The sequence below is a fragment of the Micromys minutus genome, assembly GCF_963924665.1.
Source record: "Micromys minutus genome assembly, chromosome: X".
In the NCBI taxonomy this organism is placed as follows: domain Eukaryota; kingdom Metazoa; phylum Chordata; class Mammalia; order Rodentia; family Muridae; genus Micromys; species Micromys minutus.
Window position 1 is genome coordinate 101072900 of NC_137970.1, and position 123595 is coordinate 101196494.

A 123595-nucleotide genomic window follows, 5' to 3' on the forward strand; every position below is an offset into this window, starting at 1 on the left:
GGAAACCGGAAGCTAGTTAAGAGAACCCTGCCTGCAAGCCAGGTGAAGGCATGGGCTTTGTCTTTAGTGTAGGCGCGACTAGTGTTTGCAGACGATTCATCGCTTCTTTTATTCCTCTCAAGATTCATTTAATTGTGAATTCTATCTGTATGTATGAGTCTGAGCATGTTGGTGTTGGTGCCAGAGGACACCAGAGGCCAGGGTTTGATCCCCTGGAGCTGGAGTTATGGAAGGTCGCAACTGCCTGTGTGGTTGTTGGAGACTGAATTTGGGTCTTCTGCAAAACTAGCATGTACTCCTAACTGCTGCGCCATCGCTCCATGCCCCTTCTTTTCTTAGAATCCCTTTTACCTTTAGTACTATGTGTTTTGTAGATTTTCCTTTTTCTTTTGGTTTTTGTTTGTTTGTTTTGTTTTGTTTGATGTTTGGAGACAGGGTTTCTCTATGTAGCCCAGGCTGCTCTGTAAACTCTGTAGACCAGGCCTGCCTTGAACTCAGAAATCTACCTGCTTCTTTCTGCCTGAGTGCTGAGATCAAAGAAAGGCATGTGTCACCAAGCCCAGCAGATTTTTTTTTTTTTTTTTTTTTGACAAGATCTCAAGTAGCTCAGACTAGGGCAATGCATTCCTGCTTCAGCCTCTGGAATGCTGGGATTACAAACCTGTGCTACAAGGTTTAGCTTGCTTAAGAAGCATGTTAAACCAGTTTGGTGGCACATGCCTTTAACCATTTGGGAGGCAGAGGCAGGTGGGTCTCTGTGAGTCAGAAGCCAGCTTGGTCTACAGAGTGAAATCAAGGTCAACCAAAATTACGCAATGAGATTGTATTTCAACTGTAACAATAAAAATAAACACCCCCCCATTCATTAACCTAGTTTTAGGGAAGATGGGGACTGCTCTAATGTCTGCATTTGGAGGGCTGAGGCAGGCAGGTCTGTGAGTTCAAGGACAGCCTGGTCTACATAGTGGCCAAACAGGACCTGTACAGTGAGATTCTGTCTCAAACAAACAAACAAACAAAAAACACCCTCAACAACTTGTTTTGGGGACAGTGGGGAGTGGTTAGTGGATTACTTGCCCTGCCAAGGCCTCTGAGGTGATCTTAGCCTTCTTCCTCATTTTCCCCATGTTGGTAACAAAATCTAAAAAGTTGTTGGTTGGTTACGTAGTTAACTTTAACCAGACATGCTGACTCTCTGGCTAGGGGTGCTGAGAGGGCAGAGGCCTGGCCTTCCTCAGGTTCTCAGGCAGCTGGTACCTCCCTTGGATCCCTTGGCCTGCTGCTGGAGAACATCAGCAAGTCTTAAGCTTGCTTGCACCTGGGTTTGTTATTTGTTAGTTGCCCGGAGTTTGCAAATGACAAGAGGTCCAGGAGCCCTCCCAATCCCACCTGCCCCTGGGACATAAAGCCGAACAGGATGGAATGCTGGGTGAGAATGTGAAACCTGCACAGAACATAGAATTTGGAGAGAAGGGGGATGAAGGGAACAGAGGATGAAGCATTGGACAGCACAGTGATAATCAACACCCACCAAGGCTTCTTATGTTTCTTTCCCTTACTTGATCTCCCTTCAACCAGGGTGACTTAGAATGAACTGTTCCACTGCCCTGAGATGCTGCTTCCCACATCTGATTTCATCTTCAAGTGGCTGAGGTGCTCAACAGGAAGGGACAACCAGAAGCTCCCGATTTGCTTCATTCTGATAATTCTACTCAATCAGTAGGATTCTCTCTCTCTCTCTCTCTCTCTTTGTCATAGGGTTACGCCATTTTACTAGAGAGACAAGGCTTTTGATTGCAGAACAAAGCAGAGAATTAACATAATTATCCTTGTGGATTTAGTCCAACCTTGTTTTGGAGCCTAAATTACCCAGGGACCCTCAAATGCCCTGCTTTGTCTGCTAAGCATCAGGAGGGCAGGGCCCAGTCCAGTATTGTTCCTAGGTCTCTGTACTAACTAGATAGCCTGTGGTGGGCCATTGCTGATAACTCTTACATGAGTGCAGTGCTTTACTGAGCCCATAGGTTGTCCCTGTGAGGATAATGCAGTATGAACATTGGTTTCTGTATTTTAGAGATGGGGGAAGGGACACATAATGAAGTGCATGGCCTCAGACTGGGACTTCTTTGACCAAATACTAGGGCTTGCTTGAAGCAGCGCTGCTAGGTAGGACAGGGCACTTGTGTTTAGACTTCTCCTAAACAATCTTCTTTATATTGTACCTACATCTCTGAGTGTCCCGACCCTCTCTTAGTGTCCTGCCTGGGCCAGTAGCTGTTAGGCATGGGAGAATTGAGAAAGACAATTTTCCTGAAAAAGGCTGTTGTATTATACCGAAAAGAATTATGGATGTGGCTTCAGGACTATTGGGATTCCTGGCTCAGAAACTCACTCTGGGTGACCTTGAGCAAGCCACCCACCCATAGATGCTCCAGAGACTCAGTTTCCTCAATAACAGGACCAAGAACTGTAGTGAGAAACAAATAGAATCACATAAGGGCATTGTAAACACTCAGACGCTATACAAAGGTAAGGTTTTTTTTATTACGGTTATGTTATGGTACTAGCCTCAAATAAAATAATCATTGTTATCTACACGTTTTAAAGGTTTCCCACAGTTCTTCCCACACTGATCCTTGTTGTCCCACCATCTCCTGTAGGGCAGGAAGTCTGGCCCCAACAGGAAAGGGCTCAAAAAGGGCTACAGCTTCACCCAGGAAGCAACCATCTCCTGCCCCCAACCTTCATTCTGCCAGATAAATGATGCAGCCAAATGGTAAGAGACAGACTAGTGAAAACTGATGTGTTCAAAATCCATTTCAGCCTCAAAATGGGGCATAGAGTAACCCTAAGGTCCCAAGTAAGGCCTTAAGATTAGTGGCAATTTAGTAATTATCAGGATAATTAAAATCAGCGAAGACAGTCAACTTAAAGCAGGGTCTGCAATAGCAAGCCACATGAAGGTGATTTCCCTGTTAAGGAATGCATATTGAGTTCATATGCTGATTAACTTAAACATATTTCTGAATCCTCATTTTTGCTTGGTGCCAAACATTGTGTGTGTGTGTGTGTGTGTGTGTGTGTGTGTGTGTGTACATTGGAGGGCAGGTGTGGCCAAGTAAAATAACCAGTGAAGAGATTCCCAAAGCAAAAAAAATAGGATGGCCCTACTATATCTACATTGCTCGAAATTTAGTGTTGAGGGTGTCGAGGACTGGCAATAGGGTGCTAACACCAGATCTCAGACAAGGCCACTAGAGCCTTAGCTGCTCTCCTTCTCATACTCATCTCTCAGACCAGGTGAGGGTAACAGCAGGCAAGTCTCAAGTGCCATCCCTGAAGTCTCCACAAAGAAGAAAGAAAGAGGAAGAAGAAGAAAAAAAAAACACCCTAGCTCAGAGATGGAACCTCTGGGCCTAGAGGGGTGGGGATGGGAGTGGGGGGTAGGGAGGAGAGAAAGACGTTAATCCTGCAGGTTTCCTTGTAGTTCAAACGACCCTCTCTGGCTTCCTTAGCATAGATAAATAAATAAATACTAAATAATAACAATATGTCTGAACATAGAGATCATTTTTCCAAATTCTTGTTATTTCACATTCTGTTTAAAAATCTTCTAGGAAATGTTGGACACGTCTCCTGATGATACCCTCTGGGTTGAGACAATACCTTGGAAGTCCTCACTACCAGGTCAGGGTTGGAGCTGCTAAGAAACAACCTAAGCAAGTCAGCCAGCAGCTTCACCTCCGCAAAGCCTCTCTCCTTGTAGTTAATGTAAAGTCATCAGAGTTCGAACGTGGACCACAAGCTTCTAAGCCCTTCAAGTCCCAGGGATGGCTGACGAAATAAACACAGGAAGGATTTATTCCCTTGGCCTGGCAGGCGGTCGTTAGGGTAAAGGGGAAGGGTCAGGGCACTCAGATTGGTGTTTCAAGAGCCCGGAGGAAAAGCAGGCAGAAACCAAGCCCTCGGTCCTCTACTAGGCAGGTTTTCCTCTGCAAAGTCTTGCAAGCTTCCCCCTTTATAGACCTTTCGTTCCTTCCCCACTCGGGTCTCTCCGCCAACCCAGATGCCTCCACACCCAAGCAAGGGACATCCACTGAGGGTGACCCAAGGTTTTTGCAGCCTGGGAGGTTGCCACGAAGAGTGGGCCGAGCGGGAGTCGCGAGGCGAGGCGGCGAGGACCCGGCATTTTTTCTTGCCCTAGCACCTGTCCCACTTCGGCGCCCGGGCTGGGGCTGCGACTGAGCGCGGCCTCAGTTCTGGAGCGCCAGAACCACGCGCGGAGGTCGCCAAGGGTGGGGAAGTGGGGGGCCCGGGAGGAAGGGCGGGGTGTCTGGCGGGGGCGTTCCCCTCAGGCGAGACCCCCGCCCTCCTACATAGACCGAGTCAAAAAACGGGGAGAGCGTGTTACACATCAACCAGGAGCGAAAACGATCGCTCTCCGACCCCGAACGGCGTTGCGGCACCCCCCCCCCCCTTCCTGGAGCCTCCCGAGGGCTGGCTGGGGAAGGTGGCTCCGTTCTTCCCCCGTGGCCAGTGCGGGGTCTGCGGCTGCCCGGCGAGGTTCCGGCTTCCCCGGGGCTGGTAGGGGGGAGCCCCGAGAACTGCAGGCCCGCCCCCTTCTTCCTCCTCCTTCCCCTCCTCCCCCACGTGTCCTCCGGGAGCCCAGCGGCCTGATCCCAGCACCCCCCCTCCCCGCCACCTCCCTCCTACTCCCGCTTCGCCCGCTTCCCGGGCGGCGTGGAGAACAGCAAAGTTGCGACAGCAGCCAGGGGGCTCTGCCCAGGTGAAGGGGGCGCTGTGACGGGGGCGGGAACGGCGTGGCCCTGCGGCGGGGGCGGGGGGGGAGGATAAAGAAACTTGCTTTCCGCAGCCCCCACCCTGCGCGGGTTCGGATCTTGCGTGAACCGAGCCCTCGTGGAGACGCTGCAACGCCGCCAGGACCGAGGCCGGCACCCTGAGCCGGACCCAGATCGGGACCGCGCGCTTGGGCGGGCTGCCGAGGGCAGGCAGGCCGGCACCCGGGCAAGGGCGGGGTGGGTGACCGTGCACCGGACCGAACCGCGGACTCCGGCGGCGTGGGCGCGGGACGAACCGGGACCGGGCCGAGTTGGGTGGCGAAGTAGGACGTGGATTCGGGGGGGCGGGGCGCAGCGGGAGGGGGAGAGCAGGCCGGGCTCGGCTGGCCTGGGCGTGGGGGCGGGGGGCGAGTTCGGGGCACTTGCTGGGCTCTGGACCGAGCGCAAGGGCGGGGCGGCGCTTAGGGGCTGGGCCCGACCGGGAGGAGAGGGCGAGGGGAGGGAGGGCAGGGGGTGGAGTAGGGGCGTGGAGTTGCAAGCGGGGTCTGGCCTCGGCCGGGGGCGAAGGTAGATCTGCGGGGCCGAAAGCGGAGGGAGGGAGGCCCGAGGCAGCGCGGCGGTGGTGGTGGTGGCGGCGGCGGCGGCGGCGGCGGCGAAGGCCAGCTTCCGTGGAGTTTGTGCCCGGGCTTCCCAGCTGGGCTCCGGCCGCCTTTCGCGCACAAATGGGGTTAGGGGACTGACTGGTAAGCAACTCCCAGTGTTGGACGGGCTTCCCTAGCGATTCCCGGAAAACCGAGGGAAGACGCCGTCTGCAATCAGCCGCACTCCCCACCCCACCTCTTAGCATCTGGATTCAGCTTTTCGGGGGCGGCGGACCCTTCCACACCACAATCCTTCCACTCTCCCAGCACCCCTTCCGTCTTCCTCTCATCCGTGGCCATCTGAATCTCTTAGTGGTATGCCTTTGAGGGGTGGAAGGCATCGATGGTTGCACTTTCCCTCGCTTGGGGACAGCCTAGTTTGTGTCTTATTCCTGCCAGGTAACGTTGCATGGCATGGTGTGGATCTTGGGGTTTAGATAATTTATCCAAGCTCTTATGATGGCTTTTAAGGAAAGGGACGGATCCCTGGATTTTCATGACCAGAATGGGGTTTGAGGACTGGGATTTACTCTCAGCTCACTTCCACTACCAACCTCTTTACTATGAACCATTTCTGTGGGGACTCGAACGTGGAGGGTGGGAAACGGGAGCATTAATGTGCTTCTCTTTCTACAGGCTCTGCGTGGCGAAGGACAGCTAGTGTCAGAGGAAAAGTAGACACCAGTCCAACTACGGCCGCCCCCACTAATACTTTGGTAAGGGGGACAACATGAAGGGGATGCTGGTGGGTTGGGGCCCAGTATAAGAGTAGGAGTGGGTAGTCGCCCCAGAGGGACTCTTTCCTGGTAAGGAGAGAAAGGCGAGCCCCTGCTTCGAGGAGGGTTCTGGGGAAGGAGATGGAGGGTGGCGACGACTGGAGGGGGTGCGGGAAGAATGGAAGAGTCACACCCTGCTTGCAAGGGGAGCCTCCCTTAGGCTCCTGGGAAAAGGGGACTAATACGTGTGCTCTGTGGTACCAGGGCAGGGGAGATCTGGGGATGGTTCAAAGAGTGATTTGCACACTGGTTCTGGCACTAGTGGCCTGAGAAAGTCAGATCGGGGCATAAGGTGGAGAACATTGGAAGGAAGGCAGACAACTAACCCTCTGGCCTCAGTGCCCAGATCATTTCCCTTTCTCAACCTCCTTCCTAAGGGGTATCGGGGTGGGGGGCGTGGAGCTCTTGGAGCCCCGCGGATTGAGTACCTCCGCCTTTCTTGGGAGTCTATCTTTTTGCCCAGCTTGCTACAGCTACCACTGCCTCCCTCTCTGGAATCTGCTCGGTTCTCTCTGCGATCCCCTCCTCCTCCTCCTCTCCCCTCCCCTCCCAGTGTCACCGGGGCTGCTTGGCTCTGCCCCCTTCGCCGCCGCTTACTCCCAGCTTTAGTCCCTCCTTCTCATGCTTGCTCCCTCCCTTCGCCTCCTCCTCCCCATCCCCCCCCTCGCCTAGTCCGCATTCTGGGAGTTGTAGTCTCTTGCAGCGCTGGCTGGCGCCGCCCGCGAACAAGGCTGAACTCGACTTCCCGTCGAGCCCTGCGACCGGCACCCACTCCACCAGGCTTTGCTCACACACACACACACACACACACACACACACACACACACACACACACACACACATAGACACACACAGACACACACACGCACACACACACAGACACAGACACACACACACCGCTCTCCCCCTCACTCTTTCGCTCGCCGCGGCGCTGCCAGTGTGTGGCTGTGTCTCTCCTCCGCTTTGCTGAGCCCTCCCTTCTTCCTCTCAGTTCCTAGAGTCCGACCGCCGCCGCCGTGAGAGGAGAAGGAGGTCGGTAGCGATAAGGGGCGGAGGGGTGCATCAGATGCCGGCAGTGTTAGGCGGGTGGTGGTTCAAAGAGGGTGAGAGGGAGCTCGGGTGGCGGCCTGAGCCTCCCTGCGGAGCCGACCCGGGAACAGGTGCGTCTTTTTTCTCTCTCACCCCAACCCCTCCACCCCTTTTGACTCCCCGGCTTTTTCGTATTTCCCCACCCGCTTCTTTCTATCCTAAGCCTTTCCCCAACCCAGTCCGTTCCTCTTCCCTTAGCTTCTCTGCTTGCCCCCCGGGGGCGCCGTCCTCTCCGTGTCCCCGGACGTAGAGCTCTCGGGAGCTCTCTCTGTCCTCGCCCCTCCCTTCGGGACAGCTCCCCTCCACTTCCCACCTTCGTACCCCATCCCTGCCTTGCCCTATCCCCTTTTCGACCTCCTTCTCTTTTAGCCAGGTGAGACTTGTTCACCAGGATCCAAGAGAGTCTTTCCCTAGGCTGGGCGGGGGTCTCCATGGAAACGGGGGTCTGTAGATCTTGGGGGGGGGAAACCATAGGAATTACCCCACTCTACAGAAAAGGAGGTGGAGGCTATGGTCTTGGAAGTACCTGGCCCCAAACCCTGATCCAAGGATCCGACGATCCGAAGGGAACCTGGCCAACAGGGCAGGGCGAGAAAGGGCTTGTTATTTTTTTTTTTTTTCGGGGAGGGGTGTCTGTGATGAAGTCTTGAAGAGACCGGGAGAAAATGCCCTCCAACCTTAGAGGTGGAGGTGCGACGGGTGCTCTCTCAGGGCTGCTTTCTCTTTTCTGGGGTGCAGGAACCTTAGGGTAAGGGGTACCCCTAGGTGGCGGCGGGGCCTGGGTTCGGGAGTGGGAGTGCTGTGATGGGGGCAGGGGCAATTATCCGAGTCCCTGGAAAAAAGGCGGGGGATGACTTCGGAGCGCCCAGGCTCCGCTGCCCTCGCTCTAGGGCCGGGGGGCTACCGGGCCAGGCAAGGCGGGGAGGGTGCTTAAATTGAAGAAGGATGAGATGGGGGCAATTCATACTGGCCCCGGCAAGCCCGGTGGGAGACCCAGCTGGCTTGCAAGCCCTCAACCCGCTTCGCGCCAGGCCTGGAGGCTAGGGGTCTGGGAGGAAAGCCGAGGGCTGGAAAGGAGGGAGGCTCCGGTTACGGGGCCGGATTTCGGGATCAGGGGCAATCCCCTGGCCCTTGGAGAGGGAGGGAGAGGAATAGCTGCGAACCCCAGGGTTCCCCCACCCTGCTTCCTAAGGGGCGTGAGGAATGGACAGCAGGCCCAGCGGAGCTGGATTCAAGCGGATCGTGGCCAGGGAGTGGGGGGGCATAGTGGTGGTCTTCGGGGGGAGTAGTCCGGCAGCGGGGCGGGCGGGCGGGGCGTGGGGCTCCGGCGGGCGGCGGGGCGGGGCCGGGGCGGCGCTGCTGCCGCTGCTGCCGCCGCCGCTGCTCCTGCTGGGGCCGCCGCCGCCGTTGCCGCCGCCGCCGCTCCTGGGCGGGGAACCGAGGCCAAAGAGAGTCCCGTGCCGGGGCAGAGGGCGCAGGCGGTGCGCGGTGGGGAGGGGGGCTTTCTGCGGGCGGGGGCAGGCTGGGGGTGGAGTCCCCGACGGGGGGCGGTACGAGCTAGGACGACGACGAGGAGCCCCGGGGGCCCGGTGCGTGGAGGACGAGGTGCTGGGAAAAGGAAGGGGGGGTGGGTCCCGCGACGGGCCTCGTGGGCTTGGCTCCTGGAGGTTCGGCTTTGGGACAGAACCCTGCGGGGGCGTCCAGAGGCCAGGGAAGGGATTGTGGGGTGAACTGGACGGTGGAGGGGGCCCTCCTCGCCGGGGTCCCGTGGAGAGGAAGGCTGGGCCAGAGGGACGTCCGGGCAAGGCTGGGAGGAGCCGGCCGCACCAAGGCTGGGGTTTTTTTGCGTTTCGGAGGTGCAGGAGATTGTTGTATAGATAGATGTGGTCGAGGGGAAAGGCGGGAGGGAAGCACGCACGCTGCAAACCCAGGAGGCCCAACACCACAGGCCATTGGGGGTGCCCTTCTGTTCCCGTCAAGCTCCCCCTCTCCTCCCTATTAGAAGCACTGTGTTTTTGTTGCATTGTTTTGAAATTTTCAAGGTTGCCTGATCAAACTGAGCAATGTGGTGATACTTTCTCCTTCTTGCTGTTTTCCAGAGTAGACAGTAAGGACAGGCTTCACTTGGTGAGCATTCCTTAAGCCCAGCTTTTTGGGGGCTCTTTGCATGCATGTGGGAAGGGGGCTTGTAAAGCAAGGCACAGATGAACACTCTCAAGGCGATTTGGAGGTCGTCCCTATGACGCTGGGTAGAGGGCAGTTGCAGATAGCTGTGGTCAGACTTCGGGGGTACACTTAGTCCCATGCCTCTTTCAACTTAGAAGAAGACTATTTCTCAGGATCACACTGCAGAAACATTTCATGGGGGAAAGAAATGGGGCATGCATTTGGAGTTGGGAGTTGATTGGGTTCATAATAAAATTCTAAGGATGGAAGGGAGTTACCATTTTAATGGCTATCTAGTTCTGTTTAGTATGCCTTGTCCTTGAATGTTGGTAGTGAGGGGCCTTTCTTATTGGAGAGACTGTAGGTGGCATAGTGAAGGCTGAGTTTGGGCAGCGTTTTAGGGTACTGGAATTGAATGTGATGTCTCCTGGTGGTACTGAAGATGACAGTCTGTAGGAAAGAAACTTACAAGATTCCACTGGGGATTAAAGGAGATAATCCCATTCCAAGAATCACCCAGAGGCTCCAAAAGGAAGTGAAAGGTTGAGAAGGAACCTGTAAAATTTGGGCAGAAGCAAAAGTAGAAAGCTAAGTGGAGGGAGCAGCAGGCAGTACCTGGTGAGTCAAGTTAAGAGAATCCAAAGTTCCCTTGTAAATGTGAGGGTTGTCGTGGGCATCTTGAGTGGTTCATTAGGATATTGGAAACAGGTATTTTTTGCACCTGAGGAAATTGTCTTGAGGTGGATCTGGGAGATGGGAGCCACAGGGCTTGACACAAAAGCTCACTGAAATGGACTTTGTTAACAAATTTTCACGTACACTTACGTGCAGATGTTGATGAAAAGAGAGGCACTCAGGGAAAAAGAAAGTATACTCTTGTGGGTATGGACTAATCAAAGGAAAGTCACTCTTAAACTGACTTTTAAAAGTCTGACCCTTGACAGGCACATACCTTTAATCCCAGTACTCAGTGGGCAGAAGCAGGTGAATCTCTTGAGTTAAAGGCTAGCCTGGTCTACAGAGTAAGTTCCAGGATGGCTAGGGCTACATAGAGAAACCCTTTCTTGAAAACCTGAATCTCACTAGATTTGCAGGAACAGCATGTAGGTTTCTTTCTATTCTGACTTGGAGATGAAGTGAATTAGATACCTAGTTGATACAGGAAGGTGAAGGGATGCAGAAGTCTCGGTCTTTAAAACAGCAACAAGGAAGGGATGGCTGATTGTTGGGATAGGGCAGAGGAAAGCTAAGTGAGTCCTAAGTGAGCTTTGCTGTTAGAGTCAGTTTTCAAGGTAGAGGGAAGTTGTAGAAGAAATGGGGCTGTACCAAGGGCACTTTTCTGGATCTGGCTAGTTTTTGATTCTCCAGGACTGGTTAGAGAGGATGTGTGGCATCCAGGAGATCCCTTTCTTTCTTACTGGCTTAGAGGCTCTTGGGAAGCAAAGGAGGTTTCTCTGGGGGAGTGCACTGGAGCCTTATTCAAGATGCAGTTCCCTACCTAGGCAAGTAAATACTTGGTGAAGGTGGCAGAGGTTCTCCATACATCACTCTATGCTGTGCTGTATCTGTGCTGTGAGCTTTAGGGAGGAGCTTTGCTGAAAGAAACAGAGTCATTGGAGCAGAAGAGTTTTACTACTAGAAAGAAAGGAAGGCAAAAGAAGTCAGGCAGAGGGGACCAGAGGGCAGGGAATGAGAGAAGGGAGATGAAGATGAGCATCACTGGTCCCATGTCAGGTCTAACTAAGAAGAAAGCAGTAAGTTGAAACCTCCGGGGTAATGTTTTCTAAAGAAAGTTCAAAGAACCCTTTGGGCTTTTTACAACTGGAGTAAGAAAGAAGATCTTGGATAAAAATAGGGCTAGGAAGGAACTGGCATTTAGAAGTATAAATATATTTACCCATAAAGGACAGGTAGTATCCATCTTAAGAATTTAACATATACAATATGGGCTGGGCATGTAAAATGCTTGCCTAGAATGTGTGATGGCTTGGGTTCAAGCCTTAGTATTGAAACAGAAAAACAAAACAAAACCCTACAACGTGAAAGAAAAGTTTACTAAAGAACCATAGGAGAGAGGCATTCAGATGCTGTTCAAAGCTGGGATTGAGGGGGTGTACAGATTAAGTTTTGATAGCTACTACTATGGGAGGACCCAGGAAACAGAATAGCTGGGATTAAGCTGAAACATTTCTTAGGAAATCCAGATAAATGTAAAGAATTTGAATGGGAAGAGGGACTCTTAGTATCCTATTGAATGGAGAATAGGACCAGGTTGTATGAGGGAGGAATCCTAGATTTAAGGAGGTGGGTGATAGAAATTCCAGAGGAAGACAAACAGGATAAAGGACAGGGACCTGAGAGCCTTGGCCCAGAATTGAATGGTGGAGTTAAGGGCACCAAAAAGAGACTGTAGTCAGGATTTGACTGGACTACATTTACACTGATTTGTGAATTCTAGGTGAAACCATCTGGGATGGGTTGGGTTGGTTGTTAGAGCTTTGTCAGGTCAGCTAGCCTCTGAGAAGCCATGGCAGGAGTTCCATGTTCAGTTTGGATGGGAGAAAGAACAGTAGAGGGGGAATGGAGAAACTAAGGAGAGTGAAACTTGTTACTAATTGGACAGGAATGTTATGTGAAGGAAGATGGGGCACTTAGAGGTAGCTTTTTAGAAAAGAAATTTCTTATTGTTAGCATTGGAAGTCAGTCTGAGTCTGTGTCTGCTTGAATGTTTAGTGCCAGGATAGCTAAAGAGGGAGGGAATAAGTAATCTGCCTTTCTGTCACTAGGGGATTCTAGGGCAGTATTTTATATGATCTCTTATATGAGCCAGGCATTATTCATGCCAGTCTGTAAAATGTAGGAAATCACCCTCTTTCTAAATCATATCATTTCCTGCTGTTCATAACTTTAAAATGCTCTTTTATGCTGAAAATTTTCTTTAGCGAACTGAAGTTGTGTTCTGGTCAAGAGTAAAACATAACTCTGTTTCTGCCTCCACGAGTCCAGTAAGCTCTTGTAGTTTTTTTTTTTTTTTAAAGCAGTAGTAACTCTTTCCTCATAAAACGTGTAAAAATTGATCATTCTAGCAGAGTAAGTGTAGATTGTTAAGGAATAATGAGAAAACTTCAGAGTGTGGATATATGCAGGAGAGGGGTAAGGGAGCAATACCCTGGCTGGTTGGCTATTAATTAATTAATTTTTGTATGTGTGAGATATTGCCTATGTAGACCAGTCTGGCCTTGAACTCACAGAGATCTGCCTACTTCTGCCTTTCCTCTCAAGTGCTTGGATAAGAGTTTGTGCTACTAAGCCCAGCTCCCCCTACCCCCTTTTAAAAGGAAACTTCAGGTCTAGTGTCAAGGTTGTGTTTTCCCCTTTGTTAGTAGATGAATTGTGATGAATTCGAAGATGTAGCTTGTTATTGGTAAAATGCAGTGGTTTTCAGATTTCCCCAGTAGAGTTAAATAAGGCAAGATGTGGCTTGATTTGGATTTGAAGATTTTAACTTGGGCTAAAGATTTGGAAAGGACTGAATTCTAGGTAGCAGCAGCTTTGGGCTTGAGGCATTGTTACTATCTTCGAAGAAACAAGATTTGCTTACGTCATTACTAAGATATGTCTAGAAATCTTAGTGTTGATTCCATTTAAAGGTACAGTAGAATTTCCAGTGCAGGGGTATGAGGACACCAAGGAGATCTTTATTTTTTTCAGGTCCGTGAAAGTATAATACACAAATATGATCCCAGGGAGAAGATTCACTGAATACTTGGGTCTGTGAGATGACTGAATATATTTTCTCATAAAATTTCCTCAGTTGAACTTGGTTCTCCCATGCCCAGGTGGGCTTCCTTCCATCCTAATTAATCTACTTTGGAGACAGAGCTGTGTTCAAGTTCTTGTTCAGCTTCTTAATACTGTTGCAGGAAGCAAGTCACTAACTTTCTTGATGGGGATGCTGCTAATATTATATAGAGGGTCAGAATTATATGAGATGAAATGTCTGTAGGAACTGCTAAGGGACTTAATAAATGGAATATACTTTTAGAACTAATGTTTCTTACGTCTTATGACATTACTGACTACACCATACAGTGGCTGAATGAAATCAAAAATTTATATCCTAGCCCTCTGTCCTTTTGCTCTGTAATTCTCTTTGATTAGTAGAGTCAACATTTATTGCATGGTAGGGAGCACTACCTAAACACATTGCTGCATCTGCCTCAGAGGTGGATGTGCTAGTTGCTTTTACAGTTGTGCCATGACATTGCTTACTGCTTCTGGATAGGAACTGAAGACGGTATATCCCATTGAAACTTTAAGGGATCTTTTGGGCCAGAGGTACCAAATTCCCTGAAGCTGCCTGATGTGGGTGTTGGGAACTTAACTAGGGTTTTCTGCAAGAGCAGTAGATACTCAACCACTGAGTCATGTCTCCAGCCCAGAATACTGCTTTCAGTGAAGGACCATTGTGTTACATTATAGCAGGTTAAGCTTTCTAGCTGTCTCTGGAAATGCTAAGAAGGCTGATAGAACCTGGAATTGATGTGCTTCCATGATAAAGATGCTCATCAATGATTGAATGGGAGAGAATAATACTGAAGAAAGCTCTGGGTTCCCCAAACCAAACTTTCTGGGCAAAGGAGAAACAGTGGCCTTCAAAGTAGATCTCCTCTCTGCAGCTGGAGTGGACTTCCGTGTCAACAATTGGGTCTCTGTTAGTTTTGCCAATATAGGGAGAAACTGAAGACAGGCCAATTGAAAACAGCAGATTGGCTGACAAATTAACAATTTCTGTTTGACTTAGAAAATGCATTGTTATTCTTTACCTGTCCTGTACCCTCGATTTACCTGCCTTTTTAAATATTTAATATGGCTGTTCACTGAGCACACATCTACTGGTCATCCATAAGTTACCTGGGTTTAAAAGTTAGATGTGGATGCAGCCCACTGAGATAGTTGGGAGTCCGATTTTATTATTTTGCTTGGCACAATGCTAGTTTTTTTGTGTTTCTCTTTATTGTAGAAATAAAGCAGGAATAGAGCTGATGTGAGAGCCAGGCAGTGAAAGAAAGACTTGCATGCAGCGCTGTTTTGTTTATTTGATGTGTGTGTGTGCATGTGCATGACAGCTTGCAGGAGTTGGCTCTCTCCTTCCACCATGTGGGTCCCAGGGATTAAATTCAGGTCATGAGGCTTGGTGGCAAGTGCTTTCGTACATTGAGCCATCTCCCTGGCCAGATTTTGTTTTGCTTTTGAGACAAGGTCTCAACGTATTGCTCAGACTAGTCTTGAACTTGTGGGTTCAAGTGATCTTCCTGCCTCAGTCGCATGAGTAGTTGTGCCACAGTTAAATATTTCAACCTGGGTACCTGGTCTCTGTATAATATAGAAAAGGGTTGGTTTTCCCCTGTAGTATACTTTAGCAAGCTATATATTGAGCCCATATTGCATGTCTTATATTATGCTAGACCCTGTTGGGAGGAGTCTAGTAAATCTATGGATGGGTAGCAGAGTGAGTCATATAGGGTTTGCATACGGTAATAAGAAGGATAAAAATAAAATAATCACTTCAAATGAACTGTATACATAATCTATGTAGTCATAGCAAAGAACAGAAACAGTAACTTGATAATGGTATCTCCAAATACATGTACATTTATGATGTAGGAGTAGTTTACAGAAGCAAAACTTAGATGGGGAGGAATGCCCTTTACATGAAAAGTCCTTATCATAAGTACAGTACGCTAAACTGGAGACTTAAGAGGGACAATGTCAGAAGTACAGCAAAAGTGATTCAAATCTTATACTGGTTTGTGTTGGGACTGTGAACGATGCACGAGATATTTTCATGGTCCTGCTGGAGGCCAAGATGAAGGCCATCCAATTCTTATTTTTGGATCAACAGAAATTAAAAGTTTCACAAAATGTCCCTATTTACATAGAAGTGATACAATAACTTTAAAGGGATTTATCCCCTCCCTTTCTCTCTGTCTCTGTCTGTCTCTTGTCTCTTTCTTTGTGTGTGTGTGTGTACACCAGTGTGCAGTGCTTACTGAGGACAGAAAAATCGTTGGACTCTCTTGAGATGCACTTAGCAGGCAGTTGTGAGCCACTTCACACGGGTACTGAGAACCAAACTGTAGTCAGTTGGAAGAGCAGGGACTATTCTTAACTGCTAAGCCATCTTTCTAGCCCAAGCTGTATAAAAGCTTATAGCTGGAGTCTAACTTCAGTATAAAGTTATTAATACAATGATACATTTCCCCCCTAATACATTGGTGTCTTTTTTCTTAAATAGAGCAAATCCGTTTCTTTTACTATGGGAAAAGAAAGTGTTGGTTGAGTAGTAAGGGGGAAAATCAAGGCAGAGTGTAGATAAGCTAAAGCAATATGACGGCATGAAAACTTCTGTTTTTGTTCACTTCGTTCTCAAAATATGTTACCTCTGGTCTCTAAGTGCTTCTGTTACACTCAGCTCTCGACTAATAAGGCGAATGTATTATTTGGCATAGTGGTATAGTCTTGAATTGGCTGAGGAATGGAGAGGGGCAGTGTTCTCTAAGGTTTTCTACCACAGTGTAGACTCTGGGTCCCTGTAATACATCAGCGTTCCAGGTCATGGGACAGGTTAGAAGGCTCTAATACTGTGCTATCTGATTACTCTTGCCCACTTTCTCCTCTTCCTTCCCCTTCTCTTTTTCTTTTTAAGACAGGGTCTCACTTTGCTGTCTCTGAACCAACTGCATAGCCCAGGCTAGCATGAAACTAAGGGTTCCCCTGCCTAACCTTCCTACATTCTAGGGTTATATACCTTCACACCTATGTCATGAATGGATTATGGATGTTCCTAAATGTCAAGTCACCTCTAAAAGCATTGGGTTTAGCACCCATGGTAATGAAAAGATCAAAAGGGTGTATATAATAGTTAGAATTCTACGTTAGTGCCCTCAGGAGCTCTGTGGGAGATTGTAAGCCTCGACCATCTAGTTACTGAGATGACTGTCCAGCCTTCCAACGTGACTACATTAGAGGTAACTAAATTCATCAGAATGAGTAAGCTCTCATGTGTTTAATAGGCAGTTAACATTTCTTTGCATCCAGAAGTCTGTGAAGGTGTCCACACTAGAATCATATACAGGTAATTTCTTACTCTTCTTCTTAAATACAAGCATTATATCTTGGAAGAGAATGCAACATCCCTTAAGTCTAATCTTATATGATAGACACTAGTGGAAATATTCAGAAAGAAAGATAAAACAAACTTAACTGAGCCAGAAAATGTTAGAATAGATTCAGTTAGATAATAAAATGGACAGTTAAAAAAAGGTGCTAAATTATTGAGTAGATTCTTTCTGGTTGATCTGTGTGTGTGTGCTGTTATCATCCACAGTGGTAGGAGGACCTGGTCTGTGTGAAGGGAAGCACAGGAAAGCAATTGGGACATTTCTGCATTGCTCAGGTTTCAGGGATAATAGCTGATTAGTAGCTAGAAAAGATGCTATATGTAGGGGGCGGGGCATGTAGCTGAATGTAAGAATACTGCCATGGGAAATCACTAAAACAGTATTTTCTTTTTCTTTTTTTTTAAAAAAATATTTATTTAATGTGAGTACACCATAGCTGTCTTCAGACACACTAGAAGAGGGCATCAAATACCATTACAGATGGTTGTGAGCCACCCTGTGGTTGCTGGGAATTGAACTCAGGACCTCTGGAAGAGCAGTCAGTGCTTGTAACCACTGAGCCATCTCTCCAGCCCCTAAAACATTTTCAGTGGGGGAAAACATTCTTATTGGGATTAAAGTTTGGGGTATGTAATTAAATGGGGAAGCACATGTGTTAATATCCTGTTCAATACACATAGCTGCTTTTCCCAAAGTGAGATAGTAGGGTAACATTTCCTTTGCATTTTTAAAACAAGTTTTCTTCTTAAAGGAGTATTACCCAAAGTTCTGCATTTCTATCATTAGGACCCAAAGTTGTTTTTCTTCATTAGTCACCATTGACCTTAAATTTAAGGAGGAGTCACCACCTCTTCCTTAAATCCTCTACTGGCCACCCTTAACAATCTCAAGGACAGATAAAGCCAGGTTTCAAGATGGATATTTTCTGGTTGTTTCTTTTTTTTTTTAAAGTCATAATTGCTTCCAGGTCATAGGTCACTAAGCAGTGTGGGCCAAAAGGAGTCTGAAAGAGCACTGCCAGAGCTGTTTTACCTGAGACCCTGTCCTAATGTTGAGCTTAGCCGTGAAGAGACAGGCATGCGTCATGCAATGGTTAGAGAGTCTGTTATGACTTGTATATCTATTGACAGTGTCAAGGTTAGAAACTTTAAAAACACCATCTATGCTGGATTATGTCTGTAACCAATGCACATAGAAAGCTAAGACATGAAGACTGCCGTGAGTTTAAGAGCAACCTGGGCTACATAGTATGGGTAACAAGCAAAACTGGAGTCCATATCAAAATGCTGTTTCAAAAATCAACAAGCAAGCCAGGTGAGGTGGCGCATACCTGCAATCCTAATACGCAGGAGGATCAGTAATTCAAAGCCACAGTCTGTATAGTAACTTTGGGGCCAGCCTGAGTATTGTGAATCTCCATCTTAAAAGAAAAAAATGACCCATTTTCTACTTTCATGTAAAATACTTGTCAGATTCTTGCTCTGTTACCTTCCATCTTCTTTTCAAAACAAATCTGCCCTTCTGTAAAAAAAATCTTTGTATTTGAGGGCTGTTCCTATTAGTGATGCTCCCAACCCTGACTTGGGACATAACTTGTTATATCTCGTTATATGCAGCCTCTTCTTCCCTTTTTTGATAACATATTCTCTTTAAGCTTTTCTAAAATGCTTCAGTGCTTCCCCACAGTATTTCAGTTTAGCCCATGATGGTGAAATCTGTCAGGTTCCCCTATTTCATTTTTCCCGTTTGGTTGCTGTGTGTCATGTCGTGGGCTTCTCTTTCATCCCTTCTTTCCATGCTCTTAGCTCCTACCATGTTTGCTTTGCTTTTGCAGTTTTTTCCCCCTCAGCTCTCTACATCATGGCTTTCCTTCTGCTACTTATTCATTTTCAGCTTAGCTGCTGTTTTTTTTTTTTTTTTTTACCATTTTAGCATTACTGCTCTTCCATTACTTCATTCTTGTCTTGCTTTCCCCTATTCTAGTGTGGTCATTATGGCAGACTAAACACTACTTAGTCAGTCTCTGCTGCCATCGCCATAGGCACCCTAAATGGCCAAGTTCTGTTTCCTTTTTCAGGCACACTTGCTGCTTTGAGCTTGTGGAACATGTGTTCTTCTTTGTCCTTATCATTAGTTAGATAAGACTTTTTGAGTGACTTGGGCCAAAGTGAGGATAGTTTACAGTGGTCCCACTCCTTGCTTTCTAGGCAGTGACAGTGTTTAAGTCTTGGGTCATGCAGCTTATTCCTAACAATTACATGGCTAGGACACCTGGGAAAACCCTATGAGGTATTTCATATCCCTATGCCTGTGCTTCCTGGGTCACTTGGGATTACCAGGTTTCTTCCAAGTTCCTTTTCAGAACTTAGCCTTCACTTTTGGGCAAAGAAAGAGAGAAGTATGAGAATATCAATGTGGGTACACTAAATGGAAGTGTGTGCATCATGTGCATTCGTTCTTTTTCCCCCCACTAACCTCCCCTGTGTATCTTATAGTGAACTTTACAGTGAATGATTGCTGACTTGATTGGACAGGATGTAACAAAACCAAATCCTAGGCTTACTGAATCAGAATGTGTGGGAGCTGAGACCTAAGATACTAGTTGGAAGCAGTTCCTCGGGGATCTTGGCTTGGGAAACACTGGTTTGCATTGACTGTTCTGATCCCATCTACTCCTTTGCCAGCAGAAGCCTGTTTTCTAGTGCAGCATTTGATGCTCCCATTGGCTTTCTCTCTTGCTACATGAATCTTGCCTTATGTAGGCCACTTAGTTCAGTGTCCTGCCTGTGTGTCTGCTGTTTTCTACCCCTTGAACACAAAGACTACTGTTGATTAGCAGCAGTGGACTTCAGATGGTCAGGAGTACTGCTCTGATAAAGTCAGGAGAAAAGTTAACAAGGCCAAGATTTAAGAGGATGCCCAATTTTCAAGATGTCACGAGGGCTGAAGGGAAGGTTAAGTGGTCAAGAAGAATGTTACTGCTCTTACAGAATTTGATTCCCACCACCCAAATCAGGTGGCCTATAGTGACTTCTCTAGCTGCATCTTCAGGGATCCAAGACCTTCTGGTCTCTGCACTCATATATACATTCTGTCTCCCTCTCTCTCTCTCCCACTTAGAAATAGTGAAAATCAAGTTTTAAAAATATTTTCCGAAAGCAGAGGCATCCAGTGTCAGTTTTGCTCTCTAGGTTGTTACACACTACAGCATGAATGTGTTTGACTTTAGCTTTTGTTTTATTTGTTTTGCCTCTACCTTTCCTTTCATGTTTTGTTGGGCCTAAAAGCTCTTTATCTAGGGGATATTTGGTCTGTTGCTGTTTCCAAACACTGAGAATCCCCCTTTGACTTCTGTCCTGGACCTGCAAACAACTTATCTCCTTGAACAGAAATAATTCTGAGTGAAAAATTACACATCGTTGGACTGGGTGGTGGTGGTGGCAGCAGCCCACACCTTTAATCCCAGCACTAGACGAGTAAAGGCAGTCATATCTCTAGAGTTCGAGGCCAGCCTGATCTACAGAGCAAGTTCCGGGACAGCCAGGGCTACACAGAGAAACCTTGCCTCAAATTCCTACGCCCCAACCCCCAAAACCACATGGTCACCGAAGTATTTGCTGTTAACAGATAATTAGGTAGCTACTAAAACTTGTTCCTGGTGTTGAAATTCATCTGCCAGCAAGAATAGGTCCTTTTATTACTTGATTCTTCAAGTAGCTTCTAGAGAGGAAGGTGAAAAAGTAAACTGTATCAGCCAGCAACCAGAACCACCATTTCTGTTTTTTTTTTTCTTTCTATCTTTCTTTTCTTCTTCCTCTTATTTTTTTGAGATAGAATTTTCTGTGTAATCCTGGCTGTCCTGGAACTTGATTTGTAGACCAGGTTGGCCTTGAATTCAGGGCGATTTGCCTGCCTCTGCCTCCTGAGTGTTTGGATTAAAGGCATGTACCACATATGTCTCCTGATATAGCCCAAGCTGGCCTTGAACTCTCAATCCATTTTGGATTGCATGCACTACTAAGCCTAGCGAATAAGGTCCTTGTTTAAAAATGTTTCTAAAATAACCCCAATGTTAGTAATGTTAAAAGATAGTCTCCAGGAAAAGGTAAAGAAAGCATTATGACTCTCCAAATATTGGAAAATGAACACCTAGTAAGGATCTTATTTTTCTTCCTAATTAATGAGAAAGCTAGACATGGTATAGCAACTGTAAAGAAAAAGTCAAAAATCACAAATGTATGTGGGGTAAAGGAATTGGATGGCAAATGGAAGTAAAACTAGTGTTTCCACAGTGAGGCAGAGGTGGGAGCAGGAGGTTAATCTCAACTTGATGGGACCGTGACCGTTTGTATATTCATCAGCTACTTGCAACTTACAGAGGTATAAAACAGGGCAAGTACGGTGAACTGAGGCAGAATCTAGCAACTTTGAGCAAAGTGCACTATATCGATAATGCGTGGATTTTTTTATGGTAAGCAAGCATGGTAGATAGTTTTTATTTTGGTTCATTTTGCTCCTAGTGATTTCTCAGGATCATCTCATCAAGAATTCAATTCCATATGAGATGTATTTACTGAGTCCTTACCATGTGTAAAGTATTACAGAAGAACCAAAGACCAGGAACAAAAAGAATGTTATTCCTTAACTATAGTAGCTGATCCTGTGCTGGAGAGAGACACATGCCAGAGCAGAGGAGAACCAGTGGTAGGCCAGAGGAAAGAAGGAAGAGAAGAGAGGGGAGGAAAAATGGAAGAACTAGGAGAACCAGAAAGGGAGAAGTTAACGGTTCTTGGGCTGAGGCTAGGGGATGACACAGTGACATTTGAACTAGGCATTGAGGGGTGGTAGTAGGGGAAGAAGGGGTACAGGGGGAGGCCATCTCAGAGTGAAGAAGCAGCAGAGTCCTGAAATCAGGTGGCCAGGAGTTGGGGTGACAAGGATGGCAGGCAAAGGGCCAGCCAGATGTAGCAGACGAGGAGCAGAAGAGGTTTGAGGTAAGGACCTGAGGGCCCTGAAGGTTTGAGTGCTGTCTTGATTCTGATGGCTTTTGACGAGAGTAGGGAGGTCTGATCGAAGCATCATTTCAGAAGATGAATTGATTGTGGAATCAAGCAATGGGGGACTAAGAGAGCAGTTAAGAGGCCAGTGTAATATTCCTGGGGCGAGATGATGAAGGCATGTACCAGGGCAGTGGCAAGGGGGGCAGAAAGGGAGGGAATTTGCTTTATCAAGACTTGACTCCTGATTTGATTTGGGTGATGGGGAGAGGAGTTGAAGGAATTTCAAGTGAGAGGACAGGAGTGCTAGTAACTGAGGAAGCCTGCTGTGGCTGGGCACGGTGGATGGGCTGCAGAGGCCACTCATGGGGACAGATAATGAGTCCAGTCAGATCTCTTGGATTTGAGAGGCTTGGTGGACATCCAGTTAACTCAAAGTTGCTGGCAGCTGGAATTCCGCTCTCGGCCTATGGAGAGAGGTCAGGGTTACATGTGAGAGTGACCAGTCCATCTAGGGGTGGACTCAGTCGGTGAGAGCTGAGAGAGCTGGAGGGTAAGGCTTGTATCCACAGCAGGGAGAGACATGGGAAGAGGGCAAAAGAGGCAGAAAGATGACAGGGAGATGAGAGAACCAGAGGCTTTATGAACTGAGGGTGGGAAAGACTGGAAGGCAAAGCAGGAAAGGGAGGCAGCTAATGAGAGTGAGGGACTGAAGAGGGACCAGGGAAGTGAGGAGATACAGGAAGGGCATCTGGGAAGAGGTAGGAAGGGAAATTGGAAGAGGCTGTGCTCAGAGAGTCTCAGAAAAGGGGAGAGAGCACAAGACATCTTGAGAGAAGGATTGGAGAGGAGAAACGTGAAGGGGGACTGGGAGGACAGGGCTGTGATCCGGATATAAAGTGAATAAATTAATTAATGGAGATTGGAGAGTGAGGAAGAGAACAAGGTGAGCTCGAGAGAGAAGAAGAAGAGAGGAAGGAGGAAAAGCTAGTAAGAGAAGGAAGGCTCATTTTCAGTGAACATCCAGGTCTCTGGGCTAGATAACAGAAGGACAGCATACAGAGAAACTAGCCAGCACCAAACCAGGAAAGGCTGATGAACAGGGGTTAGCAACAGCAGAGTGACACAGCCAAGCATTAGACCAAGCTCGGGAAATCTTGTGGAAGAGTTAGGGGAAGGATTGAGACTGGGGTAGGGAACCCCAACTCTGTTGCCTGCCTGTGAATCCTGTTCCCCTATCTGGCCTCAGTGGGAGAAGATGGGCATCTAGTCCTTCAGTCACTTGATGTGCCAGGGTGGGGGGGGAGACCCAGGGGGAACCTTCCACTTCTCAGAGACAAAAGGGGAGGGGGACATGAAAGGAGGAGCAATGTGAAGGGGGACTGGGAGGAGGGGGCTGCGATCTGAATAAAAAGTGAATAAATTAAAGGAAAAAGACAAATCATTTTAATTAAAAAGAAAATGGAAGGGGGGTAAGGACAACGGCCTGCCTGTTGGCTGCCACAGAGATGGGGCTAAAAATGAAGTCAAGGAAGATGGGTTGATAATCCTGCTGGTCTTCCCTCACCACCATCCTTGAATCCAGCTCTCCCTCCATCTGAGCAGGCAGCTCCCCCTCCTGCTTGGATAACTTTTTTTTTCTCTGCCCAGAATGTTCTTCCCTCTGGATATGTAGATTGCCCATTCCTTCCCACCCTTTAGGTTGTTGAACTGATTCTCTCTCGTCAAGGCCTATGATCACCCGATTGTGAGCCATAGATAGTCCCTTCATCCCCTCCCCCCCACACTATCTCGTGTAGCTTGGAATACACTATAAGACAGACTACTTTAATATGCTTATTGTCCTTGTCACTACCTCTAGAATGCAAGTGCTGTGCAGGTACAAATTTTGTCAGGTTTTGTTAGTTCTTGAATCCGTAGTAGCTAGGACAAATGTTTATTGAGTGAGTAAGTGAATTATGTTGAGTATGAACAATTTGTGAAAATTGAAAGGATAAATGGAGCAAATCTCTGATGTGACTGTACTTTACTATGACTTCTTTGGAACACAGAGGACAGCTGACAAGCCTGGTCACTGTAGGGTTCTGTTCAATTGAAATTGGCTGAATGATGATTTTAGCTAATAGGCTAACATAACAGGCTCACTGGATAAAGCTATTTTTCTTGATATCTCTTTTTCTGTCAAAGACGAAATGACTGTGATTGTCGTTCGCGAGAACTAGGCATTGGCTTGTGAAGGGGTTAGTAAGCCATGGTGGGGACAGACAGTAGAGAGCAGGAGCAGAAGACCCCTATTGTCTTTCACTTCACTTGCTGCTCAGGTATGGACACAGCACTCTAAGTGGACTTACTTAGGCTAAATGTATGTAGAAAGTACACTGTCCCTCAACAGTGTGCAGCACATTAGATTTCCTCAAACATCCGAGCATATGTGTCTCTGACGATAATTTAAAAATCGCTCAGGGTGATTGACAGTGTCCTCATCTCCATCCTGAAATGTGGGTTCCTAGAAAGCTGCTGTGAACTTTTCCTTATTTGGACCTTCATTTCCCATAGCAGGCTCACTTGTGAGAGTGATCGCTTTAGCATTTCAATGCCATGATTGCCTTAATTTAAATGTTTTCATGTAAAAGATGGTTAAGGCAGCTAGCTGTACTTGTTCTCAGCTTTAACTTTGGTATTCTTTTCCCCCAGGGGGAGTGGCCACAGCAGATCCAATCTGGTGCTGAGTGGCTGTCATGATCTCTACAGCACCGCTCTACAGCGGCGTGCACAACTGGACCAGTTCTGACCGGATTCGCATGTGTGGCATCAACGAGGAGAGGTAAGGTTGCAAAGGTGGCATCCTTAGGTAATCTGTACCCAGTCAAAGGTTGGGGACAAGATTATTGTTTGTTTCTGATATTTCTAAAATACAGGGATCATCTGATCTACCAAACTGTCCCCATTCCAGTGAAGATGAAGAAGCTATCAGATAACATTTGCCATCTAGTATTATCTGTCTAGTGATAAAGAACTATCCCATTCTGTAGTAAAGAAAAGCTCAGGCACTTGCAGTTTCTGTTTATTTTTTTAAGATTTATTTATTTACTTTATGTATATGAACACACTGTTGCTGACACACCAGAAAAGGGTTTTGATCCAATTGCTGGGAACTGAACTCATGACCTCTAGAGGAACAGCCAGTGCTCTTAACCCCTGAGCCATCTCTCTAGCCTATAGTTTCTGTTTCTTATGTCAAAGTTTGGTGCTCAAAAGTTCATGTGAGATATTTTTAGTTCTTGTCCAGGGCTTCGAAGAAAGTTGGTCTCATCATGTGGTAGAGGCAGTTCATCAGAACCTGGGGGCCAGTGCTTTCTGCCTCAAGAAGCTCCCACAATATGTTAGGAGACCTTATGATGTATCAGAGGAAGATGAGTTGCTGATCATACCTTTAATAAAAGATGCAGAGTTAGTGGTGCCTGCCTGGTTTGTGTGTGGGTTTCAGTTTCCTGATATTTGGTTGGCCAATACAGGCCTTTTAAAAATTATACATCATACTATCATACCAAGGTCATCCAATTGCCCTTCAGAGTTTATATTTTCCTTTTACACCCCTTGGCCAAATTGCTCTATATGGTGGTTACAAAGCCTCTTCAAACTTCAAGGGATTTTTCTGTCATGTTTGTTGATGTTTTAATCCATTGGCTATTTAAATTCAAACATACCAGAGGAATTCAGATAGGGCTCTCCCCTCCAATTTAAGATCTGCAGTCTTTAAAGGGGAAAAAAGACCCCAGTTTAGGTCTGTTAAGATAGTTCACTGGGTAAAAATGCCTCCAAGCCTGAGAACCTGAATTAGATCCCCAGAACCCACTAAGTATAACAGAGAACTGAGTCCCATAAGTTGTCCTCTGATGTCAACAGTCACACATAACATTGCCACCCTACACCCAAAACAAAGAAACGAAAGCATTGTAGCTTTGAGGGGGAAAAAGAGGCTCTCTTTGTTTTTATATTCTATGATTGTGTGTGTGGGCGGGAGGGGGACACAAGGGATAGAATACTGGGAATCATGAGTACTAAGTATGTTCTATAATGCTAAGCTATACCTTCAGCTTCATTTTTTTAAAATCATTTTTTCCTAACTAGAGAAGTGTGTACTTGTTTGAGATTAAGGTTAGAAGAATAGACGTTTTTATTTTCTTAATCCATTAGTACCCTATGGCTTAATGGTCCCTGAACTGGGGAATGTGTTAGAGGTGTTCATTGGCAGACTGTATTACAGTTACAAGTACTTGAGGCTGATGAAGAGCTGTGGACCTGAGCCTTCGAGAAGCTAGTGCACAAGCAAGGTGTGTTTACTCATATCTATAGTCCCAGTACTCAGGAGTACTCAGGTTAAGGCAAGAGGACCTGGGCTTTGAGACCAACCAGGGCTGCCTATTAAGTTTTAGGCTATCGTTGTCTACCAAAGTAAAACCCTGTCTCTGTAAAACAGGGCTGATCTGTGAAATTAAAAACACTGGGAAAATTACCTTGGTCCCCTGTCTGTGCTATATTCCTTGCAAGAAGGGAGTCAGAGGAAGATGTGAAATCATCTGATTTTCTCTTTTTACAGATATTTCTTGGGATGCTAAATTACCCAATATGCCCGGTGGTTAAGATGACTTTTAAAGCATTGTCATTTCTGATTCCATATACCCTTTGTCACCTTCTTACCACAGTATAGGCTATGTTACAGCTGATTTCCAAAATGCAATCTCGCCCTATATGCCTTTTTTTCCTTTTTTTGAGACAGGAGCTTACTATTGTAGCTCAGGGAGACCTCAAACTTGTAGTGGCTTCTCCTGTTTCAGACTAAGTGCTAGATGTCATGTGTAAGCTCCCATGCCTATCATTGTATATATAACACACACACACACATACACACTTACATATAGATATAATTTCTGTATGTGCATGTTTTACCTCCGTGTATGTCTCTACACCATGCACATGCCTTGGGCCCATAGAGATCAAAAAGAAGGTATCAGATGCCCTAGAACTGGACTTGCAAATGGCTGCGAGTGTCCCTGTGGGTGTGGGGTCCTTTTGAAGAGTAGCAAGTGCTCTTAACTGCTGAACCATCTTTCTATCTCCCAGTCCTACCCCCCGGTTTGAAGACAGGTTCTTGCTGTGTAGCACAGGAAGAAAATCTTCCTGCCTTAGCACCCCCCCCCCCAAGGACTGTGGTTACAACCATATGCTACCAAGCTCAGCTTTGCCCTATGTAAAAACCATCTTCCCCCATCCTTCCCAACTTGTAGACCTTAAAAATTTAAGGTATAGACTGTTTTTAGGGATAAACCTAAAAGTACATTGTAGGAGTCTGCCAGGTTCATCAAATATGGTTGGGGAGAATAGAACAGAAGGCATAGCCTTTTTGACTGCTCTAGGTAGTCTGTCTGCTTTAGCCAAACCTCCAGCTAAATCATTGCTTTAGCATTAATTCATTCCTTCATTCAATAAGCATATATTTAATACAAGAGCAAACTGGTAGTACATCTTCGTACATTGCCAATGAATGCTATGGACTGGCGTGAACAGGCCCTCTGGGGTCTAGCTGGACGAACGATGCATTTTCTTGGGAATATCAGATATCTGAGCCCAGGCTAGAGAGGTGATCAGGAGTTTGAGGTGAGGGCCAATATGCATATGTCCTTGGGAAAGGCCTTGGCTGGAGTGAAGCGGGTCCTGGTGAAAAGTCTTGGGCTGGTAGGTAGGTAAGGTGCCTGGGTTGGATACCGGACATTGTCCCAGGCCCAGTAGGAACTGAAAATGCCCAGTGTGGCAGGTCCAGGTGTTAGCCTTTAATAATCAGGAAAATGGCTGTGAGAGATGGTGGCTTGTTTTAGTTAAGTTCAACAAAGCCTTGAGCATAGCAGCTGTCTTCTAGAAACAGTAGAACTGGTTTCCAGTCCTGATTGGGGCCTCTTTGGTCTATGCTTCCCCCCCCTCACCTGCATCCCTAGAACCTTACTCAGTTGACCCAGCTCCCTCCCCTGCGGGTCTGATCCCAGGCTCTTTCAGTGGAGCATTTTTTTAAATATTTGCTCAGCTTTGCATCCCCCTCAGAGGATTTGAAACACCATCGCACACATTTTCCTCCCTGAGCTTGGGGGCTGGTGCTGAGGCTTAGGCCAGGCTGGAGTCTCCAGAAGCGCTACCTCTACTGCCACCAGCAGTTTCTCTGACTGGCTCTTTGGGTTCCCTGGTAACTGTGGCTTGTGAGACCATAGCTTCTGCTTCCAAAGCAGAATTTCTGCCCAAGGAGGAGCCCACCGAGCAGGGAGGGAGGGGAAAGAAAGAATGTAAACAAATAGTGCCTTCCCATGTGGAGTTGTGGAGGGGAGGGGCTGCTGTTCCCCTCACAACCACAGCCCTTCCCCTAAACCATCCCTGGAGAGTCTAGTTGGAACACGCTTCTTCAGCCCAAGGCTGGCTACATATAGGTCCTGCTTTTCTGGTCTCTCAGGAGTTGATGTGAAATGTGTTTTCCCTTTCCCTGAGGCCCTCCGTCTCTCCTCTTCCTCGTGACCCCTAACTGCCCCCAAAGCCCTTGCCTCACAGCCCCTCTGCTCATTACCCAGACTTCTAGCACTGGGACCCTCCCACACTGCCACCCTAGCTGCTTGTTAAAGAGGACAAGCCTTTCCCCCTTGACTAACCCCCTTCTGGAGCCCCGAAAAGATAGGGAGAGGCCTGCTCTGATGATCCTCATTGTCTTTCTCGCTTCTCTTGTCCCAGGTACAGTTTGGGAGTCTGTGTTTCAGTCTGAGGGGGGAGGGAGTTATTTGTAGGGATGCTCCTCCTTTCTGGAGTTAGCTACAGGCACCCCAAATACCCTTTAGACTAGAGTGTGGTCGGTAAGGCCGGGGCTGACTTTTCCTCACAGGCTGTATTGGGTCTCTGGCAGGGCTCCAAAGATGGCAGGCAAACCCAAACAAAGAGCAGGCAGAACAGCCCTATGCTTTGCCCACCCAGAAAACTTGCTGCAGCTTTGTTCTTTGACCCCCTACCTCCTGTGCAGCCACTCCCACCCAGGAGGCTGCCCTATTGAGATGCTCCCAAGCACAGGGGCAGGGGCTGTGTTCCTCCTGCACTTAAAGCAGCCGGGCCAGGCCAGCGTGGAGCGGCCACTTGTCCTCCGACTTAGTTTAGCGGTGTGATTCCTTTATTTGTTCATTTTTGTCAAATGTAACATTTTAAAAGAGTCTTACCTACCTGAATTCTCTTAGAGAATTCTTTTTGAGCAGTTTGGGGGAGAGAGTTACAGTTGAATTCTTCTCCTTTGAGACCCTTAGCCTTTACTTACCGGCACATACCAATATGAATATGGAGTCTGTGCCTTTGAGGGGCTCCCCTTTGAGAAGAGATTGAGGTGATGCAGTGAGGCTGAAGGGAAGGTGCTCCCTGTGTCCTTTGAGAAGAGAAAATGCTGGCTGGAGCCAGGTTGAGTTCTAGAAATGTTCCTTTGGTGAAAAAGAAGTGTTTTGTTTTGTTTTGCTGTTTTTTAAATTAAGACAGGGTCTTACTGTGTAGCCTTGTTGGCTTGAAATTCCTTGTGTAGACCAGAGTCTAAGCTGGCCTTGAACTCAGAGATCCGCCTGCCTCTGCCTCCTGAGTGCCAGGATTTCAAAAGATATGCATCGCCAGCCCATTGCGTTTTCCGAGTTGTTGCTGAGACAGGATCTCCTGTGGTCCAACTGACTGAATTCCTTACCTTCCTGTGTCTACTTCCCAAGTGCTCAGATTACAGACAGGACACATGCTCAGCTAACTGTAGTATTTTTAAAGAGCCTCTCGGTGTCAGGGACCAGATGGCCTCAAATCAGTGCCATTGTATGTGCTTTAAGTGTGAACGTGTAGGGGTTTCAGGCATGCCCTGCCCAATAGATGAGCAAATGATTCAGATTTGAAAGCACAATAGGAGTGGTGATTTGCTTTGGAAGAGGTTTGCCCTAAATGGCACTTCTTGTATAGACTTGAAACAAGATTGGATTTAAAATAAAACTAATTTGTGTGCCTTTGAGGCTTATGGGTCCATCTCTCTCCTTTTGGGCAATGCCTTGTATATATTGGATTGAATGGTCAACTTGTGGTTAAGCTCCAGGGAAAAGAAGGTGCTAAGGTGGGGTTCATCTATTTTGTGAGAACGCTAGAAGGCAGAATAAGCAGAGCCCCCACATTCTGGTCAGCAAGGCTCCTATTCAGGAACTTGCAAAGCTGCATGAGGCTCCTTCAGCCTCCTAGTACTTTGCCATCTCCTGAAGTCACCACAGGAAGTAAGACAGGAGGGTTTGGGAAGCTAGGCATGCAGGACCTTCTAGCAGAAGTGTCGGTGGTCTAAGTCTGGGCCTTATGTCCCTTTTCTGCTTGTGTCTTCCCGGCCAGAAGAGCACCTCTTTCTGATGAGGAGTCCACGACAGGTGACTGCCAGCACTTTGGATCTCAGGAGTTTTGTGTCAGCAGCAGTTTTTCCAAGGTAAGGAGCTATGTGTTGTCACATCAAAAGGTGAACTTCTTGGACTATGCGCCTAGTTTGGCTTGAGAACGGGAGCAAGAAGACAGAAGTTGTTCTAGGTGAGACAGAAACTGCTCTGCATGTGGCCTGTACTCTGCAGGTGGTTGAGTTAAGAAGGCCAGCAGGTACTTCTCAGGGTACCTGCATCAGTTTCAGGGACTTTGCTAAGATGGGCATGCTATTCTTTCATTGCAGGTGGAGCTCACGGCAGTTGGAAGTGGCAGCAATGCCCGGGGGACAAACCCAGATGGCAGTACCACAGAAAAACTTGGGCACAGGTCAGAAGATCAGCCTGATGATCCTCAGCCAAAAATGGACTATGTTGGGAATACAGCAGAAGCTGAGGGCATCCTGGTACCACTGAGCAGCCCAGGAGACGGGCTTAAGCTGCCCAGTCCTGACGGCACTGAGGCCAGCCACAGCAGGGCCAACTGCTCCTGGACTCCCCTAAGCACCCAAATGAGCAAACAGGTTGACTGCTCGCCAGCCGGGGTAAAGCCTTTGGACTCTCGGCACAGTGTTGGGGAGAAGAACACTTTCATTTTGGCAACTCTGGGAACTGGAGTTCCTGTGGAGGGAAGCCTGCCTCTAGTTACCACTAACTTTAGTCAGCTGCCGGCGCCTGTCTGCCCTCCTGCCCCTGGGTCAGCCTCTGGGACCCCCTCGGTTCCAGATCCATTTCAAGTTCCCCTTTCTGTCCCAGCCCCAGTGCCCCACTCAGGACTAGTTCCAGTCCAGGTTGCCACATCGGCTTCAGCTCCGTCCCCTCCCCTAGCACCGGTGCCCTCTCTAGCCCCAGCAGCACCCTCGGTGCCTACTCTGATCTCTGATTCCAACCCTCTCTCCGTGTCGGCCTCTGTCTTGGTGCCTGTGCCAGTATCTGCTCCCCATTCAGTCCCTGTGCCCTTATCGACTCCGGCTCCTACCCCCACCCCTCTCACAGTCTCAGTGTCCGCATCTCCCTTGGCTTTGATCCAGGCTCCCGTGCCTCCTTCTGCTCCCACTTTGGTCCTTGCTTCTGTCCCAACTCCCGTTCTAGCTCCCATGCCAGCATCCACCCCTCCAGCAGCTCCTGCCCCTCCATCTGTACCAATGCCCACTCCGACCCCATCCTCTGGCCCTCCCTCTACCCCCACCCTTATTCCCGCCTTTGCTCCTACACCGGTGCCTGCGCCCACCCCTGCCCCAATCTTTACTCCAGCCCCCACGCCCATGCCGGCTGCCACACCAGCTGCCATCCCCACCTCGGCACCCATTCCAGCCTCCTTCAGTTTGAGTCGAGTGTGCTTTCCTGCAGCTCAGGCACCAGCTATGCAAAAAGTCCCCCTGTCTTTTCAACCAGGGACAGTGCTGACCCCCAACCAGCCGCTGGTATACATCCCACCTCCGAGTTGCGGCCAGCCACTCAGTGTGGCTACATTACCAACCACTCTGGGAGTCTCTTCCACGCTCACACTCCCGGTCCTGCCATCTTACCTGCAGGACAGGTGTCTCCCAGGTGTGTTGGCCTCTCCAGAGCTCCGCTCTTATCCATATGCATTTTCGGTGGCCCGGCCTTTGGCTTCAGATTCCAAGTTGGTCTCTTTAGAGGTGAACAGGCTCTCCTGTACTTCCCCGTCCAGCAGCACTAACAGCCAGCCTGCTCCCGATGGGGTTCCTGGACCTTTGGCAGATACCTCCCTCACCACTGCTTCTGCCAAGGTGCTTCCAACTTCACAGCCTTTGCTGCCAGCCCCCAGTGGGAGCTCAGTCCCACTACACCCCTCCAAGATGCCAGGTGGCACCGATCAACAAACGGAAGGGACTTCTGTCACCTTCTCTCCTCTCAAGTCACCTCCACAGCTGGAGAGAGAGATGGCCTCTCCTCCCGAGTGCAGTGAGATGCCTCTTGACCTCTCTTCCAAGTCCAACCGCCAGAAGCTTCCATTGCCGAACCAGCGTAAAACCCCTCCCATGCCTGTGTTGACCCCTGTGCACACCAGCAGCAAGGCCCTCCTTTCCACAGTCCTGTCTAGGTCTCAGCGCACAACCCAGGCTGCCGGCAGCAATGTTACTTCCTGCCTAGGCTCCACCTCTTCACCTTTTGTTATCTTTCCTGAGATGGTGAGGAATGGAGACCCCAGCACCTGGGTAAAAAACTCAACTGCTCTAATCAGCACCATTCCTGGCACATATGTGGGAGTGGCCAACCCAGTGCCTGCATCCCTGCTGTTGAACAAGGACCCTAACCTGGGCCTTAACCGAGATCCTCGCCATCTCCCCAAGCAGGAGCCCATATCTATCATTGATCAAGGAGAGCCTAAGAGCACTGGTGCCACTTGTGGCAAGAAAGGCGGCCAGGCTGGTGCTGAGGGACAGCCAAGTACAGTCAAATCCCGTTATACTCCTGCCCGCATTGCCCCAGGGCTACCAGGGTGCCAAAACAAGGAACTGTCTTTATGGAAACCTACAGGGCTGACAAATATGTACCCACGGTGTTCCATCAATGGGAAGCCCACTAGCACCCAGGTTCTGCCTGTTGGCTGGTCACCATACCACCAAGCATCTCTGCTTTCTATTGGCATTTCTAGTGCCGGGCAACTAACCCCCAGTCAGGGAGTGCCTATCAGACCCACCAGCATTGTTTCTGAGTTTTCTGGTGTGTCATCTCTTGGTTCCAGTGAAGCTGTTCATGGACTTCCTGAGGGGCAGCCACGGCCTGGGGGCCCCTTTGCTCCAGAGCAGGATGCTGTCACAAAGAACAAAACTTGTCGAATTGCTGCCAAGCCTTATGAAGAACAAGTCAATCCTGTCCTCTTGACTCTCAGCCCTCAGACGGGGACCCTGGCGCTGTCTGTTCAGCCTGGCAGTGGGGACATTGGAGTAAATCAGGGATCTGAGGAATCTGAGAGCCACCTCTGCTCTGATAGTACTCCTAAGATGGAAGGCCCCCAGGCAGCCTGTGGCCTGAAACTGGCAGGAGACACAAAGCCTAAAAACCAAGTGCTGGCTACCTATATGTCCCACGAGCTGGTCCTGGCCAACCCCCAGAACTTGTGCAAGATGCCTGAGCTGCCTTTGCTACCTCATGACAGCCACTCTAAGGAACTCATTTTAGATGTGGTTCCCAGCAGTGAGAGGGGCCCCAGCACAGACCTTTCGCAGCTTGGAAGTCAGGTGGATCTGGGGCGGGTGAAAATGGAGAAAGCAGATGGCGATGTGGTCTTCAATTTAGCCAACTGCTTCCGGGCTGACGATCTCCCAGCGGTTCCCCAGAGAGGCCAGGCTGAAGCTCGGGCAAAAGCCGGACAAGCTCGAGTGAAACGGGAAAGTGTTGGGGTCTTTACTTGCAAGAACAATTGGCAAGCAGATGAAGAGACAGACTCTCTGCCACCCAAGAAGGTCAAGTGTAACAAAGAAAAGGACATTGAGGAAGAACAACAGCAGCAGCTGCCACCACAGCCACATGATAAACCAATGGTCCGGAGCTCCTTGGGGTCCAAGGTGAGTGCCATTGTATGGCCGAGAATTCCTAATGGTCTCTTTGGGTCTCTAGTAGACTTGGTCCCACCTCCTCCCATATAGTGCTCTTGAGCAGCTCAGCTGTATGAGCAGAGCTGAATGGGAGGCTTTCCATTTTTAACTCAGGCTCTGTCTGATATTTTCACCTGGAAAGGGCCTAGCTCATTCCATAGGATGTAGGAAATGATTTCATCTCGGGGCCAGGGAAGCCATTGTCCTAGATAGAGTTGGAAAGTCTGAGAAGGTATCGGTGAAGGAAATCACTTAATCACAGGCTCTTCCCCAAGGAACAATTCTTCCTGCTTTTTTAAAGATGACAGACCACTGACCTTGGCAGTTTGGGACCCAGGGAGGGAAGGAAACTTCGATAGGGTCATTTTGGCCTCACTTCTTCATAGCTCTGTGAAGTTGATTAATCTCTCTTACCCTCAGTTCCTTCACCTCTGCAATGAGACAAATAATAATACTTAGAGGGTTGTTGGCAAGATTAAATGAGATGTTGATATGAAATATCCAGAACAGGCAAGTCGATAGAAGTAAGAAATAGCCTGGTGGTTGCCTAGGGATGTGGAGGGCTGGAGAGCTTCCAATCAGGGTGATGAAAAAGTTTCTGTACCAGGCAAATGGTGATAGTTAGACAATTCTGTGTTTATACTGAAAACAATTGCATTGTACGTGTAAGTTAGTGAATTGTTACAGCAGAGCTCAGTAAAGCTGTTACAATTAATGAAATGGCATACAAGTGCTTAAAATAGCACATAATTAAGTGCTCGGTTGGTGTTAGTGGCTGCTCTTGTTTTTAGTATCACAAACAGAATGGCCCCTGCCCTCATGGAGCTTATGTCTTGTCGTGTTGACTTAATGACAAGTAGGCATAGCCCTTCAGGTATTCGATAGCTAGTTTCTCGTGTAGTTGGAGTGTGTCATATATTTTTAACTGTCACTGCTGCCCTGGCAGGAGATACAAACAGAAATCTCTTCTTGATGGTCTGTTTTACTTTTATTGTTGTTGTTGTTTGCCTTAGGAAGTAAAAGTTAATGGTCTATACTTGGGGGGGGGGGAGGAGATAGCTAAAAACAATATTTAGAAATATGCCTGACATGTTTAAACTGATGTGCATTTAGCTCGATTTCCCCTGTCTTAAAATAGTTTTTCTTTGGCTGTACCTGAAGTTCAGGTTTTAAGCAGTCATCTCTGTGTTCCTCTTTTCTTGCAAGTTCTTTGTTTTCTAATCCCTTGGTTCATAGGAACTGCCAGTAATTTGCTTTTCATTGAGCTTAGTCCTCTGCTGAGTGAACAGAGGGTAGGGATCTGATGGCGCAGTGAGTGCTCCCTGTGCCTGGAGAAGTGGGGTTTTCCCCTTTAACTATCCCATCAGTAAGATGGTTGCCGTCCTGTTTCGCTGGAACTAGAGATTGATAACCATTCTGGAAGGTGAAATGGATGTGATTATGGGAGGAAAAAAAACCCATGTGTTAGTCTTTCATCCCAGTGACTAAGTAGCTGAGAAAACGAGAGAGGAATGGTTTGCTTTGGCTTATGGATACAGAGGTGTCACTGTGTCATAGTGGGAAGAGTATAGTGGAACAGAACAGCACCTCATGGCAACCAAAAGAAAGGAAGGAGGGAGGGAAACAGAATGAATATGAATGAGAATATGAATGTATGTCTGCAGTCCTGGGCTCTCATTTTTCTATTTTGTGTTTGGCTGTGCTCATGTGCATGGGTGTTCACATCTCCAGGTACCTGTACGGGTCAGAGGTCAGTCTTGGGTGTGATTCCTCATCAGCTGTCCACTTTGTGTTGTGACACAGAGTCTTTCTCTGGAACCAGGAGCTCATTTGTTATACTAGAGGAGTCCACCTAGGTCTGCCACCCCAGTGCTGCTATCAAAAGCCTGTACTACCACACTTGACTGTTTTTCTGGTGATGAATCTTAGATCTTCATGGTCTTGCAGCAAGTATATGACCTACTGAACTACCTCCCCTGCCCATAATTCTCTGATTTCCACCTGCGCCTTCAGCCTACAGTATGATGCCCTGTGCCTTTAGGGCAGGTCTTCTTCCATCCTCAGTTAATTCTGTCTAGAAAACAAAAGGGAACACAGATACAACCATAGGTATGCTGTACTAGGAGGTTGTCAATGAGCTTGTCAATGCAGACAAATCAATAAATTGAAGCCAAATCAATAAATTGAAACTTCAAGTAGTTTGTTGGTATTTTGTGACAGGGCTCCTAGAACTCGCTCGGTAGACCAGGTTGGTCTAGACCTCACAGCGATCTTTCTGCCTCTGCCTCTGCCTCCTGAGTGTTGGGTTTAGATGCCTGCACCACCATGCCTAACTGACTGCGAGTATGTTTAACTCTGTCTTCTTGAAACCTAAATTCACATACCCCAGGTTCACAGTACTAGAAACACCTACATTGCCATTTCTTGTGTAGTGACATGGAGAAACCTTAAAGCTTGTGAAAATCTGTCGCTTTGAGGCACAGTTCCCATAATGTGTATGTAAGACGACAATCCACTCATATGTGGGAACGGGACTGGACAGGAACAGTGGAAAGAGGCAACAAATAGGGAAGGAGGTCACTGAAAGCTGATGAGAAGAAGCCCAGATATGGGGACCAGGAGCACCGGGGCTCAGTTCCAGCTCCATCTTTCTTACAACAAATGTAAATGAACTCCCTTTCAGTGTAGTCTGATAAGGACATCCCTTCAGTTAGTGTGTACGCTAGGCTGTGTGTGGCCCAGGAAAAGTCAGTTGACCTCTTATCTGAAATCTCAGTTTCTTCTTCTGTTCAGTGAGGTAGTTGTTAGGAAAAAGCAAATGATAGAGTTGAGAGTGACACAGAGAGTAAAGCATCCTTAAATATATACCCAGTTTCACTGTGAATGGTGTACCAGACCTGTCCCTGTCTACTGTGTTCATAGGGAGGTGGGAATCACACTTCCTGTTGCTGTAATCGAGTCCATTTCCTGGTATTAACTGACACATGAAAAAAGTTTGTCTTGACTTTCCTGTTCTCAGAATTATTATGAATTGATAGCAATGCCATCCACAATGAAGTTCTTTGAGCCATGTAGTTACCTAACTCTTAGAAAAGGAATTTTTGTTTAATGCCTATTTCTGCTTGTGTTTGGGTATGCAGAGTATAGGGCCCAAATTTGAACCTTTAAAGAAAAAAAAGCACTGGATGTTTGCCAAGGGGCCATGAATACAGATTCTGTAGACCTCTGATACAGATCACTGAAGGAGCCAGCAAGGGCACTTGACTAAGTCCAAGAGAGCCTTTGTAGCCCACCATGTCCTATAATACTGTGACAGATACACTCCCAGTCCTAACTCTGGTAGTTTATGTCCATGTGTAAGTGACAGGCATGTGACCTTTCCTGAGAATGGAGAACATTCTTAAGAAGCAAAACTGGGACTGGAGAGGTGTTTCAGTGGTTAAGAGCACTGACTGCACTTCCAGAGGTCCTGAGTTCAATTCCCAGCAACCACATGGTGGCTCATAACCATTTGTAATGGGATGTGATGCTCTCTTCTGGTGTGTCTGAAGACAGCGACAGTGTATTCATATAGAATAAATAAATATTTTTTTTAAAAAAGAAGCAAACCTGACCTCAGACCTGACTTGTATTACCTTTACATAGTGCCGGAAGCTGCCTGGAGACCCCCAGGAACCCACCAAGAGAAGCCCCAGAGGGGCTTTAGATTCAGGAAAAGAGCACAATGGAGTCAGGGGAAAGCACAAGCACCGGAAGCCAACAAAGCCAGAGTCCCAGCCTCCAGGAAAACGAGCAGATGGTCATGAGGAAGGTAGGTCCCAAAGGCCATGCACGACCTTCCAGCCTGAACTCCAGAGGGATCAGTGGAATTGTGGTGGGGAGAGAGCAGATGAAAGACTGAATGGAAAATGGATCCTTCTCTGCTGTGGAATAGAGATAGAGTTAACAGCCAGGGAGGGTGGATGTGTTCTGGTCTCATGAATTAGAGTACCACACATTCTGTAGTCTTGCCATGGAACAAAGTGATTTGCAAATTTGCAACCCATTTTCATGACATGGGATCTAGGCTCAAAGAAGAAGGAGCTGTAGGAATATTTATTAAAAAACAGCAGAATTGGGATTTATTACACTGCTTTCTCTACCTTTTGGTAAGTTGGAAAACTCACGTTCTAAAACCAGAAACAAATAGCTGACTAGCTAGCTAGGTAGGTAGGAAGGTTAAGTAATGTCTCAACCCCTTTTTATCAGTTACAGATGCCCAGAATGTTTGGGTTGGGTATAGGGTATACTTGATCTGTATACTCCACTGTAGATGGTCCCTCAGTGCCATCATGGGAGATAATCCAGGCATTCCTGGCTACAGTAGTCCATGTTCATGATCTTGCTCATTGGATATGACATACTTCTACTATTTTGCTCTTTTATGGCTGTTTCTATTTGTCCACCACTTCCATCCTTACCTTGTTAAGGTCCATCGAGGTTGCTCGTCTTTAGAACTTAATGAGCTCACAACAACCTTTGCATTATGTAGGCAGAGATTATACTTTGGAGCAGGCTATTAAATTGATTCTGTGCATTGCTTTTATTGGTTTCAGCAAAAATGACCCAGCCCTCAGTTTTAAAAATCACCATTCCCAAAAAGAGCTGGGTAGTGATAAGACCATAAGGAGAGTCAGTTGGGTTAAGCCAGGGTAACTGCAGGCTCGATACAAACCTTTTGGTTTTCTCATTTGAGCATCCCATGTGGGCTTTCTGGTTTATAGATTTCTAATTGTGATATTTCTGTCTTCTGCCCCTAAACCACACATCACTTCAGGTTCCTTGGAAAAGAAAGCAAAGAGCAGTTTCCGTGACTTCATCCCTGTGGTTCTGAGCACTCGGACACGCAGTCAGTCTGGTGAGTAAGACTAAGTAAGGTTATGACCTTGCTTTGGTATCTTTGAAAAGGTAGCCATGTGGTTTGAATGATTTTGCCATTGCTGTAAGTAGATATTTTGTTTCCCTGTGCTAAAATGATGGGCATTGTGCAGGGACAACAGAGTCCTGGGTCGGGGCAGAAGGATTTTAGGACAGTTTGTTTAGCTCTGTTAGATTAGAGATTTAACATCATCTCTTGTTAAGAGCCATCGATGGAAAGAAGACAGGCCCCTGGCACTCAGGAAATTTGTGCTCTAAAGTTTTGCATCTCATGATCATTGAGGCCCATCTGAAGTACTCAGACATTCAATGTTTAGGCTTTAATCTCATCACCCTATGCAACAGGCATTATCAAAATTGGGTCATTGAATAGTATGGGCTGGCACAATTACTTGTGTGCCACAGAACTTGTATTGGCTTGGGTCTAAAGAAGATAGTTGTTACCAGTTTGTGCTCTTCTCTGCTGGCTCTCTGTTGGTACACAAGACAGACATGGTTACATGCATTCACCCAGATTCCCACGCAAATTGGAAGGAGTAGAGACGCATAGTCCAATAAAAAGTCAGTGATCTAACGTCCTGTTAACTGGCACCTCAACACATGGCAAGCTCTATGGTAATTGGGGCTTATAATGATGGCCTGGAGGCCTCACAAAGTCCTGAAGTGTCCTCTGAATCATCAAAGAGTGATTACATTATAGCCAGTCCCATTTTTGTGTTAAACACATTGTGCTGTATTTGATTCTTTGGAAATTGGTGATTTCTGTGTGATCTCTATGGTGACTCTGTATTAACCAGAATATTAGATGAACTAGAACACTCTGTTCCCTGCCTGGTCCATATAATGGAAAGTTTAGTGGGATAGTTGCTGTTTTTAAGCACTTGACTTACTGGAAACTTTGATTTGGGGCGTTTTTCCTCCCTCCAACCATTTTTTTTCCTTCTGACCTTACTAGGGTCTAGGAATTGCTGAGTTTAACATCTGGGCTTTTAGGAGAAATATGGTAGTGTTGCTTCTAAGGAAGGTGTGAGATCTCCTATAGTGTAAAGCCAGGCCAATTTAGGATTGTGCTTTTATTGTTGGCAGAGTTGAGTGTAAGTGGGGAGAGAGAAAATAGCTTCTTGGCAAGGTGACCCAAGAGGATAGAAAAGATGCTGTTTGTCCTGGGGTGATCAGGCTTATACTTGTCCAGCAGCACGGAACAGCTGCTGTGGATGGGCAGACAGACTAGAGAGAGGACCCCACCCTTGAGTTTCCGTAACACTGTAGGAGGTGGGATTAGTTTAATGGAAGAGGGCCTGCTGTGCTCCATTGGGACATGCTTAAATCAGACTGGGGCGTAGGAAAGGGACTTCTTACCTCTCCTCTCTGTCAGAGAGACACTTTTTTTGGTGTGATAATTCTGCTTGGCTAAGGTAGCTCTGTTGGCCATATTGGTGGGACCACAGAGTTATTAGGGCATAAGTTGTCATAAACAGGCTTCCTTACTCACTTGCTCAGATCCCACTTACCAAAGAGCAGAGAACTGTAGCTCTCTCCTGCCCTTTATGCAGTGCTTGGCTCCTGATCAACACTAAGTGACAGTTTGTGAGTTGAATTCAAGTTAACACTGCACCATGGATGAGCAAGGACAGTTCTTAGTACTTGATGGTTACATATGGTAGTTTGGACCCTATAAAGTAAGTACTTAAGAGTGAAAGATTTTATTTGAGCCTCCAGAACAGTCAGTCCTTCAAGATAAGTGTACCCCTAATAATGGACAGAGCCTGATCTTGAACTCAATTCTACAGATTTCTAACTCCAGGGATGTTATGTCAGTACCATAATTAATCTCTTGAAGAAGAACCTGAATGTCTTCTGTATATTTCATCCATAGGAAGCATCTGTAGCTCCTTTGCTGGTATGGCAGACAGTGACATGGGAAGCCAGGAGGTCTTCCCTACAGAGGAAGAGGAGGAGGTGGCTCCCACTCCAGCCAAGAGGAGAAAAGTCAGGAAGACCCAAAGGGATACCCAGTACCGCAGCCATCATGCCCAGGACAAGACCCTGCTGAGCCAAGGCCGCAGGCATCTGTGGAGAGCCCGAGAGATGCCCTGGAGGACAGAGGCTGCCCGGCAAATGTGGGACACTAATGAAGAGGAGGAAGATGATGAGGAAGAGGGCCTTGTGAAGAGAAAGAAACGGAGACGGCAGAAGAACCGAAAATACCAGACTGGGGAGTACCTGACTGAACAAGAGGAGCAGAGGCGGAAAGGGAGAGCAGGTAAGGCTGGCTCTAGGCTGCTATTCCTTTTGAGCCGTCAGCTGGGAATCTCCCTGCATGGTGCCATTCAGGCCCCTTCTTCACCAGCTTTAGGACTTAGGGTTAGGACTGACAGGAACCTGGTGCTATAGTCTTCAGCCTATGAATCTAGAATGAATGAATTCAAACTAGCCCACAAACTAGCCTTTTAAAAATAGACATCTAAACCTGTGGTCCAAACTATTGTGATATTCTTGGCTTGGGCCAGTGTTATACTAGGGGAGTTCTGATTGGCTTGACAGAGTCATGTCTTTGGAGAATATTGGTTGTCTCTTTTGTAATATTCGGTTTAAAAGCAAGACGGCCCAGGTGCTTAAGTCTGTTGCCCAAGCTGTCAGGAGGTTGAGGTAAAAGGACAGCGAGTTTAGGACAGCCTGGGTTAGTTACATAGTGAGACCCTGTCTCAAAACAAGCAGGGAGGGCATATGCCTCTGCTCACTAAAATGCAATGTAGTAATTCTAAAGGCAGCGGAAAACCTTGAAATATGTAAAACTCTGCTTCCTCAGGTAAAGCCATAAAGGGGGTTTTTTAGAGTCGAAGTTTTAGGTGACATAGGTGGTTCTGAGCTGTGGAAACAGGCAGTTCAAAAAGAAAGCATTCTGTGGCCATGTTAAATGCTTTAAATATCACCATAGACGGATAGATCCTCACAAAAGCCTTGCTCATAACGTCATTAAGTGCAGTTCAGGACTGTTCCCATAGTGGGCTTCTAATTGAGCAAAAAAGCCCATCTCTGGATTCCATAGCAACACATTTATTTGTCTCATCGTATTCTCTGACCTCTCCCCTTGAAACAACAATCGATTGTCTCTTACAGTGTATTCATTTTGAGCGGCTGATAAATATGTATAGTCCCCTTATTACCTAAAACAAAACAAGCTCACATTCAGTGGGCAGTAGATCCTGGGTATAGTATAATGCAAAGAAGGCTTAACCTCATTTCTGACTCTGCTGAAGAGGAGATGTGTATGGTACCTATCCCTTCGCTCCAGAGTAATTGAGCTCATTTTCATCAACTGTCTGAACAAGTGGGGCAATTTTCCCCTTCTTTTGCGGGAACTGTAATGGATTGGTCATGAATGAATTGTCAAACCATTGGCCTCTGCCTCTTGTTAGGATGCTGAGAAGCTTTTGTATTACCCAGTCCTCTCTAACAAAGGCTGCTTTCCTAGCTTGGGAGCTTCTCCTAGAGCTATCAGTGCTCTCTCTTTTTTCATTTATTTTCCTTTCCTTCTTTCTCCTTTTTTCTTTAATTTTTTTCTTTCTTTCCTTTGAGACAGGGTCTCTCTATTATACATCTCCTATACATCTCCGGCTGTTCTGAAAATAACTAGGCTGGCCTCAAACTGACAGTGATCCACCTGCCTCTGCCTCCCAAGTACTAGCATTAAAGGTACAGGACACTGACTACCCCCAGTTTGGTTTATCAGCTCTCTCAATCAGTGGATCTCTTTGGAGTTGCTTGGTTCCGTTTGCATACCACTGAGATAGAAGTGGCCCAGCTTGCATGATAGGGGCTTAGCTAGCCTTTGCTAAGACATTTGCAGTAGCATACAGAATACCAGTGATTGAGGTATCTTGCTTGTTTGGGGGCGACCCAAACTATTGAGAAGTAGGTCATTTCTCCTCTGAGTATGTCTGGGAGTTTTGTATCAAAGCCACTGGTGTGGGCAAATCTTTTCATGCAGAAAATTATTTCTAAAATATACTTTTCTTGATTTTTTTATGTTTATGGGTGCTTTTCCTGTATGTATGTCTGTGTCTAAAGGCTAGAATAGGGCATCAGTTACAGATAGTTGTGAATTATGGTGTGAGTGCTTGGAATCAAACCTGTATCCTCATGAAGGGCATCTAGTGCTCTAGCCCGTGGGGGAATTTTTAACAAGCATGTCCTTCCTCAGAAAGCTCTAGTCTCCCTTACCTACTTATTATTTGGCTTTCAGGGCAGGGTCAGAGAAGTAGGAAATGGGCAAGCCAGGTAGATCACCCTACTCCTGCCTAATTCTCACGACTTCTCCTTTCATCCTGTGCTTGGCCAGCTTCCTTCTCATTCTTTGAAAGAGGTAGAAAGCCCTTTTCTCATAAGCTAGCATAAAGCTCTGGTTCTTCTGCCATTGAATATATACCCCAGAGTTGGCCCTGCCCTTGGGTACATAAAACAGATGCCTGTGTATTTTCTTCTTCATTGAACTCTGCAGTGTGGTTTCCCCATGCTTCCCACAGTTTTCACAAAGCAAAGTTCTGTTTCTTCTTTAAATCCAACTTGTTGGGGCAGAAACCCTGGATTAAGAATGTGCATGGTGGGTGTATGCCTTTAATTACAGCACTCAAGAAGTAGAAGTAGGTGAATCTTTATGAGTTCTAGACTAACCTGGTCTACATAATGAGTTTCAGGTCATCCAGGACTAAATATACTGAGACCATGTCTATAAAACAACAAACACACGCCTTTAATCCTAGCACTTAGGAGGCAGAGGCAGGCTGATCTGAGTTCAGCCGATGTGAGTTCAAGATCAGCCTGTTCTACAAAGTGAGTTCCAGGACTGTCAGGGCTACACAGAAAAACTGTTGTCTCTAAAAATAAAGTTCAAAAAAGCAGTGCAGAATCCCCAGCATTCAGGATGCAGAGGCAGGCTGTTCTCTAGACACCCTGTCTCAGAACAAAAGCAGGGGAGGGGGAATGCCTGCTGGGAAAGTGAGAATCAGTTTTGTTTAATGGGTGTCACTGGGTGATATATCAACCACACTCCAGAGCAGGCTGCCTGCACACAGTAGTTGGCTAATACAAAACATACTCCATGTGTTTTTTTTTGGGGGGGGGCACATTTTTGTTTTCTTTTTATATCTTTTTTTTTGGTCTTGCTGAATTGTTTTGTTTTTCATGTTTATGTTTTGTGTTTTTGTAGAGAGGGAAAACATTTTAAAAAATTAAAAACCGGGGGGTGGGGTGGGGGTGGAAACCTGAGTTTCAGTGTTCTTCCTGGAAGTGTGAGAGACTATGCCTATGCATGCAGCTCAGCATTCCTTGGCCATATTGTAAGTTCCCACTAATACGCTAGGTGGGAGAAAAGGATAGTATGGTAGATAGATAGGGCTTCTTTCTTAAATCCATAAGCTACAGCCAGTTCTCCAATTCCTTTTTGTCGTTATTATTATTGTCTTGAGACACGTTCTCTCTGCATAGTCCGTGTAGTCCTGGAACCCACTACATAGACCAGGCTGCCCTCCAGCTCACAGAGATCCATCGGCTTTTGGCTCCTGAGTGCTGAGATTCAGGGCTCGCACCACCTCCCGCCCCAGCCAATTGTCTAGTCTTGAATGGGGCCTCCTGCATCTGTGTCTGCCTCTGGCACTTTTACAGATGAGAGTCCATGTAGAGTTTGGGGTGGGAGTGAGTTGTGAACTCTGGGATTCCATTCTCTTCATTTCACAATGGTAGAAGCTGAGGTTGCAGTTGCTTATTTCATAGCCTTATTGATCCATGTGTGTTAGGCTTGGTGTTCGGTCTCGTGACCAACCCCTACCCATGGAGCTTGTACTGAAGTCATATAATATTGATGCCTTAATCTTTATAACACTTTATAGAAGATTTGGCTTGTATAACCTCAATTAATTCTGTTACTATTTTTGGGTCTTGAATAATATTCTCTCCATTTATAATATGGAAACCAAGGTTCAAAGCGATTATAGATTGCTTCTATCCCATTACATAGTTAATGGTAAGCCCGGGATAAGAATGCAGCTTTTAGCTGATTAGGATGCTTGTGTACAGTGCATAGTCTTGGGTTTGATTCCCAGTACTGTGTAAACTAGCTAGAGTGGAATATATCTGTAATCCTAACACCTGGCAGGTGGAGGCAGAAGAATCAGAAAGTCAAAGCCATTGGCTGCATGTCAAGTTCAAGGCTGACTTGTTATGCAGCACAGCAACAAATAAAGGAGACCCTCCCTCAATACAAGGTGGAGGGAAGGAACTGACACCATATAGCCACACATACAAGCCATGTGTCTCCATTGCCAATAGATACACGTGAATAGTTTATCTCACCTACACAAGAGGTTTAGGGTAGACCCTACGGAGTGAGGCTCTTGTTAGTGGAATTTGCAGTAGATCTTTTTGAAATTACAATTCTAGACACATGTTGTTGCCATGTGACACCAATGACATGATTTCTAATCAGGGAAGGCAGTTATCTTTCTGTTATTACACACCAGTAGGCCCATACTAAACTGGGGAGGTTCTGTTGTATTGACCTTGGTATCTGCAGACAGTGACTAACAGGCAGTTGGAGATGGGTAGAACTGAGCTCATAAAGTTAGCCCTCCACTTTGTACTTGAACGCCGCTGTGTCTGATACTTCAGCAAAACTTCTAAGTTGCTTTTGATTTGGGGGTGGGGTGGAGAAAGGCTGAAAAGAGATTCTGGTTTGCTCTGAGCTATGGGGAGATCCTTTAAAAATGACCCACCTTTTGGGGACCAGTTGTATGGGCTGCCCCCTGCTGGCAGGGCTGGGGAGCGTCTCTCGAAGCTGGAAGAGGGATTTGTATGGTGAAGCACTAAAGGACAGTGTTCCATTTCTCTTACAGTCATTCTTTCCTGTTTCTTGTTCAGATTCAAAGGCCCGTAAGCAGAAGACTTCCTCTCAAAGTTCAGAGCACTGCCTCAGGAACAGGAACCTTCTCTTGTCCAGTAAAGCCCAGGGGATCTCGGACTCACCAAACGGTTTCCTTCCTAATAACCTGGAGGAGCCAGCCTGCCTTGAAAATTCAGAAAAGCCATCAGGAAAACGAAAGTGCAAGACCAAGCACATGGCAAACGTCTCAGAAGAGGCAAGGGTATGTATGTGGCCACCAAAGGGACCATTCTGAGGGTCATGGGCTAGAGAGGTGGACTTTCTACCGAGACCCTGTAGCATTAATTTTCTCAGGTAGGGCAAAGGGAACAAGTAGAGGTGGAGGGGTCCACTGATCTGTACAAAAGTATTCTAAACTTGTTCTAGAAGCGTTGAGACAGATTTGAACAGTCAAACTAAAGTTATAGTTAACTATAGGGGTTGACCCCTGATTTCTTTCCCCTAACAATCCTTGTATCTCCTTTGAGTTAAAAAAAAAAAAAAAGGCAGGCTATTTATTAGCTTGAACAGTTAACATCTAATCAAGAAGCTTATGTCTGCGCTTAACTCACCAGAAACCAGTTGTGGAGCTTTCTGAGACAACTGAGGTCGAATATAACTTGTTGAAACCAGGATTTTGTTATCCAGACCAAGGTTTCTTGAGGGTCCAAGTTAGCTGCTTTCTCCACCCTGTCCTGTTTCTTTGCTTCTGAAGGAAGCCTAGCAGTGGATGAATTGGGTACTTAGCAATTAGCCAGGCAAGCATTCTTTGAACCCTTTTCAAAATTACCAGTTCATTTGCTTCTGAGGTTCACAGCACTTGTGTTGGTGTCAGATTGTACAATGTACCGCTAAAGAACGACATAGTGTTTGATTTACATTTGAAGGAAGTGAATTGAAGGTCCAGCATGTACCTGTGATAGGTATCTGCCATTGACAACAGAAAATCAAATGACCATGTTGGGCTGGTTTGGTTAGTTATAACTTTTACTGTTTAGTCTAGCTTTCAAGTAGGAATTCCCAAATGGTACCAGCAAAGGATGGATGCTTGTCTTTTCCCATCTCTTCCTCCCCATGAATCCTTGTTGCATCTTAGGCAGGGCACTCACGTCTATTTGCTCATCTTTAAAAATGGATTTGATGCTCCCTGTCCGTTCTGTCTCACAGGGATGCTTGGGGGGACAAAGGAGGCACTGTCTGTGACAGGCTTTGATAACTGGAAAGTGCTCTCTGAGGGTTGGTGTGCGTCCTTGCACTTCAGGAAAAGACAGGAATAAGAACTAGAGGTACAGCATGACAAACTGACCTGGCATGGCAGGGTATCCATCGCCCCAACCTACAGACTACAAAAACAGGGGCCACCGGGAGAGTACAGACACATGCTTGGCTCTGGCCTTGTTCCTGTGGCTGCTTTTTATTTATTTAATGTATGTACTCATATTGTGTGTAGAGGTGAGAGGACAAGCTCAAGTATAGGTCTCTACCTTCTCCCTTGTTTGAGACAGTCTTTGTTTTTCTGCTACATGCACTGGGCAAGCAGGAGTGAGATTTTTTTTCCTGTGGATTTTTCTGCCTCCACCTCCCATCTTCCCATAGAGTATTGGGTTTATAGGTACTTGTGTCACAAGTCCAGCTTTTATATGAGTTCTGGGGACTTGATCTCATGTCCTCATACTTGTATGGTAATTGCTTTTACCCACCAAGCCATCCCCCTAGCTCTCCTGTTGTCGCCTTTAATTCCCAAATACATCATAGAGGTAGGTGATATTCTAGTCATTTTACAGTGAGGACTTGTGAGAGGTGACTCAGTGGTCCTGCTTGCCAGAATCAGGACATGAAACAAATTTGTCTGCCTCAGAAGTCCTGGTTGTCAGTGTGTCTTGCAGTCTCTGAATAAGTGCTTTCTGCCCATTTCTGGGACATCCTTGGGAAGTAGGTGAGTAGGTAGAAAACACTACCACCTTTAAACAGTTCTGAGACATGCAGGGGTCCCAGGATCCTGCCGTCCTTCCCATCTTCCCTGGATACTCAGACGGCCCCATCTCACACAAAGGTAGCCAGCCTCTTGACACTCAGCAGTACATTCATGCTTCTGTCTGCTTGTTCTGTGTGGCGATGTGTCTGTTAAAATTTTCTCCTGGAGAGGGTTTTGTCTCTCCCTGGGGCCTCCCTCTCTCCCTCCTGCCTTTCTTTCTCTCTCAGTCATCACCACCTGCTCCAGTTGCCCCCATGGCACGGGGCTTTGTAGTAGGAAGCAAGGCAGGGGGAGGATGGGGGGGAATGCTCCTGCAACACTAAAGCATTGGACAAGGGCTTCTTCCCACAGGGGCTCAGAGCCAGGAGGAAGAGGAGAGGGGGAGGGGTCCCCTTACATGTTCTTGCTCCTCCCCCTCTTAGGCCGCCTTCTTGCCTGCTCTGACAGCCTGGCCTTTGGAAAGAAACTTACTCTCTGGAGCCTGGCTTAGCTTCACAAAATCTGGGTACATTGTCCCGAGTCTTTCAGTGCTGGCATTATATTCTCCATCTTCCTAGTGACAAAGCAGTGTCATATAATTGGTGTTTTCTTGCTGGGGATTGTACTTATACCCTTGTGCCATGGAAACTGATCAAGTCTTGTTGAGATTTATCAGAAGGCACAGATTCCCTGGACCTACATCTTGTATCTCTTAGTGTATCATTTCTTCACTTTATGTAACTTACGAGGTAACTTTTGGACTACCCATGGCTTTGCACATGGATCGCTTAAATCTAGCCAGAACATAGATGTGGTTGATAGTGCTGTAATAAGAGAGAAGGTGACAATGTGACCTGTGCCCTGAAGGAACTTAACGAGCTAGGGAGTTAGGTGTGGGGGTAATGAAGGGTTGTTTGATCCTGGAGGTTGTTTGATCAGCTTAAGCAAAGTAGTGAGACAGGGTCCTACAGGAAATTAAGAAAAAAAACTTACTAGGGGGATTCAAGACTTACCTATGGGAAACAGCAAGAAAATAAGAATGTGAGGTATCAGATTATAAACTCTGAGTAGGCTTTGGATTTACAGAAAGGGCAGTGGGGCTAGAGAGCAATAGAATAGCGTAGAGGGCAGGATCTAAGTGACATCAGGATGCTCGGAGGGCTTTGAGTAACTGCTCATGGAGCATGAAAGGTTACTCTAAAGCCTAGTGGCTCTACATTAACAAGAGGCATATATCCATGTATCATTTCATAGTTGCTGGTGCTCAGAAATTCAGGAGCAGCTTAGCTGAGCCCAGGGTGGGGCTTTGTATGAGGTTGTAGTTGAAGTGTTAGGCAGGACTACATGTGTGTGTATGTAGTTCATACACATGGCTGGCAAAATGATGCTGGCCGTTAGGAGGAGGCCTCTGTTCCCTTCCTCATGGATCTCTTCAAAGGGCTTTCCTCATAGAAAATGATTCGAACCAGAAGGGAACCACAGTTTCTTTTGGGACCTAGTCTTGGAAGTCACACCCTATTCCCTTTGTAGTCTTACCTGGGCGAGCCTTATCCCAGTGTGGGAACTTTAACAGGAGCCTGACTATCAGGGTAGCGTCCTCAGGGTCCATTGTGGTGGCCACCCCGTTGCTGTTCTGCTTTCTAGTGGATTCATGTCTCTCTTATACGCAGGGTATAAAACCCTGCCAACATCCCCCAGGTGTGATTCAGTTCATAGCTTTGACTTGGAGCCAGGTGCAGCTGAGGCTGCTCCCATCTTTGCATACAGTGGTTCTTTGACTACACTCACTACACACAGTTATTCCTCACCTAGAACCTGAGTTTTTGAGATACAAGTGACCTGTACCCCTACAGACCAAGAAAGACACTGTAGAGCAAGCACAAGAACCTTCTATGTACCTTTGATTAAAACAAGGGCAAAGGGAAGCACTCATGGGTGACTTCTACAGACAGACCTCTCAGAATATTTGGAGTCCACAGCCTTGGCCAGTTCATTGTTTCAAAGGGAGAAAGTAATGCTCAGAGGACTCAGGCTTTACTTCAGGGGTTTTAACTAGTCAATGGCAGAGGCAAACTTCCAGCCTAGTCCTGTCTGGTTCCAGAGCCTCACAGTCCACTGCCCAGGCCAGGACTGAATATAACCTTAAGCCATGGTTTGGTAAAAGATAGGGAAAGCTTGTGAGGTTGGATATGAGGTTGGGTTTATATACCTGAAGGTATTGAGAATTGTGACCAGTTAGACTGCTGCCTCTGTGTGTCTCTTTGTTCTCACTACCTATAGATACAGCTTATCCAAAATTTCAACACGAGGACAGAAAAGGCATACCAAGTGCTTGAGAGAGGCTGGGCTGTCTCCTCCCAATTTTCAATCCTCCCGCCATGCCGTGGTTTATTGGGCTGGGGATCTGATATTTTTAACATCCACCCATAGAAATGCAGAAGCAGCTATTCTTATTTTGAAAATAAGCTCACATGGCTAGTGACTAGCCTACCCTCCAGTCTCCAGGCCGACAGTAGACTGGGCCACTTGGCATACTCTCAATAAAGTAAAACATGCGTGCCGGATGTAATGAGGTAGCTTTGGCAGCCAGATGGCGTAGCCATGATAAATTGGATATGTTGCCTGGCTTGACCCAGGACTTCATTTCTGTTTTCCAGAGCAAAGGTCGTTGGAGTCAGCAGAAGACACGATCTTCCAAATCTCCCACTCCGGTGAAGCCCACAGAACCATGTACACCCTCTAAGTACCGAAGTGCTGGCCCAGAAGAGGCCTCAGAGTCACCCACTGCCCGACAGATTCCCCCAGAGGCACGGAGACTTATAGTGAATAAAAATGCTGGGGAGACCCTCCTGCAGCGAGCAGCTCGTCTGGGTTATAAGGTGAGTAAGCTCTCCCTGGGCAGGCAATGACAGGATAGGCCGTAGGGAGCATATACCACTGGTTGCTCTGGGACCTGTGTCTGGATGGTCTCCCCTTACTGTGCACGTGGCTTTTGAGGCTGCCTCGTTCCTTCTGTGGGAAGGTGAGCTCTTTGAAATGTCAATTCAGGAGAAATGCACTTGAAAAATAGCATCCACTACATTCTTAGGCTAGGACGGGAATTTGGAATTTTCACTTTGTCTTAAGTTACCTAAGGTGGAGTCGTGGCTCCCCCAACCACATGAGGTGATTGATGATTACTGGCTACACTTTTATCTCCTGTAGTTTCTCCTCATTTTGGCTTTCAGGTAGAAGTGTCAAGAGCATGTTCAATAATCCCGAGCTAACCCACCTGTACTACATACTTTCTTAAACATGGGAAAGACAGCAAACAAGGCAGCCTGCCTGCCTGCCTTTCTTGTTTTGTTTCATAAGACAGGATTTCTCTTTATAACAATCCTGGCTTTCCTGAAACTCACTCTGTAGACCAGGCTGGTCTTGAACTCAGAGATCTCCCTGCCTCTGCCTCCCTAGTGCTGGAGTTAAAGGTGTGTGCCACTGTGCCTGGTAAAAAGCTGAATTCCTTGAGCACTTATTTTATCATATTAAGGCCTTTGATTATAGTAAACCTGTTGAGGTAGGTCTCATTCCAAAGAAAACCTACATTTTTTATTAGACTTTCTGTACCTAGTGTACAGACTGGTCTGTGTAGCTTTCATGGTGTCCGCATAAGCCCAGTTTACCTTTCCTGGGTATTTAGTATGGGTGTGGCTCTCCGGGAGACCTTAAGATGCATTGAAATCCAATCTCTGCAGAAACAGCAAACAGCGAACATTGGGGGCAGACTAGAACAGAGCCAGAACTTTGTCTGGGGAAAAGTGTGTATCGTATTAGTGAGACGCAACACACCCAGCCCAGGCACGGAGTGGCTATCCCTAGCCATCCTCTCATCCTGTCTTCTGAGCTTCCTGCAAGTGTTGGCAGCAGAACTAGTGGGTACCATGTTCTGGAAGCCAGTCACCCAACGGCACTTCCAATTCCCATCCCAGTTTATTCATAGCTTTGTCCCATAGTAGCAGGAATGCTTCAAGTCACTTGAGTTCTACCTCTGGTCCTGCCAGCTGAGCCCCAGGAAGGCAGCATTACCCATGGCTGAATGATAAAAGTGCATTATGGGTACAGATCTAGCTTAGTTGCTTTGCCTAACAGGCACAGAGCCCTGGTCTCAATTCCCAGCTCTGCATAAATTGGGTGGAATGATCCATACCTTTAATCTGATTGTTCGGGAGGCAGAGATAGGAAGATCTGAGATTCAAGATCATTCTTGGCTACATAGGGAGTATAAAGGGCAGCCTGGGCTACAACAAGATCCTGTCTCAAAGCAAAGGACAAAACTGAGTTGTGTTTGGTGGGGTAACTCGAATTTATGAGCCTGTCAAGATTGGAGCTCCTATTCGTATCTTGTAAAGTTCAGAAAGGTGAGCTCTGGGAGCAGGGGAGTCTCCCTGAGGACTTCATCCCAATGATCACCACCCAGATGAGTGCTCTCAGCCATAAGAAATGTCTTCCTCCTGCCAAGGGAACAACTCAGGGCTGGGACCCCAGTAATGGAGGCTGAGAACTAACTTTGTTCACAGATTTTGAATTGTGTCTTTTGTTTCCTCATATGAAGGACAGGCTGGGAACCTTGTCAGACACTTGTGGGGTGGCAAGTCTAGACTTCTCTTTGCTCACAGAGCTGTCTCCATCCCTACAGGACGTTGTTCTCTACTGCCTCCAAAAGCACAGTGAGGATGTGAATCACCGTGACAACGCGGGCTACACAGCCTTGCATGAAGCCTGTTCCCGGGGCTGGACTGATATCCTGAACATCCTATTGCAACATGGGGCTAATGTGAACTGCAGCTCACAGGATGGCACAAGGCAAGAAGGCTGCTCCTCTGCCAAGTCTCAGCCCCTTATTTTGGAGCTTTTCTAACCTGGATATTTGCAGCATGTCCAGCTGCTGGTGTGAAAAAGGACTTAACCGGGAAGCCCTTTGCCAGGATTTCTGTGGGCTGAAGGGAGCCAGCTTAGGGGCAGGAGCTGAGGAGTTAGTTACTCAGTGGCCAGTCTGTACTGGACTAAGGAAAGGCTGAGGTTGTCCAGGGTTCATCCTGTCCCTTGCCAAGTCCACTCAACCTGCCTGAACATAGTCATCCTGGACCACTTGTCTAATGTGGAATTGAGGCCTTAGGTTCTGAGCAGAAAGTGAATCTAGGAGTGACATTCCAGATAGGGTTTTTGTAATTTGGTCTCTGTACACTTAAAAAAAAATCAACTACCTGACTCTGTGAGACCGGCTTGGTATATGCAAGCACTTGCCATCAAGCCTGACAATCTTGGCTTCCACATGATGGAAGGAGAGAGCTGACTCCTGCAAGTTGTCTCCTGACTTCTGCACATATATTCATGCGTACATACACACAGTTCATAAGTAAATGCAATAGCATATTAATGCTTACACATATACAAACATAAAACCTTTCCCTGTCTCAGATGTCACACCGTCTCCTCTGTTCCACCAGAGGCTCTACTTAAGGTAGGGTCTCAGGAGAGCTGTATACCAACTATAGAAGGACCCAGATCAAAATGTACGGGCTGTGCTTGGCTGCTACCTGGTATGGGGCCTCCCTGCCTATCTCTGCCCTGGAGCAGTCACCTGGGTCCTTCCTCTTCAACAACCACCCACACCTGTTTTAACTTCCAGCAGGGACCTGCTCTCTGCTGAACTACTAGTAGATCTACCTTGTGCTCTAGATACTGTCCAAAGATGCAGGGGGACACAAAAGAGAGATAGATATGATAGATCAGAGAAAGAAAAACAGAGGTGCATGGAGACACTGAATTATAGGCCAACTCTTGCTCTAACTCTTACCCGTGTTACATTGGGGGTGACCCCGAGGTCACCATGCTCATTCTCACTCTCCCCCCCCAATATGGTAGGTAGCCTGAAAGTTCTCCACTAAGTCCTGTAGCCCTGACTCTATTTAACCTCCACAGGCCAGTTCATGATGCTGTGGTCAACGACAACCTGGAAACCATCTGGCTCTTGCTATCCTACGGAGCTGATCCCACACTGGCTACCTACTCGGGTCAGACAGCCATGAAGCTGGCCAGCAGTGATAACATGAAGCGCTTTCTCAGTGGTAAGCATTGACCACAGTTGCAGCCAGACTCCTCAGGGTTGGCTTTGGACTCCTCAATGAGGGGCTCGGGGAGGTCTTCAGTAACTGTCCTAAACAGTTCCCACAAGGGTATCCACTGTCTTCACATATTCCTTCAGGGTCTTGGAAATTTTTAGCTACTTTAAAAAGTCTCTTGCTGTGAGTGTCCACATCAGTATCGGTAAGGCCCTCACCTCCTACAGGGATTCATTTCACCGCTAGGTGTCTGGAGCAGGCCTCCTGATGGGAGACTGGCTATACTCTTAGCTGGAAGCAAGATATGTTGACCTGTGCTATAAATGGAATGTCAGTGGTAGAGAATGAATAATCCCCATTTTGCTGTAATCTTTCCTTGATTGTAATTAAAGTGGGACGTCTGGGGCCCTTCCTGATGCTTTATTCTTCCTGGCCTTTCTCCCACGGTGGCTTTGATACTTCCTGTGCATTCCAATATTCCCCTTTTCTCCATTCCTGTCTCTTCTCCACCCTCCACCTTCTAGTGAAGTATCACGTTCCGGCCCATGGCCAGGGCCACAAGCCATTGTATTGCTTTTTCTTTCTAGTATATAGCACTGTGTGTCTGCAGGTAGGCAGGTGGATCTGAGTTGGACAGCTAGGATGGGAATGGAAGAGGGGAATCGACTTTGAGCATGCTCAGTGTTAGTTCCTTCTGATCTTATCTCAGGATATTGGACCTTCAACTTTTCATGGCATCATGACTTAGTTCTTCAGATTGCCCCAGTGGTGGATGCTGCAGTTGGGAGTTATAGCTATGACCCTGTTCATAGACTTCAGTTGTGATAGAACAGTCTGTTCCCCCCTTTTACCGAAACTTTGTCCCTTTGGTTACCAGCTGCCCCTGCAAATGATGTAGCACTGGGTTCCTAGGTCAGGAGTCATGCTTGCTTAAGAAAGCTTCGCTGAGTAGCTGGTAAGGGGAGGGGGGATAAGAAAGCCTATGTTAAAAGTTTCCATGGGAGGGAAAAGAGGTGAAGATACTATCTTTATAGTGTAGAGGCTACAGGGAGGCAAAGGGATGACAGATTGCCTAGGAAGGTTTGACTTGTGCTCATCCAACCTCCAGACAGCGAACTTAACTAACCCATGACGTATAGGCCTCAGGCTTTCCTTAGCCTCGGGCTTCCTTTTTCATTTTCTTCCATGTGACTCTGGGTCACATCTGGTCATCATGAGACCTAGCCACGTAGGGATTTCTTTTCATCAATCACTTAGTGTAGGCCGGTGATGACTAGTTATCAGTCCTCTTAGCAGAGCCACTCCGAGGGTGCAATGTCTGTAGCATCCTCCCACATGCACATATAACCGTGTGCATTCTGTCTTAGATGCCGGCCGGCATGGCTCTGCGCTCTGGATTTCAGGACCATGTATGAAGTACAGCAAGTAGAGTATGCCAGTATAACAAAGCTTCTTTCTTTCTTTGCTTGGTTAATGGGAGAACAAGTCAAATAGCACCTCTGGTTACTTTATTGAGTAAGTGTAGACTCTTCCTCCCTGATTCTTCTCTAATACTCCAAAGAACTTTAAATGTTGACACTTTTGAGACATGGTCTCTCTATGTAATCCTGACTTTTCTAGGACTTGCTCTATAGACCAGACTAGCAGAGATCTGCCTGCCTCTGCTTTGTAAGTGCTGGGATTGAAGACATGGACCACTAGACCTGACTAACACTATTTTTTAATGCCTAAAAAATGAGAAATAAGAACATCTCTTTTTATTTCTGTAATCTCATCCTAATCTCCTAGGTAATCTTTTTGTTGAAAAATAGGGTCTCACTGTGCGGCTCTGATCAGCCTGGAACTTATGTAGATCAAACTCAGAGGTCTGAGGTTTTGTCTTAAATAACATCTGCTTTTCTCTGTTTCCCGAATGCTGGAATTAAAGGTGTTTGCAACCACACCCAGCTATAAAAAGATTTTTAAAATGTGTGTGTGTGCATGCCTGAATGCCACAGCCTGCATGTGGGGGTCAGTGAGCAGCTTTGAAGAGATCAAACTTTAGCCTTCAGGCTTGTGCACTTTTACCCACTGAGACATCTCACTGACACATAACTGGCCTTTTGATAATTAAAATGCTTGTTGGTGTTGCAAAATCCAGAGACTTTTCTAAACTCTAGTACTGTGTGTGTGTGTGTGTGTGTGTGTGTGTGTGTGTGTGTGTAAATTACAATGAGATAACTGTGTGTGGTGGTGCACAACTGAACTCTAGCACTGGCTAAGACTCTAACAGGATGCTAAGGTGGGAAGATGGTTGAATAGTGAGTTCCAGGCCAGGCTGTCCTCCTTAAGTGAACACCATGTTTTTAACAAAAGGAAATGAAATGCATCTAATCTAACAGTTAAACTGACCAATTCTGTGACATTAAGTCCATTCGTGATGGTGATAATAGCCATCATTGGGGGCTTTAATGCCTCAAAACTGAGCATCACCTCTCTTCCCTTTCATCCCTAGATGCTACCTCACTGGTTCCCCAGGAGCCATAGGTAGAATGTTCATGACGTGGGAGGGTAGGGAAGTAGGTAGGGAAGTATTCTTCTGATGCTAGACCATATATCCAGGTACATATGCCTGGGGGACTCTGGACTCTTATTTATTTGTTTGTGATTTTGGAGGTGGAGGTTGTTTCTGTTGGTTGTTGTTGCTTTAAATTTCAGCTCACCTGTCTGGCTGAGACATCTAAAAGTATTCTGTATCCTGTTCATCTTCAGACACTTGCTTAGCCAGGTGCTCCAGAGATGAATTGTGTGATTCTTCCCTAGCAGAAGTCTCCCATCGGAAAATGAGGCAAATCTATGTAGGGTGCTAAGGGCTCCACTCTCTGTAAGCATCAGACTTGTGCTTCATGAATAGCTTTTCCTACTCTGTGCAAGACTCCTGTTCTGGCATGTTTGCCTAGGACTAAACTCTTTGACGTCCCCAGTGGAGCATCTTGTTCAGTGTTCCTGTAGCAAGTTGAGTAAAGCAGAGGATGATTGACCTGAGTTATAAATGTGGACTCCCTTAAGTTGGTTTACTCCCGTCAAGGCCCATTTCTCATGGAGGGAAGTGTGATTTATTCTTCTGCCTATCCATTTATTGCTTCCCTCATGGACCATATTACTAATTTACCTTTGACCCTTTGAGGAAAAAAAAAGAACAACATCCAATCTTGCTGAGAGGGAAAATAGTCCTTTCTCCTCTGTGGGGAAGAGCACAGGAACTGAGGCATTAGAGGGGGTATAGGGATTTCTTTTCCTTTCACTGATGAGAGACTTAGCCAGAGACCTCTATGATATGAAGCCATGTTGAAGACAGCTCATCTTCTTTTCTCCTTTCATGTCCCTCATCTGGTGACTTAGCTGGTTGGGTGGAGTATGATGGGATGTGGGGATCTAGAGAAACTCTACTGGCTCCCACTTTGTATGTGGGAACAAGGTTCTCTATTGAGAAAATTCATTGGTAAAATTAATGATCACAAAGTGATCAGTTCAGTGGCTTTTAGTTCATTTACAACGTTCCAACCACTGCTGTCTAGTTCTGAGACATTATCATCCTGCATAGAACTTTGTACAAGCTAAATATAAATGGAGCCCTACAACCTGGGGCGTCTGAGTCTATAATCATGTAATATAAGGTTTTCATGGTCCATCTATATATTAGCATATTTCAGCACTATATTTCTTTTTTAAAGTCTATCATTCTCTTCCTCTCCTTCTTTCCCTTCATCCATCTCTCTCTCTCTCTCTCTCTCTCTCTCTCTGTGAGTGTGTGTGTGTGAGTGTGTGATTTTTATCTGCTGGGTTTATGCATAGCATTTGCGTTGTGTCCATCTTGTAGCTTTGACCAATTTGTACGAATCCTTGTTTTGTCAGTCCTGTTACACTTGTCTGTAGGGGGGGAATGTTTAGGCTCGGGGTACTTTTTCTCCCATGAAGGATAAAATCTTGGAAATTTGCTGGGAGTGGAGAAAGAATCCAAGAAAATCAAGGTCACTCATTTTGACGGTAGTCATCTCTGAGGTGTGTGCATTAAGAATGCTACACCATCAAGTGACCCCTCCCACATGTTTGTCACTCACGGGCCTGTTCCAACTTTAGCATCTTTGCTCATGCCAGTTAACTTTGGGCTATCTCAGAAAGGCAAGCTCACCTGTCCATGGCAGAGCTCTGCAGGCGGTGGAGAGAATTAGAGGAATGTCTGGTGGGCACCGAAGGCAAGTCCTAGTGAGGAGCCAGTGATGTGATGAAGTTGGCCTGCTCTCGTGGAATCCTTGTGTGACTGCGGGTAGGGGGACAGGGGCAGCACAGGGGGACAGGGGCAGCAGAGTGCATGTTTTGGCATGCTGTTTAAAGCAAGCACTTTGCTGTCTCACTTTGTAGTGATTCTCTCCTTTCCCCCTCTTCTTCCTCTTCCTGAGTATGTTTAGTAAGCTCTTCTTAGGGACCAGGCGTTGGAGCTCTGGCATAGGAGAAGAGTAGTTAACAAAATAGACCCGGTTCCATCGGTTCTTAGAAAAAAGGGCCTCCTTCCTTTATTTCCCATGATACAAAGCACAGGACTGGACAGACACCTACCCAACAGCTCTGCTTCTAGAAGAAAGTCCTTGTGATTTAGGCAGTCCACTGAACAGAAGAGTGTGGAGGCTGTCAGCAGGGCCTTATGTTTTCTGTGGTGCGTACAGAGGTCTAACCTATACAACTTAAGGTAGCTCACTCCGCTGTCATTTTGAAAGTGGTACCCTAGTGCCTTCCAAGTTGGAGTAGCAGCTCTTCATGTGTTAGAAGGGGACTCTGAAGGGAGTGGCTTTGGAAGCCACACTGACAGTTCCTGCTGCTGGATTGGCCCAGAGGGGAGGCATTGGGTGGCAGTGGTACTGTCAGTGGCGGAAGCTGCAGTCCTTGGAGAAATAACTCCCAGTATAAATCTGGGACTGGCTTTGTAGGTGGCCACCCTCATCTCCTGGTGTTCTTTGGATTCTCTTCTTTCCTGTTGCCTAGGTGCTACTTGAGAGCTGGTAACAATCCTCCTAGCTCAGTCAGTTACTAATTGTACCATTTGGCACCCTGGCAACTTCCTCTCCTGGCACTTACAGGCAGCACAGGTAATGTCAGGAAAGCCTGCTTTGTGTCTGGGTGGGAATCAGAGGTGAACCTGTTCACTGACTGAGGCTAGGAAACTGGGAGCCAAGGGCCACCTGAGGTCCGTCTTCAGAGCTAGGAAACAAATGGGAGGTTGCAAACGACTCTAATCATGGTAGTAGATACATAGAAGAAGTCAGCTACTTGAGACAGCTGCGTGATGGAGTGGCGCGTCCCAGTACCGTACTACAGTCACCACTATCTGCGTTCAGAACTTTATCATTGCCGAGGGAAACCCCAGCTCTATTCTTAGTCACTGCCCTCCCCCACCCCCAATACTGGCATCCTCAGTCTGCTTTCTGTCTTACTGGCCTGGCCCAGTCTAGTAATCTCATTAAGAAGGAATTATGTATGTGGTCTTTGTAACCGATTCTTACACTTTAGCATTATGTGTTCCAGTTCATGCATGTGACATATTGTTACTCTTTTCTTTTTTAATTAATTTATGTATTAGCTTTTTTACATCACAATATCAGGCTCCTCTTCTCCAAGTACCCCGTACTCTTTTCTTTATATAGTGTTTTGTATCTGGATTCTTTGAGTTAGCATCTATGTTGTTCCTTTTTATGGTTTAGTAATATTCTTCTGTGTGGACATTACATCGTTTTGTCTCTGTTCATCCCTTGATGGTCATTTAGGCTGTTTCTGGCTCTTGACCATTGTGAATAGAGCTGTGTTAATTCATGTGCACACTGGGCACTGTTACCTGCCGAGCCATTTTCTAGCACCACCACTTCTTTGGGTCGAAGCAAAAGGGTTTATGGTTTTTGGTTTTGTTTTCTTTTGTTGAGATAGGGTTTCTTCTAGTGGCCCAGGCTGACCTCAAACTCAGTTCTCTTCCCGAAGCCTTCCGAGTAGTAGGGAGTGTGTGTGTGTGTGTGTGTGTGTGTGTGTGTGTGTGTGATTTCTGTATTTTTGAGTTGTAAATAAGTGTAGATTCTTGCACATGCTAAGCATACATTCTACCACTGAGCTGCCCCATCACTCCTTACGTTACTTTAAAGAAGCTGGATCATGGCTGGACACAGTACTCTTGTGATAGGCATGGGATTCTGTGCCCTTTGAAGCTGAGATCCCCAAGCAACACGCCTTCAGGCTGATGTGTAAGAGAGAAGAGGCCCAGTGGGGACTGGGGACTGTACATGTCACAGCTTTCTCTAGCCAACTGTTGACACACAGGAATGCAGAGGCAATGGTGCCAGATCCTCAAAAGTTTTATCTTTTTTACTTAAAATGTTGGAAATCTAATTTTTAATTTACATCCCCCTGTTTAAAAATACTAATCCTAGAGGGAATTTGATTAAAAACTAGGCCATACATCAGTGGGCTACTTGGGGCTTCTGCTTGCTTGCCCTCTATTGTCTCTTTCCTGTCACCCCTGGTTCCTCTTGTAGCCCTCTCCACTTCCCCTCCCCCAACCCCATATAGCTAACCCTCCAGATCTCCTCTGTGGGTCACACTTCTCTTCTCTCATCAGATCACCTCTCCGATCTTCAGGGCAGGGCAGAGGGTGATCCTCGTGCATCCTGGGATTTTTACAGCAGTTCTGTGTTGGGTAAGTTTCAAGTGGGAAGAAGCTTGGGGAGGTAGCGGGGCTGGGTATGTCTCAGTATGACTCAGAGGTAGGAGCTCCACCGGCATCGAGGCAGCCTTTCCCACCTGGTAGTAGCTTTACAGGCTCTTTCAGCCCTTCCCCCTCAGACTCAAGAGTCACTAGTCTAAAGCCTGAGATGCCACAAGGATTTGCATAATGTCATCCTCTACTGCCTTGTCCCTCTCCCCACCCTGGGTGCTTTGTAAATCCTCATGTTACCTCTTTTGGTACTGCTCAAACTTTAGAAGGTGTCACCCCTTAGCCAGCAGCTTTAATTGTCTGCCACTCTGTCCCTGTGATGTCCCCCATTCATTTATTTTATTTTCTTCTCTGGGTTTGATTTTCTTGATTGTTGCCCTGTTTTTTGAGACAGTGTGTGACTCTAACTCTGGCTGGCCTGAAACTCCCAGAGCTCCTTCTTCCTCTGCCTCCCAAGAGCATGGATTAAAGGTGGGGGTCAACAACACCCTGGGCTCGGCTCTTACTTTTTGAGATTACCTTGGACCCGATCCCTCAACCCTCTGGCCCAAGCATTGTGCAGCAGGAAGATCGGCACACCCATATCTGTGACCATTCAGCATCTGTCTAGTGAGCTGGGGCTGAAGAGGAAGAGCAGAAGGTTGGGCTGAAATACAGTGGGCCACACCCAAATTGCTTGGAGAAGGGAGGCTTCTGAGTCCTTAGACCTCAGGATCAGGCAGTTAGGTGGCTTGGGGAACCTATAGCCAGAGGACAGGTGTGCTAGCCCTTAACAGCTGCTAGTATCTCTGTCTTTATCTGAGCTGCCATCCTCCAATGGACTTCAGACCACCACATATTTCCTTCCAAGACTAGAACCTTCCTGTGCCCTCTTGAGGAGGCAAACCCATAGTCAATGCAGCCAGAGACCTGTGGCCTTGTATTTATTTCCTAAGCAGTCCCTTCATATCCCTTCATGGAGCCTTTTGTTTCCTTCAGTTTTGTGCTTGTAGCTGATTCCCTGTGTTCTCATCTTACAGAGAAAAAAGACGGGTTTGCCTGTGACCTCCTCCATAATCCTCCCGGGAGTGCCGAGCAAGGAGATGATTCAGAACAGGATGACTTCATGTTCGAACTCTCAGACAAGCCTCTTCTCCCTTGTTACAACCTCCAAGTGTCAGTGTCCCGTGGGTAAGTGTCTGGGAAGTCTACAGGGACTGTGTGACAGTGTCCTGGCAACCTGTGGCCTGCCTAGGGAAGGAGGAGCGCTTCAGACAGAAGCAAAGGCTAAGTGAAGGATGAGTGTTGGAGCAGAGGAAAGACACCCTCTCCTCCAGTCCAGATGGAGTGGAATTTACATCCAAACTCAGGCTCCAGAGAGAGAGAGAGAGAGAGAGAGAGAGAGAGAGAGAGAGAGAGAGAGAGAGAGAGAGAGAGAATGAATCTGGGAAATATTTGGGATGATGAACTATTAGAATCTCTGGAACATTTTTGTGGTTTCTGGGGACAGTTACACAGAGTATTTGTAATTGAAATTCTTGCAAAAGCCAAGACATATGGTTGGCATAGCTTTGGATCCACTAGGATTCTTAAGCAACCCACAGCACAGGCTCTCATAGCCTTAAAATCAGTATCTGATTAAATAAAAAAAGATCAGCTCTGCCGGCTCAGATGACTACCTACTACGTGGGGACACCCTTTCTTTGGAGACTAGCGTATACCTGACTCCTGGTATGAGGTTGAGCCTCACTGACTTTTGCTGAGGGGAGTTTGTCACCCGTCAGGACCATGGCTTGTGATTGCTTTTCCAGTGCAGCATATGGAAGGGTTAGGTGGATGAATAAAAGTGCTGGGTCAGGATACTGAAGAGGTGGCTCAGCGATTTAGAGCGCACGGAAAGAGCCCAGGTTTGATTCCCAGCACCCACGTGGCAGCTCAGAACCATATATAACTGCAGTTCCAAGGGATCTGATGCCCTCTTCTGGTCTCCATAGTTGCCAGTCACATGTGCGGTGTATACACATGCGTGCAGGAAAACCCTGCTCTAAGATATGTATATATATATATATATTTAAATGCAGGATCAGCTAGATATAATTTTTTAATGTAGGATCAGTCACCTCTTTGTTCTTAGTCTCCTTGTCTCCTTGTTCTGGGCAGAAGCTGATCCCAGAGGGTGAGGCTGGGCCTCTGGGATATAGTATTGCACAGTTAATTAATTCCTCCAAAGTAGCCAGCACCTCTTCCTCTGAAACAGGATCCTGGGTCACAGGCAATAAAAGGACCAGAGTAGTTTTCTCTAGGTACAGACAGAACATGGGCAACCAAGGGCCACCTGATTCCCATTAAGCCAGGCACGTGTACCTCTGGACCATGTATGTGCCAGCTGACTGCAGAGGCCAGATGAGGGCATTGGATTCACAGGAACTAGAGTTGCAGACAGTTGTGAGCTGAGCCACCACCTGAGTGCTGGGAATTGAACTCCTGGAAGAGCAAGCAGTGTTCTTAACCACAGAGCCATCTCTCCAGCCCCTTTATCCTCATTCTTTGAAAGAGGCGGCCCAAGTATATGGTATTGATTGTCATGGTGTCTTAGTTTAGAACACTTCATCCCCTAATTTTATATGATGGACTTTGCCATGGAAGAAATGCTGAATTTTAGAGAAAAGGATTGAGTCTAAATAGATGAGGGTGTTTTGTTTCATTGATACAGGATCTATATGTAGCCCTGGCTAGCATATAATTCACTAGGTAGACCAGACTGGCCTCAATCCACCTGCCTCTGCCTTCCAAGTCTGTAATTAAAGACTTGAGCCACCATGCCCAACTAGACAGGTGTTTTAGATACCATATGGAATGACTGATTTCATAAACATGTCTTATGCCCTGGATCAAATCTGAGGCATGGTACAGATAACTCTGGCCTTCAAAAAAGCCCAGCTGAATGTTGTAGACAAGTAAGTATGCAATGAACTTTAATAAAAGACCAAATGTTCTAAGCAGGTTTATTACTATAAAAAGAATGTCAAGTGAAAAATAAGAAGTTCAGTCTATCTTGAGCCCCGTTCCTCTGTACCAGAGAAGAGCAGAGTTTATGCTGATTTTGTAGCCTCTCGGAAATGGTCTGTTAGAGGTACCATAATCGGACTGAGTGTCATGGTAATGAACACGCAGTTACTTTGAGGTTTTATAGATTCAAAATGCCATCTGAGCCGGACTAGAAGAAGGAGAGGCATAGGGAAGGCATGTGCAAAGGCATTACAGCAAACTCAAGTAGTTCAAAAGCAAAAGCCAGATGTTGTGGCACAGCATTTGGAGACAGAGGCAGGTGGATCTCTCTGTGTTTGAGGCCAGCCTGGTCTACAGAGTAAATCACCAGCTAGCTAAGGTTATATAATGAGATCCTCTGTCTCAAAAAAAGAGGGGCCTGAAGAGATGGCTCAGAGGTTAAGAGCACTGGTCTCTAGGATCTGTGTTCAGTTCCTGGCACATATTATGATTGTCCATAATTGTCTGTAACTCCAGTTACAGGAGATTCAACATTGTTTTCTATAGGCACCAGGTGTATACAGGAAGCATACAGGTACATCAGGCAAAGTATACATATACAATTTTAGAAAAGAAGTGTTTCTGGTAGGACAGGGGGATGCAGTGTGAGTGAGCGGATGTAGGGAAACTGGAGATTGAGTTGAAGAAATTGAACTAGGGTCAACTTTTGGATGTCTGGCTTAATATTACACTAAAGCATTAGAACTTGCTGTGTGACCTCAAACTTACTCTGTAGATCAGACTGGACTCAGGTTCACAGGAATCTTTCTGCCTCTGCTTCCAAAGGACTGGGATTGAAGGCAAGCGCCTCCATGCCTGGGTATTTTATTTTTAATTATGCATAGAAGATGTGTGAGTTTGCATGTGTGTTTATAGACTTGAGTGTGGGTACCCAAGGAGACTAGAGGGGTCTGATCTCCTGGAGATCAGTTATGAAGCTGCTGCTGTGGGTGCTGACAACTGAGTCTGAGCACTCTAGAAAATCAGTACATTAGTATGCTCCTAATCTTTCAGCATGTTGGTCTGTTTGCTGGAAGTATGAGAGAGTCATTAAAAGCTGTTCAGTGAAGGAGGGGATGGAGGAACATGTTTTCTTTTAAGAAAAGAGGACCCAAGGGACTGAGAAACCTATACCTGTGTTGCTTGTTATGTCTTGGTTTCTGTTCAGCACTTTAAAAAAAAGTCCCATGTATTAAAAGCCTGTATTAAAATAGCTTTACTAGGCCAGTCCCCATTAAGAAAAAGGATTCAACAGAGACAGATCAAGTGTAAGGCTGGCGTATTGTAGCCCAGACAGTGAAGGCTGCAAATGAGACAGTGGAGTGGCTAGGAGGAAGAACTGGGAAGTGGGATGAGGGGAAAATGCAGCATTTCTTCCTGCTCTTAGTGGAAGTGCTTGGCTGGTAAAGCCTCTGAAACACCCCTCCCAGCTGTCCCCAGGCTGCCGCCCAGCCTCAGATGTGATCCACAAGGGCAGACTGGCTGTAATGTGAGCCCTGGGCCTGCAGAAACATTGGTGCTGCCGCTGCGGGAGGAAAAAAAAAGTTGTCTAATACATTCCAGAGCCAAAGAGAAATGCCTTTTGGATTCCCCACAGTTTAGGCCGTTCTCCACAGCTCTACCTCCACCAGGGAAGATCTAGAGCAGGAGTGAGATCAGGAAAGGGAGGCCAGGCAGGGTTGCCTGGAGTGGGGGTCAGGAAGAAGATGCCAGGTAGTAGATGCCAGGCCATGAGGTAGCTGGCTAAGCCTAGTTGGCCCCTGGCTTGCCCCCTATGGAAGAGCCAGCCTGTGGGGTGAGCACTCAGGGATGATCAGCTAGAAGCTGGGGCAGGTACCATGCTACCATAGTGCTGTCCCTCCAGAAGTTTGTGGTTTCCTGAGAGGTAGCATTAAATCTCAATCGGAAGTGCGGGTGTGGAGGTGGACTGTGGGGGTCACTTGGTCTCCTAGCTTTCTGTAGTGCTTCTGGGGGGGGGGGCACTCTTCCTCCTGAGCCTGCTTCCCTAACTCTATCTTTGCCTTTCCAGACCCTGCAACTGGTTCCTCTTCAGCGATGTCCTGAAGAGGCTGAAGCTCTCCTCAAGAATCTTTCAGGCCCGCTTCCCACACCTTGAAATCACCACCCTGCCTAAGGCTGAGTTCTACCGGCAGGTGGCCTCAAGTCAGCTGCTGACCCCTGCTGAGAGGCCTGGGAGCTTGGAGGACAGGTCTCCCCCAGGCTCTTCTGAGACTGTGGAGCTGGTGCAGTATGAGCCAGAGCTGCTGCGGCTCCTAGGGTCTGAGGTGGAATATCAGTCTTGGAGCAGTTGACAGAAACAGCCCCTCCTCCCCATTCTTCTTTCTCCTTCGAGTTCACCTTTCCCCCACCGCTCATGTCTCCCCCCACCGAGCACCAGACTGATGAATGAGGCAATAATATGGACCAACAAGAAGCCGCCTTATCAATGCCGGCATTAGTGACTGGATTTCTTTCTCTTTTTTTTTTGGGGGGGGGGTACAGTTAGTTCTCATCTCCCTGTTGTTGTTGTGGTTGGTGATGGGGTGGACAGTGGAACTCCACTTCTGAAGACAAGAGGTCTGGAGATGGTGGGAGGTGGCACTTGGATTGGCTTCTCTGCTTATGACCAAGACCAAACATGGGCCTGGGTGGCTGTGGCCTGTCCTAAGGAGAAATGAGAAAAACCTAAATCTCTTGAGTGCCCCCTTTTTGTCTCCCTGTGCTCTTCTGTCTTCCATAGTATTTATTTTATTAGTATTTAATTTGTATTGTTTCATTGGTTTCTGAGAAGTCTGTATCACTGTGACGATTTGAGACAACTTGTATCGAGGGACTTTCTTTACCTCCTTTCCCTTTTCTTTCTGCATAAGCTTTGGGGATGCTCCCTCTCTCTGAGAAAGTGATCCCCAAGTTGTCTTTCTCCATTTGGAGAGGGAGCAGGGTGAGGAAAGATAGGGGGACATCATCATATGACTAAACAACCTGGCTGCTGCTGGCCCAGAGCTGGGGGGCTGGGGGCAAATCCCTGGCCTTTGGTGCTCCCCCACCCCCTCCCCCCACTCCTGCCCTTTGTAGCAGCTCTTCCATCTTGAGCCGGGTGTTTACTAGGGAGCAGGGTTCCTGAGTTACTCAAATAAAGGCAGGTTGAGAGGCCTGAGGCAGGGTGTTCCCCTCACACTGCTCCGCTCAGTGCACAGTATGAATTTACTCTGACATCTTTTGCCCTGGACCCTTCCCCTACTTGCCTCACCCTACCTACCCTGGGATCTCCATCTTGAGATACTGAGCCTTTCACCTCCCAGCCTTTGCCCTGCCATCCCTCCCACGGCTTATAGCACCTTCTACCCCTCTCTCCTCCACCTGCCCCTGATTCTCCTTTGGAATCTGTAAAGGGCCCTGGGACTAACTAGGCGAAGGCAGTCTCTAGCCTGGCTCCACAGCAGCTGGGGGTGGTGGTGGGGAGGACTGAGTGGGTGTCTCCTAGGCCTTCAGACATCCAGTTAGGTCTGTTACCGAGGGAGGGAGGAGGAGCTTGGGTTGTTTCCCTGGCCCCGCCCCTCCATGGCATTGTCTTCCCTGCTCTTATTTTTCTACCAATTGCTATTTTTCAGAACAATCCTTGTAGAGAGTGTGTACCATCCAAAGGCAGGAGGGCCTTGCTGTGGTTGGCTCTGGATGGAGATGGTACAGTTTTATTGTACAGGTGCTAAACAACAACAAAAGAAGAAAATGGAAAAAAAAGACAAAAAAAAATAAGGAAACAAAAAGCCAGTTTGGGGATGGGACAATATGTTCTCTGGAGGCTCCTGACCCATTTAGGAGCATTGTTTCTTTCAACTGTGTGTGTGTTTTTTGTTCCCAGGGGAATTTCTGAACCCCCTTCTGTAGGACAGCCCCATCATCCTACCCAAATGGTTTTGAACAATTGTTTTCCCTTTTTAACAGCAACAAAATTATATATAGAGATATACATATATATATGAAGTTGAGGGGGTTTGGATTTCAGTTTTGTTTTATTGGAAACTATGATACTGTGTGGTTTGTTTTCTGATTTTTTTTTTTTTTTTTTTTGCTTTTTTTGTTTTTGTTTTTTTCTTTTCTGTTTTACATTTTGGTGTGTATTCTGGCTGCCCTTTATGTTTCGTTTTAAGCAACTGGCTGTGGAGTCAAAAACACTTGCATACTGAAAAACCTGTGTCAGGGCCTTTGTCTCCTGTCTTCACTTTCCCCATTTGTGGATTTGGGGGAGTTAAGTGGTCCCTAGATATAGATTGGGGGAAAGCAAGTCAAATTAGAGCTTTGGTCGTTAGGTCAGGATGGAATTCTGGAAAGGAACATGGAAAGGGCCCTTTGCCCACCTGAGGAGAAAATAGTCCAACTTGGGGTTGCTTTGATTTGGAAATGTGAAGGGGGAATTCTTTGTTTGCAGCTGGAGTAACAGGAATAGAGGAGGGCCCCTCTGGCTGCTGGGTGGTGTGATCCCCAATACAATCGGAAATCATCTGCTGATTGGTCTTCTGACTGGAACTAGCCACCTGGCTGTACTGTGTAATCCCCCACTTGGCCCTTACCTGTGCTTCCATTGCCCACCTGCCCAGTGCTGGCTGTCCCATGGTTCTAGGTTCCAGTGACCCAACTGTAAGGCAAGACACCTGTCCCTAGTTTTACGATTACTCCTCCCTCTGTAAGATAAACTGTGGCAGAAGGTCTGCAGGCCCAGCATGTGTCTGCTACTGTTTGAGAGGAGTTTTTGTGAAGGTCTGGATCCTATACACTTTAAACTCTTATCTCACTGTGGCTTGAGTGGGCAAGCCAGGAGAATGCTGTGTCTGGCTTCTTAGAGTCTGGACACTACCCAGGACTAAATTGAAGCTGCTCTGCTTACCCATCCTTCAGAAACTTGCTTCCATTGGAGTTTGCCCAGATACAGAGACATCATCCATTTAGAGCTGCAACACTAATCTGCCTTCCTGCTGTTCCCCACTTCCTAATCGCAGAGTCATTGCAAACACCCCACAGTGTTTCTAATTTCGGGTCCATCCTCTAGTTGAAACGTGCAGTCAGAAGGCCAGCATACCTGGTGGCACGTGCCCATAATCTTAAGCACATGGGGGAGGGAGGCGGGATGGTTGCTGTAAAGTCTAGGTCAGCCAGGGTTATATGGCAAGACCCTGCCCCCAAATAGGTTAGGTGTGATAATGCACGCTGTAGTTCTACTCCGAAAAACAGGCGGCGGGGTGGGGTTTGGGGGGTTGAGGTGGTTTTGAGCTGTGTAGGTGAGACCTTGTCTCAAAACTACAAAAAGGAAATGCAGTTCAGAAGTCAGATGTGGGGAGGTTACAGAAGCCATGTTGTCAATTAACAGTATTCAGATAGGCCCCAAATGCTGAGGGGAGCTCAGAGGGCTGGGAAGGGCACCTGGATGCTTGGAACAGATGGCGTGGGAGAGGTAGTGAACGGTGCATACTTAAATATAAATAGATGCCAGGGAATGCTATTTGGAATGAGGGTGCAATCTGAGCAGAGGCATGGAGAAAAGAATCAGCGGCACTTCCCTATTTCCCTGCTTCTGTGTCCTTTTATCCACACATTAGCTGGACACTATTGTCAGCTTATAAAGATCACGGCTGACACCGAAGCTCTTCGCCCAACCTGGTGGTAAACATTCTTCCAGTCTTTTCCTTTGCTGTGTTGGCTAGGGAAAAGCTGCCAAATATTCAGGCCTGCTAGACTAAGAAGTGGGGCAGGCCTAGCTCTATGTGCGCCCCTTATGGTGGCAGTTTCCACGGGGAGTTGGAGGGGCTTGCCACAGGGTCTGTGCTCCTTCCTCCCAGGCTCGGGGCTGGGGTTGTCTTCCAGGAGCTTGGGTTCAAGCTGCAGGCAAATGGTTGTAACAGATGCCTCGATCAGATCCCGTTTCAAGGGAGAAGACGGTGGCGCGTGAAAGTGTCGCTAAAGGCAGGCTAGGGAAAGGAGCATCAGATCCGGGGCCAGGGGCCAGTTGAGAGCTTGGCCTGGAGCTTGCTTTTGCGGCTTTCGGGAGTCCGAAGCGAGCCGGGGAGCCCTTTCGCCTCTCGGTCACCTGCCTGTACTAGAGACCGGGGGCGGGGCCGGGGAGCGGTTGGCCAATGAGAAGGCGACAGTGCGGACTGCTGGACTCCCCTTGGAGAGGAAAGGGGACCGAGGGGAAAGTTCGAAGCTTCGGAGCCAGGGAGGTTATCGCGGGAACCAAAGCCGCCCAGAAGTTGAAAATCAGGGAACACTTCCACGGGACAGGAAGACGCCCGCTTAGTTGGCTCTTCTGGGAGTGGTGAGCCACGCCCTGGCCGCCCCTCCCTCCCGGGCTCCGCCTGGCTGGCCCACCATTGCCAGCGCCACAGCGCCACCTGCTGGACATTGGCTTCTATACCCGGCGCACAGGACATCCGCGCTTGGAGGCTGCTGCAACTGTGAGCCCAAAGAACTGGCTCACCCTTGGTCCAGAACCTTTAAAGCCATAGGAGTATAGTCAGCAAGCTTGTGAGCATCAGAAAGACTTGTCTGTTCCCGCCCGAAGAGGGTGACATTTTTACTTAAGTCCCATCGAGGGATGAGGAAATAGTGCTGAGGCCGTCTCTGGAAGGGAGGCAGTGGCAGTTGTTTGGGAGTCGCCTGTCAGCACAGCGTAGTTGAAAGCAGCTCTAAGCTCCGGGTGAACCCAACGGCAGATAAATACATGGATAAAGGGAGTAACTGTCTGAAATGTTATGATGGCTCAAAATGGTAGAGATGTACAGGAAGCCCTGGGTTCCGTCTTCAGCACCAAATAAGGCACGGGGGTGGGGTGGGGTAGGGGGTGGCAATGAATGTCCATAATCTCAGAATTGGGGAGATCATGCTTGGTCACATAGTCAGCCTGGCTACATTAGATTGTCCCCACCACGACCAAAAAAAAAAAAAAAAAGACACCAAAATAACCAAACCACCATGATAGCTCCTGAGCACGGAATGACCCATTTGTCCTCTTCCTGCCCCCACGTAGGGTAGAAGGTCCCACAATTGGAATCTGAACTCATTCAGCCTTTCAATAAACATTTATTGAGCACCTACTGTGTATCAGGCACTGTTGCTAGGTGCTGGGGATACATCACTGACTAGCACACAGCTCCTGCCCTTGAGGAGCTCACAGTCTATTGCAGGGGAAACATACATGAACACGTTCAAAGAACTACATACAATGTGCTACAATAAGAGGTATATACAAAGTGCTGAGGGCGCCAGGAGGAGGAAATCATGTATCAGCTGCTGGGAGGTGAGGACCATCACTTGACTCCTGACTCCGTTAGGACATCACGAAAGCAGGGGGATTGCTGTCACCTGACTCTGGTTAAGGTATATCTGTCTCCTGAGGTTCTCCTACAAGCCTCTTCCATCACGCTTGTCAGCAAGGATTAGTGAACCGGTTAGCTAGTTTAAACACTCTGTGTAGGGAAGAAACTGAACAGGAAAGTGTCTTTAGGATCGAGGATGTTGAAAGTAATACAAATCTTGGATGTTAAGACGGGGGTGAGGTGGTACCGTGAGGGCCCTGGGCAGTGAAGCACCCGGAGTAACCGCCTGAGGAGAGGGGAGGACAGAGGTCAGCTACCTCCAAGTTTGATACCCAACTCTCATCAGATCAATCAGTAACTAGTCATTGATGCTCGTCTGCTTCCTAGAATGCCCAGGTTTGTGGGTGACACGGTGGTGCGTACCCCTCAGGAGGTAGTACACATGGGAGATCAACGGGACAGATCTAAACGTATGTCTAAGTAACAGTTTGTGATCACGATAGAGATGTCACAGGCTGTTTCTAATCACCTGTCCATCAAGTGGCGGTTGCAAGTTTAAGAATTAAAATTAGGAACTGGCTGTTCCCACTGAATCCCATCTTGAGACACAATTTTCTGTTAGTAAGAGGAGAGAACATATTGCTTAAACAGAACCCAGGAAAGAAACAGCATAGGTGGGAACAAGTTCAAAGACTATGGAATCCTTTTGGAGTACCTTGGTGTGGGGTGGAGAAAATCAGAGAGGACCCAATAGGGAAGGGCCACCAACTTGGGGCTCTTTTCCCTGGTGGGGCTGATATCGAACTTCAAATCTTTCAAGAATTACTACCCATAGCTCCCCCAGTGCTCCGCAATCCTTGGGCCCTGTCACAATTCAGGAACTAAAGGGTTAATGCTAGCCCTAGGCCCCCTAGAAAAGCCTGGGGGATGAGCATTTTAAGTATTGGCCCTATCTGCAGGCCAGGGCTCACTGAAGGCTTTTTAGCAGAGGAAGCCAGAGTAAGTAGCCTGCCAGACAAGAAGAGCTAAGACGTCACATTGAACAGGGTGCTGATGTTGGGAAGGGGGAAGCTGAGCAGCATGAGTTAGGCTGTGGGAACAAAGACAGGCCAGGTATCAGGAGATGAGGGAGAGGGGCAGGGCCAAGTCCATCTAGTCCACCAGACAGCTGTGAGATTTCCAGTATCAAAGGTCAGGAAGATGGTGGCATCATTAACAGAAGCAGATCACCAGAGCCGTGAGCCAGGGACTTAAGAGAAGCAGGTTCTGGATTGAACTCATCTTAAAGAACTGGACCCTTGGAGAACACCCACACACAAAGAGATGATGAGGAGCCCACACAGAAAGCACAATTGTATAGAAGGGCTCAGCAAGTGTGGGATAACAAGGCCCGAGAACCACAACGAAGATGATTTGACTATGAAAGTGTTGACAACCTTAGGAGAATGAATATCCTTGGAGTTAGGATGTGTATGCAGCTATCAGGTTGATGCAGGGCCACCCCAGCTCACACTGTCCCTTTGTGCTCACTCAAACTGGTTGAGCTGGGAATGTGGTACAGTTGATAAGAGTACTTGTCAAGCCAACACAAAGTCCTGGGTTTGGTCCACAGAACCACAAGGTGATGCATACGTGAAAACGGGGGAGGGGCAAAAAAACGGAAGATCAAGGTCACCTTCACCAACAGAGCAAGTTCAGAGCCCAAAAACCTAAAACCCAGATACAACTAGAACAATACTAACAGCAACAATGGTGACCTTTTCCCGAGATGCTTCCTTCCATCTATCAAGAGATTGTCATCATAAGCCAGTTTTATTAGAACAGATGTCTCAGTGCCAATCGCTGGGAATGAGAGTGGGGGAGAATGATGACCAGCCAGGGAGGTAGTTAGGTCAAGTGGGTGCTTTGGCACAGAGGACATAGCAAAGGTCCTGGAGTGCTGATTCACATTAACCAAATTCACCAGAGACTAGACTTGCTTCTGGGCCTGACATCTCTACTACACATTGCTCCTAAACCTGGTAGGAGAGAGGCAAGCAGATTCAAGGAAGGGAGATGGAGACCCTTCGTCAAGAGACGAAGATCAGGAACACTCTTTCCAGAAACAGAAAAGAGGAGGGGCACAGAGTCATGTGCCGACAGGAGCTGTGTTCTTTCCTGTCTTCTTGGTGAAGCAAGAATTGGGTTAGGTGTGATGGCTGGAAATGAGAAACAATGGTCCTCCTAAAGTCTTTCAGGGCCACTGTCAGAGGGAGAGAGAGACCAAGACTGTATGGCTGGAGCCAGGCTGCCACTGCACTAGCCCCAGCAGTTGATGACAGGTGGAATTTCTCAGGGCAAACAGAATGAAGAGGGAAGCCAAGGTAGGGAACAAACAGCACTGGGTCAAAAGGGGCTATTATTGTCAAGCATAGGGCTGATTTTATCCAAACAGCCAAAAGCCCTGGCCACAAACATTCAGTCCACTCAGGTCTGACTAGGGACTTCATAACTGGGGATGACTACAGTTAAGTGCTTTGCCCCACAACTTTCAGCCCGATGGTAACTATAACAAGCACGTGCTCCTAGGGCTAAGTGTGTCCCTTTCCCCTCCCACTATGGTTTTAACATATACGGCCTCTTGTCCCTTAGCATTGTCCTCTCACCACGTGCACCCATTGAGGCTCTCCTAGCTAGACCTATTCCAGCTCTGTGACATCTCTCCAGACTGGGAGGGAGGCATTCAACCAGTACCTTCCAGTCTCAGAATGGCATTGTTGCTTGCAAAAAACAAAGTTACAGAGTGCTTTTCTCTTAAAAAAAAAAAATGCCGCATCTCTGTGGCTGACCTAGGAATGGATGGGGACACACACACACGCGCGCGCACACACACACACACACAGAAAAGACCTGACATCTACAGCCCATCCTCCCCAAAGAAATGAAGATACAGAACCACAAGTGCACACAAACGCATCCGAAGATATTCACATATTGGATGGTAAATTCCCTGTGTAAGGAATATAGATAGAGGAAAGTATGACCAGGCTTAACTCTTCTGGAGCCTCTGACCAGCTCTCACCACAAGCTGCATCCTGGCTTGCAGATTTCCCTCCATCACCAAGTCAGCTTATTATCCTTTCAAGAGCCTGTCTACTCCCTATTGCTCTTGAAGGCCATGGTCTGATGCCAGCGATGCATGAGCCGGGCATACTTTGGTCATAACAATGCCTAATAGGCCTGGAAACTTGGAATCAAATTTTCTCACACCCCACTAGATGGAAGGGCGGGTACTCTACTTAAGTCCACTAAAATGCTTCACAATTTTGCCCAGTGGGTCAGACTTTTGATCCCTTTGTTTATATGTCATGGGGCTCCATCTTAATGAGGGAAGTGGGATTGAATGGGGAGAAAGGAGCCTGGGTTGGGGATCTGGTCAGCAGGCTCCCAGATGTGGTCATACTAGGCTCAGTTACAAACAGGGACCCTGAGCTTGATGAGAGCTCAAGTTCAGCCACTGGGGTTAGCCCAACAGTGGGGTTGCTAGGGGGAGATAAAGTCTGGTTCCCCACAAGGCTCAGGTTATGGGAACCACTTGAGAGCACCTGACTCTGAAGTGGCTGAAGGTGAGCCTGATCTCTCAGGAGCTCTCTCAGGGTCTCTTCAGGAACCAACAGCCCCTCCACGGGAGCCCCAGTAACCACACCCTGCACATACGAAGAGGACCTCAAGGGTCCCTCCTTTACCACAGGCACTGATGTGCCATTAGAAGTCCTGATGATGGCAGCAATGACAGTCCCAGGGGCCTGAGAGTTAGGCCCTGCTGACCCAGCACCTATGACCTGGGATGGGACAGGGTTGCTCTGATGGTTGGCCCCGGTCAGAAGTTGGGGGAGACCACTGAGGATCAATGGGGCCCCTTGGGTTGCAACCTGGTTCTCCTGCAAACTGGTGTTCAGGGGGAAGGAGGTCTGCAAAGTGACGGTGTCCTTGAACGGTGACACCTGTGGGACACTCTGGAGAACAAGCTGAGTTGGAGAAGTAGTGCTGGTGGGAGGCCCATTAGTCAGCACCGTAGTCAGCGGGATGGTCTGCAGGGTGACAGTGGAGCCGGGCCCCACAGGGGCTACTCCTAGGTGGATGTTACTTGGCGCCGAAGAAGTACTGAGAAGAGACAGAAAACAGAGCTGATTAAGGCAAGAGGCACCCTAACTGGCTAGGACGGAGCCATAAGAGAAATGGAGCTGTAGCTTTGGTGGCTCCTTATCGCTAGTTAGTATTACTCTGTATAGGTCAGAGATTATCCTAGAGAACCGACATGGTTCAAGCTTCAAAACTGCCCATGAACTTACTAAGAATCATCAAACTGTACATTGTGAAGAAACTGAGGCACGTGACCCAGGGCCCACAGAACTAGCAAAGGCGGGAGTGGGAACTTGGCCTGCAGGTCTTGTGAAGCCTAGAGCTCATGTTCCTTGCCATTCTTTGACTCTTCCTCAGAAGAGGTCCCTGTGACCTAAGCCAGTGAAGTAGGATGCGCCAACACGACCCAAAACCCAACCTTTTCATAGAAAACTACAGGTTCCTTAGCAGCAAAGCGTAGAGAGTGCTTCCAAGAGGCCTGGAAGCAGTGTCGTGTCTGTAAAGAAGTGCTCTGTTGTGAAATGGAAGGGACTTGGTGGCATGGGCCCAGATGGAAAAGCCCCAGATGACTCCTGAGGACAAGCTATGATGTCACAGGGACGAATAGCCATATTTTGCAGCAAAGCCCCCACCCCTGCCAAGGGAAGTGCTGGCTTACTCTGGTAAGTGACTTCAGGCAAGTCACATTTCTTTCTCTTGAAGAGATTTATTTTTTAAATTCCATTTTCAGATTTTATTTTGAGAGTTTATTTTTATTAATTAATTAATTAATTTTTGTGTGTGTGTGTGTGTGTGTGTGTGAGAGAGAGAGAGAGAGAGAGAGAGAGAGAGAGAGAGAGAGAGAGAGAGACCTGTCTGCTGGTATCCACGAGAGTGTGCCAGATCCTCCGGAGCTAGAGTTGCAGGTGGTTGTAAACTGCCCAATTTATGTTCTGGGAACCAAACTGCGATCTTCTGCACAAGCTCATGCTCTTTAAGCACTGAGCCATCTCTCCAGCCCCAACTGGTCTCTTGACCAAAAAGTGCCCCTGCTTGCTTCTTAGGGGTTCTGTAAAGAGCCCAAAAAACTGGAAACACAGCAGAGCTTCACAGGAACCTGACAACTGACCCCCTACACTCACTAGGAGGGACCAAAGACCCCGATTACTAGGGTGCCCTTACCTCACAGTTTTGGTGAGCTTGGCCGGGCTCTGTAGTGGAGTGACAAGCATGGTGGAGGTAGTGGGGACCTCCTCATCCACAGACAATTCTAACTCCAGGCTTGCAGATGGCTGGAGACCAGTGTGTTGTTGAATCTTTGGCTTCTCCCAGGAAGGGCTATCCTTGTCCTCAGGGGGGGCTCTGGTTACGACCCTGGAGCTAGCTTTCCGGATGGTACTGGTAGAGGGTGTTGAGGAAGTAGAGGCCTGGGAAGAGTCTTCTGGTGTTTCAGTGTTCTCTTCGTCGTCATCAATCACCACCAAGTCCTTAGGCATCTCCTTGAACTGGTACACCAGCCTCTGCCCTTCCACTTTGGCCAGGATTCCTCTTTGATAGTAATATCTGGAGGAACAAGCAGGGGATTGGTGAGTTTTCCAGAGGTTGAGTAAGGAGGTTCTGTTTTTCCATCGGTCCAACATTCTACTCTCTAAGGTTGGGCTAGCACAGGACTCAGATGGGGACAGTCTAGGAGACAGGGGCAGGGCTGGGAAAGGATAGCTAACTCTTGGATACAAAGGGCCATTTATGACATTTTAAAAATTTCTATAGTCTAATAGATGTACAAAAGAAGGGGGTCTTCAATGTCAGCCCCCATCTTGCTTTGGGGCTAAGGACAGTGAGTAATGAAAAGGAAGGATGGATGGTAGAGGCCCAACAATTCTGCAGCCCAAGAATACATCTCTGGGACAATCAAAGCCATCCCTGGCTTCCAAAATGTGACAAAAGCCCTCTGTAGAAAAACTTTTGGTGTCTGTGTTTCAGTGCAATCACCACTCGTCATCAATCACCACCAAGTCCTTAGGCATCTCCTTGAACTGGTACACCACAGGGGTGTCTGTGGAGCTAAACTACCCTTCAACACAGATGCCAAAGGGGGCTTTCGAAAGGAAAGGGAAATGTTAGATTCACTTCCTAGAGGAGACTGATCAGGTCTTCCTTCAAGTAGGAGAGCCTCCTTGGGCACAGGAAAATCTTAGCCATCTTTCGGGGAGAAACTCTGTGTCCCAGCAGCTCCTACCTTAGGGCCCGACCCATGGTCTCATAGTTCATGTCAGGCTTGTTTTTCTGCTTGCCCCACAGCTTGGACACAGCCTTGGAGTCCACCAACTTGAAGATGCCTTTCTCTCGTTGTGTCCACTTGATGTACTTGGGACAGGTGTTTCTATCTTGAAGAAGGGCCAGGAGGAACTCCCACAGATATATGGTGCTGCCTGCAGAGCAAGAGGCAGGGAGGGGCCACTTAGGCTTTTGAAATTAAGGGGCACCCCGCCCACCTCACCTGAGATCCAGCTATACCTTTCCCATCCTTGGATTTCTTCCGTATGGGAACGCTGGGGTCAGTGACAGGTGAGGTACTTCGGTTGTTCTTTGTCTTTCGGTCTGAGAAGAGAAGGTAGGTAAGCAGAAAGCTGAGGTTCAAGTTAGCTAAGCAAGACAGACTATTAAAGCTTCTTAATCCTTCCCCATAGCGACAGCCAAGAAGCATCTACACCCCGTCAAGGCCACCACAGGAGGAGATGTGACATTTGCAAATGAGAGATCCTTAGATTCCAAAGTTCAGAAGAGCAGCTAGGCCAGAAATTTTTGACTTTTGAAATGGGAGCCAGCCTAAAGGTGTTGCTGTGGAGCAGGTCAGTGTGGTACAGAGATATGAGGAGGCATATTGGCGAGGTAGCATCTAGCAGCCATCCCCTAAGTAAATCAATAACACAGGAGCTTGGGAAAGTCCAAAGTCCTTGCATAAATGGCCTTTGTCATAAGTGCAATACAAGCTAGATAAGCATACAGCAAGACTCATTTTTCATAAGGGAAGGCCCCCAAAGTCCAGGAACTATCCAGGAGTCTAGGCCTGGTGTCCCAACACCTACCCTAGGATCCAACCAATTGGGAATCCTGGCATTGCTATAGGAGTTTATGAACTCCTTGTTTATTTTCCTCCTTGGCATGAGGGAAAGGCCAGCTTTGGGGAGAACACCTAATGAAGCCAAGACGTACAGAAAAGGGCCCTTTAGTCCACCCCTGCTGGACCAAAAAGTTATCCTCTTAATGAATCTGCAAGCCTCGAGCCACTCAGTCCTTAGGGCCTCCCAGACCCCCCAGAGGCTCCCCACACTGAAGACGCACATACAGTCTCCCTCATCCTTACTTCTCTTCCGTGACTTCCCAATCTTCCTGAGACTTTCCTCTCTGGAAACATCCTCCAGAGAATGCTCCTTCTGGTCACCAGCATCACTTGTCTTCTCTGGGTCATCAGGTTCAGGGGTAGAAAGCAGGAAGTTGGGCAGACTGATGGCCTGGACAGAGTTGGAGTCTGGAAGCACTTCTGGTGTGCTGACTGCAAGAAGAAAGGTCCATGGTGGGTGAAGCTAAGGGCAGGGATAGCCATCCTCTTCTCTCTAGTGCTCTGTGACTCCCAAGTAAAATGGGAGGGTGGGTTTGCCATTCTCAAAAGCCACACACACAGGATATATCAAAAGCTGCCTCGGGGGTCTTGTCCCACGAGGGGAGGAAACATCTGCAGAGCTGTGGGCATGGTCAGCCTTAACCACAATGGCTACATTTATCACTCACTGCTGGTACTGGGGAAGGGCTAGGCTACATTTGGATAAACGACTTGAATGATTTAGTCATTCACGAATCTGACAACTCAAAAGGACTCCAGAAATCATTAATCCCAATTCCTCTGCTTTCCTGATAAGGAAACTGAAAAATGGCGAGTCATGTGCCATGGTCACACAGCAACAGTGGTACATTGTTGGCACTCGGTCAATATTTGTTGAATATTAGTGAGAGGCAAAGGGAGACATTTCTTCTAGCCCCAGAGACTCTTTTTGTCTTTAATATGCCACAGTACCATCTTGGGTGAGGGCAATTGATTGGGGGACTGTCTGGAGAAGGAACTGAAAGGAGTGACCTTGGGGGTCTTCTAAGAAGCTTGGGGCCATGGCAAATCAACAAGCATCTGGCTTAGAATCTGGCAACAGGGGCTGTGAGATGGTTCTATGTGTAAGGCATCTGCTGCCAAATCTTACGACCTGAGTTCGATCCTCAGGACCCACATGGTGGAAGGAGAGAATTAACCCCCTGTCATTGCCTTCTGACCTCCACATTTACGGTATAATGTGTGCACACCCCCACACATACACACGGATTTAGAATTTAATAAAAATATTTTTAAAAGGAACAGAAAATTCATCCAGCTTCATCAGACGAAGGGACTCAAGAAGGCTCAGCAATGTAAAACCACTTACTCCTGCTGAGTTGGACCCTTCGAGGTGACTGAGGTGACCCGTTTTATTGAATGTAATTTGTCACCGTTTAAAAATCGGTGCAATGATGAAGGGATGTGAGCACTGAGACCTAATGCACGCGTGCCTGCGAATCCAGCCCAGGGATACAGCACAGACTGTTCTATCACCTTGAAGTCGGGTACTCAAGTGCAAACTTACAGATCTGCTTCTCGTCCAGGACATCGTTGGGAGTTGCTACATTGAATAGGACTTCGGTGGGTGACACGGTATTTGAAGGGGACACATTGTCATCTGGTTCCAGGTTCCATGAAGTGGGAAGAGAAAGAAGAGTTTCATCAGGCTCCAGAAGAGTTAACAATAAGCGCCATTCCGAGGGAAGATGGTCTATGGTACAGCTAGGCAGACACCAGAGATCCTCCTGCCCAACCCCCCTCCCCAAACTAGTTTCCATTCTGTGTGCTACCCTGTCTGAGGAGTTTAGGAATGGACTGAGATGGTTCACTCCTCTTTTTTGGGAAGCTTTGGTCATTACGTGGGGTTACTAGCAGCCGCAGTGAGCCGCTGTTCCCTGAAAGACGATGTCCTTTCTCCACCATACACCTTACCCAACCAGAAAGAGAACAGACCTGTCAGCAAAATACTGCCTTCTAAGATCTGATCCTGTGTCATGCACAAGGTCCTGTCCCTTATGATGCCATTGTGGACTTCATCCAGATCCAGTCCTGAGTACAGATGCACTAATTCAGGATAGGGGACCTGTTCCACGATCACAGCTGGGAACACTGAAGGGTCTTCCAGCTGTGGAGAAGAAAGAGATCTGGGTCAGGACTCACCTACTTCTGAGAAGCCCACCCTACCAGATGTCATGGCCAACCTCACTAGGTAATACTTTTTGTAATTTACATTTTCTATCTTAGTCACTTTGGAGGTGGGGCACACCACAGCATGTGTGTGGTGGTGGTCAGAGGACAACTTGCTAGAGTTTGTTCTCTTCTTCAATCATATGGGTCCTGGGGATGGAACTCAGGTCTTTGGGCTTTGCACCTTTAATTGCTAAGCCATCTTGTCAGCCACGCCCCCTCTAGGTGATACTTTAAGTGAGATCTTGATTAGCTCAGCAGGACTTACACTCAGCCACCTACTAGGGATGGAACTCAAGGCCTTGTGCACGCTAATCACACATTCTACCACTGTCCTATAGCACCAACCTGGACAAACATTTTTGATCTGTTGGATTAGTCCATGATCTGAGGTTAAAGCTGAGTCTATAAGAAGAGTCACTAGTGGGAAGGAGTTGTTTGATAGCAAGGGTGAGTGGCTCCACATACAGCCATTTTGCAAAGACTCTGAAGCTGCATGTGACTAGTAGTCTTACATTGCACTAGACAAATACAGAGCACTCTAGCATTCCATGAAATGTGATTGAAATGTACTGATCTAGAGCCAGATTACCTGGATTTTAAACTAATGTCTGCTATTTCCTAGCACTGTGACCCTAGGAAAATTTCCCAACCTTTCTGTGTATCAGTTTCTTTAGTCATAAAACCAGGTTACTCATGTTATCGGCCCCATAGATTGTTTAAACAAATCAGTAAGCATCCACAACAGGACCTGGCATAGAATAAGTTATCACTAGGTATCTAGAGCTTCTGGGAAACAAATGTTTTGTTTCTTTTTAAAATGTCAGTGTTTTGCCTACATGTATCTATCTATGTGCACAATGTGCATGTCTGGTACCCACAGAAGTCGGAAGAGGCCTGGTTGGAAATGGGGTTATAGCCTGTCAGATGTGGGTGCTGAGAACTTAACCTGGGTCCTATACAAGAGCAAGAAGTGCTCTTAACTGCTGAGCCATCTTTTAAGTCCCATGTTTTCTTACTTAACCTGAGCACACGCATGTTCCTTTCTCATCTATCCGTCTGTCTATCGATGTATCATCTGTCTGTCTGTCTATCTATCTATCTATCTATCTATTTATCTACCTATGACTTATGAGTTCTTTTATATTTGTGATATTTAACAGCAAAGTTTGTTTTCTATGAGGAGGGAAAGGCAGCTGAGAATGGAAAAGCATGGGATGTAATGATCTGTGGGGAAGCAGAAGGAAGGGAAGGCTTACTTCCTTTCCCTTTAGGGATAGAGACACCTTAGGGATTATATGTGAGAAATGTGAAAGGAGAAAGAGGGGAAGAGGGGAGAAAGAGAGAGGGGGAAGGGGGGGAAGAGGGAGAAAGAGGGGGAAGAGAGGGAGGGGGAGAAAGGGAGAGAGACAGATAGAGAGAAAATGAAAATGAGAATAAAGGGAAAGAGGGAGACAGAAAAGCAAAGAAGAAAACAGAAAGTGAGGAAACATGAAGAAATGGAGAAAGGGTAGGAGAGAAAAAATGGTTATTTTTTTCTTTTTTTTTTTTTTTGAGATTGTGAAGGAGGTAGGAGAGAACAGATATTCTGAAAGAATAGAAGTCATTAGCCCCCCCATTCTTTCTTCCTAGTTAGTTGGAAGGGAATATTAGAGATAAATGGGAGAAGACAGGGGAGTTGTGGGCAGCCTTGGCTTGGGTGTCTCTGGATCGGAGGAGAAGCTGTGTACTGAGGGGACAAAGACGCTGGGGAGTATAAAGAATAGGAATGGCTGCTGGAGAACTGGAAACAAGTAGATGATGACAAATTAGCACTGAGAATCCAGGTAAGGTTCACCCTTTCTTATCTGATGCCTTCCACAGGGCTATATGCCCTGAGACAGACAGCCAAGCTCATTTATTTAGTCCATCAGCAAGTCAGAAAGTGCCATGCGTTCAATGCCCACTAGAGGGCAGCCTTCGGTAGGACCAGTAAGAGCATTTTCTACCCTTCCCCTAGATAGAGCATCTGACTTCCTCAGAGAAGGTTTTGGAAAGACTCGGCTGGATCTTCTCTTGGACAAGCTTTGGGAGAGAGCAGCCGGGTAGGTGAAGGGAAAGACTTGGTAATACTGTGTCTCAACTGAGATTAGAACCCAGCATTTTACATTACTCCTCTCCCTTTCCTTCTTCCACACTTGGTTGCCTCATCTTTCTCCTTTTTGTGAAGGAACAGGGTAGAAAGCTATGGAACACTTACCAGCACAGAAAATGCATCCTCCTGGCTTCAGCACAACACAAGGGATATAGCAAAGGTAACCAGAGTACCAGGATCTGATCCTATCCTCGTTTCCAACATCCCCCATTCCCGCCCGAAGACCCCATTCCTGGCATGTCCTGAATCCTTAGGCCGAGAAGACATTTATGGATGAGCCCATCAACTAGTCAAGAGGCACGAGTCTCAGGATACTAAGACTCCGATTCCTTTGCTCTCTTTGCTATGTAGTTGGCCCAGCAGTTTTCTTACTGACGCTGGGGCTGAAGGGAAGTAGCAGACATCCTACATGATGCTCAGTTGGATGCAACGGTCTGTTTAGTTCCATTTGCCAGTTGACTCACAGCCCAGCTGGTTTGCTTAATAACTGCTTGGCTAGCCTAGTGACTACATGTATTATAATGGCATGTAGCCAGCCGACTTCCTAAGTGACATCCTGTGACTCTTAGGAGTAGCTGGTGCCTGATAGGTATTTTCTGACTAGTTATATGTCAGGTCACTCCTGGATTCACAGGCTGGTTGTTCATCTCTATTTCCCCCTAATTGCCCATATCGACGGACTGTTTTATTCCCAGAGGCCATACCTGGTGGATATCATCCATCCCGTTGCTTGCAAACTCGAAGATCAGATCACTGGGCTGCAGGGCAACAGCCATACTGGGCTTCTGCCAGAGTTAACAATGAGGCTCCCCCCGGCTCCCTGGAGCTGCGGTGGTTTCTTGTTGAACAGATGTTACTCAGGTACGTTAGGATCAGTCTAGTGCCTTCTCTGAGCCTCCGTGGAGGATAGCCAGAGTTGGAGTGGGTGTGGCCTATGCCAGGCTCAAGGCTGCATGCTGGGCAATGCCAACCACAGAGCAACCTACAGAGAACGGAAAGATGGAAGACCGTAAGCCAACTTCTTTGAGCTCCGTGGCCAAATCAGCTGGTGGAGTCAAGGCTCAGCTCTGCCTAGAGAGACTTCCAGCACAGAGATAGTAGAAAGGGTCCAGGCCTGACATGGGGCAGTAGGAAGAAAAATCTCTAACTATCCTGGCTTGAGAAAGACTCGTGTAGGTATGGGTTAGAGGGGACACTGGGTGTTCACGGGCTCAGTTTACCTTAGGAGGACCAGCTGCCTCAAGGAACAGTCTACAGAGGAAGAAATGTCTCACTTGGGGTTTCGGGGAGGGGCATCGGGGCTGGTAGGTCATATGCTTCGCATGCTCATTAGCAACCCTACCCCCACTGCCCACCACGGGGTGGCCTCGGCGCTGTGCTGCCTGCGGGTTTGTGTTCTTGGCTTAGCTTTGCTTTCAGTTTCAAGACTGAGCTATCACCCTGGGAACTTGTGAGGAGAGCCCTGGCTGGGGGAGGGGCCAGCAGATCCTTCCTCATCTTCTATGGCTGGCTCATCCCCCATATTCCAGGAAATCTCAGTCTGCTGAAGCCCACGAGTCTTTCCCCAGTGCCGCCTAAGGTAGTGAGGCACTGCAGCTGCCTGTTGTTTGCTCTGTATCTACTCTTCCATCACCAGAGCCCCAGGGTGCTTCTAGCATGATTACACCAGGGGCCAACTCCAAAGCCCTGGTCTTCAGACTCCCTCTGACAGCCTTCTGGGCTCTTTCCACCTGGAGTCCATTGACCTTTGCGCTTGTCCAGGTACCAGGTCTTTTGCTTTCCAGGTTCCTGAACACGTGATGTGTTTTCAATGTGTGCACTTAGCTACGAGCAGGCTGATTCAACCACCAGAACCAGGAAAGATCCCAGGCTACCCATAGGAAACGCCTTGAAATTCCATAGTGCCAGGATGGCAAACCCTTATCCTGGCTGGGAAATAAACGAGGAACTGTAGATGGGAGGCAAAGAGGGGTAAAAGAAGGGTGCCACAAGTGACCTCTCTGATGACCGCTCTCCTCCGCTGGAGACACCCAAGCCTCTCCCACTTCCTTTCCGTTAGCCCACAGGGTTAGCCCCGCCCAGTCTCCACCCCCACACCTTTCCACCTACTCCATCAAACAGTCTGGAGAAGTCTCTAGGCTCAGCTTTACCCATAAGAGTTGAATTTCCCTTTGGATGGAAGAAAAAACTCTGCTAGGTCCATCGCTAGTGGAATTGCAGGGGTTGGGGGAGTGAGAGGTAGTAAAGAAAACAGCCTTGTTCTGGTTCCATCTCTTCCTCTTGCCTCACTCAAACCTGCATGTGACCCTATTTGTCCCTTTGAGCCTTGCGAAACCTTGCAGGACCACTTGCATCTGGCTCCCTTAGCCTAAGTGCCCTTAAAGCCAGCATTCCATAGTTCCAGCCCTCCCACCAGCCACTGTGTCTGCCCTTGGGAAACATTCTCATTCTAATCACTTTCATCTAAACCCACGAGGTCCAAGAGTGAACCACCTGCATCTGCTCCTGCCCCAGGTCATTCATTGGGGCCATTCTGTTCCAGGTGTCTTTGTCTTCTTGCTTTCTCCTCCTAAGCCAGTGTTTCATTTTCAAAAGTTCTGAGGGTACTATCTGTTTAGGAAACCTCTATGCATCTTCCTGACCTCCCCTGCCAGACACCGGCTTCCTTTACGTGGATGACTGTGAATCATTGATAAGACATTGATACCTTGCCTTGTGCTTGGTTTATGAAATGAATGCAAAAGAAAAAGGAGCAGCAAAGGGCATGGTGGTTCATGCCTGCAATCCTAGTATTTGAGAGGTCGGGGTAGACAGATCATTGTGGTGTAGAGGTTAGCTTGGGCCATAAAAACCAGGTTTGGGGAAACAGCTCAGTCTTTAAAGGACTTTCCATGAAAACATGAGCAGCTGAGTTCAATGTCTAAAGAAACATGGTTTTTTTTTTTTTTTTTTTTTTTTTAAGCCAGGCACAATGTAGCACAATTATAATCCCAGGGGTGGGGCAGTGTGTCAGGCAGATTTGTGGGATCTGCTAGTTAGCTGGCCTAGTCTGTGAGCTTCAGGGTAAGAGACCCTCTCTCAAACAAACACCTAGGTGGACAATTCCTGGATCTGCATAGGCATGATATACAGGCATGTGCACTAGCATCAGTAATATGTGCACCTACATGAACACCCCCACACACATACACACAAAACCAAACCACGTAAAATAAACTTAAAAGAAGAAAGAAGGAACAAATGAGGGAATGAACAATACTAGTCTATGGGCAGCTGTGATATACTTTTTGAACAGTATATAGCTAAATATACACTGACTGCAGTGAGGGGAAATGTGAAAACTCAGGTTACACTGATTATTCTTTACATTGCTAGTTACATAGGTGCCCTATCTGACTGCTGTGAGTGTGCAAACAGACCACAGATATATATATGCATATTCAGGGTGTGGGCATGTGTGCTAAGTGTGGGGACATGTTCGTGAGAGCCTCTGTGTGTCAAAGGGCTACCCTGGTCTGGCCAGCTTGCAAAGCCACAAGCTCAATCATAGGTTCCTCCTCCCGTTCCGTTCAAGTGCTGTGGAGACGGGTTGGGGGGAGGGCTGGGCAGGCCAGGCTTCTGCTGGCCAACAAGGATGCTTGACTGTGTGCTCCCCAGGGGAAAAAGACAACTCCAACATAGGTATGAGACTTATGGGTCCTCAGGTGAGTGATCCCCTACTCTAGGTCCACTCTGCTAAGGAACTGGAAGGTAACGATTTCTGTATTGGGTTGTACCGAGCCTTTAGCCAGCAGCATCAAAAGCGGAGAGGAAATTGGTCATTCCAGTAGCCTTCTTCTATGTGCCCGAATGTTCAGTATCTAAGCTCCAGATAACCGGGAGATATCTGAAAACTGTCTCCTGTGATCTGCTTCTGCCTGAAGCTAAAGCTAGAGCGGAGGGGCGAGGACGTGGCTGCCCCCCTCTCTCCGTAAGGCTTAACCCTAGCTTTTCAGTCCAGAAAAAATTTCCCCTCCCCCTTGAAAAGTTTGAGGATTTGAAAGTGAGAGGTGGAGAAAGGCTCATTTGCATGTTCGCTCAGTCTCCTCCAGTCCCTCAAAATAACCTCCCTCTCCCAGGAACTTGAAACCAAAGAAGCCACCACCACAGAAGGCACACCCTAAGGGAGGTAGGCGAGTAACACATGGAAGGCTCGACTCTCCAGGGTCCTCTCAAAGCCTTCTGGCTAGGCCACAGCTTCGGTGGCCTCTCATACCTCAGGTCGCTGCCTTGCTAGTGAGAGGAGGTCAGAGGACACGGACGTCTCCAGGCAAAAGTCCATTCGTAAGTCGATCTCACTGGGATGGGAACTGGTGCCTAATCAGTACACCACCCAATAGCAGAGGTGCATTCCAAGAGTGTGCACCACAAGAGGGAGCAAAATGGCCAGGCTGCCTGTGAGCCCACACCTCTGCCTCTGAGGTCTCCAAAGCAAGGCAGCACCGAGGTGGTTTAGACCCATTCTGCATTGCCACTAGGCCTCCCTTTAGAGGTACAGACCATTCCTTCCTGGGCCGGTCACTAGGACACACCAAGCAGCAGCCAGCCATCCAGGCCTCCCCTACCGGAGGCAGCTCTGATAGGAGACCCACGTCCACAATCTCTACCAAGTGAGTTGAAATCTAGGTTTGACCAGCTGAGTCAGTGGCTCTCAGAATTGCTGGTGACACCCATGGCATTTTCTCACATGCCAAGGACCACGGGGGCCGGAGGATCAGCTGGGCCACACGGCACAATTCTCCTCCAGTTCCCCATCCTCTCAGAGCCAACTGTCACCCCTGAAATACCTCGTTCTCCATGAAACCTTTCTGGAATTCTTTGGAAAGGAAATGACAATTTCCTTCATGTCATTTCCCACTCCTGCGCCATCCCTCCCCCAACAGCCACAAACAAAATGGAAGCTGCCCCAGGAACAGAACAGCTGTCCCCTCTACGCAGAAAAAAACAAAACAAAACAAAAAAAAAAAACATAATATTAAAAAAATAATCATCTTTCCTCTGGTTAAGCATGGAGATTATGCCTGCTGTACCATGTGACCAGTAGCCTGTATTTAAGAGCCAGAGGGTCAGAGAGTCAGGATGGAGCGTGCAGTCCTGAACAGAGCCCAACGAAGCCGGCTGCAGAACTCAAACCCAGAGCCTTGTCCCGGTTACGGCTGAACTCCAATCAGCCAACCAAAACCTCCTCCTTGAGCAAGTGCCCAGTAAAGTGACTCCAGCCACAGCCTTGTCAGCTCCTTCTCCTCTGTTCCTTTCTGTTCACTGCCCCCTCCCCTGCAGATGAAATCAGGAAGGGGGGCGAGGTTTTGCCTACATATCAAGACCTTGCCTTTAAAAAAAAAAAACTAAACTAAAAACTAGGGATATAGCTCAGTTGGTACAGTGTCTGCCTAGCATGCAAGTTTGGGCTAAACTGGACATGGGGAGACACATCTTTAATCCAAGCACTTGGGAAGCAGAGGTAGGTTGGATCTCCAGGCCAGCCGGGTCTATACAGTGATTTCCAGGCCAGGACTTTAAAAAAAAAAAAAAAAAAAAAAAAAAAGGCCGAGGCTATAATCTCCTGTGCTGAATAAAAACGGGTGTACAGGCATGTTGACTTGTTTTCTCCCTGCACAGGGGAGCCCGAGAAATCAGAAGTTCAGAGTCTTGTAGTTAACTAGTTAAGGCTACCCTGTACCTTTTGAAACCCCGTCTTAAGACAAAACAAAACACCAAATCAATAAAAAACCAATGAAGGAGACACATATTAAAAAACAAAACCAAGCAAACCCAGGGAGGAAGTCAGTATGAAAACTAGAAAGCACTCACACAGAGCATAAGCTTCAGGTGACCTCCCAAAGGGCAAGGGTGTCCATAGGGGGTGTCCCACAAAAGTCCCTCGACCCCAGGATTGTGGGAGCTGAAGGGTTCCAATTGCTGGCTGAGAAGAAAGTCCTCTCGTGGGTTACGGGCCCTGCGGGGTGGAATGTTCTGGCCCCCACCCGTGTCACCCCGCCCAGATCTTTGGGTTGTGGTTATGTAGCAAGAGAAGCAGTAGCGAAGCCCTAATATAGGAGAGGAAGGGGAGAGGCAGAGGGAGGGGCTGACAAAAGGAACCCGTTTCCTCAGCCAAGATGAGAAAGCTCACTGAGCACCCTCTGGAGGGGCCTGGGGACACCACATCCTCTTCCCTAGTGCCTCAGGGACAAAGAAGCAAGGAAGGGAAACCAGACATTAGGGAGGGAGCAAGGCTAGGTCCAGGTAGCTACTGAACTCTGAAGGGTTGTACAATGGAGGTCCCTGCAGACCCTACAACCTAGAATAGGCAATAGAGGTCCCTGCAGACCCTAACAGCACGGACCTTTCAGGAGGAAGACCTAGATCTGCCTTGGAACTTAGGCAAGTCACTACCCTATATAAACAGTTGTAGGGGCTGTTGCCAAGGCAAAGGCTCCCTGGTATGTCCTAAAAGCACATCTATATTTTTTTCACTTTTCTTTCTCCTTTTTTACCCTCCCTTTCATTTGAATTTTTGATACGAAGTATCGTTGTGTAGTCCAGGTTGGCCTCATATTCAAATCAATCCCCCTGCTTCAGTTTCCCGGGTACTAGGGTTACAGGCATGAACGTAACACCTGGTTCTATATGTAGTTTTCAATTTCCTGGTCTGATTTATTATTTGCGGGGCTTGGCCATTCTGCTTGGTGTTCAGAATGTTTTACCTAGATGGAGAGGTGAGGGGAAATAAAGGCCGAGGAGCCAAAGGCATTAACTACTAAATCCATGGAAAAGCCAGGCACAGTGATACACCTAGCTGTAGTTCCTGCTATTTGGGAAGCTAATGCAGGAAGGATGCTCTGAGTCGAGGAGTTCAGAAACGTCACCAAGACCCTGTTGTCCCCCAAATTAAAAATATAAACAAAATGCATGATCAAGCCAGGCTGTGTTGGTCCCTGCCTTTAATCCCAGCACTCCAGAGGCAGAGACAGGCAGATCTCTATAAATTCCAGGCCAGCCTGGTCTACAAAGAGTTCCAGGACATCCAGGGCTACACAAAGAAACCCTGACTGGAAAAACCAAAAAAAAAAAAAAAAAAAAAAAAAGCATAAAAAACTTAAGGTAAGGAGTTTGACCTGGGAGAAGAGGGAGAGGTGGTTGGGAGTTGGGGTGGTTGGGGCAGCCTGTTTATCCTTAGGAAAGGCAGGGCAAGGAAAAGCAATTCCTTGAGATGAGTGGCTTACCCTGGTTACAAAGCTGTCCCAGATGAGGAAGATGGAAGATGACCAGGTTGGGCAGCTGAACCCAGGAGAAATATGCCAGAGCCACCTCAGGGGGAAAGTGACAGATTGAGGGGGCCATACAGAGACCCCGAGATGTGGAGTCTCTTTTCTATGGAACAATGTTTAAAGACATGGGACCAGGAAGATGGCACAGGGGGATAAAAGCATTTGCCACAAAAGTCTGTGTCCCATCCATGGAACTCACGATTGCAAGGAAAAAAAAACTACATTCTAAAAGTTGTCCTCTGGCCTCTACACATGTGCCATGGCCCATGCATGCCTGGACATCCTCGAATACACAGTAATGGCATCAATAATGATAACAAAAATGTTAGAAGACAGGGCAAGAAATAAGACTGGACAAGGAAGTCAGCCTGGACCCTTTGAAATAGGGATTGTGTGGGAAAAATACCAAAGTTAATGGGAGAAAAGACTCGGATAGACATTTTCGAAGCGTCTGTCTTTCTGCTTGCTTTTTGACTCAGAGTTTTGCTTTGAAGTTCTGTAAAACTGACCTGTCTCGGCTCCCACCTATAAGATCAAGGGTTTCATACCACCTCTAAGGTTCAATCTTGTCTAGCAAGGGCACGGGGCAGAAGGAGCCTATGCAGGTACTCAGGGGTTATTGGAGTGTCCGGATCTGGTGCAGAGGGTGAACCACAGCAAGGTGATTGAATAGATGCTAATTTGGTCCCTAGGAACTCCTGCTTGCTTCCATTGTTGGAGGAAGGGAGGAATAGAAGCACAGACCAAAGACTAATTAAATTCATTAGTGGATTTTTCGAAGCTAGGCCAATCTGGGACATGGCATAACAGGATATTAAGTCAGATAACTTTTTATTGAAGGGTCAGTGTTCTTTGTCAAGGCCCCTGGCAGTGTATGTCCTAGAAACTGATACAGAGGCTCCTGGTTCAGCTCTGCACCCCACCCCAAGTAAGAGGGGCTGTAGGGAGTGCTCCTCCCAGATGACTCCTTCCTCTATTGACCATCCAAAACAAAGTACAGAGTGCAGGAATCCAAGCAGAAGGCTTGAGTTCCTGAGGGACAGGAGAGTTGACTTACTCAAGTCCTCTCTGCCTTGACCCTCCTCCTCTCTTCACAGTCTCTCTGCACCCTCAACAAAGCTAACCCTTTCCTCTGCTGAGAACAACGGTGCTGACATCGGTAGTGACATCTTTAACCCCAGCACTGGGGAGGCCGAAGCAAGGCGGATCTCTGAGTGTTTGACGGCAGCCTGCTTTACATGGGGTGCCCAGGCTAGCCAGGGCTACACAGTGAGACCCAGTCTCAGAAAACAAAAAACAAAATAACCAACCAACCAGCCTACCAACCAAAACAAAACCAACATAAAAACTGCAACAGTGGACAGCAAATAACAATGATGTCTCACAAGTACAGGGCATGGTTAACTACCACAGTGACGGCCCCTCCCCCCACCACCGAGCCACACCTTTGTTCACACTGTCCCTTAGGTCAGCCACGCCTGCTCTCTCGATGTCTGTGACTTCAGTTCCCTCATGCCCTTCAAGATCGAAGTCAAATGTCATCTTCCTCCCACCTCACAGTGTCTGCTCTCGACAGCCTAGCTTTACTTCTCAGCTCTCAGTAGGGCTTGAAGAACTTTTCAAGGAAGGGCCACAAGGATGGAAGTTTACGACGCACGAAAATGTTCTGAAATTCAAGTTTCCATGCCCATCAACAGAGTTGTATTGGAACACGGCAAAGCTTACCAGTTTGCACACCCTCCGTGGCTGCCTTGGACAGTAGTACTCATTCATATGGGCCCCAAAGCCTGAAATACTTGCTATCTTTCCAGAAACCTTTGCTGATCCCTAGACTAAATACTCCACCTCCCTTCGGTGTGAACACATCAAGTTCATTTCTGAGAAGAATGTTACAGAACCCTGTTTGGGGGGGAAGTGCCTGGGGGAGATGGGGGATAAATACGAACTCAGCAGATTTTTCATGAGAAAGAGAGTCTCTGGATTTGAGTCCTGAGTCTTGGCCTTGGCTCTGCTCATGATGTGACCTCAAACGAGACACTTCTGCTTTGTGTGCCTTGGTTTCCTCAGCTGCACAGTGAGGGGGTTGAAGCTGCCTCGTCTGAGGCCATTTGCTGTCTATGAGCTAGACGTCAGAGACGCAGAGATTCTAACCTGGGCTAAGCAGGTTTGGTCCTGATCATTTTCTCTCAGAACAAGGACTCAAGGACAAAGGGTTCCTTCCTCTCTGCCTGGCTGTGGTTCTCTGCTGTCCTGGCAGGTGGGACAGGTGCCTCACCCCACACTCCTCTACCCTGCTTGCCTCCGCTGATCTCTAATCCCTTTCCCTGTGAAGTGATGCTGGTCTCTTCTGAAGAAGCTCTCCCCGTCAGTCACCTACCTCCCCCTCTCCAGTGGGCTGCGTGAAAAGCCCCATGTTTCGGAGAGAAGGGAGGTAGGGAAAAGGACTGTCACTTCTCCCTAGCCTTCCAGGGCTCACAGTAGTCAGGCAGGGACCAGGACACAGGCGGCTCCCTCTCTCTGCCTCACCCCTGCTCGGTGAGAGGAAGCAGCCCCTCTCTACCACTTCCTGTCCCAGGGGTTTCAGCAGTTTCCCCTTCAGGGCCTGGTAGCCCTTGCAGCCCCGCCCCTGCTCTGCACAGGTCAGAGAGTGCACAGAGGGGAGGATCCCTCAGAGGAAGGCAGAGGAGACAGCTGTCTACACAAGGGGGACGCCCAGCAGCCATTCCGCCAGCCTGCCCAAGCTCTCTCATCACTGCACCTAGGCCTACCCTTCAGAGACTAGCAGGGTATGCCTGGTCTTTGAGGACCAGGATTAAAACCTGGACCGTGAGTGCCAAGCGAGGCCCAGTGCCTTGCACAGACTGGTAACGGTGACTACAGATGGAGGGGACAGGTTGAAACAAGAGGATCTGAGAAAACCAGACCATGGACTGGGGGTTGGGTTCCTTTAGAAGAGCAGGTGACACTGAAATCAATGTGACTTCACAATGTGTCAGGGGCTTATCCTTCGTGCCAGTGGGCAGAGGTAATGATGAAGAAATTTTACACTATCTTTGGGTCAAAGGACAGCAGCCTTTTCTGGGACAAGGAACCGTGAACTCTAGAATTCCACGGTGGCTGCTGCTTTACTGGTAACTTACACCTAAGTACCTCCCAGGAGTCCATGCAAGGGGGGGCTCCTGGCCCTAGAGTTGGGTACCTGTCGCCAATCTTTTCAGCAGATGACCCACTCCGTGAGATATCCCCCAAGGCTGTGGGTCAGAAAAACATTAGCCGCCCAAGGTCTTGCATGCTGCACAGCGGCCAGACCTTCAGTACCCGCTCTAGTATCGGGGAGTGATGCTTCCAGAAGTGAGTGCCTGGTGTGAGTGCCTACATTCAGTCAGGTAGTGGGCACCATTGCCCAGATCTCCCCAGGATAGCAATGCCCAGTGAGGTCTGAAGTAGCAGTGAGAAAAGCTTTTGGAGGCCCCTAGAGGTAATACGTATCAATGCCCAGCAAAACAAACGAAGGGCCAGTCCTGAAACACACACACACACACCCGCTCAGCTCTGACACGGCATTTTCCTCCACTGTTTGCCAAGAACCCTGCCCAGGCCAGGCCTCTTGTCAAACGAACAGGGCCCTTTGGACCCACGAGAGGGTGTAACAGGTAAAGGTACTTGTCACCAACACTGCTGACTTGAATTCAGTCCCTGGAATCCTGAAAAGAACATGATGTAAGTTGTCTTCTGATGGTCACGTGTGCACTGTGACACACACACATGTGCACACACATTCATACACCCATGACATAAGGAGTGGCTCAGTGGTCAAGAGCATGTCTTTCAGAGGATCAGAGTACCATGTTGGTCAGCTCACAAATAAACTGCCCATAGCTCGGGCTCCAGGAGGATCTGATACATCTGGCCTTCACAGGTATGAGTACTCATGTGCCTACAAACCCCCACACAAAGCCACATGGATACACGGAATTAAAGATTAAAACCTAGGGATGGGAGACGTTAAGAATACAGAGGTTAAGGATACAGGCTGCAGAGGCCATGGGTTTGGTTCCCAGCACCCACATTGCACTTTGCCAATGCTGTCTTCTGGCCCCAAGGTCTCCAAGTAGTACACAGTCTACACGTGAAACATTTATACACATCAAATAAATAAGTAAATGAATCTAATATTAAAAACGAAAACAAATGCCATTTAAAAAACAATTTATAACAAACAGAGCCCTGCTTTTCTTCTCTACAATACTCCCCGAGACCAACTAATTCCCTCAAGACACTAACTAACCGTTGTCCTGGGGGGGGGGGCAAATGCTTCTTCATTCCTGTGTTTTTCAGTGAATACTATTTCACAGCTGGCTCAGGGATGCCAAGAACGTCTCAGAGGCAACATCTGGATGTGCACCTGGGCCCCTGCCAGCCTCTCCCTCCCTCCATCTGCAGTGTGAACCCGCGGCCAGGGTTTGGTTATGAGCAGACTTGAGGCTGGAGGCACGCGTTTGGAGGGCCTGCGTGGAGGACTGTGGAAGCACTTGAGGACAATGCCAGCTCAAGGCGAGAGCTAGTGGAGTTGGCAGGAGAGCAAGTCCCGGGGCCTGGGCTGCGGGTGTGGCCGCTGTGGCCTCAGTCATGGCCTGTTGGAGGAGGGGCAGAGGGGTGTGGGTGCTTGTTTAAATGCGGGCAAGATTTTCTGCTGCACTCTCTGATAGCACTTCAAGTTATCCCCCGCCCCCCACCCCGCCTCTGGGGAAAGGGGCCAGGCAGTAAAGATTACAGAATGACAGGGTGGAACACAATGGAAGGTGGCTGGGATTTATGGTTCTGGGCTCTGGGTTGCTGTTATACTGAGCTGTCTATGCATTCTCCTTCCATTCCTTTCTCCTCCCTTTACACTGCTTCGGACTGAACCCAGGGCCTTCCATATACTCGGCAAGTAAGTGTTCTTCCAGGCCAGCCTCAAACCTACAAGTGCTCAGATGAAAGACTATTCCACTGCCGGCTGTGCTTGGTTTCCTTCTGTACCTCAGGTTCTAGAACTAAGGATCCTCTAGTGTTGGCCTCGCCAGTGCTTGCTTAAAATACTGGTGTGTGTCACCATGCCCAGGTTTCTTTTCATTTTTTTTCTCCTTCATTCTTACAATGTAACTAAACTGTGGTGGGGTTAGAGGTAGGATCCATCTTATTTATTCATTTATTTATTTTTACAGCTGCTATTCTGTTTGAGCTTTGCTTTTAGTGAAATCTGTTTTGGTGACAATCCTACTTTAGCGACTCTATTTATTTATGTACGCAAGGTGCATGCCTGGCCTCGAGCTCACTACATTATCCAAGCTAGTCTCAAACTTGTGGTGACCCGCTGCTCTCTGCTTCCAGAGTGCTGGGATTACGGGCCTGCACCGTCGACCTGTCTAACAGATCCACTTTACAAACTGCAGAAAATCTCCGAAGAGATTAGGGCAACAAGACCAAGGTCATGTTCCTTGTCAAGAATAGAGGCAGAACTCAAATCCAGGCTTATGTGACCTTGCTCTCAAAGTCCGTACTGTTTCCTCTGCACATATTGCTAGCCATCTATTGGGACTGAAGGCTTAGAGCCCGAGGGGCCCCTTCTACAGAAGCTGCCTAGGTCCCATACCTCTTAAGATCTCAATTTCAACTGGAGATTATTTTAATAAACCAATACTTAACTTGCCAGACCAAATCTCTATCAAAATGGCGGCAAAATGAGCTTCGATGGCTTGCTTCAAGCTCTTCCCAGCTTCTGGATTTCAGTGACCTGCTCTTACCAGAGAATTTGGGCTCTAGACCTAGAGTAGTCATGGCATGGTCCCTGCCCCAAAAATATACAGTTACTCTCAGCTTACACATACGGCTAAGTCTAGGTTCTTATCATGTGTTTATTCAAATATTTATGGAAAACCAGCTCTAAGTACCTCACATATGCCTGGCCCACAGCCAGGGGCTGGATCATCAGGCCTGCCCAGGTTTTGTTTATTTGTTTGTTTGTTTGTTTTGCTAGTAGGGTCTCTGGATATCAGGTCCCAGTAAGCTGAGTTAGCACATCTTGATCAACATGGCTGAACTTTCATCTCAAAGTACCTATAGCATCTCCAGTAAGTAGCCCTTTAGAACATAGACCCTGGGACTGGAGGGAAATTGGGAATGATTCTAAGGGATGTGGTACTTGCTATTTCTTTAGAGGAAGATGAAAATACTCTAGCGTGGACCCTACTGATAGCCACGAAATTCTGTAAATGCCAAAAACCCACTGAAGTATATGTTTCTAGTGGGTGGATTTTGTTAGTTTTTATTAGGTTATTATTTTTCAAACATTTTTATTTATTGTGATGTGAGTGTGGAGGGCAAAGGACAACCCTGTAAAGTTTGTGTTCTTCTTCCATCTTTACCCAGATTTCAGGGATTGAATGACCTGGCTCTCCAGGCTCGCACAGCAAATGCTTCAATGCTGAGCCACTTCACAAAGCCAAGGTGTGATTTTATTTTATTTTTTTAATTTTATCAGTTGAGAATTTCATATGATCTGTCTTAATCACAATGACCCTTCATCCAACTCTTCCCAGATCTACTCCCATCCCCTCAACTTTGTGTTAATTTTTAAAAATCCATCAAAACCAATGTATGCTGCCCAAATGTTCTTGGATGTGTGGTCCACTAGCAGGGGTTACAGTCTTAGAGAATTGTTTTTCCTTGTCTTCTGTTTGCTTTGAAAGAGGGTTTTGCGTAGTTCAGGTTGGCCTCAAACTCACTTTGTAGCTAAGGCTGGCCTTGAACTCTTACTGCTTCTGCTGAGGTTACAGGCACACATCACCGTGCCTGATGAAAACTATTACCTTTCTGAATTGTTTTAGAACTCTCTGTGGCCAAGAGAAAGGTCTACTCAAGGCCACGTCCAAGCAGAGGACTTTTGATTTATGACTCTGAGGCTCTTTCTTCCTTCCAGGCATCCCGTATCCTTTAGGAAGGTTAAGTCCAGGTCCAGTGAGTATGTAGGGCCCATCCAGGCCTATATGGGAGGGCTTGGTCCTAGTGGGGTACTTCCCACACTAGGAAAGATGGTGGAACACTTTCCAGAGCAAGGGCTTGAATTTGGGGGTCTCCCATTCAGGTGACCCAGCCCCTGTGCTTCTGGTTCCCAGTTTCCCCACCTATAAAGTGAAAGGGACAGGTTTGCTGCTCTCTGCTAAAGGCTGCATCAGCTCTGACCCTCTGAGGTTCTAATTAAAAGGCACCGCAAGACAGAGCTGAAAGAGCATCAGCCATATGACTCTTCTTTGCGGAGGGCCGCAGGAGGCCTTTGACACAATTGACACAATCCTGTGTTCCAATCAATGCTCCTCACAGACAGTGAAGGCGATGATTTTTCCCGTAAGAAACAAATTCTCTCATACAATCACTCTGGAGAGTTTCTCCATGGGGGTAGTTTGGCTCTAAACTACCTCCCCCCGCCTTCTCAGCAGTGGTAGATGGAACAGCAACCCATAACAGAGACCCATGAGCAACCCATAACAGAGACCGATTGATCATATCCCTTTGAGATGCCAGGAACCAAGATCCTGGCCTGCTGCCCAGGCAAGCAGCCCCACCTTGTGCTGAATTTGCCTCCATAGTGGAGGGAGCAATCACTGGTGGCCACCTCTCTAGCCCCTACTGGACAGGATGTTTCTACATCAAGTCCCACTTCCTGTAGCTAGGCCTGGGCTCCAGTTTCCCTCCTTCTCTTGCCATCTGGTAGCCTGCCCTCTGCCCCCCCCCCCACAACTTGCTGGGTGTTTACAGGCTGCTTTATCAGCTTGGGGAATCTGGGCCTCACCCAACCAGGGCCCCGCCCAGCCCAGACAGCCTGACTAGAGCCCTACCTGCTCTTTTGCCTGCTCCAAGCCCCCTGGCAGGCAAGGGGTGTAGAGGAAGGTTTGCTGCCTGGCAAAGGCTCTTGGTGCCTGGGGCCCTAGGGACCTGGTGGGTTAAAACCTGACTAGTCATAGTGCTTTTTTTTTTTTTCAGCTTGACCAGGCTCAGGAGGGCAGGCATTCTTTCTCCAGTTGGCATCTCTATCTGTAGGCTATGGGGACAATAATCAAATGCCTGGTGTGCTGAGGAGATTCACCTTCACCTTCGATGCCTTAGCCACCCAAAGATAAGCCAGAGACACACTAGACTTGAAGGCTCCGGGAAGTCCAGGCAGATTGTTTCCAAACTGGAATGATTCTAACACTCTACTGTGAATAATCAAAACCAAAGATGGAGGCAAAGGAAAGGCCAGAGGCTAAGTATGGTAGCAGAGGTGAAGTAATCCTTTTGAACCGTTCTTCATTGACACCCAGGCTCCAGAGCTTCATAGGTCTCTCCATACCAACTCTGAGATCTGTTCACAACCCAAAAACTTGAAGACGAGACAGATCTAACCACTGAGCCAATCAAAGGAACTCTCTCCAGAGCAAAAGGCCCTAGCAATCTTGTTCTCAGATGTATTCTAAGTCACAGGGAAAGGGATGGGGTAACAAGAAAATGAAGACGATGCTGCAAGTGATAAGATTTCCCTGTCAGCCCCCTTCTCAAAAATCTCAAAAGTTAGGTTCAGACCTACCAGTAAAGATGTCTCACAAAGGAAGGACATTTTCACTAAATCTGACCAAGCCTCAGATTAGGAGTCAAAGGGACAATTCAAACCCCACTAACCTTTTTGTTGTGTTTAATTTTTTTTCTTGACAAATTAGTAAAAACGTCTTTTAGGTTATAAATGGAAACAGTCCCACTTAAAGGGGAATACTAGACAGATGTGACAACACACTTAGCACCGGGGAGACAGAGTCAGGTGGATCTCTTTGAGTTTCCAGGCCAGCCAAGGCTACACAGAGAGCCTTGAGCTCCACTCTAAACATCACATAAATTAAGTGCTGTGGCACACACCTGTAATCCCAGGTAGGGTGGAAGCAGGGGGGATCAGAAGTTCAAACCCATTCTGTTATATAATGAATTTGAAACCAATTTGGGCTACATGAGACTCTGTCTCAAAAGAGAGAGAGAGAGAGAGAGAGAGAGAGAGAGAGAGAGAGAGAGAGAGAGAGAGAGAGAGAGAGAGCGAGCTGGGGGTGTATGTATGTGAGCAAAGAAATGTTATCAGGAGTCTTCTAGTTCAAGAATCCAATGTAAGCCTTTACTTTACCATGGCATACTTGGAATTTTTAGTCCCAGCATTGGGGGGCAGGGAGCAGAAACAGGTGGATCCTGGTTGAGTTCAAGGTCAGACAGGACTACATACTGTGGGGGGTAGTTGTGTGGTAAGAGAAAAATGCTGCTAAAACGATTTGGCTGTTACTGTCACCTGGTTCTTGAAATCTCTGGCTCCCGTTCTCCAACAGGAGAGATTCCATATCACTCAGAGCTCCTTACAGGCTTACTGTCCACTCCACATTTTTTCTACTAAAAGTATTAGGCCCAAATATCATCTCTCCCGAAGCAGCCTTTCCTACCAATTAGAAGTGGACAGAGAGGAAACTGCAGTTGGGCATGAGAAGAATAAATAAAAACAAAACAAAAAAAAAAAAAAAAACAAAACAAAACAAAAATTAGTGACACATAAAATTAATTAAACTTTAAAAAGAAAAAAATTATAAACCAATTAATGTTGATATGTTGATAGCTGGTACTGGGTTAAAACAAGGTATCTCACTATGTGCAAGGAGCCCAGACTGGCTTTGACCTTGCAGTTTTCCTGCCTCAGCTTCCTAAGGTCATCAGTACTTCTGTGCTTGTTTTTCTCTCTGTCTTCTTTTTTTATCTTTGTTGTTTTGAGAGAGCATCTAGTGTTGTTGCCCACGTTGGCCTCAATCTCCTGAACCGAGGAGCAAACAAACCTCCCTTCTCAGCCTCCTGCATGGCTAGAAACATAGGTATGCCCCTCTGTACTCGGCCTGCATTTTCGCCTTCAGACACCATCTAGAGCTACTAGGATTTCACCTCAGCTGTCAGGGTAAGTAGTGGGGTGGTCCAGTCAGCAGGCAAGTTAGAAAGTGTTTGTTGGTGGTGCTGTCTCTTGTCTCATCAACCCTTGCCTTGGTCTCTGCTATGAAGCTATAGGGAGGGAGTGTGAAAGTTCCAGAAAAAGCTTAAAAAGTGTATTCCTTTTCCCTGGGAGTTAAGAAAGTTGAAGTTCCAGCCTTGGTCCTGCTCCCACCTAACTCCTCCCTCAGCTTCTAAGCTGGTGCCAACTTCTTCAGGACACACACTGAAATCTGTGGCTGTGGCCACCACCACCTGGACTCTCTGACTCCCCAGAGCCCTAGAGTCCCAACTCATCTAACTTGGTTTCTGAAGGTCCTTAGCAGTCTGACCCCACCCTACCTACTCAGCCTCGTTCCCATGATTTCCCAACTCTAGCTGGGCTTCAAGCCCAGTGGTCTCCTCATGGTCCCCTGAGGGAACATTCCAGTCTCATTCATGGAATTTCTCAGGCTTGCCATCCCTTAGCGATCTTTTTGTCTAATCAAACAGTACCCATCTAGCAAGGTCTCCAACAAGTCCCCAAACCTCACAGAGCTGTTTATGTTCTAGTAATTACAGTTCATATCCACTGAGCCCCACCCCCTTAGACTCCCCAGAGCCTTTCAATTCTGTCACAGGATCTTTTGGCTCATGTGGTCCTGAATTGCTGCTTCCTTCCTTCCTTCATTTCCTTTTGTTTCTAACCTATATCTAAGTATCCATGAATTAAAGCCATGTAAACTGTCAACGTACAGGTCTTTCCATTGCAGTCCAGAAGGATGGTTGGCCTGCAGTTGGGAGACAAAGGGTTCTAGGGACTCAGGTATTGCTTTTCTTTCCTTGCTGCAAGGCCCTGCCAGTGGTCACAAATGCCAGATGGAGTTCTTTCCCCAAGTTGAGGTGAGGAAACAGTTAAAAATCAAGTTATCATCAAAATCATGAACTTTTTGCACAAAACCACAGCCCTGCCCTGGAATATTGGGTTCTAGTCACGTCACTGTACCCTTGAAATGATGTCATGATGCTGTCTCAGGTCTAACATACAAAACGATTTGAGAGAATGAGGTCGTAGAAAAACTGGCTGAGGTCAAATATTTTTGTTTTGTTTTGTTTCGTTTTTTGTAGAGGGGGTGGGTAACAAGATCTTGCCCTATAGCCCAGGCTGGCCTCAAAACCATCACTCTCTGCCTGAGCATACAAAGTTGGGGCTACACGCATGTGCCACCATACCTAGCTTAACTCTGGTTAAAGAGATCTGTTATCTTGGCAAATGTGGTTGAAAGGGGATAGGTGAGGTATGTACAAAGGGATGTAGGAAAGAAATCTTGGATTAATTCACTAAAAGGGGGCTATAAGTGAAAGGCAAAAACAATGTCCTATTATACTAATGCGCGGCAAATTGAAGGTACCCTTTAGCCATAAAACATCAATTCAAAGCATCATCAAAAATAACAGTAACATCAAGCACACACCTGATTATAAGACTCAAAAACAAAGCCAGGAATTACTGTTTTAATGATGAATGCAAATGGGGCATACTGAAGTAGTAAAAGAAAATTACACAGTTTTAAATTTCTTATGATACTGCAACGAACTTAAAGTAGCCAAAATCTGGGCTAGCAAGATGGTAGAGCAGGTAAAAGTTCCCTCACTAGAACCTATGGTGGAAGGAGAGAGCTAACTCCCCAAATTGCCCTTTGACCTCCACATGTATGACACACACATGCACACGGAGACACAATGAACATGTTAGATGACTTGGTAAAACAAGGCTTGACAAATGCTTGCCTAGCCCGCACAAAGCTCTGGACCTCTATACTGAAAAAAAAAAAAAAAATCAATGAACAAACATTTTACCGAAAAAAAAAAAGAAAAGAATATATAGATAACAAATAAGCACATGGAAAGAGTGATTAAAACAGTGAGTCATTAAGGGAAATGCAAACTGAAATTAAATGTAAAACAACGGGCAAATGTATCACAGACCAAAATGCAAAGGCTAAAATTATAAAAGAAAACATATGATGAAATGGTTGTGATTTAGGCCCAGGCCAAGATTCCTTACATGTAGTGCTGCAAGTTTGATCTATAAAAGGAAAAACCAAGGCCTAGGACATAGCTCAATGGTAAGGCACTTGCTTAGTAAGCAAAAGGTCTGAGGTTCAATCCCCAGCTCCACAGAGGAACATAGTGATTAGTTGCATTTTGGCTAAGATTGAATGCAAAGCTAAAGACTTTTCTAGAACTAGACACTGCCTTGCAACTGTAACCCTAGCACTTGGGAGGTGAAAGTGGAAGGATCAGGAAAGAAACAAAGTTCCACAGGCAGGAACATGATAGAGGTCTTGTATGAAGAGTCTAGAAAGGACTCTCTGGACAACAGACCTGAGCAGTTATTTCACAGAAAAAAAAAAGATATATAGATAACAAATTAACACACAGGGAAAATGATTAAAATAGTGGCTCATTAAGGGAAACTCAATCACAGTGTCACACAATGGCACACCAATAAGAATGGCCACCTACCCTTTACACAGCAGTGTTTGTGAACACAAGTAAACAACTTGGAATTCTTATCCTTTTGTGGGGAGCCGATGTAAAACGGTGAAGGCGTTCCTTTAAAAGTTGAACCTTCACTTATTGTTAGGACCCAGTTATTTCTCTCTCAGGTATGTAACCGAGAGAAAAGGAAGCATACAGCCATAAAAAGATTTGCACACAGATGTTCAGAGCAGCTTTGTTTGCAGCAGTTTTTTAAAAAATGGGAAAAAAACCCCATCAGTGTCCACAGGCTGATGGGCAGATAAACATCGGGTGTTTTGTCCATACAATGGAAAGCTACTTTGTAATAAAAAAGCATGAAACATCTGGCAGGCATGATGGCACCAACCTTTTAATCTCAAGAAATTTCGAGGCAGAGGCAGTGAGACATCACTGAGTAGTAGAGAAGTGTGATCTACCTAGTTGAGTTGCAGGGCCAACCAGAGCTACAACATGAGACCCTGTCACAAAAGAGGAAGTGAGGGAGAGAGGGAGAGAGAGGGAGGGAGAAGAAACACATATAGACAAAAACAAGGAAGAGTTTTAACATAAATATCCAGAGAGAAACCAGGCCAGAAATGACTGCATGATTCCAATTATACGGAACTTTAGAAAATGCAAACTAATCTATAGTGACAGAAACCAGAGCAGTAGTTGCCTTAGGATGGGAGGTGGAATTGCCAAAGGGTGCAAGGAAACTTCCCAGGGGCTCCACATATGCCAGCAGTCTCCTGAATGTGGTGATGGTTTCACCGGCTATATACATATGTCAAATAGGATCAAAGTATACACTTAGTGTCATTTATCGTACGCTGATATAACTTTAGTAAAGCTATTATATAAAATGAAAGGAAGGGGGCCCTGGATCGTACAAGGTAACAACCATTCACTACGGTTTTGTCATTATATGGCATTACTATGTGAGTTTACTGTGTCTCCTTGCTTTGCAGTAGTCACAGAAACGAAAGGCAATAATCTCACGCCTCCCCAGAATACCCATTTCTTTGATGCTACAGTAGAGTCACATTCTAAACATGGGGCTTATCATATATGCTGATTGTGGGGGACTATGTCGTACCTCTGGCTTTCTCATAACATTATCACGCAGCCTAGAATGCCCCTAGAACATGGCCAGTGGTCCCTCTTTCCTCTTTTGAAAGGCCATCTGTCCTCTTACCTCCAGGAAACCTTCCCTAATGAAGCTAAGGAAGAAAAAGGATTTTTCTGCATGTAAGCCATGTCATGAAATCCAGAAATATGAAGAGCTCCTACCTGCTAACAGGTAAATACACACATGTCCCCGACACCCTAGAATGGGACTTACAGTCTCCGAGAATAGATCTGGGTCTCTTTTCTTTTTTTCTTTCCTTTTTTCAGATCACTGTGGTATTAAGAAACTGGTCACCACGTAAGTTTGTAAGGTACTTGCTTTCTGGACATTGATTTTTATAGACTCAGAAAAGCTGAACTAATGACTAGTATCCTATAAAACATTGGAAAAACACAGATTACCACCTCAGTCCACACTTGAGTTCCTCCCTGTATCAGGTATTTAGGGAAATTAAGACGAACTGTCCGCTCTCCCATTGCTCAAGGCCTTGCTTCCTTAACTTGATGGGCAAGGATCAAGTAGCGCAGTCCACTTAGGTGTAGTCCATATGAAGCACCTCTTCCATTGGGCTCACCTAAACTCAACTGCAGCTACAGCAGATGGGACCTCAAAACCTTCTTGGGGCCTTTGGCAAAGGTTCCCAGTCCCTGAGATCTGCTGGCCAAACGTAGTGTACCAGCCTCAAACAAAGGCCATTGGGCATTTGCCCAGCAGGTACTAAACATCTCTGTAAAGTGAAAGAAAAGCCAAGCCAAGCTGTGATGAGCCCAGAATTGGCCAACTGGCTTCCAGAGTTCTACCCCCCAGGAGGCAAACAGCAAACTGATTGCTAAATAGTCCCCAGGGGTAGAATGTTATGCCTACTCTCAAAGGAACAAACTTCCTCTGATTTCTTCCTCTTCTATTTTTTTAAAGACAAGGTTTCGCTTGTAACCAGGGCTGATCTGGAACTTGCTATGTTGGCCAGGCAAGCCTAGAACTCTCCATTTTCCAGTCTCAGTCACCAAAGTGCTGAAATGACCACTGTGCACCATCACACCCAGCTGATTTCTTCAGTGGATATTCAAAGTGAAAATAATGAAGACCAAAAAAAAAAAAAAAAAAAAAAAAAAACAACAACAAAAAAAAAAAACCCCACGGTAATATTAATACAAATATTAAAAACTCAAGCCCCACATTTAAACTGTTATTATTTGTGGGTGTGTGTGTGCACATGAGAGTGTGTGTGTGTGCACTCAACAAATGTGTGGGGATGGGGGAGGGTGCCACGGCTTATATGTAGAGGTCAGAGGGCAACTTGCAAGGACCTTCTCTCTTTCCATCAGGTGGGGGCTTCAGGGACTGTGATTGGGTTGTCATGCTGGGCAGCGAGCACCTTCACCCACTGAGCTACCTTGGTGGCTCAGGCTCCAGTCTTTAAAAAGGATTAGTCATTTCTGTGTGCTGTGTGCGTGCTTATGTGCACGTGTCGGGGGGAGGGTGCCTGCAGAGCCAGGAGATGTCAAATCCCCTGAAGGTGGAGTCACAGGCAGATGCAAGCTGCCTGACATGAGTTCTGGGGACTGTGACTTCAGCCACCTCAAAGAGCTAGGAAGCTCTTATCCACTGAGCCATCTCTCCAGCCCATGAAGCTCCACTATTAAGTACAGAACTGCCCACCACTCAGAATGGCTCTGTAGATAACACACAGACCCACGCACGTACGCACACAAGTGCATGGTGCTTCTTCCATATCCCCTCTTGATCCTTCATGATGGCAGAGGTAACAAAGACATTAGCAGAAAAGTCTGTAAAAATCACCCAGGTGTTTTCAGGAATGGGCTGGCATGCCCTGCCAGCACCCGTGGCAAGGCATTTCATTCTGGGAGCTTGGCAAAGCCTAGAGTACGTGAATGGTGAAAAGATGATATGACCAGCAACGATCTCAGCCCAGGATAACTAACCCGAGGGAACACTTAGTGGGTGGGTATACCATGAAAAGCTCTATGCTCAATGTTTTACATACATTATCCCATTTGTTACTCCATCCCCGGGAAGCATACAGTGAGACCCAGAGAAGCTAAGTCAATGAATCCATTGTTGCAAAGCCAGAACATGGCAGGTCTAAGATATGAGTGCAGACGGACTGTGCTCCCATCCTGCCTTCTTCTAGTCTGAAGCATTTCTGTCTTCTTGAGAAAGATATTGGGTCGGACTAGAAGGAGGCAGGAAACTTCCAGAATGGTAGAGGTAGACAAAAGGCATTTAGTATCTGCATCAGGCAAGAAACAGCCCATCCAAAATTAACTTAAAGCAAAGCTTGTTCAACTCTGACCAGCTACTTAACACCTCCTCCCCTCTCTTTTGAGACAGTGTAGTTTTCTGTGTAGCTCTGGCTGTTCTAATACCTGCTCTGTAGACCAGGCTGGCCTCAAACATACAGAGATCCACCCATCTCTGCCTCCTGAGTGCCAGTTAAATGTACCACGCTGGGCTACTTAGTTTCTTGTTAGCCTCTTTGACAAATGTTCCAGTACTTTCCTTGAAGACCCTGTTGCCTGAAGCACTCATCTCTGCTGCCTGAGCCTCTTCGTTCCTCTGGGAACAGGCTCTTTGTTAAGAAATTCACCATAAGACACAGTTTCCCAGCCCAAGTCAGTCAGGACATTCTAGCATGTTCTTTAGGTTGTTTAAATGCACAGAGGAGAGGCAAAGCCAAAAAGCAGCAAGAAGCTGGGGGAGGGGCAGGGGATAGTCCAGGTGTTTTTATCCAATTAAACCTATCAAGAGCCAAAAGCTCGGTTCACATCCAGCTATGGAAGACACAAAAGTACAACAAACACATGGTGATTTTTTTTTCCCCCGTGTCCAGACAGAAATTCGGGACTCTCTAGACTTCAATTCCCAGCTGGCTGGGTGGAGGGCAGTGATGGAAAATTTCTGCTCTCTACCACCAGGGTCCCAGAGAAGTCTCAAAAACCTGGGGGGAAAGGTGGGACCCAGGCAGCAGATGCGAACCACTGTGACATGTCAGCTTTGATGTGCTCTACCTCTCTCTTCCCCCACTTCACTCTCCCTCCCTCCTCTCGTAGCTGGCTTGTGTTGGAGGGTGCAGTCCATAATGAAATCCTCTCAGCTTGGGTGGCGGGGCGGGCGGGAGAAGCCTGACTACCCTTTGTTATTATCAATACAGGCTGGGCTCACTGTCTAGGCCAAGCATTTTGTATGTCCTGAAGTGGAGATCGAGGCTTGCATGAAGCCACCCACACTCACTGACCTGCTCTTTTATGTGACATGCATTTACCAAACAATCATCCAGGCTTCGAAGGTCAGTCCCTGGCCAGGGAATAGAGAGAAAGGCGCCTTTTCTCCCTTTTCTGCCAGCCACATCTCCCCCTCGCTGCCCCCGCCCCCTTCCAAGGTCTAGCTCTCACCCGAATCCCTCACAAAGCCTTCCCTCCCTCCTCTAGCTGCTGCTGACCTCAGAGTCCTGGCCGTGCTGGCCTCTGCTCCAAGAAGTACAATTAGCACCTGAGCAGCCCCTAGCCTGGCTGCTTGTCCTCGCCTCTGATTGTTTCAGTGTCTTATTCATCTCTGCCCCGCCACCTCCTTCCCTCGGCTTCCCCCACAGCTCATAGCACAGGTTGGGCACACAGTAGGTGTTAATAAATGTCTGCTGAATTGAAACTCAGCAGCCCCTATGAGGTCAGAACCCTCATAAGCACCTCGACTAGCAGTTTCTTGGCAACCAGCGCTGGGGCCCAAGCTACAGGGCATTAGCGGTATGGCCGCTATTACAGGACACATGAAGCTCAGCAGCCAGAGATTTGCAGGCAGGTTGGTGTTGATGAGAAAAGCCCCTGACCCCTAGGAAAGCGCCCATGGGATTCTGGGTACCTTTCGTGGGTTTCTTTTCTCCCCTGCAGAACTAGTTTTCAGTCTGAGAACCACAAAGGGATGAAACTGGCAGTGAAGCCAGAAACCTTTTTGCAGTTTAGAAAACCAGGAGTGATAACCAAGGCCAGGTTGGGGTCAGGCCCAGAACAGAGGAGCAAGAGTTGCCCAAGGCTCTTCCTAATTCAGCAGGGGATCCAGGGATGGGAAGGAGCCATGCCAGGTGTGATCTCTACCATTTCAGGGGACTTTAGTAGTGTTTGGGAGAGACCATAAGAAATGCCACTCTGCCCCTGGCATGCAGGAAATCACAGTCCAAAATGCCTGTCACTTTCAGCCTGTGCATGAGCCTACTTTCCCTTCCCTCTGCTTCACCTAAATCTTAGGGCAGACTTGAAAGACAGCCTTCAGACCAGAACCTAGCCACTATCTCTAAGCAAGAAGAAGCCTTCAGTTTGGGGCACGTGGCTCCCCCTCCTAGCCCAGGAATTTGAGTATGGCTTTTATTTTATTTTTATTTTGTAAACTGATTTCTTCGTGTGTGTGTTTTGACGGCATGTATATCTGTGTATCACATGCATACCCCGTGCCCAAGGAGGTCAGAAGAGGATGTCAGAATCCCTGGGATTGGAGCTACAGATGGTTGTGAGCCACCACGTGGGTGCAAGGAATCAAACCTGGATCCTCTGCAAAAGCAGTGCTCTTAACTGCGGAGCCATCTCTTCAAGTCCTTGAGTTTGGTTTTAAACTCTATTATTTATACAGACAACATATCCAAGCTCCCCAGACCCCTTCTACATCCTAGCACTCATCTCAGCCAACACACAGGCCATCTTTCTCCACCAACAATTAGTTCATTGGGTCCAGCCTAGTACTAGGGCTAACTCCCAGTAAATGTTTGCATTTGCTGAGTTGAACCTGAGTTTTAGGTACTGTGTTAAACAATATCACAATTCCAGTTCTACACCTGTGCCCTGTACCACGCAGTGCTCTAATCAGCAGCTTATATATAAGAATGTATTTGTTCCTCTCCGATTTTAATAACTCGATTCTTTTGCCACTTACTGAGACGAAGGCACTCAACTGACTGAATGTGGCCATATAACTAGTAAATGATGAAGCTGGGCTTTCAACCCAGACAGGCTAGTTCTCGTGACTGAGAGCAAATGAGAAAGCCAGGGAGGCACTGGTGTGAAGACCAAGGCCCAAGGCCAGGAGTAAAGGGCTCCCCAGAAAAGCCACACTCCCAGCAAGCGTGGGACCAAAGCCCTAAATATTTGCAGCACCAGAGGCATTTTGAGTATGTTATCTATCAGCCCCATGATGGGCCACAGGGGCCTTATTTTTAGGTCTCAATATAATAGCAGAGAAGGCTAAGCTACTGCACTAAGGAAGAAGGCTGGATTTCCTCCCCCTGCCCCCTCCGCGCTTGACCAAGGGTGGGCACTAGTTTCTGAGTATCCAGCAAACAGTACCATTGAGGGAGGAATGCCAGGCATAGTTGCAAACAAGCCACTCCTTCGGCTCACAGAGAGAGGCTGGGTGAGGGTGGTAATGGTGGTGTCTACTTCTTAGTCCCCTTCCCTACACACACACACCTCAAGAGATCAGGGCTTTGAACTCAGCTCCAGAGACCCCCATACACAAGGCAGCTTCTTCCAGCTCGGGTTTGCTGTTGGTTGCCTTCACACACCTAGAGAGACCTCGTGCCTGTGCTCCTACTTTTTTTTTTTTCCTGTACTGGGTCAAGGAGGCATTTTATAACTGGGGAAATCCTGAAACAGACTGACATTTTTACTTGGCTTACAAGTTCCCTGGGCGTTTTCAATGCCAAACACCCTGTTTCCCCAAAGAGGGGGAGAGAAAGATAGGTTCCCTTCACCTTCTTCCATCCTGGCATTCTCAGGCCAAGCAAGGGTCAGCTCACAGGAGTTGAGTCCCTAATGGGTGTGCCCACCAGCTGTTGGAACCAGCTGTGGTGGCTCAGGCCAGGGGTGGTGACCTCACTTCCGCTCATACCTCCTCAGAACTCCTCCCATTTGAGGCCCCACCAGGCCAAAATCGAGAAGTCCAAGGTTAACTGTTACTCCCCACTTTAAGAGCTAATTAAAATGATTAGCTACAATGAACTGTCAAACATTAACTAGAAGAAGCTGCAGGACCAGACAGGCCTCTATCTCAGGAAGAGGGATGAGAGGCAGGAATCAAAGGGCTATCAAATCCCTGAGCTCCTCAGCTGGGGTGCGGTGGTGGTTGTGGGGTACCCGAGGGAACCCCACTAAGATGACGTGCCAAGGGGTCAGGAGGTAACTCTGACATCAGGACGTCTAAGTCCCAGGCCTACTCCAACGAAAGGGCATCAAAGTTTAGGGGTATCGTGGAGGGGGCAGGAATTCATAAAGCGGTTGCCAACTCAGCAGTCTCTGAACCGCCAGAGGCGGACTCTGGCATGGGGTGTGGGGTGGGGGGGACCTTTACGCTGTGCGGTTGCTGAGTCCCCTCAAGAAGTAGCAGGGGAGGAAGCCAAGAGGCGGGAGAACCTTGGAGAGCGGGAACGCAGGAGCGGGAAGCCTGGCGGCTGGCTGACACGGAAACTCCAGCCCCTGCCAAGAGGTCTCTATTTTGGCAGTTCAGGTCTCCAAGTCCTAGGTTTACGTGCGGGCGGGCGGGCGGGCGTGTGTGTGTGTGTGTGTGTGTGTGTGTGTGTGTGTTTGTGTGTGTTCGCGCGGGCGCGCCTGTCTCCAGTGCCTGGCTGCGAAAGCCCTAGGGGCCACCGGTTCAACCTGGCCGGAGTCGCCTGAGTCCGCTGAGCCTCCTGCCCTCAGGCGTAGCGATCGGCGATCCGCACGGGGCAGGGGCGGCGCCGCAGTCACTACCGGCCTTTCCGTGGCACCTACGCTGTCGGGGGCTGACGGAAAGCGCCTTCCCGCCCGGCCGCGGCGCTCGCTCACTTCTGCTTGTAACCTCAGGAGCCCGGGCTCCTCACAGTCCCCAGGCTGAAGCACACACACCCTTTCCCGGTCCCCAGCACCCTTGATGCCTCACGCGGGCAAACTTTTCGAGGTCTCGCCCCGCGTCCCGAGAAGCGGCGCCATCGACGTACCTGAGGTCCGGGCGCTCCTCTGGCCGCCCCGGGCGGGTCTAGTGACCCAGGGCTCCTCAGATCTCGGCCGGCGGGTTGGTCTTCTCACCGTCTCAGGGTCCGAGACACGAGTCCCCAAGGGCCGCCGGGCCGCTTTCTCTCCCCCCCACACACCCCCTCCCAAACTCGAAATCGGGGGGCCCTTGGGGCGGGCGGCGCCGAGAGCTGGGCGCCGCGGAAAGGAGAAGTGGGGGCTGAACGCGGCGCCCCGGTCCGTCCTCGGGGCCTCCGGGGGCCGCCCGCCCTCCCGCCCGCCCGCCCTCCTGCTCTCCTCGGGGCCCGCCTGCCCCCGCCGGCCCGCGCCCGTGACTCACCTCGGCGCCGGGGCAGGCTGGTCCGGGCGGGCGGGCGGCCGGGCGAGGCGCTGGGCTTCTCCCACACGTCCCGCCGCCGCCGCCGCCAATGGCAAAGTTGGAGGGCGAGAGAGATGCGAACCCCAGGTGAGACGGCGGCGTCCGGGCTGAAGAGGAATCTGGGTGCCGGCGGTGCGACGGGAGTCCCGAGCTTCCCCGGGAGGCCGCGCTGAGGGAAGGGCAGCGGGGGGCGCCCGCAGACGGGGAGCCGGGGGGGGGGGGGTCTCGAGCCGCTGGAGAGCTGCGCTGAGGCGAGCGAGAGAAAGGGGAAATCGCACTGGAGACACACACAGAACACACGCGCGCGCACGCACACACACACTCACTCACACACACACACACTCACACACAGACACACTCACACACGTCCCCGCGGGCGGAGGCTGGGCTGGGCGCGCAGGAGGCAGGGCGAGGAGGGACTGAAGAGCCGGAGGGAGGGACCGACGGGAGGGACCACGGGCGAGCGGGCGGGGTGGAGAAGGGAGGCTGGGAGGGACCAGGCACAGGGGTGGAAACAGCGCCCCTCCACCCCAACCCCGCCACGGTCGCCAGCACGGCAGGGGGAGCCTTGCCAGGGGCCCGCTCAGGCTCTCTTGCCCCGTGAGGCTCGCGGCCCCCCACCTCAGCGGGGAGGTCAGAAAAGGCAAAGCCCCTCCCAGCTCACGTCGCACGAGCTTCCCAAGCCAGTACCCCCCTCCCACACTCTGCTCATAATTGGCGGGGCCCGGGGCCCTCAGCTCTGACTGGGCGCCTCTCGGCGGGAAGTCCCACACAATATCTCGTGGAGCTATCCCGAGGATTGTGGAAGGCCGTAACCTTGGCACTCCGATGACTCCATACCTTGGCCGCCCCCCACGCCACGAGCACTCCACAGTACCAAGCGTGTAATGTAGCAATCAGGCAGCCTAGCAGTGATGGACAGAGACGGACAGAGGGTGTATTTTGCAAACAATGTCCACCCCACCCCCACCCCGTGGAGTCTCTGGACAGAGATTTTCTGGACTGATGTGACTGGACTGTTGCAGGGAACTTCGACCTAAGGCACTTGGAGGGGGGGCAACACAGCAGGTGTACAGCCAGACAGAATTGGGGTTCAGGGAGAGAGCCTACGCCTCACGTTTTCGATAAAAAGTCAAGCAATGGCTGTCCTTGAGCTGCCTTCTTCAACCCATTTTCTGTTTTGCTCCCCTTTGCCCTTTTTTTTTTCCTCTGTAGCCACACCAGCCCCCATCTGGTACCACAACTAAGGTCCTGGGAAGGTGTCTTCTGGAAATTGTCATTTCTCACAACTCTACGCTGACTAAAGCGAGGGTGGGGAGGGCTGCAGGAGAGGCACGCAGTGGGCGGGGCATGGTGGGAAAGCAGGGAGACATGACCTTGGCTGGAAGCCGCTGTAGGGGGCTCCAGAGGAGGAGGGCCCTCTGAGCCAGAGCCAGGGCCAAAGGAGCTTCATTCAATTCAGGATCTGCTCAGCCGCCTCCAAAAGCCTGTTTCATCGGCTTTGGAAAAGATGATCCTTGGCATAGGACTTGGGTAGTGGGTAGCATCATCAAAAATGGTTGTGGATCGATCACAGGTTAACAGTAAAAGATCTAGAGGCTGTGCCAGGGTACTGGCTCCTGAAATCTCCTTGTTACCCATAGTCAGACAAGTCCTCAGAGCAAGGACCAAGAGCAAATTTCCACTTCTTTTTCTTTTACAAGTGAGCACATTCTCTTTAGGGGATTCTAGGTTCTGGAAAAACACAGCTTTCTGTTGGACTCCTGCCGGTGAGGCTCTCCTTTCTCGTTTGGGGCAGGTCTCAGACAGCTTCAAAGCTCACTAAGGCCGAAGTGGGTACAAAAAAAATCTAAATAGTAAGCCCCACATGGTGCTTCAGGTCTTTAATCTCCAGGGAGGCAGAGGCAGGTGGGTCTCTGTGAGTAAGGCTTGCCTGGTTAAGTCATAGTAAATTCCAGGCCAGCCAGAACTGCATAGTGAGACACTCCCACCCCACCACCTCTGGTCTCAAAACCAAAACAAAAGCACAAACTAACTGGCTGGAGAGATGGCTCAGTCCTTAAGAGCAGTAAGTGTTCTCGCTCTTGTAGAGGGCCCAGATTTGCTTCCCAGCTCCAATAATGGTGGCCCACAACAGTCCCAGTGGATGTGACTGCTTCTTAAGACTTCTGAGGGCACTAGGCTCACATTTGGTACGCAGTATTGCAGGTAAAACATTTCTAAACATAGACTAATATATTTTTTTTAATTTAAGGATGAATTGGGTGTGGTACAGGCCTTTAATTCTAACATTTCAGAGGCAGAATAAAGAAGGATCTTTGCGTTCAAGGCCAGCCTGATCTATACAGCAATTCCGGGTGCGTCAGAGCTACACACTGAGACCCTACTTTTCAAGCACAGGGGAGGGTACAGGAGACGGCTGGAAGCTAAGGGCACTTGTTGCTCTTGCAAAGCTTGATTCCAAGCACCCACATGGTGGCTCACAACCCTTGGTAACTCCAGTTCCAGTGGGCCCTGTGGCCTCTTCTGACTTGTGAGGGCATCAGTCACTCGAGTGGCGGTACACAGACATACATGCAGGCAAAACATTCCTTCACATAAACATAAAATCAACCTTTAAAAATGTTCACTAAGAATGTTCAGAACCACCCCCACAACACTGTGGCGGTGAGGACTGAATGAGGTGACATGTTTTATTGTCAGGGCCTGGTGCCCAGTAAACCCTCCATAAGTGTTAGCTATTTCCAACCTCCTTTTGCTTTCTCAAACCAGCTCTTGGAAGGAAATGTAGCAGGGCCATGGCAGAAGCCATGGGGACTTACTGTGGATTCCTTCTGAAAACAAACGGTGTCAACGAAGGCTGAAGCCTAAGGGCAGATCATGAGGCAAGGTTTTCCTCCTGAGAAGGACAGGGAAAGAGGTCAATACTGTGGATCACTTCAAATGTCTGGCCGTATTGCCTGCTGGTGACCTGCAGCCCACAGCTTGTGGGAATCCCAGAAGTTTCCACCTTCCCCCAGCCACTCAGAACTAACCACAGCCCCACACCCTTCTAGTTGAAGTCAAAGCAAACTCTACCCCGCCCCCAACTTGATGAAAACCTTGGGCTGATCTCACCATGTCTGTGGATCACATGGGGGACCATGAGCAGCCTGAGGAACATTTCTGGCTGCCTATCCCAATAGCCCTGTTGCTCCTCAGCCTGCCAAGCCCTTACCCGCTTGCCTCCCATGTTCCATGTACCCAGTGGGTAAGCCCCCACCAGGTGGGGCCAGCCAGGCTGATTTTACTATTCTCCCGGGGATAGCCACTGTCTCTGGCATTGGCTCATTCCCTGACTTGGCAGGAATTCCCCTTCTCCTAATGCCTGTAGATGCTCAGGAAGCACCATCCAGCAGTGCTCTCTCAGTCTCTCTTTCCTCCCTGTTCCTTGAACTGCCTCATCTTCACTGGCTCACAAGCCTCAGAACCTCCCCCTGATCCCCCAGTCTGTGTAAGACCCCTTCTCTCCCCCCTCTCATTTGACAACCTCGATTGCTTCCTATCTGTGCTTCCAAAGAGTTTTTGTTTTGTTTTGTTTTGTTTTGTTTTTTTCTGCAAACCACCTTAGGCCGTTTAGAGACAGGGCTGTTTCTTGTTTCCCTCCTTCAGTTAAATTCATAGGTCTGGACAAATTCTGTTCAAACCTGTGGCCAGAACAAAATACCACAGTGCCAGTTTCTCTGTCCCTTGCTTTCCATCATAGGGATATCATAGAAAAATCGTGGATCAATCAGAATTTTTTTTTAAAGAAGAAGCATATTCAGAATCAGGGAGAGAAATCAGTTTCAAAAGAATCCTCCCACTCCAAACCTGAGAAGCTCCATTAGCTGTTCATAAAGCATGCCATCATCTTTCAGTGTGTTTACTGACCACATGTTTGTAGTCATGGGGTTTCCAGAAAGGCCCAGGTATCCAAATGACAGGCAGAAATCTTGATGCTTCAGATTATAGCTAATCAGCATAGGCAGTCTTCTCTAAAAAGCTTGTTGGTGAGTTGGCAAGATAGTTCAGTGGGTAAAGGCACCCACTTGTTGTTAACCCTAAAGACCTGAGTTTGGTCTCTAGGATCCACACGTTGGAAGAGGAGAGATCTAATTCCCCAGAGTTGTCCTGACTGCACTCACATGCCATATGCAATGTTCACAGCATACATGGACATTCACACACACACACACACACACACACACATTTTATTTTGTTTTATATAATGATTTTTTAAAAGGAAGGTTTGTGGATTAGCACCAAAATCAAGGCTTTTGGGATAGATGATACAAAAATCTATCAGTTTTTCCTTCTTAAAACGGACATTCCTAGCACTTTGCCATGGCTTGCTACTATAATTGTAGCAGTCAGGAGGCTGCTGTTAGGGGTTCAGGGATAGAGTACTAGCTTTTTTTTGGGAAAAAAAGGTGTCAATAAATAAATCAACCAAAAAAGGGGGTGGGAGAATGGCACAGAAGGGGATAAAAGCTCTTACTATGCAAGCTTAACCACCTAGGTTCAATCTGAGAATCCACATAAAATGTCCAAAATGGGTGGTGTGCATTTCGGCAATCTCATGTTGAGATGGGGGAGGGGCAGGTGACTGGTTTGAGAGCTCCTGGGCTACCTGGAGTGACATTAGCAGCAACAGAGCTCCTAGATCGACCCTGCTTCAAAACAAATAGAAGACAAAGGCCACAGAAACAAATACATATATACTTACATATTTTTTTGGGGGGAGTTCTTTCGTGATATTTGTCACAATTGATTGTTATTTAATTGATCCATTTTAACATGAGAAATATTTATCCATCTAAAACCCTTTCAATTTTATGGACAACCCCCCCCCCCCCCCGATACAGTGTTGAATGCTCAGATGATCTGTAGGGGGAATTAGTGGTGTAGCTAATAGCCTGCTCCAATTTCTAAGGCTCTGGAAGGAGAGTATCTGAGAGAGAATACTTATGTATCTTTAACGATGAAAAAGTTCTTAAAAAGGATTACATGTTTGCTCTCCTGAGTCCCTGATACACTGAAAGTCTCCACAAAATGTCAGGGGAATGTATGTCTTATGTCTTGGACAGCAGCTCAAGAGGCTACTAAAGGGAGTTGGCAACCTGATAGCAGATGCTCCGGGCCTTGAGCTGACACTCAGCATGTCGATCCTAGAGGCAGTGGCTAATAGCGGGTGCTGTCCCTGCCTTACATCCAGGAGCCTGGCTGGTGTTTAGGAAAACACACTCATTTTCCATGGCACCTCAGTGATGGCACAGGGAGGCTTGGGGACTGAAGAGAGGGAGAGAGGAGACACACCTCCAATTCACTTGAAAGGTTAAAAATAAGTCCTCAGGCAGAGGTGAAAAAATTAGCACCCCCACCCTCCTCACTCGCTGCTCTAGGAATCTAGCAGAAATAGTAGAGCATCTAAGGGTTCACGGCCACTGATCAGTGAAACCAGAGTTCATTCACCCTTCACTCCTCAGTTGTTTTTGGCCTAGAACTTGTCTGTGTCCTGTTTTTAGAGAAAATTATAATTCTTTTGTGGCTGTGCACCGTCTGTGGGCACTTGTGAGCATATGCACACACACACACTCATGAACATGGTGCTATCTATCCCTTTGACTTCTGATGTGTCCTTAAAATGAAACTACAGAGGCTTAGGCCTGACTAACCTGCCCACAACACAGTGTGAGTGGATCAGAATATCAAAACATGGAAAGGCTGGTTTTTGTTTTGTTGGGTTTTGCCCGAGGAGTGTTCTGGAGGCTTAGAGATACAGCAGCCAAGAAGTTGGTTTTCCCTCCCAGGATGGAGAAGAGTATCTAGGAAGAGGAAAGGGCTCTAGCCACATATGAGGCTGCATGTTTTATAACGTGAGTGGTGCCCCTCCCCCACCAAGCTGTGCAAAGTAACAGTAAGAGTAAACACACACACAGTGAAGCTGGAGGAAAAAACTGGACAGGAACAGAGCTTATGAAAAGCACTAACTGAATACCATGTGAGGGATGGGCCCATTTCCTGGGGATCCAGAACAGAGGAAGGGGAGGGGAAAGAGGCTGGGGTACCATTAGACTCCTTATTCAGCTCCTGCTGAGGGGCAAGTCCAGGTTAGGGATAGTACCAGGAGGTGAATGATTCTGTTCTCTTTGGATTACCCCCATCATACAGGACACCAAAGACAAGCCTGAGCCATTTGCTAGACAAGAGGCAAAAACATAGCCCAATGAGCTACTCCTCAGTTTCCCCACCACGACGGCACATGAGGCTTTGAGTGTTGTTGTTGTTTAATGCAATATTTAATATCTATAAAGGTGCACTATGAGTCATTTCATGGAATGTCTAGGCCCCTTTGCTGGCAGAAAACAAATTTTCCAGCCCTCTTTTGAGGAACTCATCCAACTCGGCTGCTGCTGGTTTGTGTGTGAGAGAACGAGTGTGTGGCATGAGTCTCAGCTAGAGGATTGCTTGCTTAAGTGTGCCTCTGTGTGTCATGGCTATAAATGTGTGTGTGTGTGTGTGTGTGTGTGTGCGCGCACGCACACACACACACACACAGGACATGTGTATATCTATCTGCAAGGCAATGTGGTTTGTGAGCCTGTGCATCTGAGGGTGACTACGTGTACATTTCCCCCTCACTGCTGGCAAATTATCTTCCCATCTCTCTTTCTTTACAAAGTAAAAGGCTGACAGAGGGAAGGAAGCAGTCCAAAAGTGGGGTAGCAGGGGAGGGGAGAGGGGCTGGAAGAAAACCAAAGCAATTCCACTGGACAGAGGAAAGTGTCAGCCAAGGATGAAACTGAAACCGAGGCAGCAGCTCTAATGCACTAGCACCCAGGGATCTTCTCTGGCCTTGGCTTCCTCCCACTCCCCTACTCCCCCAGCCAGTAGTGGAGATTAGTCAGCCTAAGATTCCCAGATCCCAGGCCCCAAAGCCTGGACTTTATATTGAAGCAAAGAGGCTGGGCTAGAGTTTAGTCCATGGCTAGCACATGACCCCATTAAGCACCCATTATCACATTAACACAAATTAGTATATCAGATTGTCTCCCAGTCACCTAGTAGGGCACAGAGCCAGACTGGCGCTACAAGACAACGCAGGGTTCTATCAGTGGGCTGACAATTGGAAGTCAAGTTGGGGCGACTGTAGAGGTGGAAAAGAGCGGCAGGGAACATCAAGTTTTGCTCATTGATCTTTTTTAGTCATGCTTTGGGAGAGGCACCTTGGGGGAGGGGGCTAGTGGAAGGGAGGTGCTTCCAGGAATAGTTTAGCTAGGCATCAGCCCTAGGAAAGAGGCCTGGGTTCTGAGGTCTGGGCAAGAGGCAGACTGTATTTCTCCTGGCACACACTGAAACCTGGGAACGTTTAGGATCTTTTCCGTTTTTCCTCCCCTTTTTCCTCTTCTTTATGGAAAATCTTTAGATAACTTTCTCAGATGACTGAACACCCTGAAAGCACAGAGTTGGGAAGACTGGCAGAGGAGAAGGAAGAATGCTGGATCAGGGTCTGCATTTATTTATCTATTTATTTAGATTCAGCAAAGAGGAGTGACTTCTGCCCATAGATTTTTATCTGCAAAGTTGTATCATGGAAACTGGAAAGGATTAGGTTGGAGTTCCCAATTGTTCCCTCTCAGCTCAAGGGTGTCTGGCTCCAGGTTATTTCGGGGTGGGGGGGGGTTGGTAGATAGTCTCCATTTGTTACCTCAGCAGTAACCGCAGAGCCATAAACTACACACAATGGGAGGTCTAACCAGCACCATGGTTCCTAGTTCCCGGCCAGTAAAGAGTTGGGAGAAACGGCTTAGCTGTTAACTGTATGTACTGTTCTTTCAGAAGACCAGGGTTCAATTCCCAAGACCCACAGTAGTGGCGGGCTCTCAAGACCTACTGTGACTCCAGCTCCAGTGGATCTGACACCTTCCTCTGGACTCCACCGGCAACTAAGTTCACACACACAAACCCTTACAGACATAATTAGGACTAATAATAAATCTTTGAGAATTTAAACTGTATCTGCAGCGAGCAAAGCTGCCAAGTTTGTGTCTCAGAATGAGCCTCGGCGTTTTCGTTCCATGTAACTGCAGAAGGTTGAACTGACAAGCACGGAACCCCTAACGGTCGCCCCAGATCTAGTCTCAGGCTGAACCCTCATCTAGGTTAAACCTTGGTTGGTCCCAGCCTGCGCCCCAGTCCTGACCACAATTTGGAGCTCTGTGCTGGAGCTCTGTGGTCTCAAGGGAGCCAGGCTAAAGAGCAGCTTTTCAGGGAAACCCACCCCCAGCGTCCAAGACACGACTCAAAGTTTCCATTCTACGGCCCACAGGTCAAGAGGACCATCCCCAGATTGTGCAGAGGCCCTGAAAAGGCAGTGCCTGGGCTGAAGTGAGCAGCCTGGCCTCCAGCTCAGCAAGGGCCTGAGAGGTGGCCTGAGGGATTAGGGAAAAATCTCGCACTTTCCCTCTATGGCAGGAGTAGCTCTCCTGCTATTTGGAAAAGAGGCCCTCTTTTGAGAATAAACATCAGAATGAGCTGTGGGGCTCTGACTGCCGCCACGTCTTTCCTTGCCATCCTTTTTCTAGGATCCAGGACCTCCCCTTCCCGAGATCACCCCCTGCAGGGCCGAGCGCTCCCACCTACTCTCGCACGCGCGCAGGACGCTTCTGCAGCGCCACCTGCAGGCAAAACGCACGTGGCGCAGCGATTCTGACCGCTGTAGCAGTTCCAAACTGGCATCTCCCGGAGAACAGGAGAGGTCTACTCTTCAGCCCCCACAAGTCCCTCCAACTTTCCTGGATGGCGCATGGCCTTCCCTATCCGCTCCTGCCCACATGTGTCCTAGGCAGTCTGGCCCCAAGCCCGAGCCCTGCGTAGCTCGAGCAGCCCGCGCTCTAACCTTTCCAGTCCTGCAGCTGTACTTTAAGCGGCCTTCTGCCCTGGGGCGCCTCTTCCTGGGAAGCAGTGAAGTCACGCTGGGCCCCCGATCCGCTGACTCAAGAGAACCGGAATCCTCCGCCCTGCTGGGCACACCCCTTGAAACTTTGCCTCAATTCCTTCTTTCTTGCTCCCGCCCCATTTATCTCTTTCCTTTACTTCACCCAGGCTAGCAGCAGCTCGGCATCCCGGGAAAGGATTCCGTGGGGGCAGCTGCGAGAAAAGTGTGGCGTGAGTCCACGTGGAGACCTCCTGCACAGTGTTCGACCCCACAAAGCAGCACAGCCCCGAGGCGCACCAGGTGCCCAGGCTGAGAACAATATGTTTGCAACTTTAGGCAACACTTTTAGGTATCCTTTTTCAGTTAACCTCCACCTAAGGGAAAGGTCGGCTGGGAGGATTGCTTGGAAAGGCCTCTTCCCTCTCCAGGGTCTCAGGATTGCCTAGGAAATCATAAAAACTGAGGTCTTCTCTTTGGAACCCCCTGTATCATTGAACATGGCTTGCTGAGGTAGGGGTGGCTCACTAAGGTTTGTGCCACCAAGGGGACCAGTTTGGAGTGCTCTGAGCCTTGAACTGTCCTGAACCCAATAATCAAGTCGAGATGATTACCTGGTGTGTCACTGTGACTGTTCCTTCTGGAACTTGGTACTGGACAGGTTCAGGTTGAGGTGGAGGGAACTTTGAGGTGCTTTTCACCACATCCTTTTGTACGACTATATGGGGACAGTGGAAGGCCAGGACAACTGGCTTGTCTTTCTGGGTGGAAGGCAGAATTCCACATCTGTTGCTTGGAATGTTCTTTCAACAAGGTAGCTGAAGGCCTCGGGCTCAGGTAGGATGTAGAAGACAGCTTCAAGCTCGATCTCTGATGTCTGAAACACAAAACCCACCCTTTCCTTCTTGAGGGGTGCTGAGAAAGGAACCCTATAAGGGCAACAAGTGCTCCTAACACCGAGCCATCTCTCCAGTCCCATGAGGCATGATCTTTAAAACATGATTTTTTTTTTTTTTTACCCAGTAGATCATGGATCTAGAGTGTACACCCCCCGTACACTGTGGAAAGTTTCCTTTTGAGCATGTGCACGGTTAACAGCTCAGCTCAGAAGTTCACAAACGTCCTGGCTCATTTATCACACAGTACTTCAGGGCATGGTGCTGCCAAGGCCATGGCCAGTGTGGAAATGACTGTGGACTAACTAACAGTAAGGGAATGGTGCAAAGGCAAGGCTTCGGGCTTATATGGCATGGGGCAGGCTTTCTGAAATGCTATACTCACATCGAGTTGAGTACCATCTTGGGTTATAGTAGCTTTCCACCTGTCAGCTGTGCAAGGTGTTTGGTGAGGACTGGCGCTCTTAAATGGCCGGGTTGGAATGTGCATGATGTCATGCCTGAGTAGGATGACACTCAGCTTTCTTGGGGATAGGGGGAGTGGATTTTGGGTTTAATACAAACATTACTTTGGGGGCTAACAGAATGTCATATTTCAGAGACCAGTTTTGAAGATGTCAGGTTCTCCATAAAGGGGAAATCAGGCAGGATACATTTTCTAGGGCATTTAGGTCCAGATATAACTTGTTAGGTTAAAAAAAAAGGACTCAGTTGGAGGATGGTGGTACACAGTCTTAAACCCAGCACATGTGAGGGAGAGGCAGATAGATTTCTGAGTTCAAAGCCAGCCTGGTCTACAGAGTAAGATCCAGGACAGCCAGGGCTACATAGAGCAACCCTGTCTCGGTGGGGAGACAAACAAAATGAAACAAAACAACCAAACCAAGCCAAACTAAATACAAAGATTCAAAAGCCATAGAATCTGAAGATAGCCAGGTGTGGTGGTGTGAGCTATGCTGTTAATGCTAGTAAGGAGGACATTCAAGGCTTTAGTGAGACTCTGTCTCTGAAACAAAACAACAAACCTCTAGTTCAGCCAAAGGGGCAGCAGAGTCACAGTGAGGAGACAATTTCCAAGGGCTTCAGGATCTCTTAGCATCTACTCCAGGACTCAGAAATGACAGGTAATAGAGACAATGAGCATATAAAACACACACACACACACACACACACACACACACACATTAGATCACTCAGATGCATGCATACTCTGACCACTGTGCTTCACTACCTCAGAAAACACAGAGGCAGAGAGTACCTGCTGCAACCTGAGGAAGAAACACAGTGAGAATGGAAGCCAGTGTGTGATGGCAGGAGGAAAGCAAGAGAGAGAAAGGCTTGAAGAAAACAGAAGAGAGATGTGGAACCAGGCTGGGCCAAAGGACTTCAGACTCTATCTTCCACTAAGCATAGTTTACTCCATGCTTTGTTCATAGGGAATGGCAGGCAGATACAGCCAGAAAATGGTTTAGTCAGTGATGTAGGAGGATAATAAAGCAACCTGAGAGGCAATGAGGTTTCATTTGACATTCACACAGTATACTCCCAGCACTGTGTTGCGGTGACAGTCCCTTTTGGCGTGTCTATGTCTGCCACCAGGTTATAAAGTTACTGAAAGCAGGGCCTATATATGACTTATCTCCAGGACTCAACGTGATATGCAGGAGTTGTCAGAAAAGGCTTAACAAATGTTCTGTAAGTAAATACATTTCTGCATATATTTCCAAATTCAACACCCATATTAACCGCTCCCCATGAAGAGCTCTGGCTAACTCTGCCAATGGCAAGACATTCTAGATGGGAACCTGCCTGGAGATATGACTCTTGAGCTTTCCTCACCTGACATGCAGACCTAGAAGGCTCCTCGGGGACTATGGAAGATGATTCCAAAAGGGCAAGGCTAGTAATGGTCCTGCTGAAAAGTTCATTTTTGTCTCCAAATTGTCAGCATTTCCTAGCCAAGGCCCAGGAGAATAGCTTTGTGGTGGAATGGGCTGTGCTTTTTTGCTCACTGCAGCCAGGAAGGTGGCACATCATGGGAGCTTAGAGAGTGCTGTAAAGGATTTAGAGGATGTTGGTTGGGGGAAGGTTTAAGGAACCTGGTCTTTGCTCTGGACTTGCTGCTGCCAGGAAATAGGAGTCATCCCATGATTGGTTTGGCTTTATTTATTTATATTTATACTCGAGACAGGGGTTCATTAGTAGCTCTGGCTGTCCTGGAACTCACTAGTTCAGAACACAGAGATCCACCTGTCTGTTTCCCACGTGCTGAGGTTAAGGGTCTAGATTACCACACCCTTCCTGGGTTGGCTATCTTAACAAGTCTTATCCAGTAGCAGGGTAGAGGAGAGCAAGACTGAAGCTGTGAGTAGTAATGAAGTAGCAGTCACTTAGATTATCCAGACTCAGGGATATTTGGTCATTTCCTGTGGTTTTCATGATGCTCATGTTTTTGCCTACAGGCACATAATATAGAAGTCTCTTTTTTTGACTAGATTCATCATGGTCACGCAGAGTCTTGTGTTATGCCAATGTTCTGTGATTTTATGTTCAACACAGTACTTGGACCTATGAATGCCCGGTCAGTTACTAGCCATAACAAGGCCTTCCCGATAGTACTGAGTCAGCTTCCGGGTGTCAGGGATATTTTCCCTTCTCAAACTGTCTGTTTTGAGATGATCTCTGGTTTACAACCACGGTTTTGCAGTCCCTCCCTGTACTATGACCCAGTCACACCCAGATGTAGAACCAGCCAGGCTGGGAGACATCATTACTGACTTGGTTATATGTATCTGTGTGTGGTATTGTGTATGTGTGTCTGTGACCACTAGAAATTCTCTGATAAGATAGGAATGAAGCTAGAGGTAGACCCACTTCTTCTGCTCTGCTCTCAGCAGGACTTTCTCTCTGCCCAGAGAGTGATGTGTTAGGATGGAATCCCAACAATCTCCTGGGCAGCAAGGGTACTCTGCTTTGGGTGGAGCCAGTGAAGGACGAATGGAAGTGATATTGCAGCAGCCAAATTTAAGAGGAACGGGAAAGGGAAGAGGTAGCCGTGGAAGGGAGGGGAGAGTTCCTTTATATAAATGGGTCTCTAGAGAAGCTGCTGGTTTTTCTTCAAGGAAGCAGCCTGCAGAAGGTCACTGTGTGTGTTCCTAACCCCATCGCTTTCTGGTGTA

At 47.7% G+C, this 123595-nt stretch overlaps 2 protein-coding genes across 2 annotated transcripts; one reads left to right on the forward strand and one right to left on the reverse strand.

Moving 5' to 3' along the window:
• The first annotated feature begins 7160 nt into the window (after positions 1–7160).
• BCORL1 (BCL6 corepressor like 1) lies at positions 7161–67367 on the forward strand. The gene is made up of 14 exons (XM_080910354.1): positions 7161–7248; positions 24347–24476; positions 30068–30158; positions 30393–33680; positions 37356–37521; positions 38527–38607; positions 40504–40890; positions 45543–45766; positions 50155–50376; positions 52173–52339; positions 53459–53604; positions 60236–60313; positions 61351–61501; positions 65388–67367. The coding sequence occupies exons 2-14, from the start codon at positions 24391–24393 to the stop codon at positions 65668–65670; spliced, it is 5370 nt and encodes a 1789-aa protein (XP_080766480.1). The 5' UTR covers positions 7161–7248; positions 24347–24390; the 3' UTR covers positions 65671–67367.
• Positions 67368–70478: 3111 nt separating this feature from the next.
• On the reverse strand, positions 70479–110750 carry ELF4 (E74 like ETS transcription factor 4). The gene is made up of 9 exons (XM_080910990.1): positions 110526–110750; positions 82940–83217; positions 79868–80039; positions 79440–79532; positions 78137–78325; positions 77287–77370; positions 77009–77201; positions 75952–76332; positions 70479–74811 (listed from the first exon to the last, which is right to left on the reverse strand). The coding sequence occupies exons 2-9, from the start codon at positions 83009–83011 to the stop codon at positions 74007–74009; spliced, it is 1989 nt and encodes a 662-aa protein (XP_080767116.1). The 5' UTR covers positions 83012–83217; positions 110526–110750; the 3' UTR covers positions 70479–74006.
• Between the last annotated feature and the right edge of the window lie 12845 nt (positions 110751–123595).

Excerpts from the sequence above, each read along its gene's own strand:
- BCORL1 (XM_080910354.1), top strand. The coding sequence starts at position 24,391 with ATGATCTCTACAGCACCGCTCTACAGCGGCGTGCACAACTGGACCAGT. Across the intron at positions 38,608-40,503 it reads TCGGACACGCAGTCAGTCTG|GAAGCATCTGTAGCTCCTTT; the intron begins GTGAGTAAGACT and ends TTTCATCCATAG. Across the intron at positions 52,340-53,458 it reads AGCTCACAGGATGGCACAAG|GCCAGTTCATGATGCTGTGG; the intron begins GCAAGAAGGCTG and ends TAACCTCCACAG.
- ELF4 (XM_080910990.1), bottom strand. The coding sequence starts at position 83,011 with ATGGCTGTTGCCCTGCAGCCCAGTGATCTGATCTTCGAGTTTGCAAGC. Across the intron at positions 80,040-82,939 it reads GGATGGATGATATCCACCAG|CTGGAAGACCCTTCAGTGTT; the intron begins GTATGGCCTCTG and ends TCTTCTCCACAG. Across the intron at positions 79,533-79,867 it reads AGGCAGTATTTTGCTGACAG|ATGACAATGTGTCCCCTTCA; the intron begins GTCTGTTCTCTT and ends ACCTGGAACCAG.